The 104,995-nt window shown below is 39.0% G+C and overlaps 1 protein-coding gene across 1 annotated transcript; it reads left to right on the forward strand.

The window, feature by feature from the left end:
• Positions 1 to 5,725: 5,725 nt before the first annotated feature.
• LOC139726517 (G-protein coupled receptor GRL101-like) lies at positions 5,726 to 100,726 on the forward strand. Its single transcript, XM_071637474.1, has 25 exons — positions 5,726 to 5,933; positions 57,740 to 57,926; positions 68,691 to 68,846; positions 71,062 to 71,169; positions 74,948 to 75,064; positions 77,520 to 77,642; positions 78,124 to 78,330; positions 79,414 to 79,554; positions 80,303 to 80,434; positions 81,220 to 81,342; positions 82,653 to 82,787; positions 83,523 to 83,657; positions 85,285 to 85,404; positions 86,552 to 86,669; positions 88,959 to 89,027; positions 89,609 to 89,680; positions 90,128 to 90,199; positions 90,950 to 91,021; positions 91,724 to 91,795; positions 92,166 to 92,237; positions 96,158 to 96,229; positions 96,724 to 96,922; positions 97,392 to 98,051; positions 99,118 to 99,289; positions 99,872 to 100,726. Exons 2-25 carry the CDS (start codon positions 57,887 to 57,889, stop codon positions 100,123 to 100,125), a joined length of 3,441 nt encoding a protein of 1,146 aa, XP_071493575.1. The 5' UTR covers positions 5,726 to 5,933; positions 57,740 to 57,886; the 3' UTR covers positions 100,126 to 100,726.
• Positions 100,727 to 104,995: the final 4,269 nt, after the last annotated feature.

Genomic DNA, 104,995 nt, shown 5'->3' on the forward strand with positions numbered 1-104,995 from the left:
TGATCTTGAATAGCCTCAAATCTCAATAAAAAGAACCTCTCATTATTCTACTATCTAGCTCCCCAATGATGTATTCTTATTACTAAAAGTATCAATAATTTCGTGCTCAGAGACGAAATCTTAACAACGGCGACTCTTTTGCAAATGCAGAAATGATTGGAGAATTATCGTGAAGTTTTGTTACATCTTTGTGAGAAGGAAAGCGTTCAAATTCATCAGAAGGCAAAGAAGAATGTCAACAACCTCGAATCCTAGGAAAGGCATGTCCGCGTGTGTGTTTGTTTGTTTGTTTGTGTGAGTGTGTGTGCATATGTGTGTGCGTGTGTGTTTATTTGTTGGCTAATTGTTAAAACTGTGCGGTCCAGTGAATTTGTATAAGTGCCAGCGAGTAGACATAGGCGAACCGGATAACATATATATCTTATATATATATATGTATGCATCTTTTTTTTTTTAATAGAATTGCTGAATGGGTCACGTTTGCGGCAAAGCAAGGCACCGGTATATGATACAAAGAAAAAAAAATGTCACTGCTCAGTGCGGTACCAATGGTAAAACACATGATACTCCCGTACCGTTGACGGTCATGAAAATTACACAAACTAAAGATGGCAGACTACATATACACTGTAAAAACATCGGTGTTAGATTTAACACCACGGGTGTTAAATCTAACACCGATCAAACTTCAATAAAGGACCACACCCACAGGTGTTGAAAATGCACTGTGATGGTGTTGAAAAGTGTTCACCTGACACTTCGTGGTGTTAATTTGACACTGTACCTGGTGTTATTTTGACACTGTACTGGTGTTAATTCAAAATGACACCACATGGTGTTGATTTGATATTTGCTGGTGTTAATATCAATGGTTTAACACCCGTCCAGCTTCAATAAGGGACCACACCAGCTGGTGTTACTTTGGTGTAAATTTATTTTCACATCTTTTCAAAAATCTAGTATTTTAATGTAAAATTCTTGATCGTCTTGTTTAAATTAAAAATCAACAAGAAGTGCAGTTACTTAGAAACTCTTCAAAAAACAGTTTAAAATTTGGAAATGACACCCGTAGGTGTTAATTTAACACCATAAATGAGCACCGAAAATTTAACACCAGCTCGGTGTTCACTATTTAACACCGGACTTTTTGCAGTGTAGATGGCGTCACGCAATGTAGGGAAACGCTGGACGCCTTTACTCAGATTTGAAACTGAACCACCTCATTGACAAGATGCATAAAAAGCAGACGTTGTGAAATAGGGAGAAATTTTTGTATATCACGAAAAAACAAGAACTAAACAAACAAAGAAACACACACAAAACACAAGAAAAAACAAATATGATTATGCACGATTCTTCTTTTTTTTTGTTTGTTAACGTTGCAATTTCACTAGTACATACGTGCTAGGACAAGCAAATCAGGAATAATTAATGAATCGTTCCATCAATCTCGGAACGACTCCTTCCACAAACACTGCGTCTAATCACTTGGTCAACTTCATCAGTGACGAGCCGATGCACAGTCTTCCACCCAGTCGTTCTTCATGAAAATATTACTTTATACACACCCCTTATGGAAGGAATTCCCTTCATCGGCATGATCGCTGCAAAAATAGTATTCATTAAACGGATCTATTACATTGTAATTAACTGTCTAGAACTCACAGAAACCTCCGCAAATTTAAAACAAACAAACAAACACACACACACACACACACACATACATTAAAGTGAAAAAGACTTCTAAAACAAAACAAAACAAAAAAAATTGTTAGGAGTTGCGGTATACTATTTAGCCAGTTTGTAACCCACCCAGGACTTGTGTACTCTGTTTGAACTATTCTAAATAAGCGTATGTGATTGTGTAGTAATTCCATTAATTTACAAGCAATTGTTAGTAACTTTTACTTTGCTTTCCGTGAATGAATGATTGACATAAACCTAGATTATCTAGCATAATGCTTGACAATCAAAATCCTGAAATATAGATTTTTCAATTCTCAAGAAACAAAACGAATGATAAAAGCGCTTTCGAATTATGGATCATAATATTATATTGTCTCAAGCCGCTAATTAGATGTCTTTTTTTGTTCGCATGCAGCTGGTCGAGTAGATTGGTCTGAGCTGAATACAAAAAAAAAAGAATTGTCAAATTCTCTTTATTTTCTTTGTAGAAGCTGTTGAGAAGTTTGCCTTAAAGAAAGCAAATAGACTTGACGAATAACATACTGCTATTATCATTTTATTATCATATTGTTATAATCAGCATCATTATTTCATTATCAATGTAGTTATCATCATTAACTTTTCTATCATTACTATCATCAACTCTGTTTCATTACTATCATCATGACTATCATCATAATTTGTGGGGGGGGGGGGGTTGGAGAAGAAGGAGAAGGAGAAGAAAGAGAGGAAGAAGAAGAAGAAGAAGAAGAAGAATTGATGAGAATATTTCAACTTGCTGTCAACGAAGGGAGTAACACCAGACGAAATCGTTTCTCAAGCGGGAATTGTGTCCTCTCGTTTGATCCTCGGAGCGACATTCTAGAGAAGGAGGTTAGTCCCGAACTTCCCTTGTGCGGGAAAGACGATATCATAATACTACACTCTCCATACGATCGTCGGCAGAATGTAATGTACTACATGCAGGTGCAATATACGTTTCATTCCCTCGTCAAGGTCACCTTCGTTAGCAAAGCCAGACACCGGATAACGAGCAATCGAATTAATTTTTTTGTTAAATTCCCCTAATTTGCCGATTATCATACTTTCTCTCGCTCTGTTTCATACACACACATATTTACGCCCACATACACACACACACACACCCGCATGCACGCATGCACACACACTATTGATTTACATTGTACAGCATGACAATATTTTTATTCTTCAATTTTGATAACATGGAGACCTTGGTTGAAGTTTAATAGGCTTTTAATCAGCATCCGACAGCTCGCTTGTTTTCACGTCCACCAGTTTCACCGATTACCATTTCGAGAGGCCGCATCATACATATCTTAATGAAACGTGGGTGGGGGTGGTGGAGACGATGAGTAAAGAGGGGTAGAAGAAATACTTCAGGTTTTCATTCACTGCATGTCCTCGTCATCAATGAAATTTATTCCAGTATATTATAACAGGAATGCTCTCTAGAGAATCAACGGCTGACAGAATTTCGCGGAAAAACGATTAAAAAAAATGATATGAATTGCATGTATTAACAATAGAATCGCCTTATTATCAATTTCTTTTGTGCGACAGTGTTTAGGTTGCAATAATTTCCGAAATAAATGTACCATGTAGCTATCTCTACAACGGAAAAGGGGGACACCAGGACAGGTTCCCGGTTAGTGCACCTAAAAACCATGTCAAATTACAACAAGGTTCATGTGTCTAGTTTTGAATAACATGCAATTCCATGATGAGGAGGGATTTGTGCAAATCAACCGTAGCAAGTCCGACGGTGTCGACCTCAATCTTTTTTTTTTAACATTTATTCTATGTGCGCTGAAATGAAACAATGGAATGGTAGTGAATTCACAGGGGGCATGTGGAGGGATCTTGTTGGAGATGAGAAAAAAGAAATCAAAGGACAAGTCCAACATAACATTGTGCTACTTGGTATGAAAGCAGGAAAAAAAATCAGATAAAGCAGATCGATAAAGGAATGAAAAAAAAAATCAGACTTATAACACAAAAGTTGTGTAAATTGTGAAAGTTTATAGAGATAGGAAAATTGGAAACTCTGTTTGATACTGCTGCTGAGAAATTCTCAATTTGCTTTGTTCACAAAATCTCACTCATGTGTGAACACCGACAAAAAAACAGGTGTGAGGAAATTTTTCTCTGATTCTGATTTGATTCTGATTTTATTTCTGAATATCTTTTTCATACATAAATGAAATACAAAGTCAATTGAACAAATAAATAAACGAGCACAGTATAGATTGAATCTGACAGTTAAAACAAATAAATGATTAATTCAAATATTCAACTTTTTTCCCCTGACACAATGCAAAATGAAAATAAACTATTTTGTGCATTCATTTATGCAAACATAAGTTACAGTATATCTCTTGCTCAAAGACAAATTAGGCAATTCTTGATGTGCAGAAATTCAGGAGACCATCATCATAAGCAAGTGCTTGACGAGGACAATGGCCTCAGAAATGATTGTCTAAACAATACAACATTGTAAAAATATAACATATTATATAAGTCACCACTCACTGAGTGGCGATAAGGAGAAAGGGAGGGAAGAATGAGGGGAAAAAGTGGGAGTTTGTAATCAATCGCATAGCTCGTTTTTGTAAAAGTAATATTGAGATTGTTTTAGTTGTACCACAATTTCCCCACACAATATTACAATATGTAATATCAGGTAATATCAAAGCATTATACAATATAAGTAAAAATTTATGAGAAACCAAGTTTCTCAGGTGGTATAAAATTCCGATGCCTCTAGAAACTGAAGTATGAACATTGTGTAAATGATCATTCCAAGACAAATTTGAATCAATGGTAATACCTAAGAACTTAGTAGATATCTTTTCAACAATTGGCTGTCCGTCAATATAGATACGTACAATAATCAGTACAATTAATATTCAAAGAATTATGAAGCTTAAATCTAACAAAATTTGTCTCCCCGAAATAAATTCGGTTATTTTCTATTTCTGTAGAAACCAAATGGAGACCTGCTCAAAACCAAAATTACACATTGTCACCAACTTGTCTTATTATGCAAACTTCATCAAATTATTACGTTTTATATCTCCGACTTTTGCCAACCAAATTTTCACTGACATACATCTCCGATTTTTCTGTTTTCATGAAATAACATGATATCAGGATTTACTTTCCCTTTAACAATGTGACAATGAGAGAGATAGAGAGAGAGGGAGAGAGAGAGAGAGAGAGAGAGAGGGAGATGGGGGGGGGGAGGGGGGTAAGGGAGCGACAAGAGTTAGAGCGAGAGCAACAATAAACCGCATCATTAATTTCGTATTACGCGCTGATCATTATCATCTGCGTGTTGAATATCAGAGCTCCTTCGCGCCCCGGCTTTTTCGCGCGCGCCGAGCAAAAGCACCTTCACGCTCGCGGCGGTAAAGTTGCTACCAAACGACGGAGGAAAGAGAAAAAAAAAAACAGTTGGAGGAGGAGGAGGTAAGGAAAAGGAGGTGGGAGAGAGGGAGACGAGCGGGAAACTGGAGTGCGACAAACGAGTGACAAGGTTGTAAATCTATTGGACAATACCTTGAGGCTCTGAGTTGCAGTCACTGAGTAATATTCACCCATCTCCGACGCGCGCCCGCTGGACCATCCGCCTCAAGATTTATTTTCCCCCTTTCCTTTACGAGAGGGTACATGCTCGCTCGCTTGCAACTCCCGAGTATTAAACCGGACCCTTTATATACACGTATATACACAGATCCAGATATACTCATTGAAAAGTCGGGAGCGCAGAAAATTGCGAGAAGTAATTTTTACGCACTTACTACCGCCACCCTCTGCTCTACTGGTGATTACGCCACGGAAGATACTCGCGGAGAGGTGGACCGCGGCTGCGTCGCAACAGCCAACAGTGACTTGCCCATTCCTTTCCCTCTTTTGGTTCGTTTTTGGTTTTTTGTCTGTCTCCAATTTTATCTTCCTGGAGCCGACCTTTACTCTTCGGAGAGTCTGCTGGCACAGAAAGCTTCAATCCACCCAATAACTTTATTCCCCCTCCTTATTTTCTTCTGCCTGATTTCGTGGCCTCGATATTGTCGCGCAAAGCAGACGATGTTTGTGCCGGGAATAGTCGTCCGTGTTGCCATCCGAATTGGACTTCATTAATCCGGCATTGAGCTGTTACAGAGTGCCACACCGCGTCTCATCAGCCTGTCCACGCCCGGTAAAGCTGCTGCGAATGTTATTGCAAGGTAAGTGCACAAACGTGATTCCATTCACAAACAATGAATTCTTTTCGCACGCCTCTCCGTTTTCAGTCCTTCATTGTTGCTGTCATTTAAAAATTACAATGTCTTGATGCATTTCGCAAATTAAGCATCATTGCTCAAGCTACATACGATTGACAGAAGACAGAAAGAAAGAGAGAGAGAGGGGGGGGGGGAGATGGAATACTATAAGATTCAAATTGCAACCAAATAATCGTCAGATCTAAACGCATTTCGCTGCTTCTACTGCATCAAATCGGATATATCATTTACAAACATGTAGTACATTAGTTATCTCCTATACTATGAAGGAAGGAATCTTAATGACGAAATCACCAGATTAAGATATATACGGCATAAAATGTCCAAAATGTTCCAATGTCCTTTGGCCTACGTTTGTGTGAAATATTAAGGGGATTTTATTTTTCCTGTCACACTAGAGTGTGTGAAATTTCAGCAGCCATTCTACTGGCGTGTAGAAATACATGATCCAACCACGAAGTTATTCTCATTTTCTTTCATTCAGATGGGTATGATGCACTGTATCATAAGAGGGCCATTGGGCATCTCCAGAAGATTATAAGATTATGTGGATCATTTCTATGCTGCAACATAGTTTATTATGATCTATTGGAAATCCTATTGAACACTGTGACTTGGACGGAAGTATAATACATTTAATACACATATTTGTGTTAATATATACCTAAGTATATTTTGGTATGTGTGAAACACAAAAAATCATGTATGATTTTTGCGAGGTAACCGATGTTACTGAGTTCCTGTCTATCACGCAGTTTACTATTTCTAGTTTTGATGAGTCGCTGAAGTATGATCGAGTCTTCTTCCACTGTTCTCCTCCAACACCCCACTATCATGTCTACCACCACCACTACCCCCCGCCCCCCCCCCCGCCCATCCTTTCTGTTTGTGTTGGTGTGGAGACACTACAACCGTGGAGGTAGTGGCATTGTAGCTCCATGCTACAACGTTCTTTTCGAAAAACTAGAAGCTAGAAGCGCACACACGAATACAGTCAAGTCACAAAAAGTGTCTCTTATCTCTCCCCACTCTCTCTCACTTTGATACTCTCTCACTCAGCCAAATACATTCGGGTTTATTATTCATTCAAAACAAATCATTGATGGTAATTAAGTTATTAAGTCATCAGTTAGATTTCCAAAATCCCATCGTATAGATACTAAATGAAATTACTTACATGTATTGATACACATAACATTTCATACAGTGAAGCATTATCTTGTCAAAAATTTAATTGTTATAATGAACCTACGAATATTTTTGCAACATTTGCAATTTACAACACAAGTTGTCACTACCACTATGTACAAACATTTTTTGCGTTGTATTGTATCACGTCATTTCATATCATAGTGTATGATATACGGTTTAAAAAAAATCATGAAATGCTCGATGTGTCTGTAATGTAGGATTCCAATGCAAGAATGCTTAATTTCTTGTTGTTGTTGTTGTTGTTGTTGTTGTTGTTGTTGTTGATCAATGACTTTTGTTTTAGCTTACTAAACTTTTCCATCATTATCACATATTGTCCACGAATCTTCATTTTCAAAAAAAAAAACAACACAACAACAAAAACAACCCAGAAGTGCATTTCCTGATGCCAATGTGATGATCATCAAAGCAAGACGAATATTTGTACCTATAGTATGGACCAAATTAATGTATTTCATTAAATAGTATGATATTATGTCATTCACTCCCTTTAAAGATTTCTCTTTAGCTGTGAAATTGGCTTTGTTTTTGTTTTTCATTCACAATTGACATTTACAGCTCACATATTTCACATACTGCCATCAGGCTGATGCGTGTGATACAGTATTAGATAACGGTTTTCCGTGTATGACGATAACTAAACCATTCATCCTATGGGTATACTCTACGTGGCCAGCAAGAAAATAATTACCGTGTGTATAGCACTGCGGTCCTACGGATTAAAGGAAAAAAAAGACACTATTACTATGTTCATGTGCAAGCATAACCACAACAAAATAATAACATCCCCCAAACAGAATTCTGAAATCTTGCTTCGTCTTCAGAAGATCAAGATTAGGTTATACAGACTGAAGATTAGTTCTGTAATAAAAGTTCCCCAAACGCACGCAGGAAAATTGCATCAGAGAAGTCACTTGTCTTGGGTACGAATGCGATGATACACCAGATAGTGGACTGTACTTCAACCCACAATATTAGGAGGAGGGGGAGGAGGAGGAGGAGAATAAGAAGAATAAGAGAAGAAGAATGTATGTATGTATGTATGTATGTATGTACGTATGTCTGTATGTATGTATGTATACATTATGCGTTCCCATTTATTTATCGGTTTAGCAATTCTCAGTATGAAAGTAATGTCCTCGATATATTATGTATAAAGGCATAGGCATGTGACAGTTATGTGGAGTGGAGTTTTGCGTATGCCATAGTAAGGCATATCTCATTATCGTCTATTTTTAAAGACGATATTCCTGTATCGCTCCATTCCCCCTTTTTTTTTCCTGCAGACCTGTTTCAGGATTTTATTTTTGTACTTTTAGAAGACATTTATCAAAAGAGTTAAGAAAATACCCTCTGCCTGAACCATCTGCGTTATTTTACACTCTTGTGGGCTGCCTGCCTTACAGCGCAGAAGTTGTATACCTCCGCGCAGATTACAATATAGTTCCTTTTGACGAACTCTTGCGAACGCCACCAGGAACGTTTTTCATTTTCCTGGGATTTTTTCCCCCCTCTCTCTGTTTCATTTTCGCTTTTGATTGAAGTCTGTGAGGGGCCGCGAGCTCTACCGGTACACCGTTCGAGAAACTTAAATCTAGTGGAGAGTTCAGGTTTCGAAAGCCTCGATCGGCATAGTGGTTTTCCCCGAAACATCACGACATCCAAAATAACCCAATCACATTTAATACATACACGTTCACACGTACACACATATACGCACACACGTACACACAGAGAGAAGTACCGTACGTAATCGTCCATGCTACTTTTGCGCATATTCATTACCATGTACTTGGGCAACTGATAGACAGTGACAGAAAGACAGATATACATACACTGTAAAAACATCGGTGTTAGATTTAACACCATGGGTGTTAAATCTAACACCGATCAAACTTCAATAGAGGACCACACCCACAGGTGTAGAAAATGCATTGTGATGGTGTTGAAAAGTGTTCACCTGACACTTCGTGGTGTTAATTTGACACTACCTGGTGTTATTTTGACACTGTACTGGTGTTAATTCAAAAATGACACCACATGGTGTTGATTTGATATTTGTTGGTGTTAATATCAATGGTTTAACACCCGTCCAGCTTCAATAAGAAACCACACCAGCTGGTGTTACTGTGGTGTAAATTTATTTTCACATTTTTTCAAAAATCTAGAATTTTAATGTAAAATTCTGGATCGTCTTGTTTAAATTAAAAATCAACAAGAAGTGCAGTTACTAAGAAACTCTTCAAAAAACAGTTTTATATTTGGAAATGACACCCGGAGGTGTTAATTTAACACCATAAATGAGCACCGAAAATTTAACACCAGCTCGGTGTTCACTATCTAACACCGGAATTTTTGCAGTGTACCAACAAAAGCAAATAAACATATGCAAACATAGAAATATTAATGATGATGATCATGATAACGATGATGATTTAATTTCATTTCATTTTTTATTCATTCACCTCATCAAAAGGTACAATGTACATGCTAAAACAATAATAATAATGATAATCATCATCATCGTCATCATAAAGATATAGAAATTAACAAATAATAGTAATGATAATAACATTAACAAAGATAATCATGTTAAGAAGAAGAAGAAGAGGAAGAAGTAGAAGTAGTAGTAGACGTAGACGTAGAAGGAGAAGTAGACGTAGAAGTAGAAGAAGAAGACGAAGAAGAAAAAGAATAACACACAGTCATAAAGCACTGTATGTAACAAATGGATACTCTAGCCGCATGAGAACCTATAACACATTTTGTACTGTGAATACATTATACAGTACATAGATACATTCATATCGATAATAGATGTGTTTGCTGTATGTACATCACTCTCATGCCAATTGATCACCTAAAGCATTGGCCCTTTTCAGACTAGAGAGTTATCTTATGAATATACGACGTATAGACTTAGTAAATGGGACGTTTTGTGTCTGAATGACTGTATAATGATACGTTGTTTGTATGATTCGTCGTACAATAATTATGTATATACCGAAACGACGGTTTGAGCATGGTTTCGATATATGCCGTATATTCATACGACAGATATTCACCTATGCTTTCATATCCTTATGTTGTACTCCATATCCATTAAATAAAGTTGTAATAAATACAAACTCCGCTTTTCAGTTATCGTCAGTAGATCACTCTTTTCCGTCGATATATCTACTTTTTGTCACCATTGCAAATAATGCATTGTTTCTATGTTTCATTCCTTCATTGCATAAATACTTATAGTAGTCAGCAAACGGTATGAACCAGGCACACTGTGCCACATACGCAATGATTATGATCTGTATATTGCATAACAACTTTATGATCTGCATTGCTTAAAGATTGTTAACAGTCTATGATGAAGAGCTTGCTTCCAAAAGGCGCTAAATCTATTGGAAAAATGATGGATTTAGCGCCTTTTGGAAGCAAGCTCTTCATAATCATAATGATTTATTGATGCACACTTAGTATTTGTATTACCTTTCTGTTGTTTGGGGGAAAAAAGCAAAATTGAATTGAATTGCAGTAGGTGGGACTCTTTCACGAACTACCAAATCAATCCAATGCAGTGTAAAGACGCAATGAGCAAAGTCTGCGGGAAGTTTATACTGGGAAGGAAGAGAGTCATACATATTCATGAGCTTCTCATGAAACATAACATGGCATGCAGTGCTCGAGGTTTGATGCTGCTGTACGATTGTCGTATATCGGGACATCGTGTCTGAATGATCTCGTATAAGTAGCATACACGATAGGTCGTAAATCCATACATACGCCGTATGAATAAACGATAACTCGGTGTGCTGCAAGCGCTATTACACTGCCTAGCAGTTTTATGGATTATTTGAGGTCTACAGCTTAGAAATTTACCCGCCCAGGCCAGGACCTGTGCACTAAATCGCAGAGACAGGTCAACCAGTTGATCAGGTTTCTTTTCAGTTTCTTTGCAAGTTATAGGTGCAAGAATAGTGATCATTGTCGCTTTGTTTTTGTCAATTTTTTTTCCATACCCGAACGCCCGATCATTATACATTCGTTTCATGACGATCAAACATACATCACTCATACCCACCCATCTCTTCTATCTCTCCCAGTCTCTCTCCCTCCCCCTCTCCATCTCCCGCTGTTCCATCTCCATTCCCTCTCCTTCAACACTCCCCTCTAGTGAATTCGCTTGGATGCGTATAACATCTTGGGAATTTGAGAGTCTCGAGTGGACCAGGTTCATCAGCCTCTGACTACAGTGTGCGTTTCTCCCACCGAGGTGCATGAGTGCGCTTGCGTTCATAGCTATAAGCGAACTTTCGATCTGCGACGCAAACGCTAAAGACGACGCTATTAGGCTAAAAAATGGTGTTCTTCACATGCACAAGACAGCTGCTTCCATTGGTCAAATCGGGAAGCTGCGTCGTCTTAGCGTTCGCGTCGCAGATCCAGAGATCGGTATTGTATTGCGAAGGCATCCATTATGCATCCAATTACCATTTCTTTCATAAATCCATGTCTCTATAATCATCTATGCAGTAATCAATAGATTATTGTCTATCTCGATTCTCAATATTCGCTGTTGCCTTATAGCCATTCTTCGCTCTTTTGAACTTTAAAAGCACCAACCTCCTCACAACAGCTAATTATATACTTGCATCCTCAGTGCTGCCTATGGCTAACAATGCATAATCATGCATATCACAAACAAACAACAACTAACAAACACGTCATTTGAACACTGAACCGTGAGGATATCAATATACGTTTCATGACACAACTGTGAAACATTGAAAGGTGTATCCCTGGTGTACAAACATCGAAAGGTGTATCCCTGAGTTGTACAAACATTGAAAGGTGTATCCCTGAGTTGTACAAACATTGAAAGGTGTATCCCTGAGTTGTACAAACATTGAAAGGTGTATCCCTGAGTTGTACAAACATTGAAAGGTGTATCCCTGAGTTGTGCAAACATTGAAAGGTGTATCCCTGGTGTACAAACATTGAAAGGTGTATCCCTGGTGTACAAACATTGAAAGGTGTATCCCTGAGTTGTACAAACATTGAAAGGTGTATCCCTGGTGTACAAACATTGAAAGGTGTATCCCTGGTGTACATGTTCAGACAGTCTTGCGCATTAATATCATTCAGCTTATGGTGGCTTTGAGCTTCTTACTTTTTATTTCTTCCTCCACTATCTTGTTTTGTGTCTTTTTTTTTCGCAGGAATTATAATTTCGGCACGCTGTTATTTAGGCCTACTTGCTCTCCTTATGTCTCTGTATTCATGTAAATTCATGCAAAAAGGAATATATATCGGCAGTTGAATCGGAATCCGTAAACACAAAATACAAAAAATGTGGTTGAGTACGAGCATCTACTTTAGGTGGGTGGGTGGTGGGGTGACACGACATTTTACTCCTGCGACAATTGCTCCGGTCTTATTTTCTCCAAGGACTTAGGGTTAGGGTTAGGGCTATAGGGTTGTGATAGGGTTTTAGGTTTAGTTTGATGTGAGGATTAGGATTAGGGTAAGGGTTATGTTTGTGGGTAGAATTCATGGTTGGCTTAGTGTGCAGATATTTCATTGGAGCAATTGTCGCAGGAGCAATTGTGTTTGAACCGAATCGTGGTACAGTAACATAGAACAAAGAGTAATAGCGAAAGATAATGCTGAAGTAACGGACATAGATTTGCTTTGTATGACAACTTACTCTTCGAACAGAAAAAAAAAATGTGCGTGTGTGTGCGCGCGTGTGTTTGTGTGTATAAGTACATTGCTCTGCAACTTTTCGATTAATCTTCTTATGACCATATGTCTTCAAATAATATTGACATTTTATGTAATTGTATTGGCAGGGGCCTGACATATCATGATTATAAATGTGAGTTTTCACGCGAAGAACAATACAGCTTGAGCAGTGCAAAGATATTAATTACACCCAGTCGATCGTATGGCTACATGTGCAATTTTTAAGATTTCAGGGGGGAAATAAATACTTCAGACGACGGAATACATTTACGACAGTTAATTAATAAACACGCACAAATATTCCCACCAACACACATACGCACACACGCGAATAAAGCACATAATGCTGCGCAGGGACGCGCGCGAAAATAAAACAGTAAATATTTAAGCAGGAACAGAATCAACATCTATGAGGTACTTTATTATAATGATTTCGCAACTTTCTGCCAGGAAAAAGCAGAGCGTTGGAAGGCGTACAGTGCTCACTTGGAGCCAAGTTCACTGAACTTTTGACAATATCTAACCTGAAATAAGCCTACATTTCTCTCCGTAGGATTAGGTAACTATTATGGGGTAACTTGTTGAGATGCACATTGTGGATGTAGAGAGTTCGTTCTGTAGAGCGCGGAATGTTTTGGCCAATTACCGCAGAGATAAGAAAACAGGCTCATTGCGGATTAGATAAATAGACCTTTTTGAAATGACATCTGCGGATAAGCTACTATTGATTTACCGGCCATAACTTAACATCGAACATGTTAAATTTGATTTGTCTTTCGTCGTCATGTTGGTGCCGATGAACCGACTCAAGTGTTTGAGGAGAAAATCTACTGCAAATCTATTATTGAATCCTTAAAACCGCTAATAATCCAAGCAATATAATTTCACACACCCACAGAAACATACATAATACATATATTAACACACGCAGAGACACAGACACAGACACACACACACATATATATATATATATATGATATATATATATATATATATATATATGCTTTTTATTACTTACGCTTTACATTTTTGCTTCCCATGACCCATCGCCTTTCGGTCACCCCCACCTCCCCCCCCCCCCCCCCCAGCAAAAAGCCGTATAGATCCGCCCTTGCGTATTCTAAAACATTTTAGACCGACGGCTTAATGATTCTGTACACCAATCTCGGAGTGTCCCCCGCCTCTTTATAAGAATATCCTTCTCATGATTTAATCTAACATGTTTAAAACATAGGTATCTTGTTTTTTTTTTATCATATGTTCGTTTCATCTACCTATCATCCGTGCCATGAATGTTTACTATCTTCCTATTTGCATTCTTCAAATTGGTCTCCTTTGTTTGATTATGATTAACTTTTCCATGATAATGCACTGGGATTTCTGCTTTGTGTGTCAGAAATGATGGTAAAGAAATGAATTAATAATATATACTAATAGACAAGGTAAAAAGAAAGTGAGTTAGAAAAAGAAGAAGAAGGAGATGAGGATGATGATGATGATGCTGATGATGACAATGACGATGATGATGATGATGATGATGATGATGATGATGAAGAAGAAGAAGAAGAAAAGAAGAGGAAGAATAAGAATAAGAAGAAGAAGAGATATAGTTATAGGTAGAGACTGGTTGCAGGACGTCCAAGCTTGAAGATGGCTCTGTGTGCGGCATGGAGTGGATAGGTGCGTCTCTGCTTTCCGAGCTTAATGCCCGGAAGATATCCGGATTTAATTTCAACTACTCCGTTCATGAGATCGAAAAATAGCTCTCATTTCTCGTAAGCGTCGCAAGTGCTTGGAAGGCGGTTCCCCGCAGCTTTTTTAAAGCCGGCTCCACGCTTGAAAATACACGTACGGCAACAACCATTCGTAAGGAAACATTCTGCGTTATTTTTGGTTGTTTCTCACCATTATACGTGCGACCTGCATGGAGACACCGTGTGTGCTTATAGAAGAATTTTAAAGGACTTCAGGAAACTCACAGGAGCAGATGTTGTTTCCTATGTAACTAAACCTAAAATGAAATGAGTCCACGGGTCTTGCAGCAGGTACAACAATGCTTGTTCTCCCTCGTTAGATTCTCTATATAGACCTCTGCTGGAATGAAACATACTGGACTCCAAGCAAAATATTTCCTGATAGACAAACGCAAACGAACCAACAAACAATAATGAATAACTAATAGATGCTGGGAGAATCAGTCCATAGAAAGCGGTTCCGTTGTGCATAAATTACCAAGTGCTAACTTCATAAGGCATATATAATGACTAAATGGCAATTGCGTGAAATATTAAAACGATATTTCGTCTGAGATTGCTGTACACGATCATGGCGCGATAGATGTTTAGCATTTTCAGGCAAATAGCAATAATAAGAGCAATTGTAACAACAGTCATGATGAATGATAATTTCATTTGATTTATTGCGTTTCCACACAAAACTTATGTCGTGTTGTATTCGCAACATCCATCCATGACGATGCAAAGTAACACATAAATTTCAGTATATAAAGACTATAATAACATTTACATGACACAAAACCAGATGAAATCAATTTCAAATTCATTGCATTCATGACGGATGAATAAAATTGTGTGTGGTGGAAACCTATATAGAAGCAGATGCTTGTGAGAATAAGTCCCCAGAAAAAAATGTCAAACAGTTAGAAGTAATGTCAGAAATGATACCGACAACGCTAATATTTAAGATGATAAATAGTAATAATGATAATAATGATTATACCACTAATACTAATACTAATACTAAAACTACAACAACAACAACTACTACTACTACGTGTACAGCAAGGTTCCCACTTAGCCGAGTTGGAGTCTCAAGTTGTGCCGAGCTGCGCGAACTTGAACTCGCGTGAACTCGCGTGAACTCGCGCGAAATTTATGTGCTGCTCATGAGTGATCTACGAGGCAACATCGAGTTTACTACGATAGCTGTAAGAGTGATCCGAGCGTGATACGAGTCACACCGATCTTGGTGAGAATCGTGATGACCTGTGTACGACTTAAATCGAGCTTTCATTGAGTTATAAAGAGCTACGAGCCCGCGTTACGAGCCCGTTATGAGTTCGCGCAATCCCTGCTGATCGGTTTGGCCTCCAGTGGGGTCTTTTCTCCCATTTTCTTCTACTGGGACCTGGGCCCCATTTCATAAAAAGTTGATAAGACAGCAACTCTTGTTGGAATGGCAATTGCCATAGTAACGACAAGAATCCAGCTTCCTGATTGGCTGCTGCTACTGGAAGTTGCCATTCCAGCAAGAGTTGCTGTCATATCAACTTTTTATGAAATGGGGCCCTGGTCTTGTGGGTGTAATTGTTCAGAGACTTGGTCTTCTGAATGCCTCTGTAGCTCATCACGGATGATATCTTCTGTTACTATAGTGTCTCTTCCTGCTCTTCTACCTCTACTTCTACCATTGCTTGATTGATCTCCATTTCCTCCTCCGGTTTTTTTTTCTTGGATTTCTTGAGCCAAGGCATGTTTTTTGTCTTAATCTTTACGTAGTTCTAGAAATATAACGGCAATGACCTATTTGTGCACGTGCAATACAAAAACTCGTAAGTCGCAGAGCTCGATCTAAACTCGCGCTTAGCTCGAGGGCAATTCCCCCTTACACATACTGGTAGTATAGGGTCGTAGTGTTCAACCTGTCGTATCGCACTCTTCAAAACTCGAGCAGAACTCGCGTATATACTTGAGGGTGGCGAGTTACGAAGAGTTCATCGCGAGCTTCGTCCGAGTATTGAGAGCTTGTTACGAGTAGCACGAGTATATTACGAGTTTAAAAGAGCTCAACATGAGTTACTTCGAGTTAGGGAAAATTTTGAACATGTTCAAAAATGTTTGAACCACTCGAAAGTTCACGGGGAGTTTTGCAGATTCACTACGAGTTACGCGAGTTGTTGCGAGTTATCCCGAGTTACATGAAGAGCTTTACGCGAGTTATCGCGAGTGCCCCTTTGAGGCAACTCGCCACAACTCGCCAAAACTCGGCACTGTAACTCGGCTAAGTGGGGACCCTGCTTACTACTACTACTATTACTACTACTACTTCTGCTGCTACTACTGCTACTGACAATGATGATAAGGATGGTAACAATACTGGAAACATAATGATGATAATGATAAAAGCGATCGTAATAATGATGATTATTATTATCATAATGACATTGATAATAACGATGATAATAGTAATAAGAATAACAGAAGACGAAGAAGAAGAAGAAGGAGGAGAAGAAGAAAGATGAAGAAGAATTTGAGAGGAACGGCGTGTGAACAAACATCGAGAGACGCTGGGCCGGGACGCTGGATCTAAGCATAAAGAGAGAGCTCGAGGTACAGTTACGGGGGAAGGGCGGGGCGAGGCGGGGCGGATGCGAGAGAGGGGATTGAATTGCTGCAGAGAAACGCTGAATGGTTGAACATGGTCGGGAAAGCTATATGAGAGAAATGAATGAAGCATGTCGATGGTCAGATTCCAGCCTTAAAATAGTACTTTTCATTTGTTTTTACTTTTTCTTTAGCTTGAGAATCGCTTCCGCTCATCGTATGTGGAATCCACACAAGCACACGCACACATACGCACAAAAACACACAAACACACACAGACACACACACACACCACAACCCGGAAATGAATTATGCACTCTGTTTCATCGCCATCACACAAATACCTCTTCCCGCCTCATTTTCATCGGTTAAGGCAATAACTGCATCGTCACACGGCACATTGATAACGCATGTGTCGATTGTTTCATTTTTGCCCTTGCTCCTGTGTTTTTCTATATTCATGTCGTTCATATTTTGGTTTCTATTCGTTAAAAGCTATCGACAATATGCTTAGTGCACGTAATGATTATGGCCTTGGTTTTCAACAAGACTTAACGATGTGACATTATCATTAAAAAGAAAATGTGGGATTGTTGTGGGTTGTGGGTTTGTACTCTCTTTATTATTGCACTCTAGAGAAAAGAGAAAGCATAATCGAGAGGGAAAAAGGAGGAACACACACATATACGCATACACACACACACACACACACACACACACACGATCTCTCTTTCTCTCTCTTTCATATCGTTACCAGTTACAGCTAGAGGCTTGCGGCCCCATGTTGCTCTTCGCGTCTGCACACGATTACCATGTATAACGACGTAACAAACAAACGTATTACAAAATTGCACTATCCAACTGCCGCCCACCTGTCATACCTAGGGCACTTAAAGGTGTCGTTTGAAGCTAAGATACGTCCCATTCTTTTCCCCTCTTTTAATTCTCAAGCTTCTAGCCACTTTTGTAACGTGAGGACGTCTCAAGATGTTGTATCTAACTCCATTCCCGCCTAAAGTAAGTTTAATGGACAAACACTCCTGTGCTATGATAACCGATGCGCTTTTACCAATACTGGGACGTTGATGTCTGAATCAAATGTCACTTAATCGCTTAAAAGAAGGAAAAGAAATCTCTGCTGTAAATGCCAAAGCTGATGGCGATAACTTTCTTTTATTTACCGCTTTACGAAAGGACAAATCATTTACTGTGAGCAAACATTGGGAACAACTTTTGCTCAACCCATTTGCTCCCATATCATTCATTCATTCATTCATTCATTCATTCATTCATCCCTCTATTCATTCATTCATTCATTTCATTTCATTTCATTTCATTTCATTCATTCATTCATTCATTCATTCATTCATTCATTCATTCATTCATTCATTCATTCATTCATTTATTCATTCATTCATTCATTCATTTTTCCATTGCCAGAAGAAACAATGCAAAAATTACATCATAATGCATAATAAAGGATATGTATAAGTTTGCAAAATATTGAAGATATACGAAAATGCTGGAAATGAGGAGGAATACTAAAAAGCAATAATGCTTGTAGGGTGCATTCCCCCCACGTAATGCAACAAATCAGATGATTGACATACATCTACACACATAAAAAGCGGAATTACTATTCATATTCGCAGACGACAAAGCTGACAAAATCTGCAAAATTCACATCTTGGGATTTTGCTTGAAATTGAAAAAAAGAGAGAAAGAGAAAACTATAAGACAAAATAAATCATTTCACTCCTGCAAGTCTAGGACTGTTAGAGAATAGGTTGATGTTCATGTTGCTTTTGTGAAACAAACGTGCGGCACACTTAGATGTATTTGAACTTCAAAGCCCATCTTCTTAACAAAGCATAAAGGACAACACCTTTGCCATTTTTGAAGGTGTGCTGTTCTCAATAGTAATGACTATAAAAGTGGGCCAAATAATGTATAGTTTAATAGGATGGGATCTGAAAATTTTCAAAATACTAAAATTATGCAGTTAACGCTTCGACATCAAATCATTCCACATTCTATATTCCTGTTTTCTTTTCTTTGTATGCGTATACATTGATTGCTATCAGAGACCAAATCGTAACATCGTTTTAACGTCACATCTTGTGCTTCATATTGGGATAGGCAGTAAAGATACTTGGCTAAAATGAGCCGGAAAATAGCAAGACAGGTGCGAGGTGTTTTTTTTTCCTTTTTTGTCTTTAATCCCCTAATTTTAGTCAATGTTTTCAGCACGAAAGCCATGGTAAAAGTGTGACACTGGCCGCTGTCTACAAGCAACATGTGCGGGGGCGGGGCGTGGGATCAAGTAGAAAAAAGAGAGATAGAGAGAAAGGATATCATCGTTCTCGTCTTGACAAAAAAAAAAATACGGCAAAAACATTTTCTAGCATCTCAAAGAGCAACACATAAAATATGTGGATTCTTCCATTGTTGAGAAGATTATGAATCATTCTTGTTTTAAATCTTTCGTTTTGCTCACGCATTATTTCAATGGAGAATCTAACAATTTGGCAGGTAATACAGAAAGAGAACTAGAAAATGATACAGTAAAGCAAACGTGTTCAATATCTTCAACTTTCACAGTCGTTTTCTTCTTCCCCTCGACGTCCTGCGCTGCAACTCATCAATCCTTTAATTCCCTCCTCCTCCTCCTCGTCCTCTTCAACCTTTCATTCATTCCCTGTTGTCTTCCTCTTTTTCTCCTTTTCGTTCTTCTTCGTCATTTCACTTTTCTAACCCTTCTCATTGCTTTCTTTCCTCTTTTCTTCGTCATCACCTTGTTCAACTTTTGAATTCTCCTCTCTCTTCTTTCTGCTTCATCTTTCGCCTCACATTGCTTTTCCTTCTCTTCATCCCTTTTTCTCCTCCTCCTTCAGTCTTTCTTCTCCGACGTTTTCCTTAGCAACATCCTCCTTTTTGCCATTCCTTCCTCAGCCCAACGTCAAACGTTTTGTGTCAAGAGAAACTCCTCATCAAATGTAGATGCTGCGTAGAATTATACAAAAGCACATGTAAAACCTTGGGGCAATTGATGAAATACCTCTAACACTTAAAAACAAAGGAAACAAAACACAGAGAAGATAGAGAAGAAACAGGGAGAGGATTACTTAATGTCAACTAGAAATTTGCAAGCATGATATTCTCCGAACATTGACTGCTTGACTTATTTTATTACGCTCGCCGTGTTTACCGGACGAACGTAAATTTCCGCATCATGCCCCGGGCGAGTCGCCCGGGTCAAGCCTTGATTCTGCGACACTTTCTTTCGCCATCGTTCACGCTGCCTGGATGAGAACACAGAAAACGTCGTCGCGAACTGTTTACAGCAGCATGCCATGTCGGTATCCATATTCTTGACTGGAAGCTATCATATAATTCTGAGGGAGATTTACAACTTACTTGTAGTCACCGTAAACAGGATAGCTGCGGGGGATAAACGTCGGATGCAGTTACATGAAGATCAAAATGCGTTCGGCCATCGGAAACGCTGAAATAATTCTATAATCAAGTTGCTCTCCATATAAATTTATGCGTTGGTTTTCTTTTTCTTTCTTTTTTTTTGGGGGGGGGGTATGGACTTTTAATTCTGATCCAAACTGAAAGCAAGGGTAGTATCACTGCTGAGTATAGTAGTAGAGTAAAAAAATGCCCTTCAAGCTCTACTATCGTACGTCCTTGTGTAATATTCAACAATCATTGATTTGCTAACACACATTGGGGACAGTGTAGCACAGGGGATAAGATTCCGGACATTCAGTCGGGGGACCTGGGTTCGAATCCAGCCTAGTGCCTACGTCCTTGGACAAGATGTCTTTACCCACTATGTCCCTCTCGACTTAGGTGTATAAATGGGTACCTGACAACGCTAGGGTAATAATAATGGCAGGGCCCTCTGATAGAGCAGTGGCAAAACTGAAGAGGTTATACTCTGGATAAAGAAGACCATATTCACATATAAGCACACTCACATGCCATTGAGACTACTGGCTAAAAACAGCTCAAATTGTTTTCTGTTAATGTTCCAATATCTATTGACGTTCCCGTGGCAAGTGTGGTTCTCTATCTCCGACTGTGGGGAGTCTTCGAAATGTTGTCGTCATTTTGCGTCATTGAGCTTGTGAGAGGACTGCGGTGCAATCAATAAAGCATTCGACCCTTAAAATGCAATTTCACGAGACGTCCTCGATGGCTTTGGTTTAATAGAGTATACAATGAACAACCACAAGGATTAAGGTTTCGTTATTGTCCAACTTGAGATAATAGCATTTTCACTTTCAATCTTCCGCATGTTTTTATGAACTATTGACATTGGTAACAACGTTATGCCATTATGCAAATTGTTGGATGAGGTGACGATATCGTTATCTCGCACGTCTCCAATTATTGTCCTCTCAAAAATCTTCACTAACTTTCTTTCTTTTCTTTTACATGGGACAGACATTTTCTGAGTTGTAATCCTTCGCTTCCTTGCATTGTTAGCTTGGAGGAATACAAATGCTGTTACTTTGAAATGGGGGAAATGGGTATAGACATCAATTAATAATTGTCGACTTATAAAACGTACTTCATTTCAGTATTATATTTCTTTACGTACAAACTTGACTGCGAGGAGAAAACATCGTCGCCCTGCTCAATGTTACGTGTGTGGATATTACTCTTCGCTGTAAAGACGTGAAAACTGGAGTTCTATAACCTATTTTGCGCCTGTTTTTAATGAAATCTCGACTGACTTGTCCATCTGATACTACTATTTTTCTTAATTGCTAGTTTGAGCCTAGGATCTTTACGTTTGAGAAAAAAAGACGATATACCCACTGATTTGCTTCTCTCTGCGAGGACTTTCACTAAGATGTAAGAGTTTATGCTAGATCAAAGAGTAACATACAGTTAATGACCCAAGAGTGTGGACGTCCTAGATTCAGGCTCAGGTTCAGGTTCAATGACACTTATTTCCAGCAATTATATATGTACAAGTAGCATACGATCAATTTGAAAATGCTGGGGGCACATCTCAAGAAGTATAATAAAGCCCCAAACTTGTGACGTGTGTGACCTTAACATAAATGAATATGACATTCGATAATATGCAGTATCATAGTAAAAATACAAAACCAAAGACAAAGAAAGAGGCATAGACAGACAAAAACAAAAACAAAAACAAAACAGAAACAAAGACAGTGGCATACGGACACTGACATTAACAGGGACATCAACTTCGACTTATATAACAATACTAATAGGGACATAGGACCCAACAAACGTGTAATACAGGGGGATTGTCGAGGGTATATAGAGAATGGAAAATGGATTATGTTCGCGTTGAACATCAACGTCAGCTCACTGGCGTTACATGTCCTAAGACACACTTCCCTATGAACAATATTGATGAAGTTACTGTCATCTTGCAAATAATGTTGACGGAATTCTCCCCTTGCCCATAGTGAACAAACATATAAAATTAGTTTTGAGAACTGTGGAGTGTATTAACGCGTTATCCATGCATCAAAAAGTGTAAAAAAGGGAACAACAGCAACAAATGGCTCAAAGCCTTTAACCGATGCGAATACGGGTTTGATTAAACAGCGCTATCCATTCGACGAGATTACGGATCGATAACAATCGCAATTACATCGGTACGAATACCTGCACGAGATTACCCCGGTTGAATTACCAAGACGCAATGGTTTTTTTTTTCTAGTTGGTTTATTGAGAGCAGATTCGCTGTTACAGAGGCATTCATTAATTCCTCTTCTTCATCTTTGCCTTTTTCCCTTCATCATCATCATCATCATCTTCTTCTTCTCCTCCTCCTTCTTCTTCTCCTCTCTTCTCTTCATCATCTTCTTTTTTTCTTCTTTCCCTTCTTCTTTCTCTCTTCTTTCTTCTGATACTTCTCCTCCTTTTCTTGCTTTTGTTCTTCTTCTTTGTTATTCTTCTTCTCATTCTCTTTTTCCTTCCCTTTCCCTTTCTCCTTCATCTTCTTTTCCTCTCTTTCTTCCATGTCCTCTTTCTTCTACTTCTTTATTTTGTTCTCCAAATCCTCCCTTTTTATTACCCTCTGATAGGAATAGTTTGATCCTTTTTTTTCTTCTTCTTCATCATCATCATCATCATCATCATCATCATGGCGTCCACCATCTCATTTCTCATTTCGTTTTCATCTCTCCGTTGTCATTGCTGCAAGCTGTTTAATGAAGAAAGAAGAGAAATGGTTCTGATTCACTTTCTACACAATAATCATGATTTTTATTACAGATTTCGTTCGTACATCCAAAATATATGCGGGTATATCTTTTTTAATGGTTTTTGTCACGAACGTACATCAAATTCTCCTAAGACTTGCAGCTGTAGTGCAAAAAAAACAAACAAAACATGGTATGCAAAATAATGTTCAAAACCCAACGAAATCCCCCTCGTGTGCCGTCAAAAAGATATTGAAATGGCGAAGTGTTGACGAGATGTTATCGAGTGGGGTGGAAACATTGTAATGAATAATATTTTACTCCCTCCCCTTACGGGAAAAAACACAGTCTACGAGGGCATCATACGATATTTCATGCGAGGGCCCTGAAACCCACGCCCGTATTGAGAGGGAGGCTTCGTCGATGTTGGGGGTAGATCGATGGCGTGTTAAAGCGCGCCAATCATCGCTGCGTTCCGAGGTTATCAACCCGTATAGTGTCGGAAGAGCGTATAAATCACTGTCAGTCTTTTGCATTGGTTGCCGATAAAACAACTTACTCGCATCAACCACAGAGAGATAAGAATTGAGGATGAAAAAAAAAACCACACACACACGCACACACACACAAACATGCACACACTCACACGCACACGCACACACACATACACACACATAAATAAGGGACGTCGAACATTCAGTATACATTTAGCTTGCGAAACTTTCCCTTTTATTCATAGACGACTAAAGTACAGCTCGTAACTTCACCGGCACACATAAATATGCACTGCAACATGTAAGCTTTGCATTGCCTAAAGACGAAAGACAAATGTGTTTGCGTGTGTGCGTGTGTGTGTGCACTTGTGTATATCCTTCTTTTACTCTCTGCCCATTTGATAACAAGCATCTGCGTGAGATGTTTAAAGATGCACTTGTACCTTTACTATCTTAATCCTAGAAAAAAGAATAAGTGCAGGTTGGTGAGGAGTACTCCGTTGTGAATCTATTATATCGCTCTAAAAAATGTAGTAGTTGTAGTGTGGTATAGTGGATAAAACCCTTGACTTTCAATCAGTCCGCAGTTCGAATCCCGTCAAGTGCCTACGTCCTTGGACAAGATGTTTTTACCAAGTTGGTACCTGGCAACGCTAGGGTAATAATAATGGCAGGGCCTTCTGGTAGAGCAATGGCAACACTGAAGAGACTGCACCGGGTAAAGACAACGTTACTATTATTTTGTCATAATAAAAAAAAAATCACCTAATTTGTTTTCAATACAGGTAGAAACAGAACATCTCTGGAGAAAAAAAAAAGGGCATGGTCATATAGAATTTCTTGGTTTTCTTTTATTTGTAATCGTTTAATTTTGCATATAATTCCTCAATCGTTTGATAAAAAGAACTATTCAAATTTCACTTTTACAATCATATAAGAAGTTTGGGTTGAAAGACTTTAACTACCATGTATCTATAGGAGTATTGTCTAAAATAATCAATAAACAACACTTTACAAATGTTCGACCATCATGTTGTATATCAAGAAACGTTGAAATCAATTTTTGCAAATAATCTAGCAACAGCAACACGTTCCCCTTTAAAAAGATATCATTGTTGCAAATCTACAACTAAATGATTCCACTTGAATGCTTATCTATATCAACTTAGTACATGTATAACTTATCAGCTTAAACGGGGTGTGGCCTTTTTTCGATTTAAAAAGCGATAGCAAAACGCCAAATGTTTGACGGCTAATGCCTCTTTGGCTTACCCTTGGTGCAAGTTGAGTTCATAATATGTCAAGGACAAGGTACTACCTTTAACGTTACGAACTAGACACGACCGTCTGTCGAGCGCTTTCGAATTCGCTTCCTCTCGCTCGCCCGTCGGCCATGGAATTGGGTGAGTGGGCCCTTCACGGTGGTGATACCCCGACGGTGTTTTTCACCTCCTAATGAATCATTAATTCTTTGACTTGTTTTGCTCTTGTTTTGATGTTGTTGTTACTTACTCTGGCCATTATTTTGTTTCATTGTTGTCGTTGTTGTTGTCGTTGGATGATATCTGTGAACGTTGAATGTATGATTCTTAGTAGTCACTTTATTCGTCGACATGGAACAAGCAGAAGAATACCATTGCACCAAATTTGTGAAACTACGATGAAATAGTGTAACACACAATATGCTGACAGAGAGAGAGAGAGAGAGAGAGAGAGAGAGGGAGAGAGAGAGAGAGAGAGAGAGAGAGTGGGGGTGGGGTGGGGTGATATGCCATTGGGTATTGATGAAAACAAACAATCAATTTGATAAATAAACAAACAAATGAATAAACAAAACAAAATGTGTTTTTGTTGTTCTTGTTGTAGACGCGCATCAAAACTGTGTAGAAAATAGTTTCCACCTATCACACCCAAGGGCAATTCCACAGTGACATAAAAGTAAAGGTTTGAAATGAAATAAAAGATCGGAAAACCTATAACAATCATCGCTGAATTACAGCGACTTTCTTTTATGTTTTGCAGGAATCCCCATGATTATCATTTCAAATGAATTTTAGGGGTATTCAAATAAAGTGACAAAGGAGAAGGGATACGCAATTTTTTACCAAATTATCAATATCATTTTAGCTATCAAACCCTATGTTGTATCTTTTTATTGTGGGTTTAATCATTCGTAAAGTAAAAAAAAAACTTCTCTGTCATTGAGTTCCGATTTGGTCACGTACTATTCTCGTTAATTCATTACACCTCAGATTAAAGTTAATGTGTCATCTCAAAATTGGTATTTTTGGACATATCTTTGGTCTGATTTTGAGCAGATTTTAATGATTGTATGTAGCTCCATCCAATCTTTCAGCAACAAAAGTTTTGTAACGGCAGTGTAAGTTGTCAATATCATGCTGACAAGATGATGGCTTCTGCTGCAAAATTAAAGCTCAAGTTCATTATTTCACATTCGATAAAAACAAACAACAGTTTAAAAACTGGTACAGAAGGGATAAATCAGAGAGTAGGTCATGATAATGGTATCAATGTATTTTGAGCAACTAGCAGGAGAAATCAGAATAATGTCAAATGTGGGGGACAACCAAAGGTCAAAGGTCTTCCAACGGCGTATTCCAACAAAGTTACAAAACATAATTTTTACTTTAAACTATTTCAAATGACTATTATTTACAACAACATGAGGAGAAAAAAAAAACGAAACGAAGGACAAATTCACAGATATTTGGTTAAAGGGTGTATACAAATGAATTTTTGCTTTAAATTTGTTTTAGAAGCGTGATAAGAGGGGCACAATTCCCCGGGGCCGTTGATGGGTTCACAGAGCTGGCCATTCAAGGGTCTGGGCCAACGACGCTTAGTGGAGTTTGACTTATATGAGGCGCGCGTCTGATTCCGGGAGTAGCTCAATTATCAAAGTTTGCATAACTGAGGCTAAAGCGATATCAATTATTTCACTGCCGAGGCATGTGGCTAGCTCATTTTCGCTGAGTGCGGTTTCAAGTTCATGTTTTATGCAGCTATCTCATCTCACTCAATGCCATATCCAGTTCCAGACCAGCCAACAAAAGCAAACAAAACGCTGATATGAGAAAAGAGAAAGAAGGGAAGACTGAAGTGGCGTTCGATGCGTATGTCATTGTGTGCATTTAAAGACAGGTTCTAACATTTACGTGGTGACTGAGCCGTAGGCCTGTATAGTGGTTCTCAAATGGATGCAGAGACGATCTATCAAAACGTTTCGTACGACAAATAACCAGAACACCTGTCATTCCCTTTTCAAGATGTGTATGAAAAGATATTACCATAATAAGATAGTAAACCATTGCTACTGTGGTTAATACTATAAACGTAGTCTGTATAGGGAGATTTTAGCTTAGAATTTCCACTCACTCATATACGTTTTTAATTCTTGTCATGATTGTTGGAGTATCTGATTATCTTTTCAGCCTAAAATTTGCCATACTGCAATTTTTACAGAATATCAGTACACTGCATGGTTCCATGTGTGGAGTCTGCTGTTATGCAGCATTGATTTTCTAAACGGGAAACGTTGTCAACTATTGCCTTTAACATACGCTGTAGTGTGCCTCCCCCCCCCCCCCCCCCACAGAAAGATCAAAACAATAAAGACGAAGTTGAGAAGACTTCTTCGACGCCTGATCGTCGCCCATGTATCACAACCACGTGACCCGCATAGCGCGAAGCTGATTGGCTCGCCAATATCGACCTTCAAACCGTGGATTCCCGTCATGCATGTCTCATACATTATGTAGGGCCATCAGCGAGAGTGCGCGCGCGTTTGGTCCGCCAGCTCTCTCTATCCATGAGCCCACAAATTTCAATTTTTATCTATCTGGAGGGAATTTGAGCATTTCAGTTTAGCACTATAGGCCCCTATACTGCACAACATGATGTTACAACGAGTATTGTGTTTGGCAAATGATCAATAGGCATAGCCATCATCTACTTTGCAACGACTATAAACAGTCAGGGAGACTACCGATTTTGAGGGAAGATTGAAATCCCCCCTTAGAGGGAACATTGAACCGCGAGCAGATGTTACGTAATGGAGCGACGCGATATGGTCAGAGCGAACCGTTACAGATGTTCTTTTTCCAGTCGCTATGAGAATAATTCACCGAGAGAGAGAGAGAGAAACGCATGTACACACACGCGAGCGTACACACACGGTCATCCGCATCGAGTTGGAGGACGGATCGTTGTGTGTAGCTATTTTTAGCGCTCCTCTCTCTCCCCCTCTCTCCCCCACTCTCCTCCATCGTTCTGTTGCTGCCTACCCCCATGGACCTAGCTAGGTCCATGGTACCCCCAATCACTTACCTTTCGCGACCCCCATGGCAGAAAAAAACAAAACAGCAAGTGCATTGACCAGGGAGGTGTGCACCTCCCTGCATTGACCATGCATATCGACATTGTGTTGTTGGAAGGCGGAGCATGGTCGTGCAGACCTATATTTTGATCAAAGTTAGAGCTCTAGGAAGAGACATGCAAGTTTGAAGAACAGCAAAAACCTTCACAAGACAAGACTAATAGTGAGAGGTAATTATCATCTATTAACTTTATTTCAACTATGTTAGTTAAAAGCATATGTGATTGTGACGTGTTGATCAAACATTTCTAGAGACAAAGTGAGGGTGGATGTCGCAATATAGTTCCCTGGTTCATTACCGTGATAGTGTACGTGTGATGTTGCGATGATTTAGATGAGGTAGCCTTGTGGTTGCATGAGGCTTGTAACTTTCGAAAACCCAGTGAGCATGATCATAAGAGAGCAAGAAAGTATGAGGACACTGCATGGTCATGTAGCAAAAGAAAGAACCCCGGAGCTCCGGCGGTCCGCAGTTGACGTTCGACGGCTGTGCGAGAGCTCCAGCGTCATGCAAGTTGCAACCGATTGGAACACCTACGGTGGCGGTGCCTTCCGTCTCTTGCTCTTTTCATTCGGACATTCCACAGAAATACGGGCAAACCAGGAGTTTAGGGGACCGGACTACCTAAGTACAAAACCAGTTCTCACCAACTCGTGATCATTTGACGAAAAAATAGATGAATTGTTGATAGAAATATCGGCAAGAACATGACAGGCTACCACAATTCCCATAGACGTTGAAGCTCAGCGGTAACAGCGCTCACGTACGCACGGTACGTGCGTGCACTGTGTTAACGCGGTTCATGCATAGCGCATTGCAGACACACACACAGTCCGTCCCTGTGTTTCGTTGAATAATCGCTGCAAAATAAGAACGCCTTGAAAGAAACTGGGTCACGGAGATTCAAAAAATACACTTTGGATTCGCGTTTTCATCCTTCAATTACAAATTTTCCTCACTATATGTGAATATTGATTTTTGGAGGAGATAAACTTTATTTATTCATCTTTCATTGGGTGAAATTTCAATATCAACATATAATGAGGATTTTTTAAGGTGAATTTTTAAAGACATGCATGTCAAAACGATGCAGTGATAGCCATTGACTTTGTACGCGTCGAGCTTCGGCCAGAGACTGCGGAAAGGTCATGAATAATTCATTAAGTCCAACTTTCCCGATTTTTCGCGAATATCTCCATTCCCTAAAAATCGGCTGTCTCCCTGACTGATAAACAACCATGCACGTGATATTCAGTACGCATCATGAGCACCATTAGACGTCAAAAAAAAAATGAAATACGCTGTATTGTGTAACGCACAACATTGGACAAACATTGTAATAAATAAAAACGCGGGGATTGTTTTGACAGTAGAGAAGATGCTTAATTTCTTGACGCTGTCATGACATAGAATCCGGGAAGAAATGAAAATGTTTTTAATGAACCGAATAAGAATTATGAAAAAGGAAAAAAATGAATAAAAGCGCAAAGAAGAAATAAACTGCAATTAAAGTTCTTGAACGAAAAAGAAAATGTATAGTTGATTTGCTTTATTTCTTATTATTCATTTACTTTAAATTTATCGAAGCCATATAATGAGAAAACAGTCCATGGTAGAATTACGCTTTACATTATAAATCATACACACATACAATATCATTCATCCATGCATACTTTAATACCCACATCAGAGATCGCACTCAGACTGTGTATAAGCCCTTGATAAGCTTGGTCACTGCGTTAGGTCTCTAAAACTTGTGTAGAGACGCGATAGCAGCCAGGATTTAGTGGTCAAACACATCTGTACATACCAAGTAATCGTTTTTTTTTCTAGCACCTCTAACTGTCTAAGTATCATTTTCATATTTCTTCAATTTATGACAGACTCAATGCTTCATCAAGTTATTGGTCAAGTACAGATGTATCTGTCGAGGTTCAGATTTAAAGTACTTAACTAAGATCTTTTACAACAAAACAAACAATAGATGATGTTACTCCATACTCAAGGGCACGTTTTATGCAGAAATATTGTTGATATCTATATAATTCTAAACTGCCTGTATGGGAAAGTGAAAAATGACAATATTGCACACAGAGTTCAACACTGCCCTTTACGTGGGAGTGATTATACCCTTGTATAAAACTAGTAAGGAAAGTCCTACCTTAACCTTAACTGTGCTAAGAAGTCTGGAACATGTGTACAAAATGGTGTCTGGTCTTCTGTGCCAATCGACACTATGTCACACTAAGGGTTATAAAGCCTCCCCCCCCCCATGATAGCCGTACAAAACGAACATACAAGATTAAAAACAATAGAGAAAAAATAACAACAACAAACAAGTCGCTGCGTCATAACAGCTTTGCCAGACAAATATATGCGTTATTAGATTACGGTGAATTAAATGAAATATATGGTGGGATAATATGGTTTTGCTATGAGTTTAAACCATGGAACCCTCACTCTCTATTTTTCAAAACAATATGTGAACATATTGAATGTTTATTGAAGGAACCCTAATGATGCCACAAAATGGTAGACAATTCTCGAGGACAAATCCAGCTGATGCCATAATACCAGTGCTATATCAACACCGTCCAGCATATCAGTTGGCAGCCCGATGTTTTTTAATTTTACCACTTGGCAACATAGACGCCTGGACCGACATCAGTCTTTTAAAAAAGGGAAAACCCCACGTTACCTTCTCTTTGGCCTCAGCTTCTACAATTACCTGTCGTTATGTGGGTTTCTTTTTACTTTTTGTATATTGATATTGAAGAGCATTTTGCATGAAATGATTGTCTATGGTATGCGTTTGTAGGATGATAAGGGATTTAACGAAAGAGAGTGATACATATTTATAGAGAGGGAGAGATAGAGAGACTTTATGTCGTATCTTTGAAGTTGTAAATAATAATGGAAAGTTTAAACTTTTTTTGATAAACCATCTAGAATACTCCGGGATATGTTGTAGGTTGCTACAGACATTTGACCCCTAATGCCTTTAGTTGATTTTTTTTATTGATTCACCTGGTCACAAGAAAACAGAAATAGATTCAAAAGAAATGTGTGGGTTCGTCATGTTCGTGCTCTTGTAAGCACCAATCTAAGGTCTGGTACGTAACGGATATTTAAAGACAATAATTGCGAGTGAATAATCAAACTAATACGTAAGTAGTGCCATACTTTTTGATTTAAGTAGGTTGTCCGTTCATTCTTTTTTTTCAGTCCTCAAACTCATTCATACAAGAACATTTCAAGTTCTCATCTCTATTATCCCTTCCTCCGACGGATAGAAAAAAAGAAAATATAAAATACAAAAGTTTTCAAGCCCTTGGCACTCAGCAATGAAAACATGGAGACAAGTGTTATTAGATCTTCATTAAGATTGAAATTTCGGATGAATAAATGAAGTGTTGGAAAGTCAGGCACGGATGCTATTAATATCAAAGACAAACTTCATCAGTAGATCGTTCTTCTATGCCCTCGTAGCTTGACATGGGATATACCTGTTGTAATTAGGCATCGAAGCCGTTATAGCCTGAAGCTGTACAGAGAGGAGAGTGGGGGCCCCCTGATTCTAATCCCTCAGTATTATGGAAGTTCAGGACTGATGAGCACTAACCGAGATACAATCAGTGTGGAGAGGGAAATCAGAAAAGAAAAAAGAAATCAAGGCAAACGGAGACCCAAAAGTACGCGGTGCATTACCCCGCGATCATCCAACAAAGGCAGGAGGAATGAGACTCCAAGCGACATGAATAATGGAGGAGTACCCATATGGAAATGTTAGCGAATCAGCAGCTGTGACGTGAGGGTCAGGCGTCCATATATCCCCTCCTCTCTCTCCCTGTCTTTTTTTTTTCTCTCTCTCTATCACTTTCTCTCTCCCTCTCTGTCTCTGATTTGTATTATCCCGTTTTTTATTTCTTAGAAAGTGCGGAGAACAGGGACAGTCGATGTTCAGGGCACTCTTATCCTTGCACGGTGTTTGAACCCTTATACTTTGGCTCGAACTTCTGCGTCTAATTAAAGCGAGGCGCAAATGACACGTAATTAGCGTTTCATAATGGAATTACGCCACTTGGGGGTTTTCATGGGAAGGGAAAAGCAATCTCAGCCCTATCTCCCGCTCTTCGTTCTTTCGTTTGTTGATGTTTTTTATTTTGTTTTGTTTTGTGCTTCCCTTGTGTGGTTACTCTATTTGCTTGTTACGATGTTCTTCTGCTTCTGCATAGTGCATATTATCACCATCAGCAATGGGCATGGATTGTTTTTTCCTCCATTGAAAAAAAAAAGTTGCTTAGTTTGATATGCAGCCATTGCTAGGTCGCCGCCGTTAAAGTCGCTCTGTGCCTCCACGTAAGTTTCGGAGAAAGTCGAGAACCGATTTGGTTTGATTTAGTATTTCAGGGTCAAGTTGATGTAGTCATAATGATGAAGGTTGCAGTAATATAAAACAGCTTTATCTCAGTGGAACCTTTTTGAATTTTAGCAAACGTTTTACTCTCATTTGTATGCCCCCTGCTCTGCACTGGGTAGAAGTATGTCACATCCGAATATATGACTTTGTGTATATTATACAGTGCAAAAGGTCTGATGATAAATATGAAACACCGAGCTGGTGTTAAATTCCCGGTGCTCATTTGTGGTGTTAAATTAACACCTCCAGGTGTCACTTCAAAATATTTTTTCTTTTTTTTAAAGGAAATTATTTATTACTTTTTGTTGATTTTTCACATCAACAAGACGAACAAGAACTTTCCAATAAAGTACTTGATTTTTGAAAAAAGAAGAAGAACCTGTTAACACATTTACACTACAGTAACACCAGTTGGTGTTGTCTCCTATTGATACTTGGCGGGTGTTGTACCTTTGAAATCAACACCAGCAATATCAAATCAACACCATGTAGTGTCATTATTAAATTAATATCATCACGAATAGCTACAGTGTCAAAGTAATACCACCAGGTGCCAAGTGAACAATTTTCCACACCATCTTAACATACTTTCTACACCTGTCGGTGTGGTCCTGTAATAACACTTGATCGATGTTAGATTTAACAGTTGAACAGCTAAACATATTCTCTCCATTACTTTGATATGAACTAAAAATCTAAAAAAAAAAGAAGATTTGTTTTCTGAGCAACGAAATTGTCCTCGCTGTTCCCGATTACAGATATGAACAGAAGAATACAGAGCCATATTTAACTTATAACAGATTTTACTTATATTGCGAAACGTTTGTGTATATGTTTACATGTAAATAAAACGCATTATTATTTTATAACGTAATACAAGATTCATACGAAATAAGATAAAACAATATAATGTAATTTGATTTCATCATAACGTAGGCCCTAATACCTTAAAAAATGTAACCTAATAAAAGTGACATTGAAAATAATGGACCTTAACAAACAATGAAACCATGCAATCCGTCGAGTCGAGAATAAGATTTCAAAATGACCAAACCTACAAGATGGTTAAAAATATAGTGGCCTTTCATGACTCGTGATGAGGTTAATATCACCCATTGTCTATTTTGTCCGTTTATCTGTCTGTATGTGTGCGCTTGTTGTGTTTGTGTCGCTGTGTATGATTTGGTAAGGAATGTCTTGGTAGACGAAATAATTCGTTTCACAGCACAGCAATCAGAACAAGATCAACTGCCGTGGGTCTAGTCTGGGCAACATGTGAGGTATGCAGGCCACTGAATACTTCCTCAAAATCGTTTCAGTGCTCGGTCGGTGAGCCTCCCCATACGGTGCAAACTTCATATCCACGGTAGACGTAAATCTACCGCAGCTATACAAGTCTGTGGCGTACAAAGCTGTCCGTGACCCGCCGCCTTCTAAAGTTTGATTGATCTCAACCGTAGTTGCCGCCACTCGTGTTACAGACTCGAGCCAACGTCACGAACTGTGTCTGATTTCCCGCAACGCCGAGGCGCTTGCCGGGGAATGTAACGTTAGATGCGTGTGAATCCTCCACCTAGTAAGTGTGAATGGCGAAGAAAGAGCTGTTCAAATCGGTCTTGTAACGCTGCTGTTGATGCCACGAGAGCTGTTCCAATGTTGTGGCCATGTTTCTTCTATTTCCATGAATGCAGCGAATTCATATGCAAAAAAAAAAAAAAATACATGAACGCACACATTTAGGTTTAAATAAATGTCCATGGTATATATATTATGAAGACCTTACTTCCAAAAAGCAGTAGATCCATTGAAAAAACGATGGATTTAGCTCCTTTTGGAAGCAAGCTCATATCCATATATGTATATACATTATATATATATATATGTATATATTATATATACATATATATATATATATGTATGTATATATTATATATATTGTGACGAACTCGCCTTCTCGTCGTGAATTAAGAGAGTGTATTTGACTGTCTGTACAAATGTCTCCGCGAGCCGTGTCAGGATGGCCGAGTAGGCGGGGTTCGTTTTGTTGCAGTTTACAACGATCCCTCTAAATTATTAAAACTACTAGTCTGTACGCTACCATGTATTATGTTGTGTCAGAAGCAGCTCACCAACACATGCGGCACACATACCAAGTTCAGCATCACTTATGTATGTCACTCCCAAGCGTCACTTGTAGAGGATGTTAAATTGGTACACTTATTTTGTTACCAACTTTTACTACCAACTCTTGCTACCAAGTTCTGCTACCAAGTTTTGTTACCAACTCTGCTACCAACTCTTGCTACCAAGTTCTGCTACCAACTCAGTCACGCTAACGTGGAACACCTTTCACAATCATATGATGGCACAGGTATCGTTGATGGCACGGGGTAAAAGTGCTGTATCGCACCGTTACCAACTTCTTCAGGCGGCGACTGGAACTTGGATTGGGCACGGACTATGCGACAAGTCACATTACCATTTTACCCGAAATCCAACGGCGGCGACTGGAACTTGGATTGGGCACGGACTATGCGACAAGTCACATTACCAATATACCCGAAATCCAACGGCTTGCTAGTTGGTCTTCTCAGGAACGGTGCTTCAACTTAAGAACATCTACCACCACTCTCCAAGCTGGTGTATTGTGGTGGAACCCTCAAGAAGACACAGTGCAGACAGCAATTCTGGAACACATGTACAGTTTATTAAAAGAAGTGAACATGAACAACACATTGGAAATGTATCATACACGGGCTGCTTGTTGCGGACTATGTCACACAACGGCCACTTTATGTGCCTCCCCTCCTATCGCGGAATGAGGAGGCAATCCCGCACGGCCGTACGCAACGCGGAAATTACCCGCAGTAGTCGTTCAAATTATTTACAATGTTGGCGTGGTTATAAAATTCGTACAACGATTATACATTTTAGCAGTATCTCTTGTACATGGTTACTATAATTCGGCATGTATCATCGGTCTAAACCGGAGTTGGTATTAAGATAATCCAAACTTGCCCATGACAAACAAGTAACCACATATTTAATAATGAATGTTAAAACTCATAATAATGCACTACCACATTACAGCATTTGCCAAACGTTCCAATAGTGCCCCCTTTCTATGCTATAGGCACAATCGATCATAACAAATTATAATCGAAACGTTTAAATCGAATCGGTTCCACCGAATTTCGTTACATGGCTTCCCTCCCCATGCAGGCTTCGTCCCTGGAGCCGAACACATGAAGAAAGAAAAAGTGGCAACAAAAATGTACTACTAGAAACATTATTGAACGTTTTGCTCCTTTACAAAACTCTACGTACAGTCCATAGCAACGTTATGAGACAACTACAGTCTTTAATTCAAGGCTGTCCAATTGTCATATAGACTAACTGTTCGTCAGAATCTCATCTTTTTAAGAGTTCAACAGTCTCTTCGTTTGATTTCCTGACCTGGCTGCTCCCTTGCCGCAGACAGGTCGACACGAGAAATGTCACATTTCACCCTGGCATGGTGTGCCAGAATGAATTCGGTGTGCCAGAATGAATTCGATGTACGACGAGAAGAACGGGCGTGCCTCAAAGGTGAGCGGCTCCTCGATCGGGGTAGATAATCAGGTGGCCTTCCCGGTGACCGAAAATAGCGTGCAGGTGAGGAAGAGTCGTCACACCGGCGATGTCCACTAGGTAGCTTTCCTGCAACCACTGGTGCTGTCGCGCTGACGCTGACACGTGTCCCTGCTCGGCCTGTACAGAACACCTCTGAGTCGTCTCTCAGAAGCTGGTATGCCGATGAATTGCTTTCTGGGGGAGTTTCTGTCAAACTGCATTGACAGAAGTCCACCAGATGTGGCGGCACACGATTCTGAGATATGCCTTCGTCGAGAGGCGTGGTTTCCGTGTCGTCCTTAGGAAGGCTGGTAAGGTTGGCTGGCGCTGTCCCTTTTACCAACGTCAGTGCTGTCGTTGCTGCACATATCTGTTTCTCATTGTTTATACATGGGAGAGATACCCATGGAGTATGCAGCTGCATGTTCTCGAAGTCGAGCGTGGTTTGCAGACCAATCAAGAGATCCAGACCGAGGATGCCCTCAGCTCTTATGTCAGCTACTACCAAGTCAACATGGCACAAGCAGGAGCCAAGCTGAAGTTCCATGGTTGCATGTCCCTTTGTTTTCAACCGAGATCCATCTGCTTGACGAACGATGCTTGTCACTGGTTCAAGTGGTGGCTTTCGCTCAGGTCTCATTCGCAAGTGCATTCCTTCTGAGACATATGACTGCGATGCACCACTGTCTACCAGAAACATCACCTCCTGCCCATTCACGTTCAAATTCACGAACAGTCCTTTCTGGAACGTGGATGACAGAAGTGGAGTTCCGGAACTAGGTAGTGGCGGTTGAGATGTCTCTGGTTCGGATGCCTCTCTGGCTGGTGTGCACCCGGCGGTTGGAGGATTCGTACCCTCCTTGGATGTGTCCTCATTGGTGTCAGAAGGCTGGCTGTCCTCCTTCTGTTCGTTTTTAGGGAGTGTCTCAGTCTTTAATGCCAAGTCGTTTCTCGGCACTGGCGCTGGTTGCTCCTTCTCCCTCTTCTTTATGAGATCGCTGACTGCTTCGATCATGAGAGTGGTGTTATTTTCAGACACCCCCAGGGATTTGTCAGCACTGTCTTCATCCTTCACAGCCACGTCTTGTTCTTCCTCCTGTGACAAGACACGGTTATACTGCCGACAGTCGCTCTCCATCCGCAGAAAGGCTTCTGTGTTGAGAGCAGCTTGGATTGCCTCGTCGAGCGTACGAGGCTGAGCCCGGAAAAGGCCGATTCGGATATCCCGGTCAACTATAGCATCGAGAAAGTGACCTCGAGCCAATTTATCTTGGCCCGCTTCCTCGAATTCAGGATATGCCATGGATGTAAGCTCGCAAATGCTCTGTCCTAGCTCCTGCAAACTTTCCTTCGGTCTGCGTCGTCTGGTACGCAGTTCTGCCAGGAATACTTCTGAATGCGAAACAGGTCCAAAGCGGTGCTTCAGGCGGTTCACGAGTTCTTGGTACGTCAACTGACGTCCCGTCTGCTGTGCTAGTACTTTGACAGCAGCTCCTTTCAAGCTGGCAGCCAAATATTGAAGAGCTTCCACTTCCGTCCAACGGTTAACTCCAGCGCAAGCTTCGAAATGGCAAAGATAGTCCAGCACAGGTCCTTTGCCATCATATCTATCTGGTATGACAGCCGGTTTGCTGGTTCCGTTGCCCTGAACATCATAATGACGTCTCTGGTCCCAGAGCTCTGTTCGACGTCGCTGGTTCGGGCTAAACTGGTGTGGCATTACATCTGGTTGTCCACCAAATGTAACAGGCTGGTCACTTGTACGAGATGAATGCGCCTGCTGCATTGGAGTTTGATGCTGCTGAGGTAGTAGCTTTGCCGATGGCGGAGCTGACAACTCCACCTCTCTATTCGCATCTCCAAACAGCTGAGGTGACACCACTGGTGAGGGTGGCAGTGACGACTGGTTAGGGCGCCCTCCAAGTGTCATCGGTGAGCAGCGTAAGTTAGAAACCAAAGTTGGTGCTACTTCAGTTTGTTTGCGCACCGACTCTGACACCTGAGCAATCAAGTCGTCGATTTCGCTAATCTTGCTCTCCAGCAAAAGTGACAACTCCAACAATGGCGTTTCGCGTGCCATAGTGAAAACACAGTTAACTACATTTATTCATACATAAGATACAAATAGGGATCCCACTCCTGACACCATGTGCAACAAAACGAACCCCGCCTACTCGGCCATCCTGACACGGCTCGCGGAGACATTTGTACAGACAGTCAAATACACTCTCTTAATTCACGACGAGAAGGCGAGTTCGTCACAATATATATATATAGAGAGAGTATATATATATATATATGTATATATATAACATGTTTCTACAAATAGAATATATATTTGATTATATCAATCGCTGTAGCACTAAAGGAAAAAAAAATATTTTTAGGCTTAAAGTCTCCGTTCGTGAAGAATGAGTATGACCATACCTTCAACATTCTCTTACAATACTGTCAAGTATCATCTCAAGTAAGGGAACGATCTTTGTTGTTGTATATTAGATTTTCCTCAGCTATTTTTTGTCTGTTTCTCTTTTTTTTTTTCTTTGCTTTTCCCCTTGATGAATGATCTTTTTTTCAAAGATCACAGAGAATGACTACTGATACCATTATTGCTGCATGCATGACTGTCAATGAAGTCAGGAAGAATACATTTTCTGTATGCGTCACCTCTGGCGCTTTCGCAAGCACGGATTATAATACACGAGAGCCAACGTACGCTAAAACATCCACCTTCACACGTAATTCAAAAGATTAACATTAGCATAGCAGAAAACCCACGAATAGCATAGTCACGAAACACACTCGCGCGCAGAAATCATGCGTGAAACACGGGAGGGGGGGGGGGGGGGAACGCAACAAAGAGCAACAAAGCTGTCATTGTACTTCAAATGTCACGTCATAAGTTTTCTTGCCCACCTGAAAGTGCGTCAGACACCTCCTCTTCATAACTCGATACACGATACATATCAACCTTAAATTTGAATATACATATATATATATTTTTTCTATATGCATATGTTTGTCTATGTTCATAAAGATATGGATGTGTATATTTACATAAATGTACCTTTTTAAAAAATAGATAGACCTACATCTAATATCTTTCTCTTTCTATCTTATCTCACTAAAAGTAACTGTATACACAGACATTATTATCTTAATTTCAAATTTGATATATTTCTATAATATGTATGTCTATATATATAAATAAAGATATGCATATGTATATTCATATGGATATACCTTTTTAATAAATAAATACATGTAATAACTCTCCCTTCCTATCTGAAAACGGAGAAACCTTTCTATATACTTTCCAAATTTGTCAGCTTTTATGTACGTCCCTATATTCCGGCGAGGTTGTGAGAGTTCACGTATATTTCTCCACATAGCGTCGTACAATACATTGTTTTATGTATACATAATGACTCTCTCTCTATCTATCTTTCTCTAAATCAGTTAAACACGGGCACGCAAATACATATAAAAACAGAGAAATCTTTCTACTTCCAAAATTCCTCAGCTTCAATGCATGTCTCTATACGTATAGTATTCCCGTGAGGTTTTGAGAGGTCGCATATCTTCTCAACATAGCGACGTACCAGTACACTCTTTTTCTTTTTCCATTTGTCCATGTTGGTCTAATACCCTATGGTTATTTTTTCTTTCTTCAAGTTATTCATTACTTCCTTAAGAGCAGTTAATCATTGTCGACTTCATGAGATAAAGTAGAAGTCGCTGGAGGTTTATTGACAATTATAAATTGTAATCGCCATCATACAAGCCACCCTGAAAGTCTTTCTGATATCCTATGTCCCTGTCATGTTATTATAGTAACGATATCAGTACAACTACAGTAAGCCCGAACGATATGCGTTACTTAAAGACCGACTTCGCATTTTATGCGACTTGGGAGCAAGAGAAGAGAGCGTTTGCTATTTGTGGAAAATGAAGGATGAGGTATTAAAGGCCCATAGAAAGGGGAAAATAGAAGGTGTATTTGAATAGTATACTTTCTAAGAATGAAGAGAAAATAGCATCCACTAACAAACTAAGGGAGGGGGGGGGGAGATGGGTTAAAACATGACACATTAAGGAACATACATGACAAGTTATTGAGTCCTTCGTCACGCACTGTTAGCTCAGATCAAATCCCCTGAATTGGGCGATTTCCCGAGGGCACGGAAGCCACATCATGTGGTTTCGACTTCGCGGCTTTCGATGGTGTCTCTGCTTTTCCTGAGTTGGCATTAACTGTCGTGGTGTCAAAGAAATACCCCCCCCCCCTCCCTGATGTGGACTCTTCAGCTTTAAACATTATTCTCCACATCAGTAGATTTTTAGTCCCATCCATACTGAGTGGAGGATTCCTTTGCATAATGAGACTCGGGTGAGACTCTTTGAGCAGAAACAGATACCAGAGTACAACATGAAATATGTAGGTGTATTATAGATCATCACCTCACTGATTTTTATCGTTTGTTTGCCAGCTATTCACTTTTCTCAAGCGTGATAGATATGGCTTCATTTCAATACATTACTAAGACAGTCACACACACACACACGCGCGCGCGCGTATACACACACACACACACACACACACACACACACACACACACACACACACACACACACACACACACACACACGCACAGAGGCTGAAAGGCCGAGGTATGTGCATACTGAACATGTCGATTTGAAAAGGCAGACCGTGGGCGGCAACCCAGTTTCGTTCGTTTGTTTGTTTGCTTTATACTTACTCGGCTTTTTTTCTTTTGGTTTATTTTTGTTTTGATCTTATTGTTTGCGGATGTGTCTTCCAAAATTCAAGCGGGCAGTACTTTAGATCGCAGAAAAGGTTACGGCGGGTTATCTGTATCACCGTGACAGTATGTCTCATTGAAACCTATTTGCAGGAATGATGTGGAATTCGTTATCTCTTGATTTCAACGCTAATGTGTCGTCGTTGTTTGCCCTTAGGTTTTACTGGACCAATGTAATAACAGCACAGTGAGACTAGAGGCCACCACAAGGAGGTATATGAATATATCCGGAATATGGTTGTTGTTTGCAAGAAACATCTTCTCGGGATGGTTTCGCTCCAGTAGGTGATAACGTGTCATCTGATTCCTGCGTGGAATGCATGTTCCAGGGGTATATTGAGGCTTTACGGGAAAGACGATAGATTCTCTATACCTTTAAGGAAAATGAAGCCCAAATAAGTGAATCGAGAGAAGGCGGCCATATTAGTAGAGTACGTCAGAGAGGTTTGAGGAAAATAGGACGATCCGTTCAAAAGTTGGCAATTTAAAAGCTTTTGGTGTCTCCGTCACTTGATAAAAAGACTACAGCTCTTTGTGACGGCTTGTATGGACAACGATATAAAGAAAATACAGCATATTTTCACTTTTCTAGCGTACTGAAAGAGCACTTAACTTATCTCTTTCTGAAAGAACTGGGTAATGAAGCAACATTATTATTATATCATTAACAAGTCGAGGGAATATGTATTTTTCATTAAAAAAGAAATGTAGTTTTCTCTTTGTATTTTCGTCACGGACTGCAGTAGTCTTCTCATCCAGCGGGGTCTGCACTAACAAAAAAAAAGAAAGAAGAAAAATCAAAACTTGTAAATGGATTGTCCGATTTTCCTGAAAGACCTTACTGATGTATTCTACTAATACATGGCCGCGTTCCCACAATTCACCTGGGTTTCATTCCCCTTTATGATAGATAATCTATTGTCTTTCCCGTATAGCCTCAATATACCCCTGGAACATGTTGTGTTTTACTAACCATGTCGCAGTCCTCCAATCCACATGTATATTTTGGTTTCAATCTCCTTTAAGGTCCGTGACTCGAGATTCTGGACTGCGCTTCATGTAGATAGCGAGGTTCTCTTCTCCTTGTTGCAAGCTTATAAGGATCTAATGGCTCCCCCGACATGACATACAATTCAAAAACTCAAACAGTTTGAAAGACAGTTGATCTCGCTGAAGGTTCAACAGCGAATCAGAAATAAAACACATTCTCTGACTATGTCGATTACAAAGGCGTCGTATTTTCACTTTAAGAAAACGAAACACGCAAAAAGTCCACTGGAAATTCATCAATGTTATTGGGAGAATTAAGCCGAATTTTGGATTTGTGCTTTTCTGATGTGCTATAATATTAAGAAATATACCGTAGTTGCACTTGTAAACATTATGACTGCATTTTGGTCCAGGCGTAAGATTGATATGACGTTGTTTTTTTTTTCGTAAAAATTATCTGAAATATTTTATCGCTGGGGAAAAAAATCGCGCTCACATACACACACATTTACGCCTAAAGTTAATCCTATACATTGTTTGGATACCGCTAACATGTGTGTTGATTCCCGTTGACACACGAGGTTCAACGTAAAGTACTAACTGTCTGCCAAGATCAGTTTTTCATGTGGTAGGACTCGGAAGATAATGAGATGGGTGCGAACATAAAGAAACCATAATCAGGCTCATTATTTCCCAGCCATGATTTCTAAGATAGATGACCGCTTGACATGTGTTATAGTTCGTTATCAACAAACGCACATATGATGATATTCAATGCAGTGCAAATATAAATCAATGCCAACATCGAAATAACGACCTTTGTCAATAAAAGGAGTTTCAAACAGCGGGGCTTTTGTTTGTGTGTGTGTGTATGTTTGTTTAAGTGTGTGTAAATGTGTAGGGGTTTATTCATATTGAAGATATACTCACAAACATAAATCGTTAGGTTATAGCTGTGTGCGTTGTATGTGCGTGCGTTTACAAGATCGAGTCTGTCCAAATTAAATGCTTTCATGTGTGTGTGTGTGTGTGCGTGTGTGTGTGTGTGTGTGTGTGTGTGTGTGTGTGTGTGTGTGCCTTTCTGTCTGTCACCATCGCCACTGCCATCATGGTCATGCGTGCGTGTGCCTCTGTGTGAATGCACGAATGTTCGTATTTCGTTGACTCCCCTTGCACTTCGAGATCATGAGAAATTCGTCATAATGAGCCAATATTTTTTACCGACCTTCCCTTTTTGCGCGCTTAGGCATCTTCGACCCTTTCACTTTCTCAGAATGCGCATTCGTCTTTTGCCTGCAACGAGCAATTACGAGAAATACCATAGGCCATTTCACTTAAGTCGTTTGAGAGAAATCGTTTAGCCCTAGCCGTTCATTAGTACTTTCGGAATTTCCTTTTTGTTGTCATGGGTGGCATCTTGGGTGGATTTTTTCCCTTTATCCTCTATTTCTCCGTCTCTCTTTCTTTCCAAAAATTCATGATGGTTGACCCTATTGCTGATCCGTCCCCATTTGACATGTTTTCACAAAATGACGTAGAAATGAAATGACGGAAAAACTTCCGCGCTTTATTGACAGCTACAAGAGCTGCAATTTCCTTTGTAACAAGCTATATAGCATGATCATCTCTACATCCCTTGTTTCGTAGTAGAAATATATTGTTTTGCTAACCCACCACATATATTTTTGAGTAGAAATATGTTGTTTTGCTACCCCACCACATATATTTTTTACTTCGTTCTCCAGAAGTATATATCAAGGCAGCATAATCACGTCAGATCTAATCAGTTGAAACTACACTGATATCAAGTTAAGTGTCTTTTCGAATTCCTTTGTGACCATTTTAGTCATAATATTAAAGATACACGCCACATTATACTTTGAATGAACCTATATCCTGTTTTGCCGACGTAGTGCCATGGAGAATGATTCATTTTCATTATGCATTCAAAATAATATATGAATGTCAATGGACGAGCCATCTTTGCTTGTGTTTTAAAGGAACGGCTATATGAATGAATAAATAAATAAACAAATTAAAAGTGAATGACCAATATCCCTCGGGAGCATGATGATCTATTCCAGCAAAAGGCTCATAAATAGAGCGACCAGGCCCCTTATTTCAATATTGCCCAGAATTTCTAACATCTAATGATATAAAACGATATCAACATAACATTTGCCTATGACACACAAACAATATTTTCAACGACATTAGGCACACCAGTTGAAGTAAAATGTTTCGATCGAAATCCGTATTGTAAACATGCAATGACCTCCTGAAACGGGTCTAGGGCAATTTACCCCCTGGGCAATTACCCCAGACGCTTACCCTGACCCTAACCATAATCCTAATCCCGAACCTAATGCTAACCCTAGCCCAAACTCTAACCCTATACCTAAACCTAATCCCATAATCTTTTCTCTACTAAGTAGTTGCCCTGATTCGATCAATGCCTTTTTGAGAACCTTTATCGAAAAGCTCATATAAATCACAAATTGGGCTGTAATTGGCTAGCAGAATAGTTAGATACCTAGAGGTTAATACCAATCCAACGATTGTTTTAAGTTTATAAAACGATACCACATCTGAGTAGTCCAGTGTGTTTAATGCCGACATATCATTTGTCACCGTCATGATAATAACTTCACACTTATCATCATCTCTGCCATTGATTGATTGATTGATTGATTGTTTTTTATTGTTCTTGCAAACTGAATAAGAGAAACTTTGAGAAAAAAGGAAAAGACCGGCAGATGTACGGTCTACTATCCGACCCCGCCCCACTTTTTTTCTTCATCACGACAAAATGCTTATGGGTTATCTCTTCTTTGGAGCCTAAGCGTCAACTGAAAATGTTAGTAGTTTGGTACATACAAATGGCATACTAATAGGATCTATAGTACCTATACTCGATGTCAATTTTTGCACAATACCCAAAGCTCTAAAGATCTCTCGTGTTTCAAAGGTGATAAAATCGTTAAGGATGGTGGTTAAAAACAAAGTCGTGTGATTCCGTTTGAACGATGTGGCTGACGTTCCTGAGACAGACCATTTTGCTTCTGTGGTTGCTCAAAGTCGATGATAGCAAAGGTCTAATGAACACTCCCGCTTTGTAGTCCCGCGAATCCAATCTCACATTGCGCACGTCATCTGCCAAGTCTGTTAAATATGTTTACGCATTTTTGCGAAGTGAGTCGTTGATGTATCTTTCGATAACGCGACTTGAGCTTGATGGAAGCTCTTGTCTTACGAGCGAGAAGAGAGAGAGAGAGAGAGAGAGAGAGAGAGAGAGAGAGAGAGAGGGAGAAGGTATCGATATCAATCTATTCACTCGACGCAGTTGGATATCGATCGGTGAGGAATTACCCTCCTTTCGTCAGATCACAATCAGGGACACACAGAGTTGCACTAGGGCCAGTACAGCATTGCAACAGGTGGAACACACACACACACACACACACACACACACACACACACACACACACACACACACACACACACACACACACACACATACACACACACATCCACACACCTTTCTGTATGCTGGCCAGGGGTGTATTTGTGTGTAAACAACGCGCGCACGTCAAAGCCAGACTTACGTGACTTACGCATTTATCCCCCCCCCCTCCCCTCCCCACCCCCTCTCTCTCTTTCTGAAATCGATATCGCGTAGACGATTCCCGCGATAAGTACTCCGACGACGACCTTTCTTGGCAGTGACGGGTCTATCCTCGTCGATAGCAAGTGGTATTAACTTTCAGTGTGCAATATTACGAGAGGGAGGAATCCGCGGAGATCCGCGACAAAAACGCCGTACTGATGGCTTTAAGATATATAGCTACGGATCTTAGACTGTCGGCCGGCCGTGTGCGACCCCGATCATTGGCATCGCGCGCGTTGACTCAAAAAGAAGGAACCGCGCGATACGAAGACTAACGCCGCCAGCAAGAGACATCACGCTAAAGCTTTGCATATTCATGTGCTCCAAACTATCCGACTTTCTGATTCACTTTTTTCGAGCTGTCTGACCTATCTTGCAGAAACATGCATGCATATGCAATTGATTTTAGAATTCTGTTCAGATTACCTTTAACATAATCGTGTCCATATCCCATTCTAGACGGTACTTAGAAAGTCAGAGGACAATTAATCTAATTCCAACATATCTATTTCTCTCCGCTCTATTTCTGCAAAATTAATAACAGATGTAAAATATTGTAAACTATTCATTCTTCTGCGAGAGGGACCCCTCATATTTTACAACAAAATGGGAGCTAACTATAACGTCTAATAAGAAAGGAGAAATCAAACAGGGTTTCAGCGCAAACTTAAAATTCATCACCATACCTCCACTATGCCTATCATTGATTTTACTACGAAACTGAGACGATGAATGAGTTGGAATTCTAATCCCATTAGTTGCGGGCATGTCTCCATGGAAACCTAAAAAAATCTTGTTTTCGTGCGTGACGTGACTGCTTTTAGAAATTTCCTAACAAGAATGTTGAGGGCGTGGATGATTCATGGTTGTAACACGTTTTCGTATCCAGGTTGACTGCTACAGATTAAATTCAATGAAGTTCATTGAAACGATTTTCCACAAAGGAAAAGACAATCATTACCATTTTGCAGAGAAGCTGGTGTTCTAATATGTGAGACAATTTTCCCGGAAAAAAGCCCATTGTATACTTAAATTTCTATCATGTTCCGATGTTCACACTGTATGCATTATTGCTTGAAGAAAAAATGACTGTATTAAATTTGTAATATACTTTCAATGCAGAAAATTCCGAATAAATTCATTTGAATTTGAATGTGAATGTGAAAATCTATTACCGAAGGTTGCTTGCTATGCATATGCCTTCGTGTGTTCGTGTACATGCGTTGAAATTTGTCCGCTCCGCCTTCAACATGCAGAGAAGCCAAGGGAACAGTACAAGCATAACTTATTCATAATTACAGAGAAAGACGAAAATTAGATTTCAGGTATAGATTCTTTTTCTTTCCTTCTATTTCATTTTTTTTTTTTTCGTGCGCGTCATGATATTCCAGGAACAATTCACTTAGAATTTCCGTGGAGGTTTGGGTAAGTCAATTTAACTCTGGCAGCAATGAATGACCTGTCCCTCTCATCGTAGAATTTTGTGTTCCCGAGTTATAAAAAGAATGATACAGTTTGGCCATGGGACTTCCCTGGGGATGGCTTTCCATAGAAATGAAATGTAATTTCCTCGGCATTAATACCTTAAACTGTATAGTGTTTCTTTCAAAGTGCGTGCGATGGCGATGATCGAGACATGCTTGTATTGTGATAGCGCGACCTCAATTTATTTCGTCTGTCAGCAAGCCAAAGAATATACTGAAAAATTGGCGGGGTTTTAACTACAGGCGAAAATTCAATTTCTTACCGCTGATACTCAATAAGGCCTCATTAGACATTGAATATTTTCCTCCGGGGGTTTTTCTGGCGTGCGTAAAGCCACAACACCGTATTGTAGAAGCAATGCACGTTTTTCCTCGGGTACGATTGAAAATGATTCCATCTTGTTAAGGAGAAAACAAATACCGATATCCAGATAATTCGAATGCAAGAAAATAGGACGGCTGTCACTGAAAGATGTTTACCTCAATGCCACCTGAAATTGCATGTGATGAAAGTGAGTTTCAAATTTCGGGACTGCCCCGAAATTGATGAAAGAGTCTTTCACACGGACAATCTACAATGTCACTTACGTTCATAATTACCACAGTTCACATTTATAGATAACGTTACACAAACTAAGCTCTGAAGGTTTGGAAAATGATGAGTAATGATAATGCAGCTTCTGTTATGATGGAAACATTAATTAAAGCAGAAATTTATAGAGAATCTAGAAATATGACAAGTTTGATATCTACGGAAAGCTAAGAAGCTAGTTAACAAAACTGGATAACTTTTAGACGATGTAACTTTACCCCAAACTGTTTTTGAGATTGGAAAAAAAAAAACAAACCCAATTTCCATGACCACGTGGCTCCGTTCGCTACAAGAAACATCGGATATGAGCGACGTCACCAAATGTGTATGAGCTGATTTGCCGTACGGCTATATGAGACCCGCTCTGGCAAAACCCGAAACTTCTCGGCAAATGTGATTTCGCGCTACAGCCCGAAAAATGTCAAAAAATGACCTCAGGGACCAAATTGACATTTTGGTATCACGTTGTAGGGGAAATTTTCTAGTTTCTGATTGATATCAACAACATTTCGAAATACAATCTACAAAATGTGGAATTTTTAAGAGAAAAGTGAGATATCAATCTCAAAAGTTGGCCAAAATCTTACGTCTAAAGACCAAATCGCCTTCGCTTACGGCGAAAATGACTGTTCTTCTGGCGATCGTGTCTTACAATTGTAGATATTCTGCGTTGAACCCTGACACATTTGGTACCTACAGAAAGCTCCACCTCTGCTTCTTCCAAATATGGTCATGGCATGATGTCATGCTACTCACTTACATTCATAAATTCGTCTGAAACATGCCATGCGTAAGTTTATGCAAATCGCCTCCCAGACGCGTAAACAGCCTTGTTATAAAGACACTTGATCGAAATATGTGCAACTCATGTGTTATACTATGGGGATCGCTGTAGCAGCGGTGCATGCTTGCATGCAACACGTGTATCGTGACTGCTGCTCAGCACGGAAATGTTGCAGTTTCCCGCTTTGTTAGACTGTTCTTTTACCAAGTTGAGGTAGAAATTAGAATTTAAACCAACACGCAAGAGAAAAAGAAGGTCACATTTATCTAACAAACGTTCATCATGCCATTTCAAAGAAGAATCAAGCTGAAATCACGGCATCAAGGAATACCTCTTCACTGCCGATTCTGCTGGTACTGTTTTGCGTACACCTGATCACGGCGATCGCGAATCTTGAGCTGATTACGGTAGGTTTTGTGCTTTTCAAACGTCGTATTTCCGTAAATTTATGGGTGTAAAAATGATTTCCAATCAATTACAGCTCTTTGACTTAGTTATCATCCTTCGTGAGTATGTAAGATTACCTCAGCTATACGCAATTCCCCCACAATGATCGATTTGCTGTGGCAATAATAACAGCAAATTGCGGCTGTACGAAGGAACAGCTGATCACGGCGATCGTGAATCTTGAGCTGATTACGGTAGGTTTTGTGCTTTTCAAACGTCGTATTTCCGTAAATTTATGGGTGTAAAAATGATTTCAAATCAATTACAGCTCTTTGAATTAGTTATCATCCTTCATGAGCACTGGCGTAGCCAGGGGGGGGGGGCGATGGGGGCGGTCGCCCCCCCTAAGATTTGGACCGGGGATTTGGGAGGCGGAAAAAAAAATGCGTGTATATTGTATGCATGCACATGAAGCGGGTCTCCTATTGAACCTTTCATCAAATAAGATATTTTTTGAATATTTCACTCAAAGTGTGCACCAGATCGTTGAATTTCAATTCAAAATATGCAAAATTTCTCGTGCTTGGGAGGGGGTATCCCCCTCCCAAACCCTCCCCCTCTGTGCCTCTTTCCCTAGCTTAGTACACTTTTTAGATTAAAAAAAAAAATATGAATAATTCTGAGTGCACAAGACTTATCACTTATATTCCGAAAAACTCAAGGTTCCCTCATGTATAAGGGGAATTTCCCCTTTTAATCGACCCTTTCCTCCCTCAGTCCCCCCGCCCCATCAGTTTTTTTTTTTTTTTTTGATTTCCCAAATGTTGGTTCCATCAAATATGCGTATACGAGATATCTCAATTTCAACCTTAAAAAGGCAAAAGCTCCATCGGAAGAGAAGGGTGGAGATAACACTCGCCCACGCCTTCTCCCTGCTCGCCCGCCCCTCCCCCCCCCCTTCCGCCATGCATAGAAAAAGACTGTGGCTATACCCAGATCGCTTTATTTCAATTCTAAAAACGCAAAAACTCCGCGAGCGGGAGGGGGAATCCCCCTTCCCCTAAGCTCTACCTCACTAGACTTTATACATACAGATGGTGTACATTCGGAATAAGAGCTAAATTCCGTGATTTCACTTCGATGAAAAAGTATTGCACCAAAAATTTACACATGATCGCTGAATTTCAGGTCTGAAAACGCAAAATCACCTTCGTGTGGGAGGGGATATGCCCCTATCTACACCCTGTGCTTTTTCTGTTTGATTGCTGAACAGACAGCGTTCATGATATTCAGTGTAAGAATTGTTTAATACAAGAAGATTATTTAAATGATACCATTTTATAGGCAAATTGTTCAATAATAATCTACACTAAAATATACTGCAACCTTAAACAAGTTGGACTGTTTCACGTCGATAAAACGCGCAAAAACATGCATCAAATTGCACCATTTGCAACATCAAAATGCAAAAAGTTCTCACCATGGGAGGGGGGAAACCCCCCTCCCACACCCTCCCCTCCCCCTTCGCTCGCTCCGCTCTCTCGGGTTCAGTCGCGTTCATGATATTCAGTGAAAAGAATTAATACAAGAAGATTATTTAAATGATACCATTTTATAGGCAAATTGTTCAATGATAACCTACATCAAAATATACTGCTACCTTAAACAAGTGTTACTGTTTCACGTCGATAAAACGCGCAAAAACATGCATCAAATTGCACCATTTGCAACGTCAAAATGCAATAAGTTCTCACCGTGGGAGGGGGGTCACCCCCTCCCACGCCCTCCCCCCCCCCCCCCCTCGCTCGCTCCGCTCGCTCGGGTTCAGTCGCGTTCATGATATTCAGTGAAAAGAATATTATAGGCAAATTGTTCAATGATAACCTACATCAAAATATACTGCAACCTTAAACAAGTGGGACTGTTTCAACTCGTTAAAACACGCAAAAACATGCATCAAATTGCACCATTTGCAACATCAAAATGCAAAAAGTTCTAACCGTGGGAGGGGGGACACCCCCCTCCCACCCCCCTCCCACACCCTCCCCTCCCCCTCTCTCGCTCCGCTCACTCGGGTTCAGTCGCGTTCATGATATTCAGTGAGGAGAATTAATACAAGAAGTTTATTTAAATTATACCATTTTATAGGCAAATTGTTCAATAATAATCTACATCAAAATAAACTGCTACCTTAAACGAGTGGGACTTTCACGTCGATAAAACGCGCAAAAACATGCATCAAATTGCACCATTTACAACATCAAAATGCAAAAAGTTCTTACCGTGGGAGGGGGGACACCCCCTCCCACACCCTCCCCTCCCCCCCTCGCTCGCTCCGCTCGCTCGGGTTCAGTCGCGTTCATGATATTCAGTGAAGAGAATTAATACAAGAAGTTTATTTAAATTATACCATTTTATAGGCAAATTGTTCAATGATAATCTACATCAAAATAAACTGCTACCTTAAACGAGTGGGACTTTCACGTCGATAAAACGCGCAAAAAATGCATCAAATTGCACCATTTGCAACATCAAAATGCAAAAAGTTCTTACCGTGGGAGGGGGGACACCCCCCTCCCACACCCTCCCCTACCCCTAGCTCGCTCCGCTCGCTCGGGTTCAGTCGCGTTCATGATATTCAGTGAAAAGAATTAATACAAGAAGTGTATTTAAATTATACCATTTTATAGGCAAATTGTTCAATGATAATCTACATCAAAATAAACTGCTACCTTAAACAAGTGGAACTGTTTCACGTCGATAAAACGCGCAAAAACATGCATCAAATTGCACCATTTACAACATCAAAATGCAAAAAGTTCTCACCGTGGGAGGGGCGAAACCCCCCTCCCACACCCTCCCCCCCCCCCTCGCTCGCTCCGCTCGCTCGGGCTCGGTCGCTTCGCTCCCTCGCACACTAACCGCCCCCCCCCTAAGATGAAATCCTGGCTACGCCGTTGTTCATGAGTATGTAAGATTTACCTCAGCTATACGCAATTCCCCCACAATGATTGATTTGTTGTGTCAATAATAACAGCAAATTGTGGCTGTACGAAGGAACAGCTGATTACGGCGATCGTGAATCTTGAGCTGACGATAGGTTTTGTACTTTTAAAACTTTGTTTTTCCGTAAATTTATGGGTGTAAAAAATGATTCCAATGAACACAAACAAACAAACAAACAATTTAACGACATGAATATATAGTTTTGGCGGACGATTTATTCTAGATTGACAACAAATTACACATCAATTTCCTGAAAAGTGCACACAGTTTGCCTATAGATTCGTAAATCCCACTGGGTTGCATACACATTTGGTGACGTCGCAGATTTGGCACTTTTCGTAGCCATGTCGAACTTTTTCCAGTGCTCAAATTCGGTAAAAATAAAGATTCTTATATTCAAAGCAGAGACAACTTTATTGCATGATTTATGTCAGAAATTAATCAAAATAACATTAAATGATGGAAAACAGTCAATTTATATGATATTATTTCCTATAAATGTCTTCTTTAAAGAAATTAATTTCTGGGAGAAAAGTATGCGTATACTCTACGTGGCGGGCAGGTGTGTAGGTATAATTCAATGTAGTCGGGCGTGAAATAATGTTGCAATAACACAGACATTTGGGAAGGGGGGGGGGAACAAAATGAGAAAAAAAAGTCATTGTTCGAGATTGGATTTCAAAGTGACTGTGTGTGTGTGTGTGTGTGTGTGTGTGCATGCGCGCGCTTGTTTCCTGTGCTTTATTTTGTGTTGGTGCTTTTTTTTTTTCTAACCCAGTTTCTAGTTAAACATTTCAAACAACTTTAAAGTTCGAAAATTTCCGTTTCTTCTAACAATGTTCTTCCCCCGCCCTTACTAGCCCAGGTGAATACTATAAAAACTTGCTAAAGAGACTGCTTTTCTCAATAAAAGTAGAACTTTAAACAATAAGAAATGCTATCTAACATTATTATCTGCATCCTTGATTAATGAAAAAGAATTCATCATCAGCAACTGCAAGATCCATCTTTTCTTTGGTGTCTGCAATCGAAGCCAGCCCCTGATTGTTGTCCAAGCCATAAACTAGTTTTCCAGGTTTTAAACAAGAGTGTTCCATTACAAACCATATACCGTCACTGAAATGATAGTCCCACGAGGATAAAAAAAAGGAAGACCGGATCTGTTTCTTTTGTCTCCACATCAAGTGATGTTGACGATCACCTCAAAATGAGGTAAATCTGTAATTCGAAGAACGCATTTCATGATTTCGCAGAATTTCGAAAGAAGGCCGAGCCTTTGGTGATGCACAGATTGACGATATTTATCATCTACTTTTTTATCTCTGACGCGCCAGGTGTAAGATAATTTGAAGCTTCCTCTCTTTTTCATTTTTTTTTGTCTCTCTGTTTCGTTCAAGATCATGGAGGGGTACAGCGATGCCATAAGATATCATAGCTCGGAATATCGGATATTGATAAGAGCTCTCAGGGGGGAGAGAGAATAAAGGGGCGACCTCAAGACTACTAGACAGCCGCAGCAAGGGCTATAGAACAATTGTAAGAGAGGGAGAGAGATATGACGGGATTTGTGCCGTGAACGAAGGGAATTCCGGCGGGCTCTACTCAAAGTCAAGATCGCGCTCGGGTTTCGCAGGAGCAATGCGATACTGACATCGAGCTCGAGTGCGAGCAGTTCGAGGGTGCTCGTCGCTGAAATGAGGCGAGGCGGCTATGGTAATATGCTCGCCTCAGTCCCCGGTAGGAGAAGAGGCCAGAGGGATTACTATGCATTTTGACTCCTTTTTCTTTTTCAATTTAAGCGAGTTGATTGGTTGACCATATCAGTATATTTGTTGTTTTCCTTCTTTTTTGCGAGGGGGGGGGGGGGCAATATCGTGCAATTGTTACTTAGCAATTCATGCTACTGTTCTAGTTTTGTGTCTTTGAGAGTCCCGGACAATAAACGCAACGTATCTTCAAACTCGAAGAAACTTTGGTCTTTGGGATGTAAAAACTTGCATGCATGGCGAAACTGCTTTAATGCTGTTATTGTGAAGACCAATCAAACATAGTGAACCTGATGGCGTGGACAAGCATAATCAATATCATCAACGGAAATACAAGCAAAAAGTAAAGCAAATGAAGGGGGCGGGGTGGGGGGAGGTTGCACATCTGCAATGATTCCTACAAGATGGTTAGCAAAACAGTCATTGCGTTTTTTGTTCGGTTTGACTCCTGATAAGTCATCATAATATCAAAATGGTGCACCCTTATGACTGTTTCTTTACTATTTTTTTACTCGTGAAATGCGCATTATTAATCTGTATTATATTATGCTATACATGTACTGTGGGATTTATATACCTAATTGTATATACCATGACAAGACAGCTTCCTTCGTTCTTTCTTTTTTTCCATGAACGAGTTTTCCTGTCTATTTCAATAGACATCTATATAACACACATATAAAAACGTTTTATATGTTATATCAAGAGCTCTCTGAGCATTCCCTATAAGGGAATATCATAATAGACGGACGCCGCGGTGGAGATGCTATGGTGTGTATTTCCAGCGGGTGGAAAGGGAAGACCACCTTGCCGATGCTACATGATGATGATGATATGAGCTGGTAGATATGAAACATGCACACTTGTCGGTCGTATACACACATCAGGCGGTGTTCCAAGTCTTGCCACGCGTCGCAGATTTATTGGCATGACCCATTTCACCGCGCGTATCGAAAGTGCCTTGGCTGGAAGCTTGTTGTTGTTGTTTTTTATCATGTCTCTATTTCCTTCACTGACTACTTTCTTCTTCTTCTTCCTTGTCTTTTTTTTAATCTTTCACGTCCAATCCCTCTGAGAGCTCGTCCCCGCATGTTAATCCTGTGTTTCTGACATGTATAACGTAAGCAACGCCAATAATTCACAGACATGGACGTTATTACACACACGCCCATGCATACAAACTCTATTTTTCACAGAAATCTTTATTTGAGCCATCCATTATTTCCAAAAAATAAGGTAGATGCAAGGGTATAGGGTTAAAGAAGTTATTATGAGCAAAGACTAAAAGGGGGAAATGTGAAAATATGCATTACACAATCGAGCAGTCCGACGTCAACAAAAACCATTTCCATAAGCCTCGCAGTAAACTCTGACAATGACTTACAATCTCCATTTCAACGAAATTATGACGAAATTTCGTCATAACGAAAGAAAGTCACCTCTCCCGAGGACTTCGCTACAACGGGAGTACCCTGTAAGAGGCTAATATCGTACCCCTGACATAAAAGGTTTGATTAACAGCTGCATCACATACTGTCCCATATATGAAATAATAACAATATAACGATGATGAAACAGCATTTACATAGCGCCATTTATCTGTAGAAACATTGTTCAAAGGCGCCCGGCTCCCACAATGTGTCACACATCATTCACAAAGTAAATTACTGAAAAATATAGATATCATCGTTCCCATGAAATTATTTCTTTTTATCATCTTTTACAGCTTTAAAACATATTTGTCTATCTCGTTTGCCTGCGCAAGAATCAAGCATGTCATCACTCAGTATCAAGATATAATGATGATTTTTTTTTATTGCTCTCAAATGGCAGGAATGTCTCTCTGCATACAGTTTTATCATAATGTCAATTGATTATCAGCAATATTCTCTTAATATGCTGTCATGTGTCATGTTGTTTGGTTCTCCTGTTTTGTCCCGTCCTGTCGTATAGCATAGTTGTGACAAGTGTTTGTAAATAAGTAATTCATAAGTTTTATGAGTGGTTCAAAATATACAAGCTTTGCTTTTTAGTGGACTTCTCAATTCTTTTTTTTTTCAACTGTAGCATGACTTTGTATTATTACTTTTTTTTTGCCAGTATGCGCTCTTATGTTTATCGGTATCATTTATCTATTGCGAAGGCAAATATTTGTGTTTATGATGTAATTCCTAATTTATCTAGTGTTGTGTTTTGTTGGAAAAAGAAAAATGAAAATAAATGAATCGAATTGAATTGAATTGAATTGAATTGAATATCGTTTTGATGGTATTTCATTCAATTATCGCACCTAGCTGGTCAAACTATCCTTTCATCCGGTGCAGTGTAGAAGCAGAAGCAAAGCCACTTTTTGTTCATAGTATGGTAGGAAAAGTAGACAAGATATCTGTTTTACAACTACGAACAGTATTTCATACCGTGGTAAAGTATCAGGAGGTATGGTAAAAGTAGTAGTAATTTCAAGAATAGTCATAGTACATGTATAGTATAGTATAGTAGTAGTAGTAGTAGTAGTAGTAACTTTTAGTAATGATAGTAATAGTAGTACAGGTGTAGTAGTAGTAGTAGTAGTAGTAGTAACTTTTAGTAATGATAGTAATAGTAGTACAGGTGTAGTAGTAGTAGTAGTAGTAGTAGTAGTAGTAGTAATAGTAGTAGTAGTAGTAGTAGTAGTAGTTGTTGTAGTAGCAGTAGTATAGTAGTAGTAGTAGTAGTAGTTGTTGTTGTCGTCGTTGTCGTCGTAGTGAAAGGCAATATTTGTGGTTACTCTGATGAAATAATACTAATTGTATAGCATTATTTGAATGTCAATGAATTATTGCGTTTTGGGGTTTTTTAAAATGAAATTTTCGAAACTTTGCTTGCGGTTTAGGCCTATACATGTATATTCAATATGGGGAAGGGCGGGGTGGATGTAATTTTAGATGCGTAGAAATGGATCTCTGGAGACTTTGCAATGCAGTAGGCCCTATGTACGTGCCATTAAACAAACCTGTATTCGGTTAACAATTCCGAAACTCATATTAATGTACTGATCTTTAAAAGTGACACCTTTTAGGCCTACTTGACGCTCCAGCTCCGCGTCAATGTAACCTGTACTCTCGTGTGTCGTCTGCCATTAGATTTTTCCTTCTCACTTCCGCCCTACTTTCCAGCGCCCCATATTTCCCGATTCACATCCAGCATTCTCTCTTTCAAGAATTCTTACCCAAGCATGTACATGTAGTCCGCATCATCCGTGTTCTTTTCAGGTGCTGCTGTTCATGATCAGTTGCCGCTGTCATGATATGAAACCCAAGTAACCGTCTCTGGCAACTTGTATGATGCCATTCATTGGACTGTGCGCCAATGCGAGTTTGCGATTCACGCCGAGTACCGCCATCTTGTTATGGGCAGCCAAGGAGACACTTTTTTTTTTCATATCACAATACAAAATATCTATGCCTATGTAATAACATCAGCACTTCGAACGCTGTGGGGATAAAGATAAAATATTTTAACCAATGAATGGGAAAGTTCTGCAGAATACTAATCCAGTAACCTTCCAAACGATCTTTTCGTTCACTCAATGTTGAATGAGATACTGCGTGTGTTCCATTTTCATGCAATTCGAAAAAGAAGAATCGATTACTATTAGAAATAAGACTCCTGTACTTATTTGCATGGATTGATGACAAGTCAACTGCCTTTTTATCGAAATCAATGTTTTGTTACTGTATAATGCACGATGCACGTAAGTATGAATTACATTCCTCCTCAGATATTTCTTTCTGCCTATTCGACTTGTCCTCTGACTACATACCATTTTAAAATTCCCTCTTTACTTCCAGCTGATCTGAGTGCAAGCGGTTACCAAGCTAATTACCAACCCACACCATTTAAAATCTGCGACATCCGGTCGACCCGACCAGTCTCCCCTAGCGGAGGATCTCGCTTTATCGATCGGGGGAAACAGACGTCTCGAACACACCCTCATCATGTTTGGTTGGAAGAGCGCCTTTGCACTCCTTAGCTTGTGTAAGTTTGTTTCAAACGATGTCTTTCCTTTCCTCCTCTCTGCTTATCTTCTATACTTTGTGCTCTGAAAGGTGATTTAGTTCAGTTCAGGTTAATTCAGTTCAGTTCAATTCATTCTAATTTTTCTCAAAGAAATAACAACATCATTGACAGTATGATACAACAAGCATGACAAGTGAGAATATGAAATGTATACAACCATGTCTTTTGATTGCAGCAAGAAAAAAAAGAACATACTGAACACAAATGTTAATGGTTATATAAAGGTTGGTGGGTTTTTTTTTTCTTTGGTTCATTTTCCATGTGAGAAGATGGCTGGATAGCCTATATTCAGCTATGCTAAGCTGGTCTTCCCTGGGGTCCAGTTGGATGTGAGGCGGGACCACTTCACTGGGTTAAACACCCTGTTCTTTGCGATGAATGAATGAAGCGGAATCTTTTACGTGCATGAGTTGTGACTTTCTCACACACGGGCAAGGAAGTAACAGAAATAATGATGGGGCCTACATAAAAGCTATCAAGTAAAACTAGGAAGTGTGTACTTGTGTTTTTTATTTTACATACAGAAGTTTTCCTTCAAATTTCCCTCATTCTCAAAACAAACGGAAACATACATAGGGCCTATACTATTCCCGTTCAGAGTTTTGAGCTATACACATACTCTTCCCCGACAAGCAATCACCAATATGTTTGACTGTCACGTTTCTGTAGAAACGAATGTCTATGTATCCAAAAGTCCATTGGGAAAACACTTTAATTGATTGAGACGGAAATTAGCTCGGGTTAATGGACTTTGCTGGAACTGCAATTCATTGTTGTTTGTTGTGCGTAGGCGCATGCGTATTCTGTTCAACATTGTGCCGATGACGAGTTTGAACTGAATGGGCAATATTCGGAAACAATCCAATTTTAGCTTTAAATGACCTTTTTATTAAGTTCAGTAAATATAATAGTGAGCAAAAAGAATGCCCCTGACAGTGGTGTATGCTGATCCCTGTGTTTGGAACTTTCTCTAGCCTTTGAACAGCGATGTTACGATGTGACTGAGCGTGATTTCCGCACATTGGCACATTGAGCTGTCGTAGATAGCATAGCGTGTGACGTCATCCGTGGCATATGGTCGAATACTGCCACTGTTTACGAGGTGTCACTTCTAGTGCGGCGTGAAATACGAGACTTCGACGAGATCTGACGAGACCTAATCCGTCTACGACGATGCGATTTGCGTCCGATTCGATCAGATTTCTTTCACGGAGCACACTGAATTGTATAGAAGTTGACAAATTGAAGGACTATAATCCGTAGACGGCCGAGAGAGAAAATTGAAACTTTCCACATTTTCACGTAGTTATCACACACACACACACACACACACACACACACACATACACACACACACACACACACACACACACACACTCTCACACACACACTCGCACACTGACAGACATACATACACACATTCAGTAAATTGCCAGGAGAGTATATTTTTTGATGCAGAATTAGAAAGAAAACCTGTGCTTTCCTTTATTATAGATGCAAGCTTGAGTTCATATATTTCACATAATTATCCGCCACAAACGAAGAGTTTTCTTGCAAAATGGCTGAACGCCATTTTTTAAACATTTCAAAGTAAAGTCCATCATCAGATAGAACAAAATAAAACCTTTCCTGTAATACCTCACTTGTAGCATAACAAGGAATATTCTAGAAGTTGTGATTAAAAATATCCCTTATTTTCTTATTATTTTTTTGTTTTTAGCAGCTTTAATCACAAATATCTCAACTTAAGAAGAATGGAGTCTGCTTGTTTTGCGATAAAACTCTTCAAATTCAAACTTGAAAAGCCAGAAAATGAATTGACTACTTCCTACTCACATGCTTTAAGTTTGTTTAAAGGGAATATAAAAACAAACAAACAAACAAACAAACAAAGGAAATTACAAGATTGTCGCCAGGAATAAAATAGACATCTAGAAGCGACAAAATTATGACAATCTTAACGGCTTTCGCAGACGTGACAACAATGACCCCATCCGTGAAAAACAACTCCATCTCCGCCATGGATTTCTTTTCTGTCGCTTTTTCCAGTTTGGTGCGTCGATGGGATGAGGTTTTCCAAGAGTCGAACTTCCCAGTGACTGGCAATGAGGACTGTCCGCCATCCGCCATTACGAAAATAAATATGCCACAGCAAGCTTGACAGTTCGGATTGACGATCCCCTTGCTCTCCCCGCCGAAATAACCTCCGAAGCGTGACAAACAGTGCTCAAAAAGAGTTCTCTACTCCCACTGTATAATACACACACACAAACACACACACAAACACACGCAAACATACCCTATACTAATATATACATGGACAAACACCACACATAGACAGACACACTCCATGAGAACATGCCGGTATACATGGCCACACACATTCAAACATCAAATAATAGCAACGTATGGTTTTCTTGCTGGGAAACCAATTCTCTATACAACAGACGGCTTTTCTTTTCCCTCCAGAGGAAAAATTCCGCGAAGCGTAGATGGCTAATAAACTGTCTATGGCGACATGATGAACTGCTATTGTCTCATCATTCAGGCTCTGAACACATAACCATTATATATGTGCAATACCAGGAATTCTCTGCGTTGTTTGACATATATCATTTATAAATTCTAATACCTTCTGGGGACATGCTTCATCAAAGATGTAAGTTGTAGTCCGAAGTCATTATCGCACAACTATCAAAGAACAAGACGTATTCGAAGAAGTAAGGGGACGAATGGAAAGGTTGGGTAATTTTACTGCAAGAACGTTATGACCAATAAACATCATGATATAGACAAGTATAATCATGGTGCTACGACTCAAATACAAGCTAACCTTTTTAACTATCCCTATGTTACAAACAACTCTAATAGTAAAGCCCAGCAATTGCTGTCTCATTAGCATTTGTGTCTAAAAATATGTCATAGAAGTAGATATATATACTTTTATGTCTGTATTTATAATACTTTAAAATGTAGTATTCAATAAACTCGTTTGGAAAAGGAAATAAGTTATTAAAAACTTTCCCAGCCGAACGCAATTAAGATAACATAACATCTTCAATGATATTGCCATTTATGATTCACATCACTTCAATTAAAAGCTTTATTTCATTTGTCAGAGGAAGAAAAAATTAACAACGTGACGATATGAGATGACGATATAGTGAAACCTATCGGTAAATCATTCTTTTAAAACTAATGATTGCTTTCCTCCTATAATCTTAACATAAATATCAAACAAATGGAGGAGGCTGAAATCCTTTGGTTTGGTCCCATGGCTTTACACTGAAGAGTAGTTTAATAGCTTCCGTGGTGACTACTTAAATATTGATCCTCAACCAAAACCCCCGGTATGACCGTTTCACTGAAAAGAAACCCCAAACTCATCTCAACTGATGAATATTTATATTTTGAGGCGGGAAGATTTGCACATCGCGGCGGTGGGTGGAAGAGGGGATGGGGATGGGGATGGAGAGGGGGAGGGGTAGAGTTGGAGGTGTTAATCCAAACCACACAAAACCCACGTACACTTACACACACCGTGCTGTGAGCCATTCCTGATAAGGCTCCCTTTATGCAACAGGCATGTATGTAGCAAGACAAAATTCATTTAGGACGCCTATGATAACAACGAAAGAAAAAAAAATGAAACGATTTACGGCTACAATGTTCTCATGTCCTATCTCATGCGTAATTGGAACCAAGCCACGGCTTTACGACGATGATACATTCCATCAAATGTCAATCATGAGATGGAACCGATCCGTCAGCAAACAATTAGAGAACAGTAAAAAGCCGTAATTGCTCTCCTACGTCTATTCACTTCGCGGGGACCGTTACGGTGTCAAAAATGACACGAGCGGACCTCTATCAACTCCACAGCTGACCTTGTGGCAAGCCTGCGTGGAACTTTGCAAAAATTTCTGCAGTGTGCATGTCATTAGTATATTATTATGTAGCATGTAGCAGTACAGGAGCAAAAAAAAAAAGGAAAAAAAATAGAAACGGAAGACAGAGATAGAGATAGATAGCAGTTCCACCACGTCGTAAAATGACAGGAATGGTATATGATGATATATATGATATATGACCAATTAAATTTCAGTGTTAAAGTCATTTATTTTTTTTTATGCCGGGTGTGAATTACGATTGCTGAAAAAACAACCACATGTGTTGAGAATTGAATTGCATTTGCCATAAAACTGCATTACAGACCAGACATCTTTACCCTATTCGTCACGCAGGCATGGCAGGCGCAGATTAGTAGCTCCCGTGTGATAAACAACACCAACAACAGCAACAATAACAATATCACAAGCAAACAGTCGTTAGGTAAAACAATCTCCTTTTTGTGTTCAAAGTTAACCTGTGAAACGAACACCGAACGAAGAAAGTGAAGAGACACGTCACTCAGAAATGACAATGACAAAGAAAGAAAAAAAAGGATAAACGTCTAAACGTCCTCAATTTGTATTTACTGACCATGAATCAATAGCTTCACTTTTACCTTAGAAAACTAGGTCACTAAATGTTGGAGCACTGCTCACTTGAAAACAGCCCGAAACTCTATTTTGATTAAAAACAATTACTGGTCTCAAGGTGGTCTTCTTGCAGATATTTTGGGTACTCCCGATATAGGCAAGGTGGCGTAGATGCTTTTATTGTATTTCAGTAGCTCGTAGACATAAAAAATCTAAAAAAATAATAATTGTCTATTACCTTCTGTCCTTCAGCTTCACAAATTTAGATAACTTTATGTATATATATATATATATATATATATATATATATATAATATTCTAAAGCTCTACTTACATTCTTTTCAGAACTTAAAGCAAATTGCATTTAATGACTGAACTAGAATGCTTTTATGCGAATCTGTGTTTTAAGTGGATTACTTGTTTCTCCGACAGTGAGCTTTAAGTCAATTAATAAAGTAAACATTTTCATACTCCTGCCATGCCCCGACATCAGGAGCACAAACATCGCACGACTATTAATACGGTGCCCTATAAATGGAATCCTATGACAAGTTGGAAGTGTTTTGTCGTTGTTTTTAATGCGTGCAAACATGGCTTTTCATAGTTCGGCGCCAGTCCGCACACGCGGGCCAAATTGGCGCGAATGAACATTGCATGAACAATCGAACTAGATTATTAATCAATGATCGTATTTTTCGCGGTATTGATGCTCTTGTGCAAACATCGCGTTAGAATTTTTTTTTACCGTCGGGAGCTCTTCAAATATGGACTTGGATTAAGCCTGAAAGTGGTGGGTTATCTGGTGCGCCAAAAGCCAGTGCTTTTGAGTCGATTTGAGCAAACATTCTATTACCAAAGCAAGTCACATAGCAGATGGAACGGAGCGAGCAAGGCGGAGAGTAACCGTCGGACTGCTAGTCGCTCGCCGATATGTTACGATGACAATCATAATGTGTGTTTGTTTGGGAGAAAATTGACGTAGAACTTGCGCCAACTATAGCAAATTATGTTTAACCATTCATTTGGGAATTTAAAGGGGCTCTTGCCTGATTATTTCGTTCGGATAAATACATTAGGGAACGAAGTAGTCCCTGCAGAGAGTGAGGGGAATCAACTTTTAGAAATTACCGTGTTTGATCAAGAATAAATGACCGTAGCATTAAAAAAGCCTCGCCTTGCGAGCACAATAGGCATGCATTTTTCGCATCTTTCGGTCTCGTGTTCGAATCATCAACCTTGGCATTAAGTAGCACGCAAATTACTCGATCATTTTGAGTTTGATTGTTGGGGGAAAATGCACAAATAATTTCCATTTGTTCTTTTCATCTTTAGCACTCTGGCAAATTCAAATAAATAATATGTATGTCTATGTAAACATACAATTTTGTTCCAAACATTGTATTTTAACAACGCATTAAACGAGGCGTACCAAAGGCAAACGAACGTGCGAATGTCTATATAAATGTATATATATATATATATATATATATATATATATATATATATATATATAATATTATATGAAGTGTTTCATACAGATGTTGCCTCACCGCTAATTAATCCTATCACAATCGCGTTCTGTTCTGAAGATACTTGCATCTCGAAATCTCAACCCAGACATCTATATTCCGAATTTAGTGTAATATTGATCCTCCAAAAGCCTATACGAAAGAAACTGAGCGAATGCCCACTATCAATCACAGATTGGAGAAGCTGGATTTTAAAATGCAATTTGCAGTCAATCGTTCAATTTGTGCATTTTACACAAAATAGTCAATCTACGCAATGAACGCAACATTTAGCACATATAGTGTTACTCTTAAATGAAAGAAGGAAAGGTTTAATAGAACTTCCCATCATTCTTTATACACCTTGGCTCGAATTCGCTTAGGTGGTACAATTGAAACTATGGTTTAAACCGTTGACAAAGACAGTAGTTTTTTATGGGGCGCCAAGTGTCGCATGGCCTATTTCGTTACGAAATTAGTCATTTCGTCGACGAAATGTTTACATTTTTGTAAATGTTCATTTACTTACGAAATAATAATTTCGTTAACGAAATAGGCCATGCGACACTTTGCGCTCCATACAAAACTACGGTCTTTGTCCATGGTTTTAACCATGGTTTCAATTGTACCACCTTCGTGAATTCGGGCTCATGGAGTCCGAATAACAGATAGTTAAAGGTATATAAATGGGACCTATGGGACTATATCAATGGGACCTACACTCGACAAGCTTGCTTTTAAGTAGGTTCCTTCATATTTCGTTAGCATTCATTCTCAGATTCCAACTTTCATAGATCGACTACTATTATGTTTTATATGTTTGCAATATTCTACATTGCAAAAAGTCCGGTGTTAAATAGTGAACACCGAGCTGGTGTTAGATTTTCGGTGCTCATTTATGGTGTTAAATTAACACGTCCGGGTGTCATTTCCAAATTTTAAACAGTTTTTTGAAGAGTTTCTTAGTAACTGCACTTCTTGTTGATTTTTAATTTAAACAAGACGATCAAGAATTTTACATTAAAATACTAGATTTTTGAAAAAATGTGAAAATAAATTTACACCAAAGTAACACCAGCTGGTGTGGTCTCTTATTGAAGCTGGACGGGTGTTAAACCATTGATATTAACACCAACAAATATCAAATCAACACCATGTGGTGTCATTTTTTTAATTAACACCAGTACAGTGTCAAAATAACACCAGGTACAGTGTCAAATTAACACGACGAAGTGTCAGGTGAACACTTTTCAACATCATCACAGTGCATTTTTAACACCTGTGGGTGTGGTCCTTTATTGAAGTTTGATCGGTGTTAGATTTAACACCCATGGTGTTAAATCTGACACCGATGTTTTTACAGTGTATGCATGTCTCCGTATCCGGACAATTACCCCCGGAGGGCAATTACCCCCAGAGGGCAATTACTCCCCGGCCAAATACTGGTTAGTGGTAAGGTTAGAGTAAAGATTAGGGCTAGGGTTAGGCTTAGGGTTAGGAGTTCGGGTTAGGGTTAGTATTAGGGCCGGGGGAAGGGTCCGGGGTAAATGCCCAGCTGGGGGTTATTGCCTTAGACCCCTCCTACAATGTAGCTGGATATCATGTATTTCATTTTGTAATATTTTGCCTCCTGACTGGATATCATGTATTGTTTGATTTTTGTTATATTTGATGTATTTTTTCATCGAGAAATATGAAAATAGAATTGAAATTGAAATTGCAAAAAAAAAAAGTGGTTGAAAGGGCGCCTTAGATTGTAATTTTTCTGTGAGATAATGAGAAACTACCTATGAAATATAAAAGCACACATAATTTTACGGGGGTTAAAAATCCATTTGATGAAACATTTTCTGATATCTGAACAAAAGGCAGATATCATGATTTTTTTCTTTCTATATCGATTCAAACCAAATCATGTCATTTGCGAAATTATTGAGACCTTTAGTCCGAGCTTTAATGAGGGTCACGTGATAACGGAAGATCTGTATTCAACAGATGAGCCGCACTTTGACTTGGATCGACCTCTTTTAGGAGAATGCTGCATTTCGAACAACAAGAATAGGAGCATGAACGCGAACATTCTCCTCCAGGGCAAAAGTGAAACGAATTATGGGTGTTACTTTCAAAGGAAGCGTGTGTCGATTTCATGAATTACTTCGTTCGGAATTGGTTGAACGGAACATGGACTATGGAAAATCAATGGTACATTTTTTAACCCTCCCCCCCCCCAACCATCTTCCAAAAAGAAAGAAAAAAAATCAGAAAAAGAGGGATCTGCCCTTTTGGTGCGAATTTAACACCTGTTCCCCGCTTTTCTATTCATGACGCGAAACATGGGTGAGACATCTCGGACTATGGGACTACGGTAAGGAAATACTGTCACTTTGTTGATGAGGTCTTCTCTATTTCCCGTAAGTATAATGGCGTTCAATATCATGTTTCGCATACTGCCGATTAAGTCTTCTGAATGACATGTTGATAGTCCGGATGTGTCCGCTGCGAGAGTTAGATCCGTATTGATCGCGCCGGATTAATCACGTGTATTGGTACGCGAGTCGAAGAAGTTACGCGCGTCTTCGATTACAAGAATGTAACGTCACCGCAAACACTATTGACAACATGACGGTGTAAAGGCTTGGAAAGAATAAAGTAAATGACTAAATGAAGTCATCGTATTGAAAGGCAGAAAATCAACAAAACGACTTACATGGCGACGCTGTTGCTTTGATGTTAAATAAGTTGCACCTTCGAAATACCCAGTGCACTGTAGATCGCAAATACTGAGTGCCATTCAAGTGAATTCACTTGCTTGTCATAGTTTATATTATGTACATGTGCCTACATGTGTTTGTGTGTGTGGTGCAGTGTAAAACATTTTTTCCCGAAGTGTCTTGCCATTGTTATCGCTATGACACTCCAAGATATCCGCTCGAACTGCAAACGAATCCATTCCACCCCCCCCCCCATCTTAGAGAGAGACAGAAAAAAGTTTGACACTTCCAATGCTCAACGTAACTTACTTAAAGTTTGACTCACATAAAAATACTGCACCCTGACAAGCCTGAGGTTAGCCGACATGATATAGATAAAATATAATGATACATATTTTGAAGGATCTCACCGGAAAATTGCTCACCCTAGATAATTCCTTTCAGTGATATCAAATTGCCTGTCGAGAATGTCCGAGCGAAATAGAATTCAAGATCCCTCCTTTAAAACCAAGGATGTAAGCCAGGCCGCTCAACGCAAAAAATCCGTCCCCATTCGACTGTTGTGAGCGCTTGAAGCCGTGGTTCATTTCGCCCCTGGGCCAAAGTCTCGCTAGCATCCCATCCAACACAGCTCAAATATCCCATTTCAAAGCAGCCCTGGGATTTTTTCATTCATATTGTGTGAAAGAGAGGCAATTACCTGTATTAAGACGATGTTTTAATCATAAATATAGATGAAAATATGGAAACGCGCGTCCCATGGGATCTGATCCGTCTATTCTATGTAACACGGTTTTTTTTCACAAGCAGTGGTTTTACCTTTCCACTTAACGCTACAGAGACGAAATGCAAAGACCGAGTATGCGTGGAGATGCAATATATATATTACACTTTCAGACACATCATCAAAGCAGTATGGAATATGTCGTGATATTTTGTGACTTTTGGAGAATGTCTGTTTTTCTTATTTTGTCTGTGCCATATTTTGTCTTTATCTGCCATCCTCATGATAAACACCAAACGCAAACCATTTTTACTATATCTTTTATATGCTATATGCGTGTCTCGCACTCAGTTATACGCCGACGAGTATGGCATTAATGGCTGATACATTACATTTTTTTTTGCAGATCGACAAATAAACTTAGTTTATAATTATCTGTTAATAGGTATTAATTTCTTTGCTGTCTATCACAATAAACATTTGAAAAAGCACTGTTAACGCTGTTGTTCAGGTATGAGTTTCTTCAATTTGTCTCCCTCTACAAATTAAATTTGTTAAGATCACAACCGCTGATCTGTAAAGCAGTAGATGACAAGTTCGAGTCCCACTGGTTCCTTTTTTTTCCGACATGTATGTTTATTACAGATCAGCAGTTGCGATCTTAACAAATTTAATTTGTAGAGGGAGACAAATTGAAGAAACTCATACCTGAACCTTCACCCATCTGAATAATATCTTTCTTTCATTGACACTGTTGTTGAAAATGGAAAGCAAACGAAAACAAAACCAAATGGACTGAGCTGCATCATTATGTTTCAAATGGTTCGAAAAAAAGGCATGCAAAAGGTTGAAAGATAATGTTGCAACTATGAAGATACAATTGACCAATCAACTGCATATTAAAAAACGTACTGGGGTCGGTCGGTTTAGTGAGCATTGTGATTGACTTGGGGGAAAAATCAGCAGTGTTAATATATATTATGAATATTTTCACACAGTACGATAAACACACTCATACTCATGAAAAATAACTTGTAGTAACTCACTTGCCCCAGTGCCCAGTGTGCTGATACATAGCTTTGCACTTTGCTTTGTGTTTATGTCCTTCTACACTTTCTTCTTGAGTTTGGACTTGCTAAAATCTGGAACCATAAAGTTACGTCTTAAACACACTGGATATGGCATTGTTATATCATGTATATTAATTCATATTACATCTTACAAATTGACGAATTAATGGGGGCTCTTACCTTTGGAACTTGTTTTATCTAAAATCGTTTTTTTTTTCATCTATTCAGTGTTGGCAGTGATGATAGTCGATGGCATCACCGTTCGAAAATGCGACGTCAACAGCGAGTTTGAGTGCGAGCCAGGTGTGTGCATCCGGTCGAACCAAACGTGCGACGGGGTGTACGACTGCGAACTGGGTCAGGACGAGGCAATCTCCCTTTGTAGTAAGCGAGAAAATTGTCGTCGATCGTATGTCACTCTTTCATCTCTTTAATCGCCTTCGTCGTTTGTGCGCGTGTGTGTGCGTACGTGCGTGTATGGTGTTAGTGTGTGTGTGGGGGGGGGGGGGGGGGTATGACTTTTCCCATTTCCATGGCAATAAGGTTGAAGGTTCCAGTCTCAGTGAAGTTGAAAATGAATAAAGGCATTAGATATTACAGTAAAGGTCTTCTTTTCGCAGAAAGATGTCATGTGTTCTTTTGATAAGAGTTAGGAAGTATAACAAGAGAAAACTAGAAATGTCGCTATGGCGACTGGTATACCTCCGCCATAATGCATGATTCTCCCAATAGGTCTATAGTACATGTGGACAATGTGTGATTACATTTTCACAAAATTGGCAAAATATTGAAATGACATGTTTGTCATAAATGTATTGAATGTTTACCTTCCTTGACCTATGTTTAATTGGATGAATAGGAGAGCATGTATTTGGGGATTTAAGAACTTTATCTTGACTTTGACCATTTCCTAAGTTTATGCACTGAGTAATTTTCAAGGTATGGAGATTGAGCGCAATTTCTGTATTGAACAGTAAATTGTTATCATTTTCATTTGGCCTTTGATTTATAAGAGAATCACTGTCAGGCAGAACATACATAACTTCAGCATGTACTAAGTTTCAAGCTAACTTGAGCCACTTCCGAGATATGGAGAAAGAAGTAAGTTCAGCACTTTCACTTGATCTCTGACCTTTTGACCTTTGACCTTCTTGGCAAAAAAAAAAATCCCAGAGAATCTCTATTGAGTTATACATGCATACATCAAGTTAAAAAAAAAAACAATCCTGCTGGCATTGCATAAATATAAGGAAAATAGTAAAATTTTGAAGTATTACCCTTAACCTTTGACCCCTGACCTTTGACCCCATGAACCCTGAATTCCCTAGATAACTACTGCCAGTCAGTAGATGCATATATACTATGTTCCATGAAGATACCTTGAATAATTTCCAAAATACAGAGAAAAAAGTGAAATCTTAACATTTTACTTGACCTTTTGACCTTTGACCTTTTGACCTCATGACCCCAAACTTTCACCGGAGAATCTTAATTGGGTAGTACATGTATACACTAAGTTTCAAGAAAATATCTTCAGGCATTGCATAGATATGGGGGAAATAGTAAAATTTTAAGCATTTGACCTTGACCTTTTGACCTGTGACCTTGAGCATGTGCACCCAAAAGTTGATAGGCACAACTTCACCCCCTAATACACATACATGCCAAGTTTCATTAGGATACCTCAAAAGGTTTTGGTAGTTACCCTGTCCACAAAATTCATTACGGACGGACGGAAGGACGGACGGACGGATGGACGGACGGAAGGACGGACGGAAGGACGGACGGACAACCCGAAAACATAATGCTTCCGGCACCACTTCGTGGCGGAGGCATAAAAATATAGTACACCCGATGAATTGATAATGATTAACGATAAGTAATACATGCATATAGCCCACTGTCCATGTATATTCATGTTCAAATGCGCTGTCTATTACACCGGAAGCAGTCTCTATTCCTGGATTGATGTAATTGATTATAATGTCGTTTGATTATATGTTTGTCTACCTGTGTGTTATCAAGGAGATTAAAGACAATGGAGTTACTACTGTAAAGTAGAAACGTGATAAATGATACAGCTCTGATTCACACTTTGCACATGTTTCTGGACGGGGTTGACTTTTTTATATGCTTTATCATGAACTGAGGCTTTATTTCATTTACTAAAATACAAGCAAAATAAGACCAACGATATGTTAATTTTCAACATAAATCTTCAGATGGCGGCATCAAACCCCGATCATCAAAAGCACAAATGCACCCGTGGAATTCTTTTGTACATCAATAGAAAACTGACAACTATTTGAATAATTACTGCCAGTTGGAACTCCATCTCTTAAACCGCATTAGTACCACAAAATATGTAAATATTATTTATTTGTTGCAACTAGTTGACAAATTGTCCTTCATCGACGTAATTAAGCACCAATTATTCAGTGTTTTACCAGTAAAGCCGTTGTAAAAGCAAAGGGCATCCAAACTCGGGTTGGGCTCGAACCAACCTGATTGCTAGATAGGCGTCGTTTACACTAGACCATCGATCGTCTCTATATCTTTATATTATATGTATTCATTAAGCTTATCATTTTGTTTGTAGACTGCGCAGCCAACGAGTTTAAGTGCACCAACTCGTGCATTCCTATTGAGCAGAGGTGCGATCTCTCTTGCGACTGTGAGGACGACTGCGCAGACTCGAAGGGATGCGGTCAGTGAAATGAGTATTATTTCCGTAGCTTTTCACATTGAATAGAGGCGCTATATACAGTAATGTGCGCCATATTGCGGATACTAGTATATAACCGTGTTTGTTGGGGTTTTTTTTTTGCCTTTTAATTGAATGGTACTGTCACCTTTGTGCAACGTTACACAGGGGCGTCACCAGCTTTTTTTCAAGGGGGGTGCGTTTTGACCCTAATGTAACGAGATTTGTTTTTGGACAGACATTTGGAATAAAGGAAGCTCTCAATCCCTAGACTTTTACTGTTGTTGAGGGAAACCAAGCGGGGAAAGGGCACCGGCGTAGCTAGGATTTCATCTTTTACAGTAAAAAAAAAAATACCATTTGGAGCTATATTTTTTTCGCTTTGGAAATAAAGGGAGGAGGGCGCACCGGCCGCAGCTGCCGGCAATTACTGGCAGCAACATCAGGAGAAAGGAATAACGATTAAATGCGAGCGAGCGGAGCGAGCGAGCTTGAATATTTTGACATTTTACAGTAAAAAAAACCCCTGCCGTTTGTTGCTATATTTCTTCGCTTTAGAAATAAAGGGAGGGGGTGCACCGGGCGGAACTGCTGGCAATTACTGGCAGCAACATCAGGTGAATTGCATAACGATTAAATGCGAGCGAGCTTGAAAATTTTACATTTTACAGTCCAAGAGCTGCCGTTCTTAGCCATATTTTTTCGCTTTGGAAATCAAGGGAGGGGGGCGCACCGGGCGGAACTGCTGGCAATTACTGGCAGCAACATCAGGTGAATTGCATAACGATTAAATGCGAGCGAGCTTGAAAATTTTACATCTTACAGTCCAAAAACTGCCGTTCTTAGCCATATTTTTTCACTTTGGAAATTAAGGGGGGGGGGGGGAGCGCATGCCACCTGGCGCAACTGCTGGCAATTACTGGCACTGGCAGCAACATCAGGTGAATCGCATAACGATTCAATGCGAGCGAGCGAAGAGAGCGAGCTTGAAAATTTTGACATTTTACAGTAGAAAAACTACTGTTTGTAGCTATATTTTTTCGCTTTGGAAATTAAGGGGGGGGGGGGGGGCGCACCGGGCGCACCGGGCGCAACTGCAGACAATTACTGGCAGTAACATCAGGGGAATTGCATAAAGATTAAATGCGAGCGAGCGAAGAGAGCGAGCTTGAAAATTTTACATTTTACAGTCCAAAAACTGCCGTTCTTAGCCATATTTTTTTCGCTTTGGAAATTAAGGGAGGGGGCGCACCGGGCGCAACTGCTGGCAATTACTGGCAACAACATCAGGTGAATTGCATAACGATTAAATGCGAGCGAGCTTGAAAATTTTACATTTTACAGTCCAAAAACTGCCGTTCTTAGCCATATTTTTTCGCTTTGGAAATTAAGGGGGGAGCGCATGCCACCGAGCGCAACTGCTGGCAATTACTGGCAGCAACATCAGGTGAATTGCATAACGATTCAATGCGAACGAGCTTAAAAATTTTGACATTTTACAGTAGAAAAACTGCCGTTTGTAGCTATATTTTTTCGCTTTGGAAATTAAGGGGGGGGGGGACCGCACCGGGCGCAACTGCAGACAATTACTGGCAGTAACATCAGGGGAGTTGCATAAAGATCAAATGCGAGCGAGCGAAGAGAGCGAGCTTGAAAATTTTACATTTTACAGTCCAAAAACTGCCGTTCTTAGCCATATTTTTTTCGCTTTGGAAATTAAGGGAGGGGGCGCACCGGGCGGAACTGCTGGCAATTACTGGCAGCAACATCAGGTGAATTGTATAACGATTAAATGCGAGCGAGCTTGAAAATTTTACATTTTACAGTCCAAAAACTGCCGTTTGTAGCCATATTTTTTCGCTTTGGAAATTAAGGGGGGGTGGGAGCGCATGCCACCGGGTGCAACTGCTGGCAATTACTGGCAGCAACATCAGGTGAATTGCATAACGATTCAATGCGAGCGAGCGAAGAGAGCGAGCTTGAAAATTTTGACATTTTACAGTAGAAAAACTGCCATTTGTAGCTATATTTTTTCGCTTTGGAAATTAAAGGGGGGGGGGGGAGGCGCACCGGGCGCAACTGGACGATTACTGGCAGTAACATCAGGGGATTTGCATAAAGATTAAATGCGAGCGAGCTTGAAAATTTTGACATTTTTACAGTCCCAAAACTGCCGTTTGATGCTATATCTTTTTTTTTTTTTTTGCTTTAGAAATTGAGGGGGCGCACCGGGCGCAACTGCTGGCAATTACTGGCAGCAATATTAGGAGAATTTAAATGCGAGCGAGCGGAGCGAGTGAGCTTGAAAATTTTGACATTTTACAGTCCAAAAACTGCCGTTTGTAGCTATATTTTTTGCAGTAAGGGGGGGGGGGGGAGGCGCACCGGGTGGAACTGCCGGCAATTACTGGCAGCAACTTCAGGAGAATGGCAGTACGACTAAATGCCAGCGAGCGAGCTTGAAAATTTTGACATTTTACAGTCCAAAAACTGCCGTTTGTAGCTATACTTTTTCGCTCCTCCCCCTGGATCCGCCACTGGTAGTCAAGGGTGTCGGTTTATGTTCATGACTGGAGGAGGTATGACCAGCGAGGTGGCGTCGAAGTGACCAATTAGTATGGGAAGGATGTCCAAAATCTATGTATATAGTCAACACTGTATAGAATACACTTGCACTAGTAGATAATTATGTATAAAATCAGTGCTGCCAGAACCAGAGGTGCGAATTGCTTTTGCCCACGATTTTTCCCCCTTTTTTTTTTTTTTTTTTTTTTGTCCCCGATGCAAAATTTCAAAAAAAAAAAAATAAATAGGTAAAAAAATAATAATCATTTAGTGTCCGGCGTTGAGGTCGCTCGCAGATTGAAGTTTTTTTTTTTTTTTTTTTTAAGGGTCTGAAGGGGGGTGCGTTCGCACCCAACGCACCCCCCCCCCCTGGTGACGCCCATGTTACATCAGACATAAGCTAAACATAGCGTTCAATGAGTCTGTTGGTTGAAGAACTGATTTCCCCCCTTTTCTGCCTCATAAAGAGTTCAAATTTCTTTTGATGATAATTCAATTCTGATAAGATTTCTTCGAATGATAAAACTAATACAGGGCCTCATCCACGTCAAGCTCGGCTTATGATGACGGTCCCCTCTATTGATTTCTTCTTTATTCACAGTATGCCTAATGTTACTTTAATTCATATGTTATTAGAGACGATGTTGTGACGAAATTTACAATTCCTGTATTGATTCGTATGTTTTACTCTATTTTTTTCATACTGTGTGACATTTTTGTCTTGCTTTGTCATTGTACTTGGAGAAAGAAAGTGCTGAAATAAAACCAGACCAAACCAAACTAAAATCACAAAAATGATGAAATGTGCAATAGTCGTTTGAAATTCGATTCATATGACATTTCACTTCCAAAGTAACTTTCCAGTGTGCATGATTGTAACAGTAACCCCATTTTTAACAAATGCAAATTACATTTTCAATGATAAAGGTGTATGAAATGCGCAGAATGCAGAAATGAAAAGTTGCAAACCACGCTAGAGAAATAACTTCATGAAAGAAGAATATAATGAATAAATAAGTAAGTAAATAAATGAATAAAAAAACAATATTATCCAATATATACACAGCTATATTAAAATTATATATGTATATATCATTTGTAAATATACATGTAATATACATATATATATATATAGTGTGTGTGTGTGTGTGTGTGTGGGGGGGGGTTATAGTGATATAACATATGTAAATATACATTTTAAATCGTTTTCACACAGACGTTTTCCCGTGTTTGCCGGTGTATGTGAAATGCAAGAACCATCTATGCATCCCGCATGACATGTGGTGTAACTTCATCAATGACTGTGGCGATAATTCTGATGAAGAGACATGTGGTAAGTTACTCGGTGTCATGAAGATGTATTTATGTAAATAGGTGTTACATGTTCAGCCCACGTGTGGTAGAAAATCTTCGAGAGTTTTTGGACATACATGACACTCGAGAGCAAGAATGAAGCTCAGTTGCTGCTTGTCAAAGAAAGTATGGTGGGATAGTTTTTTGTTTGGTATCGCTGAAGATGACTCGTGTGACATGTTTATTGCCGTGCACCATCTCTTCCTCGGGCCCATAACATCGGTCACAGAGTATGATGATAATGAGAATCTGTACAAAATAATGAAAATGATCGAATCGTGAATATCTCTGGAAGTCTATGGAAAGCAAAAAGGTATAAGGACAAGGGAAGCAAGAAAAAAAAAACGCATTGCAGGCAGACCATCTTACAGAGTGATGGAGAGTCAACATACAAACATTTATCGACAAATAAAAATCTCCGAATTAAGAATCATCGAAATCAATTATCATGTGTTAATATTTGTCATATACTGTTTGTTTCTCATACAATATTTTTCAATTTCCTTAATTCAAATTTTTTCATTTGTGGGTGAATGGTTGTATGTTGAGTCACCGTCACTCTGGAAGATTGTTTGTAACAATGTAACAAGACGAGGAGAAGAAATTTCATATAAACAATCAGGTTTAGTGGGGTCATCAAGTTTGTTGTAAATTGTATGATTAGATGAATTAACTTATCCTCATCTGTTTTATCATACATACTTCCAGGAAGACCAACCAACTTCTGTTTTGTTTTGTTTTGTTTTGTTTCGCTTTTGTAAAAAAATGACACACCGCCCTCAATAGTCGAAAATAACACATGTCGGACGGGCCAAGCCCGCTCCGACTTTCAATCAGTAAGATTGTTTATAAACAACATTAGCACAGTGGGTTTGACCTCCCGGCCCACATGGGCTTATCTCCCGCACAAATGGCAGAAGGACTCACCGAAGAGGGCCTACTTTAATTAAACCGATTGAGGAATGGAAGTAACGGGGATCTATTAATCCTGACGGTCAAGAGAGAATACTTACCACTATTGTCAACGGTCGGTGCGAAGTGATATATCTACGTTTTGCTCAACGACGGTAAACTTGAATCAGGGGCCTCTAATTATCGCAGTGGTTATGCCGCGCGTAGTTACGCCATTCGTCACTTTAATGGCATACTCCCCCATTCTTTCCATCTATCCTCACAACCCCCCCCCCCCCCCCCATCTGAGTAATCCAAGAACGTACCGACTACGTAAATTCCGAACTATACTGCGAACGCCGCGCTGTTATGCGGCAGTAGACTGAAGATACGCATTTTTGCCATATTAGACGGAAGTTATTATCTTGAGATACACCTTTTTGCCATACTATGACCAGTGCAGCACTCGCTGTATTCTGCTGGCAAAAAGTGTATCAATTATAGATACACCATTTTGCCTATGGAAATCTGCCGGGAGAAGGGATTTGCATAGTGTAGTTTTAGATACACCCCTTGCCATATTTTAAGACTGTTGCGCCACTGGCCAAATTCTTTTGGCAGAAGGGTGTATCTAGATAAAAAAGAAATGCCTCTAATTCTGCTGATAAAGACTTTAAGAATGTAAGAAATGTCAGAAAATAATATTTCAAGTATATAGCAATGCCTAGGACAAACTCTATCAGCAGGCATCTATTTATATGTCTTCTAGAGCAAGAGTAAATGCCCAAATTTTAGAGCGATTTTTCTCGACTTTATTTCTCCCCGTGCGGAACAAAGATACACCCTTTTGCCATATGACGGCCGCGTTGGTGTGTCTTTGTCTGTGAGGTGATTTCAATAAACTTTCCAAAATCCCAAAATCGTTTTCGTTTTTCTCAATTTCTATTCCATATCATGCTTGGAATGACCTTTAAACTTTGCCCCTCTGTCATGTCTGTGATTCAGACTAAGCGCAGATTATATCCTGACGAATAATACCATTTGCCTACTTTGATTGATAATAATGATTATACGTATGCATATTGAAAGATGGATATTACACATCCATGTGTACGCTCTCAATATCCTCTATAAGAGAAGAAAAAAAAACACCCGCTATATTACTTTGTCACTACTGTCAGTGACCTGCTGGGGGTGTTTCATCAATATAGTCAGCACTGACAAGCTGTCAGCGCTGACCATTTCAGTAAAATCCTTGGTTTTGATTGGTTGAGACGCTCTTCTCACTGACTGCTAATAGATGGTAACTTTCGTGAAACGGTGCCCTGTTTTTATTCAAAACCACTTGTTTTTTCATGTTACATGTGTGGGGGGATCTTTAAGTACTTGGACGATTGCCGTTGTGCAAACACCTAAAACTGGATCCTGCATTATCGTGCAAGTGTTACGTGTTAAACCTTTGGCACAGGCGTATCCAACGCATTATAGTGTAGAGTCACGTGATTACATTGATGGTGTTTATGTGTTTCTGTTTTTCCTCACAGCTCATCGGAGCTGCTGGAAAGGCGAATTCAGCTGTGCGAACGGGCAGTGCGTCAGTACGTGGTTCGTGTGCGACGGGGTGCGCGATTGCATAGACGGTAGCGACGAAGCCCGGTGCACACACGGTAAGATGAGACAAAATATGGCACGGAACGCGCAGAAAGCCATGGAGAGCACCTCGCAGTGAGCCCGCAGCCCGCTGTAGATTCTTGAGAAATTAACACTTGGGCGGTCTGTTGAAGGTGATTTAAGAACCCTGAAGAGAATAGAGGGAGGGGAACTAATAAATTGATGAGAAAAAAAAAGGCGATGGAAACTTTCAAGAAAGAGAAGAAAGGGGAGAAGTTGTAATTAAAAGCATTGGTCGTATAACACGTATAAAGTGCCGATTGCAGTAGAAAAAGCCGACGAATGTGTTAAATGTGTAAAAACGAACTAAATAGTTAAATAAAATACCGGTCGCCGTGAAAAATTATTATCATCACCATATTAGATGTATTAAGTAGGTAAGCCAAGCATATGAATAAAGATGTGATTTTTCAAAGACGAATATGTAGGCCTAAATAAACTAATTCATAGTACCTTGAATAATCTACCGTCTCTTAGATGACTTCATTCATTGCGATGGTAAGCGGGTGTTCTGGCAAGAGTGGTGTGACGGCGACGTGGACTGCTTGGACACTGAGTTGGATGAGACGAACTGTACATGCGCGCAAGATGAGTACCGATGCCCCAACGGAAAGTGTTTGCGTCCATCAGTGCGATGTAATGGAGTCTGCGACTGCAAATCCTGCCAGGACGAGGTTGACTGCTGTAAGTTGAAGATAGATCGGAGTCACGTTCTGCGCATGAGCAGATGGAATTAATCTGACATTTATCTAAAAGATATAAATAGACTCATAGTTCAATAATGAGCAATGTCGTGAACAGCCCTTGCCTCTGAATGGTCCCTTTACGTTGCTATGAAAGAACATTTTTAGCTTGCTCTTATAAAAGCAAGTTGGATTACGTTTCAAGCTTTACAACTGGCCCTTTTCAGGGCCACATGCATACCCAAGAAATAATACCATTATTAAGTCCTCTACCACCCAACGTTCTACCGCCACGGACGCCTCCAACGATTTCACCCTACAACTGTTTTATTTCGATGGTGTACAATTCGGGGTTATTTCAAGCATCAGTAACTGCGAACTGTTTACCAACAAAAGGGGGAAAAGACACTTACGTTTTGCTCCCGGACAAGCCCCCAAAGAATCAACCTTGACGAAGAGGCCTAAGAGTCTCGACATTTTTATTTTCAACATCAAAGAGAGAGAGAGAGAGAGAGAGAGAGAGAGCAAGCAGATGTTTCTGTTCTTTGTTATCATTCCATTGATCATTTACAACATTTTCACCCCTGAGGCTATGTGGTTACATTTTAACTCTTTTATTTTTCTGTTTTCAATGGTGAAAGTATTTTTGGACATATTGATTTTATTTCTCCGTTTCATATATGTATAGCCCAGCAGTTGTGAAATAAGAGAGGAAATTTGTCACTCTTTATTCGACTTTCATTCAAGTAATTGCTTGATCCTGAAAAGTTTAGTGTGCCAAGAAAGGAACACTTCACTTTAGCAGTTATCTTTGCTACTTGATAAACACAAGCAAAAAAAGAAAAAACAAACAAACACACACAATGTGGACTTTACCTCTAGAATGAACAGAAGGGCCTCTGAGTAGAATGGTCAATGTAAAATGACGAATACAAGGACAGCATGCCAAGCCTATAGCAGGAAAAGGATGAGGATTAAAACAGGACGTTTTGGGGGAAAATGTAAAGTACTGACTTTCTTCAAATAATTCTCACTCGTCGGGTATTTCTATCCCTCTCTATCTATGCACCTCTCTTCATTCTAGCCGAGCAAGAAATGTGCAACTACCAGACTAATGGCTTCCTGTGTCCCTTCAGGAATGGCCTTCCAACGTCGTGCGTGAAAGAGCAGTACGTGTGTGATGGACACCATGACTGCGTAGGAGGAATGGACGAGACCTATTGCGGTGAGAAACTTGAAAAAGAAAAATGGTTTAAGTCATTAATAAAAAGATTTAAGTCATTAATAGAAACACAATGTCTATGTGTAGCTCGAGTGGATATTATTTTTTTTTCTCAGAGCAAACGAAAGTTATTCATCGTTATGATTATTTACTATTTGTATCGTTATAATTATTATGTTATGATAAATTTCAATTGTTATGATTATTTACTATTTTTGTTGCCATGTCAGAGTGCATCGTTCCTTTTTTATGACATCATTCGTGCATATACTTTATATTGTATTTCAAAAATGCCCTTATCAGACGAATGAAAAACAAACCGAAAACTTGTACCGCTTTGGCTCATGTTCCCTTCTTCTTTTCTTTTTTTTTATGATGGAAATGAATAAACTATTGAGTTGAATTGAAGGTAATTTTTTTGAATGTCACATGCAATTTGTTTTTTGTACACATACTTGACAGCAATGTATGCATACATAGGACACATGCACACATGACGTGTGTGTTTTGTGTAAGGCTAGATAGGCTGCGTTATTCATGGTTTATACAGTTTCTTTTCATTTATCCTTACGAATTAGTATAGTTTGATCTAGAAAACAAAAATTGTAAACAATCATGCAGTCTGCATAAATAAATCCGTAGTTCTCTTGGTATAAACCTGGCTAATGTGTTTGATAACAGTGTTGCTCCTTTTGTTGCAGTAACGTTTTGTGTATCTGTTTATTTTCCATCTTTCATCGCAATGACACAGACAAGTGCATCTCTGTAAACCACACACGCTGCAACGAGGGAGGCGACTCTAACGATAGGCGATGTTTTTTGAACTCCAACTACTGCGATGGCCGACCCCACTGCGTAGGGGGAACCGATGAACGGGCATGTCGTACGTACTCTGTGCAATTGCGCAAATTCCCTCAAATCTTTCTTGTCTTATCTTTTATGACTTGCTCTCTCGATACATTCAACTGTATTTTGCCCTGAATAGGCCTACATCCGGAAATATTCATGCATTACCTATCAGGCTTAATATTAGACATCAAGCATTACATTACAAAGGTGCATTTCCGTTTAAGTGTACGTCTCATATGTCAATTGCATATGGGTGTGTGTTTCTCTCCTCTTTAGACTCTGCTCACATTTTTGTTTTGAAGTCACTAACCTTTTTCTAGATCTATTGGTAACATTAATGTCATCGGACCAATATGCACATTTTATGGTGTTTTTTTTTTCCAAGTTATTCACAAGAATTAGTCTGTATAGTATATAGTCTGTATAGTTGGGTAGAATTGGCTTTGCACCAGATTGTTGCACCAGTTGTAATGACAGGAACGAGGTAAGACTTACCTGCCCGCCATTTGTATTAAATCTGTAATTTGGCACGTATTTCCTATGAATAAATTTCATTTAGCTCTGTGTTTGACATCATATCCAAGGGAAATTAATCACAATCTCAATAATAACAGTAACAGAGGCATGAATGATGCCTCTTACCTATTTTTTCTTCTGACGTTTTGCTCCCGGACAAGCCCCCATTGAAAAATCAAATTTATCGACTAGGAGGCCTAACAGTCCCGACATTTTTATTTTCAGCATCAACGAGAGAGAGAGAGAGAGAGAGTCCTTTACCCTCGTTTATTGTTAATTTTTATCGTTTTTGACCTCTTCCAGCGGCCCTGCCATCTTGCAACCCGTCGATACATTTTGAGTGCGCAAGCGGCAGATGCGTCAACTTGGCCGCCCGATGCAATGGCAGGATCAATTGTTTGGATGTATCGGACGAGACAGACTGCGGTAGGCCGTCTGTTTATCATCATACTGAAAACATTAATTCTTAGCACATGAATATTATAGCAGGGCCTAATGTCTTTCGAGTCAGATATTGTAAAAAAACACTGGAAGTGAACGCTGAAGGGTAAATCTACCCAAAATGCATTATGCTAATCTATTGACTGCAGGTTGTAGATAGTAGTGAAAATAAAGCATATTTGGACCATTTGTGACCCTGCATCACAAAAGATACACAAAGTCGCCAGACATGAATTTGTAGTTAAAGGTATAGATCCTGAAATAGCAGACTGTAAGCTTTAAAATGATGTATAGGTCAATTGAAATGGACTCTCCTATAAATCTTAACATTGGAAAGAAAACACGCACTCTGGAAAAGTGTGAACCGAGAAAAGAGGCTCTGAAGTAAAGGGTCTGTATCTGTCTATTCAAGTAATCAATCTTTACCAAACCGTGCTAGCTGTTCGATGAATGGGGCAAAAAAAAAAACCAGGCTGTCAACCACTGGGGCAACAACAATGAAGGGATTATCAGATTAAGTTGAAATTAAGCATGCTCTATTAACACATTCTGACCATGATTAATGCCAACTTTCAAAGTAGTAGCAATATCCCTTTAAAAGTTATCAGACTTGAAAGTGAAGAGTGTGCAAAGGGTTATCAAGAAATGAAAAGGGGCCTCTAGGACATTCCTGATTTTACTACTCTACAAAGAAAGAGTTGTAGAAAAAACTGCTGAAAATACACTTTCCCGTTCATTTTATGATTCCAAACTTATGAATAATGTAGTAGAAGGGTACTTCTTTCAGAAAATATGAAAAACTTAATATTGACTTAGTTGACCGGTTTCACCTTTTTTGAGTCCTCATGTAAAATCAAGGGGTGCGACTTTTTGTTCGTTTTGTGATGCACGGTCAAATTTATTCAGATGCTCTGAATTTATAGCGTTTCGATGCTGCCATCTCTGGACAAGAAGAACGCGTGGTTACTTCAACCGATGAAAGACAGTCGGGAAATACAAGCAGAAAAAAACAAAACAAAACTCATACATCGTGAGAGAATAGCACAGTACCATGTTTTCCCACTTCAAGCGAATCTACAAGGAGGATCAGTTATAGCTCTTCATCAGATACAAATACAAACGTATTCCTACAACCGAAAAGTTTAGCAAACCGAAAGCTTTGAAAAAGGTAATCGTATAGTAATTGCACTGACTGTATGAGTCGTATTTCATACACAATGTACACATCTTTATAAGTTATGTTTGTGTGTACATTCGTCTGTTTATCAATTTTACATGTCGATTTTTTGTTGCAGAGGCTTTCGAGTGTCCGGCCAACACGTTTAAATGTCGGAGTGGTCAGTGCATACCAATGTCACTGCGGTGTGATTACAGACCGGACTGTTTCTTCGTAGACGCCACTATCGACACGTCAGACGAGGATTCATGCGGTAAAGGCATTCTGTATGAGACCGTGACTCGTAGGACACCGTTTCATGAAAGTTATCAACCCTGACAGACTGCAAGTTGTCATAGTCTCTGACAATCACCATAGTAACAGTTAAAAACCTGAGTTGCCCAGCCGACCAAAACCAAGCCAACCCCCCCCAAAAAAAAAAAAATGAAATTGTAAAAAGACTAACAACTTGTCAGGAATAAAAACTTTCATGAAACGGTGCCCTAAATGGCAAACGATAGTCCCTTTGAACTCATAGCCCCCCTTTTATTTTTTATTTTTTATTATTTTTTTTTTGCATGACATCCTGTATCCTTTTGTAAAATGTCAAATGTTTAATGAATTGGTTAAATAAACTTGAAACTTGAAACTTGAAACATGGTGTGTTAATGGTTCGGAGTGAAAAAAAACCCCCAAATAAACAAATGCACACTGTACTTTGACAATACTTTGTTGTTTGATTTGTTTAAAATCATTCGTCGGGAAACGTCCCAGGCCTTTGATCCCAGCCTAGGTCTATATCTTGGTCAGAATTTCTTCAGTAATTGATGTATTTATGCCAGAGAAAGTAAAGATCTCTTTACGTTTCAACTTTACATGGAAACAGTACGGTGCTGGAAGTTGTATTACTCGTGTGAAAAGAAGTTATCCAACTGATCTATAACTGACCGGCCATCATATTCAGTATGTGAGATGTTTCACGTTTTTTTCTCACGTTTCTTCTGCACAGACTACAAGCAGTTGCCGTGCGAAGACGGCGAATTCCGCTGCAAAAACGATCAGTGTATTCCCGGCGAGAATCGGTGCTTCTTCGACTCGTCGGGCCAGACGGGGTGCAGGGACGGTTCCCATCTTTACGATTGTGGTAAGCATACCTATCTCGATATCTCCACCATTCCCTTTTTCGTCGTCTTCTTTTCGCTACATAGTCCCATATGTGTAGAGAACCTGCCGGCAAAACGAGACATATAATACATGTATGGCAATAACCTTTTATCGCGATGTGACCCGTACACAGGAATGCAATGCGCATTAGCAATTCAGCGCACGGGCATTCAAATTGATGCGGAACGGACGGGACGGTGCGCCGCTGGGAGCGCGTTTTGCATCAATGTGTAGGCCTGAACACTGCGATGTAGTGCGCTACATCTCCTCGACATCACGATCTTGAAATTGAGAGTTATTTGATTCACAGGACAACCTTGTCTTTGAAATATTCACTTACCATAAAAATGAATGTGTCACCACGTTTTACCCTCCGAGTACCGCGTATCAATGTCCATCGATTTGGTTCAAAACAATACTTCTATAAAGATAAAAGCCTTTCTTGTTTAAAGTCGACGTACTGCATACGATTACTTGATCTCGGAACTGCAGCTGGATTGGGGTCGAATATGTCTTTCGTCCCTGCTGCATGTATGATATGATATGTATGCTGTGATCAATTTGCATTTTGCAAACGCACCGACAGTGGATGGACTTCAGTGTGAACCGCCCGTCCGCTGCGCCACGTGCATGTTGCACGACTTTAATGCGCTGGCACGTGACTTGAATAGAAGCTCACCATTGGCTAAATTTTTGAAATGGTAAGGCTATAGTTGCGTCAGTTAACTCAGTCTGGTTCTTCAAGAGTGGGTAAGCTGTACATGCAATTCAATATAGTTTAGTACATTTAGTGTGTTGGTAAAAAAAGTCAACTGAAATGTCAATAGCTGTGTATATAGAACACCCTGAACAATTTGTTGAAAATCCCAAGAACGTGCACTCTATACTTCATGCTTTATGCACTCTTCTTTCTTTATTTGTCTTTTCTGCTCTCAAATCCTGGTATCTCAAGAGCAGACGTGGAGACGTTGGCAAAATCATGCTTACGTAAGAGTGACTGTATCATGCATGATCAGTGTTGTAATACCGGGTGCTGTTCATTATTCCGAAGATTCGTTACTCCGAAGGTTCGTTGATCCGAAACACGCAAATTCCCTATACATAGAGGTTCGTTAATCCGAACGTTTGTGGCGTTATTCCGAAGGTTCGTTATTCCGAAGGTTCGTTAATCCGAAAATTAAATAGGGTTCGCTATTCCGAAGGCTCGTTTATCTGAAAATGAAATAGGGTTCGTTATTCCGAAGGTTCGTTAATCCGAAAATGAAATGGGGTTCCTTATTCCTAAGGTTCGTTGATCCGAAATGATAGGGTTCGTGACGAACCTTCGGAGTAAAGAGCTTTGTTTCATTTTCGGATTAACGAACCTTCGGAAAACGAACCTTATTTCATTTTCAGATTAATGAACCTTCGGAATAACAAACCTCATCACATTTTTCGAGTCACGAATCTTCGGAATAATGAATCTTCGGAATAACGAATCTTCGGAATAACAAATCTTCAGACTAAAGAACCTTTAACCGGAATAACGAGCTGTAACCGTAATACTTTTGTCTGTGTGTTGTCGAAGTCGTTTTTAATCACCACGCCATCACGTCGTGTTCTTGCAGGCAACTGGTCGTGCGGCGACGGCGAGTTCAAGTGTCGGAACTCGTATTGCGTGCGGGAGTCTGACATATGCAACGGCCAACTTGACTGCAGGTATTCCTACAGCGACGAGGCAAATTGCAGTAAGTAAAGTCAACTCATTCCAGCCACATTTTAAAGTCCATTATGAATGACTGTGTACACTTGATCACAACGACAATGATATTGTCGTTATTGTTATTATTTCTAGTATCATTGTCACCATCATTACGGCAGTCAAAAATCATTGTGATCAATAATGTTGTTACTATCATCACCATTATTACCGTGACCATTATGACTGTTGCTTTCTTTCGTTCTACATTATATCCATTGTTAAAAGAAACCAAAACCAAAAGAGGAATGTGGATTGAGTGAAAGCAGCAACATAAGTAGAACACATCAGTGAAAGTTTGAGGAAAATCGGACAATCGATGCAAAAGTTATGAATTTTTAAAGTTTTGGTGTTGGAACTCCTGGATGTGGAGACTACTGGAGGTTATGATGTCATGTGTGGACAGCAATATAAAGAAAATATAAAGGGAATTCCACAAAAATTCACTTTTCTAGCATAATGAAAGCGCACATGACTAAATGCTTTTAGAAAGCAGGGGGAATAATTACTGCCCTTAACATATGTCAGTATCAAGTTGATGGAATGTGAAATTTTCATGAAAAATGAATTTTTGTGGAATTTTCTTAATATTTTCTTTATTGCTGTCCACAAGTGACATCATAACCAGAGTAGTCTCCTCATCCAGCGGTTCCAACACCAAGACTTTAGAAATTCATAACTTTTGCAACGATTGTCCGACTTTCTTCAAACTTTCATTGATGTGTTCTACTAATGTTGCTGCTTTCACTCAATCCACATTTCTCTTTGGGTTTTGGTTTCCTTTAAGCAAGTAAAATGAATTTGTTCGACTTGACTTACTGGTGACAATAAAGGCGGAAACATCACCTATTCACCCATCACGGTTGAATGTTCGCCAGCCAGACAGTAACTCGAACAAGTCACGAAACTGTTCTCTATGTGATTGTCACAAGTAAGGCCAGGCGAACGGATTCAGTTTATACGCTTTTATTGCACTACCTGGATGAATCAAAACCTACATCGATATATGCGTATTCATTCTTGTTGTTGCTGTTTATTGTCATTATCAAACAATGAATAACTATAGTGAGTATCCGAGTTCCTCTGCTTTACATACATATATGCATTATACTTTTATTTTCTTTCTTTCTTTTCAGCGCGGCCGTGCCCAACCCACGATGGCCCTTGTGAATGTTTTGACATCTCCATAAATTGCACCGACCAGCGCCTGAAACACTTTGGGTTTCGCGGTATGGAAAAGAAAATTACCTATTAGTAAGTTTCAGCTTTATACTTTATGCATGTATCTTATCTAATTCATGTACAGGATATATTGTAGAAAAAAAAAGTTCAGTCAAGAGCACGGTGGTGTGATAGCTCCAGACTCTTTAAGGACAATACTTGACCAGTTGAAAGTTAGTTTGAAAAGAGAGAGTAAAATTTGGTAATAGAACAGCAGAAACTCTGATCAAAATCAGATATGATTTATGATTATAAAAGTTATGACATTGTGAAGTTTTGCTAATACCAAAAAAAAAATTGTTCCAGCGCGGTCAATATGAATATGCAAATGAATGAGTTGATGATGTCATCACCTCCAGCTTTCCACATATTTTGTACATGTAACCTTTCTTATTTTTTCCCAAAATTTTGATGAAATTATCACTGTTGTGATATAGTAAAATTTTGCTCTTTCTTTTCGATCCAATTTTTCAGTCCGGAATTGTCCTTCAAGCTTAGAGAGCCAGGGATTCGAACCTTACCTGCATGTCCGTACACTTCTCTCAAATAGACGCTTCACCCTCTGTATTCCTCTGAAATGAATGTGTTGGAGAAATGGCGATGCTGGGGAAAATGATTGTAATTGCGTTCCCTAGAGAGAGAGCAATGAGGCTACCCTGTGTTAAAGAGAAAAATTCACTCCAAAAAAATCAACACCAAATAAAGAAAAACAAATCCTACACAACGTTTCAAAAATGACACAAATCGGATGAGAAATAAGAAAGATATAATATTTTGAAATGTTTTTTTTTTTCGGCAAACATTTCTTGACCAGTCCTTATGAATATTCACCTGAGTGAGTTGATGATGTTATGCACTCGCAAATGAAATTCTGAAAAATTGTTACTTTTAGCTAATACATGTTGAAATAACATTATCATACCAAAATATATCAGAGGTAATATTCGTTCTCCTTGTTTTAGATGACTTTAAGGCAAGTTTCCTATTTATACAGCTCAAATATGAAATTTTTTGTCATTTCTTTATATGAAATGAATAAAAAACTGTGAGAGCAAGAGTTATCTCGAATCCCTTCAAGTGCCTATACGTCCTTGGACAATGCGTTTTTCACCCATAATATCCCTCTCATCCAGGTGTGTAAACGGGTATAACATTATAAGGCACTTTGGTAGAGCAATGACAATACTGAACAGGCTATACCCTATCGCCCTTGGTTATTGCATCAAAATTATTTAGGCTTTTCTCTCTCTCCCTCTCTCTCTCTCTCTCTCTCTCTCCCTCTTGTCCGTGTCTTTTGTTCCCCCTTTTCACACTTTTGGGTTTTTTTTCTCCCTATTCCCGACTTTCCCAGTTTCCCGCACTCTTTATAGTTGTAAGCTTTTCACCACCTTATTTCCCCTTTCCCTCAGAAGTACCCACATGATACAAGCCTAGTCTTTTGAGTGGGTACCTCCACTTTTTTTCGCAGAGTGTATATAGAATGTATGTATCTTTTTCGTACAGATCATTTAGACATTAACATGTTAATCCTGTCTGGTTATGTATATTTTGTTACTCCCATGTCAAACTCATGATATTGTTTCTTGTACATTCTGTTGGAAAGAAAAAGTGAAAATAAAGTTTGAATTGACTTGAATTGAATTGAATTGAATTGAATTGAATTGAATACAATATAAAGAGGTCGAACATAATTACTATGATTATGTAATTAGTATTACCTTTCAATGTATACACATTCAGTCTCTACACTGCAAAAAGTCCGGTGTTAAATATGAAGCACCGAGCTGGTGTTAAATTTCCAGTGCTCATTCATGGTGTTAGATTAACACCTCCTGGTGTCATTTCAAAATATGAAATTGTTTTTTGAATAGTTTTTTAGTTACTGCACTTCTTGCTAATTTTGAACTTCAACAAGACGATAAAGAATTTTCCGATAAAGTACCTTAATTTTTGAAAAAAAAATGTAGAAACACATTTACACCACAGTAACACCAGTTGGTGTGGTCTCCTATTGAAGCTGGACGGGTGTTATACCATTGTAATTAACACCACCAATATCAAATCAACACCATGCGGTGTCATTATTGAATTAACTCTAGCGCAGTGTCAAAAATATCACCAGCCATGGTGTCAAATTAACACCACGAAGTGCCAGGTGAACACTTTTTAACACCGTGACAATACATTTTCTACATCTGTGGGTGTGGTCCTCTATTGAAGCTTGATCGGTGTTAGATTTAACACCATAGGTGTTAAATAGATGTTTTTACAGTGTAGAAATGTGCACTGTTTTTTACTTTGTCTTTTGTTCCCGTTGGACAGCGACATGAGCGGTAACAGGCTAGCTGTCTCAAACGACACATTCGCAGAAATGTCGCACATAACACGACTGTAAGTATAAAGCTATTCCTGTAAACACAGTCCGCAATGGCTTTTGTCATCGATGGGTGTTTTCTTCTATTTCTCAGAAAACACACTTTAAGTTAACAAATTCCATGTCACTGCATATCAAAACATCTCACCAAAGGAATGTGTATAGAGTAATTTCAAGACAGATTTGTCCAGCTGTTAAGTTTATGCGTTTTTAAAAGAAATAATGACACCTATCATATTGTCACTATTGCAAAGTATGCATTGCTTGTATTATTATCATAGTCATTTGCTCATATATTTTGTATTAGACTTAATGATTTGTTTCTTTCTTATGAAATTAATTGTTAACAATGAGATTTATCAAACGTAAAATCATTATCATTTTGTATTACCTTGTACAGGGTGAAACTAAAGCAAAACTATATTGAGTTAGATTGAAATTAAAACGCTTCTGACACAATTAGATCCAATAAATTACTGCTTCCTGTAAGTTTGACGATTGTAATAGAACTTCAATTTGAATGTTCTTCAGCGACTATAGAATTTCATGTAAATAGTTAGAAATGGTTGGGTAATTGTACTTTTGTCTCAATACACAGGGACATCTCAAGAAACGGCATTGCCGACATTGATAAGAACACTTTCTCTCATCTCATTCGTCTAATTGACCTGTAAGTATATATCGCCAGGAAATGAATATATGAATATGCATGTATATAATTATATATATATATGTGTTTTATATATATAACTAGTTACATATAATACTTGTAAAAAGAAAATGTCTGATATATGAATATTGATAAATTAACTATAATTCAGTAACTGTACATCCATTGTATATAGACAGATTTCTTCTGCTGTTTTTTCTCTTTTTTGTTCTTAGATAATGTTATTTTTGTATGATACATTATTATACATACATGATTTATATACATGACATATTATATATTGACTCATAATAAACTTGTCAGTTCTAAAGTGATCTATATTATTCATTCCTTTGTATACGACGTGGTCAAGGACGATTGGGGCTCCTCAGAAAACATGCAGACCGACTCTAGCTTTGCGATATATAATGTTGTACATCAATTTTGTTAAATTTATTCTTCTAACAGGAATCTTGAGTACAATAACATCAGCGTCATTAGAGAAGGGACATTCAGCAATCTTCCGCTTCTCAGGAATCTGTAAGTTGCTAAAATTTTCCCTTCAATACAAGTGACATTTATTCGTGAGTTGTTGTTTTTTTTGAGGAAAATTTTGAACATGTGAATTGTTGTAAGCATTGATTTTCTGCACTTATCGTGTACATTTATGTATGTACAATTGTATGCTGCATATTGATGCTCCCTCGAGAAAGTAAACATTTCATTTTTTTATTTGTTTGTTTTTATTCTTATTTTCTTCCAACAAAACATAACACAGAGTAAATCAAGAGTTATATCATTAGCATATATACGCTGGAATGTGCGAAAGATAAACGGTAATTAACAAATAAAGCAGGTCCGCTAAACAGCAGTGCTTGTATATTGTGAACCACTCACACATCTGACATTTTAGGAGCTGAGATGTAAACGGGGAAATCTCTATTGGGAAAAATTTGAACCACATCAATTATATATACTTTTTTCTATCTATGCACATTATTGGATTGAATGTTCTCCCAACCCCTCCCCCTTAAAAAAAAGAATGATGTGGCGATGTATGAATTCAACTAAAGAAGTTGTCCAAATTACTTCAGTACTGAGAGGAAAAAAATAAGTAAGAAACAGGGTAATAGTCGATGATAATCGTAGTGACGGTACTCAGATTCAACTTTCAGATGATGTACATTACATTTTTAGATTCAGTAGCTGCTTATTCGATGGATAACTGGCCGTGTATCGTCATGGCGTCCCTAAATGGTTTCGTACTATTGTTTGTTTTCTTTTGTTCAGCAAGCTCAAAGGTAATGCCATTAGCAGACTTGAGCGGTATGCATTCATAGGCTTGGCGTCGATGACAACGCTGTAAGTGCTTTTCGTTGAGTGTTCGTGTTTGAGTGTATGTGCGCATGCGTGTTCGTAGTTGTCTAAATTATTTTTGTGCATGTGTGTGTGTTTGTGAGTGTATGTGTGCGTGTGTGCATCTCTTTTTACTGGTAACGAGACTGAACACTGCTGAAAGGGGGAAATGATAAAAGGACATACCGCTGTACTAGATAATCAACCTCCAAATGACGAACAAAATGATGCTACTTCTTAAAGTTAATTGCCTGTTGTCAAGGTAGTTACAATTTTAACAACCCGATCCTCTGATCCTGCCGCCTTTATTACTTGTGAGGCTATCGTGAATGAAAGTTCGAGGTAAACAATGATCAGTAAAGATGCTCTTGTGGGGTTTTCTTTTCCTTCATTTAAACTCTCTGTGTATCATCAAGCAGTAGTCTAAAAAACTTTCTTTTTTTTTAAAAAGAATATTAGTCGTTTTGTGGAATTACAATCTAGTTTAATATATTATGAATAATGATACGGTATAATATTTATAGAATGATACATGATATTGTATCATACTTAAATAGGATGGACGGGTCGTTTGATGTATCTCATGCGAAAAAAAAAAGTAGAAATGTCGTCTTCTTACCGTTTTTTACAATATGCATTAATTACAAAACGGAATAAGGATTTCATGTTGGTCATTTTATTCGTTCGTTGATTTTACCTTTAAAACAGCGACCTCAGTGGCCAGAACCTGACATCTTTAAATACATCTGCGTTTTTCGGCATGCGCCAGCTGAGATTCCTGTAAGTAACAACAACAACCAAAAAAAAAATATATATATGATAATAATACATTGCACTCCCGTTATAACGAATACAACTATAATGAAATTCCGGTTACAACGAAGTAAAGATTCAGGCCCAACATTAACGGCTCAATTTTGTGTTTTCTTTATTTGTTCGGATGTAACGACATTTTAATGTAAAAGAAAAAACGAAAACTGCCCATCTCGAGGCTATAACAGGAGTCCACTGTAATAATAACAATACTAATAATAACAACAACGTAACCTGCGTGTTAAGTCCGACTTACAGCTTCATTGTCTGTACGTTTCTACTGATACTTCATTTCGAATGAATTCTTCTCTCATATTCTTCTTTTTTCCTGTCCCAGTGACCTGTCATTAAATAATCTCATCAAAATTCCCGATGGTTCCTTCTTCGGTCTGCAACAGCTTCAGAAGCTGTGAGTCTCACTCCTTTCTTCACACCTTGCATTTACTGTTCAATTTAATTGAATTTGATTCAATTCATTACAATTATATTGTATTATATCATATCATATTATATTATGTTCATTTTCCATCAACATATAATACGAAACATACATATTGAAATGTGTAACAATTTGTAAGAAGAACTTGACACTACCGTTCCTTGTATGAACACTGAAGGTGCAAACGATATTATTGATTTTCATACGAGAAGGAAAACTGACCTTTTTTTTTCTTTCACAATTCTGAAATACAGAGCAGGAAAATGGGTAAAAATTGTTTTTCAATATTTACCTGATAATAATGTCCAGTCACATCGAGAGAACACACACACACACAAAAAAAAAACAATATCGAAGGACCTTATCCCCTTTAAACAAATTGAGATATACTCGTTATCGGAACATATTGACAACCTTAATACGTACAGCCAAGCGAAATTATTTTTCGCGGCAGTTTCTTAAATATAAATCTGTTGTGAAGAGTACGTGGAAGGTGATTAATGAGGCGCTCAAACACGAAAATAATACCGATCCTCCCAAATATATTTCAGCGGACGGCCGCCAGATTAACGACCCGGTCATTATGGCGGAATCTTTCAATGATTATTTTGCAAGTCTTGGTCCACATCTTGCCAGTAAAATCCCGAAATCATCAACTGAATTTTATAAATGAAGAGTTTGTTCGCAAAAACCGATAAGTCCATTTTTGAAGATTTTTAAGTACGGTCTCTGTCATAAAGTACAAAATAATACCTTTCAAATGATGTATTGGTCACTACATATAAAGGTACATTCTTGAAGTTATGGTCAAAAGAAGCAAAAATTTTCTTATTATTCTCTTTATTTTATCTTGACCTTTAATCGCAAATATCTCCATTTGGCGAATATGGACTTATCGGTTTTTGCGAACAAACTCTTCAAATATTTAGGTAATAGGAATTCTCAATCAATATTTTTTTAACCTATTGTTGAAGAAGAAATTATAGATATTATCAAAAATTTGAACGATAAAAAAAGTTCAGGATATGATGAAATTAGAAATTTCCTTTAAAAGAATGTTTTAAACGAAATCGTTTCGCCTCTTACATACATTCTTAATCAATCTTTATTTAATGGCAAGGTCCCCAATAAGATGAAAGTCGCAAAAGTTGTCCCTATCTTTAAGAAGGGACAGAAAGATTTGGTGAATAATTACCGACCAATGTCTTTGTTGACTTCAATCTCTAAAACTCTTGAAAGGGTGGTTTACACACGATAATTAAAATTTCTCACAAATCATAACATTTTTATTGGATTCTCAGTTTGGTTTCAGAAAACATTACAACACAACCCATGCTTTACTTACTTTTATAGACAAGGTAGCTCATGCTATAGATAATTTTGAACATACAATTGGAGTTTTTCTTGATTTTTCTAAAGCTTTCGATACGATAGATCATGAAATTTTGTTTTATAAGTTGTGTCATTATGGAATCTGCGGGACGCCCTTGGAATGGCTTAAGAGTTATTTAACAGAAAGAAAGCAATTTGCTAATATTAACAGCCATGATTCGCAATTAAAACCTATTTCACGTGGAGTCCCACAGGGCTCCCTCTTGGGCCCACTTTTATTTATTTTATACATAAACGATCTTCCAAAATCATCGCAAATTTTATCATTCATTTGTTTTGCCGATGACACAAGCTTGTTTTTTTCACATCGAGACCCTAATGCATTAATTGATATGATGAATACTGAGCTCAGGTCTGTGCAATCCTGGATTTATGCAAACAAATTATCCTTGAACATAGAAAAAACTCATTATATGGTATACAGTAATTCTTTGAATGTTGTCCCATACGATATCAAATAATGATCTATGTTTAAAGCAGGTCAATAACACAAAGTTTTTAGGGCTTTGGATTGACCGAGAATTATCCTGGAAAACTTTGTAAATTGTAATTTTGTAAGTAAAATTTTGTCCAGAAATATCGGAATTTTGAATAAGATTAAACATTTCTTTCCTGTTTATATTTTGCAGAGTTTATATTCTTCTTTAATATCTCCACACTTTAATTATGGAATTTTGGCGTGGGGAAATGTAATTCACTCATTATTAGATTCCCTTCTCCGTATTCAAAAGCGTGCAATAAGAATTATAAACCACGCCGGATATTTTGCTCATACCAACTGTTTTTTTTTTTCATCAAAACAGAATTCTGAAAATTCCAGACCTTTTTTTATTATAATCTCGGAATTCTCATGTATAAACTAACAACTAATGAATTACCATCTGTTTTTACCCACATGTTCAAAAGGAATCGCTCTATTCACTGTTATCCCACTCGCCAGAGTGACGCCTATCACCTTCCCCGTACTCGCACTATTTTTGCAAAGAAAACAATTATATTTAGATATATATTTCCAGATATTGGAATGACCTCCCTCAAGATATTACTTCTTCCTTATCTTCATTCACCTTCAAACGCAAATTAAAACAGCTATTACTTAGTGGATACACACTACCAAGTTTTTAGCAACTTTTTTTATACTCCCAGTCTTTTGCCCTTGTCCGCAGCACCAAGTTATTTAATGGTACCGAAACATCAAATATATAGCATTCTTTTTCAAACACCGTAAGATCCGTATACAGTCTGGTTTGTGCGATATCTAAGTGGTTCATTAGTTTATTCTTTATCGATTTTTGTACTGGTATAATTTTAGTTGGTCAAGACAAACATCCGTTCTCCGTATAATTATATTCCTATGAATTCGGGAACCTACAGTTTTACAAGCGTTATAGCTTTTGTGTAGGCCCCATCATATTTCTGATACTTACTTGTGACATCTTCATATGATATGACCATATAGATTTGTGTCAAGTATAATTTCTTTACTTCTTATTCTTCAATCAAAAGACATGATTGTATATATTTTGTATTCTTGTTTTATTGTCAATAATTTTGTAATATCAACATTGAGAAAGTGGAAATATGAAATAAATTTGAACTGAACTGAACTTATATGCATTGCAAATGCACATTGTCACGTATTGTATAACTCCCCTGATCATGATCTGCATCAAATGCGAATTTATAAAATTATTTATACTCTATTCTTCTGCAAATTGTTCATTTTTCGTCAGATTACGTGGATGCGCGTACTTAACACTTTAAAACCAAAGATTTTGTTGAGCACATCATCTGTTAATGACTGCCCAAATACTATTATGATTAAGAAAGCACAATGTATGGAGATAATGCTAATCTGTTCAGTCTAGGGGAAGTTGCATTCCAATGTCATTTGTAATCAAGTCAATTCAACAGTATTTGACAGATGATGTCAGCAACAAAATTGTGCGTGTGAAGGTTTTTATTCTATCTTTTTTTTGGTGGATTCATCCAAGGAATCGGAAGAAAATTAGTAGAAAATTATTATGTTGTAACACGATATGATAAAATCATATATATATATATAAATATATATATATATATATGAAGGGTTTGTTTGCAAAAACCGATAAGTCCATTTTTGAAGATTTTGAAGTACAATCTCTGTCATAAAGTACAAAAAAAATACCTTTTAAATGATATATTGGTCATTACATATATAGGTATATTTTGGAAGTTATGGTCAAAAGAAGCAAAAATTTTCTTATTATTCTCTTTATTTTTCTTGACCTTTAATCGCAAATATCTCCATTTGGCAAATATGGACTTACCTTTTTTTGCAAACAAACTCTTCATATATATAAGTGATGGTTATGGTACTAGAAATCGACACATTAACAATCCAGTCAACATGCATTTGTGTTGTATATACTCCTTTAAACGACAGTCGTCTTTCGAAATCGACCATCATTCTTCTAGGCATCATTCTCACGTTTTCAAACATGTTTGTCTCTGTTTAGAGATATCACCGGCAACCAACTCTCCGTTGTGACTAGAAAAACGTTCAATGGACTAGTGCATCTTGATACACTGTAAGTTAACATAACGCAAACCTACGCTATTGACTTTCAATATACTGTCAATACGATTACGATTACGCTTTTTCATGTGGTCTTACATTCTTTCATGTATATACTAACTATGTACATATGACTGTATGATTTGTAACTCCGCATGTAGGTATTTTCATGCGTTCGTCTAGTTATCTTAAAACAAGAATGTAGGAGCATGTTATTTTATGATAATCAGGCATTAGGATTATCACATAAAAACACTAATTTTCTCAATAAACAATAACTGTAGACGATTACTTCTAAAAATAATTCTATTAGCCTACAACTTGGTCATATTTTCATATTTAACATTACTTAACATTGATTATAATGATTAACATGTTTACAATGGTTGTTTCCATGCCTGACTCACACTCTAGAACTATTTTGAAGCATTGAAGCTTGGTTTTTGCTTCATCTGCAAATGGTAAATAATACCTCAAAAATAAATGTATGTGTATCATTTGTGTCAGACTGACGGACGAGTATCGCTTTTGCTGCATGGCCAAGCACGTGCCGCAATGTCGCCCTCTACCGAACGAGTTCTCCTCGTGTGAGGACCTCATGTCCAACGTCATACTGCGCATGTGCATCTGGCTGCTGGGTATCGTGGCCCTGGTCGGCAACGCCTTCGTCATCGCCTGGAGAATAAACAGCAAGCGAGATAATCGGGTGAGGAAGTGGTGGCCGAGTTGTGACGGCAGGGTCGGCAGTGTATATGAGAAGTGAAGTCTGAATCTATTCAATTTTATTTTTTTTTTTTTGGACCATTATGCCTATTTAACCATCAAAAAAGCAAAATCTGTAATGTTCATCTAAAGGGAAATCCGCATCATCGTCGTGTCGGTAGGGTGTGGGAGTGCACATAGAGCTAACAACATTTTGTCATGCGCAGGGATGAAAGCACGTTAACGACAATCTGCCATGAACACGACGAAATAATACAATATGTCAAGCACAACACGGAATGCTCGGTCAAAATTTGATTAAAAGTACGGAAGTTATGAAATTTCAAAGATTTACTCGGATCTTTTTTTTTTTCAAAATAGTTCTTGAACTGTTGATATGAATATGTAAATGAGTAAGCTGAAGATGTCATCTTGATTATTTCGGCCTAAATTTACTGCTCTTTAACGCCCAGGTACATTCGTTCCTCATAACCAACCTGGCCATTGGGGACATGCTCATGGGCGTCTACCTACTCATCATCGCCGCCGTCGACGCCTTCTACCGCGGCGTCTACATCCTTCACGACAAGAACTGGCGCGGCAGTAGCCTCTGCCAGTTCGCCGGGTTCCTGTCCACTTTCTCCAGCGAGCTGTCCGTGTTGAGTCTCACGATCATCACCCTCCACCGCCTCTCCTCCATCGTCTTCCCATTCCGCATCAAGGATATGGAGTTCACGCGCGCCGTCTGGGTGATGGGCGTGTCCTGGGCGCTAGTCGCTTTTCTCGCGGGGCTCCCGCTGTGCGGACTGGCGTACTTCGGCAACTTCTACGGACGCTCGGGCGTATGCCTGGCTCTGCACATCACGCCGGACTGGCCCAGCGGGTGGGAGTACGCTGTCTTCATCTTCCTCGCCATCAACTTCGTCTCCTTCATGACGATACTGATCTCGTACGGCGTCATGTTCAACGTGGCGCGGAAGACGCAGAAGGCGGCCATGAGGTCGTTGAGCTCGAAGGTCAGCGACTCGATGGCGAGGAGGATGTCGGTCATCGTCTTCACAGACTTCTGCTGCTGGATGCCAATCATTATTTTGGGCGTGGCCTCGCTGTGCGGCGCCTCTATACCACCCGCTGTAAGTTGTCAGCAACTTAAAAGATACACACACACACACACACACACACACATTAGCATACACATACATTAAATACACAGACACACAGACACAGACACACACACACACACACACACACACACACTTCTCTTTTAGTTTGACAGTGATCTTTAGTAGATTTCCATAATTTTCATAACAAAACATATATCTTGAACGTATGCAACAATATTCAGTCAACAATGATTTATCAAACGAAAAACAAGCAATCGATACATAATAGAATCAAAACATAACATAACACACACAAACATACACACACACACACACCACACAAACATACACATACACCACACACATTAATGATAATCGACATGCACTCACCCTAGTTTTTACAACACTACTTAGGCGCTTGAAAAAAAGATGATATCATGATGGAATTCTCATAAAATCCTCGTCTCAAATTGCAACTCTCATATTATAGAAAGTTGAATTGTTAAAAGTTAAACGCTTCCACATGAGAGAGAAAACATCATGTATGAAATTTCTGAAAAAAAGATGATATTGCCAAACCTTGGTAAACATATCAAAATGAAATACATTTTCAGGAACGATAAATTCTTAACTTGAATCGAATTGAACTGATTTGAACTGCATTGAATTGCATTGAACTTGTCTTTCTTTAAACCTTTGTTGTTGTTGTTGTTGTTGTTGTTGCAAGGAGTGATAGTTGTTATCTTCATTTGTGTTACGCACGAAATTCATGTTGTTTTCTAATATTTGTAAAAACTCAGGTAACAAGCATCTTCCAAATTAAAGAACGTAAATCACAACCAAAGAAGTTCTATAAAGTGACTAAACGTTAAAAATGAGATATCAAATAATTTGTAGTTATTTATCTATCTATCCATTTATTATATGATTTTGTTTTCATTGCGTGTCACTGCTGTCATTTCGAAGAATGGATCATATCGCGCAGCCTTTCAGGTGAATCGTTTATTACCACTGCGTTCAATAATGATAACGTTTTATGGTACCGGAGGCAAAAATGTTAACTGGTAGTTGTTACCTTATTGTCACGCGACGACAGGTATACGCGTGGGTAGCCGTGTTCGTCATGCCCGTCAACTCGGCTGTCAACCCCGTCCTGTACACGCTGGGTAGCGCTCCAACCATACGTACGCTCCTCAACCGAGCCAGGAGCACAATCTCGTCTCAGGCCACGCACACAACGGACTACAAACTGGCGATGAACTCTACAGGTATAATGGCGCGGACCAGAACTGTATTATTCTCGCATCATAATCATATCATAGCATGCACTCACGTAATTTACTCTTGCTGCTGACCACACCCTGATATTTGAAAAGCATCAGAGAGATTTTCCTTTCTTTTTTTCACTTTGTTTTACCCTTTTGTTAAAAGGAAATAATTATACAATAATTGAATAGAATAGACTGAACATCATGTTGATTAGACATGGACATGGTGATGAAGATGACCGGTGTTCTGACCTTTCCTAACTTTTCACGTCACGCATATTTGTAAAATTTCCCTCTTCCTTTCAACTTAGCAACAGATTTTATTTTGAAATATAAGAACTTGCATTGATTTTGGCAATTTTCAAATCTATATAAATACAAACTTTTCAAAACAACTGATGAAAACCATGTGAGAAGTGACACCGATTTCTTAGTGCCTAACTGTATTATCAAAGCAAAATCAGAGCAACAAAATTCCTATTATCAGACACTATCATACGATGTGTGCATTATTGTTTTTTACTGGATGAGAGAGTACATTCTTCTCGTTGTCGTGCATCAAAACCGTTCATTATTTTCCAGATAAGAAGCAAATGAGTAGGACCGGGGGTAAAGGCCGTCCCGGTCGGGGCATGACCAACATGGTGGCCACAACGAACTCGAAGCCGATCTCGATGACGGTGAAGCCCAAGCTCCCTCCTCCCTGCCCGATGGAGAAGCTGAAGATGAACGACATCGGACATCAGGGTCATCATCGAGACGAGGACGACGTCGGCGAGAAAGCGGCACTGACATCGGGCTACAACAATAATGTGAGAACATCAGAAAACATCTGAGCCTCAGCGAGGCGAAAGAGGCAAATAAATGGCGGAGTAGAGAACATTCAGAGATGAACTTTTCGTGATAGAGTTTCGACGTTGTGAAATATTTAGAGCTACCATAGTCTCTATTTATTTATTTATTTATCTATCTTATCTTATTGTCGACGCAATATCGTGCCATGTGATGCATTGAGTGCGAGGGAGAAAGAGAGAGCGAGAGAGCAAGAGAGAGGGAGAGATGACCAGAGGTAAGACAGAAAACTTCTGTGATATTTATGAACAAAGACATCTGTAACCGTTTTATTTTCACGGACACCATAATGTATTCATGTTACAACGCCGTGAGTATGCACCATACCATGAGTTTACATACGCTGTCCTCGAAAAGCTCACTGCCAGCTCGGGTGGTGCCCCGGATTTTTGGCTGTGGCGCCATCATGCGGGCAAAAGATACAAACGGACGTGTCCAAGTTAGTGCATAAAAATGTTTCGCAAGTTCACATCGACAATCGTAATAAGAATCAAGCCATGCGGAAATCAAGACGAGCCAGCCATGTCAGTGGTGAATAATGTGGCTCGTGATCTGCCGGCCCACGATGGACAAAATGAAGAACAATTGTTGTTACCAGAAGGTGGTGCGTTACCATGGTTACATATAATATTTATACTTATGCGGAAACGTAAGAATGACGTTTGGTTATAATACATGTGCCATTTGGATATAGATTGTCATTCAACTAATGTAACTCCGAAATTAGTATAAATCACAAGACTGGAATGGAAACTTACGTCGTGTGATTAACAATCAGTTTCTTCTGGCGTCCTTCCTGTGGAAGAATGGTCCTTATTATGTGTGAAGTCGTACAGGAATTTCACGCACTGATGCGCTTTCAGTGCGCCATGTGCCATTTCATTACATATTAAAATCATCCGTCGTCATTTTTGGATACGGTCTGAGCTATTCTCCGTCCAATACTCCTACTCCGCGAAATATGAGCAAATAAGACGGTTTACACCAGTTTCTTTTTCTTCCTTTTTTTGTTTTTGTTTGAACGCCTACACTTATCACATCAAAATATCAATTGTCTTTGCTCATAATAAAGTTAGTGTTGCATTCAAAGACAAACTGAGGAAAATAGAGTCGATGAATTTTGGTGTAATACCGTTACGTTTATCTCACTTTTCTAAATTTTCTAGAGTTTCCTATGATCCGACGTGTTGTGTTGCATACACTTTGTACTTGAGGTTGACTACGTGTGCCAAGCTAACTAGAGACCGGCATGATATGTGTGGAAATTGTTGAAGGCAAGTAACGCCTATTTCAGCAACGTTAAAAATCTGAATGAGTTCTATGTGCTTGGACTTGCAAGCATAGAACAGAGGCAGAGTTTGTAATTCTGCAATTGTCTTAAACAGCGTGCAATAGTTTTGTATTGAATATTGAATGACATGTTAATGTTTGCCAGAATGTTTGTAACTTTGACAACAACAAAAAAAAAAAAAAAGAAGAAGAGAGAAATAGTGTTAATGTACTGCCACTTGAGATTGCGGCGATTTCACAGTGTGAATTTATCGACAAGTTTCTGTAAAATAATACTCATGTAATCGACAACCTCAGTAAACGTCCTGTTTATGTTTTTTTTTTACCTCGCAACATTCAAAGTGAGACAACCTAATTTTCAGGAGAGAAATATTTATAGTCGAGCACAGTAATTATAGCTTGTCTGTACACGTGCATTTAAAGATAAGTAATGAGAAATAATTCTAGAGGAAGAGGAGGAAATTTGACGGAATTTACTGAAGCGATTTACCTTAAGAGGTACGCATAATTATTATCTCGTTGTTACTTTCTTTCTATGTCTATGTTTGCAATGTACATACTGATAACGATATTTTTGTAGGATAATTCAAGTTCTGCCATTACTACGGATTCTACAAACAATGACAGGGATGGCGGCGAGACTGAATAGATCTACACTGCATAGCTGTTTTTTCTGTATTTTTTTCCGTTTATTTACAGAGGTGATGGCCTATGCTTGACGATGGTAGAAAAAGTCAGGTTTGTTGACTTAAAGTATTTATTTGCAAACACGTTATTTGATAATAATAGTTGGTTATAAATACGATTTATAAAAAGAAAAGATTAATGTATTTGGAAAGTGACACGGCGTTGCATAGAGACATTGCCAACTGCTAAATTTCACTGTTCCGACTATCTCTAACAGGATGAGATATGGAAAGCCTGTCGTTTCCTTTCGTAATAGAATCATGAATGTCAGTAAGGGGTGCATTTTAGATAAAGTGTAGATGTAAACAAAACAGACCGTGTGGCGCACATAATAGTAGTTGCCCTTACAATGTATTTCCTAGCATTTTTTTTATTTGTTTTGTTTGTTATCAGTCATCACCTGTTTCGGTTCCAATTAAATGCATTTTTTGTCACCTCCTCAATGGAGCTGTATTGAGGGCTTGTGACCTTTCTTTTTGTGTTTGTTGGTTGGTTTACTTGCTTGTTTGCTCTTTGTTGCTACCGATTCTACTTGCTGTTGATATATTTACATTCAACTGTTCAACCAAAAATGTGACAATTTGCTTGTTTCCGATTTTCTCTATAAGATATCATAACGAATTCACCGAATTCACCGTTTGCCACTGATTTTTCAGGAAGAGGGGGCATTAGGTGCTCGATTCTGGGGAAAAATAATGAAAAATCGTTGAAATAGGGGTCTTTTGATATTGTTTCTCGAAATATAAACTTGTTTCTTTCATTGGGGATGGTTTTCAAATCTTCTCAAAACAATTATGAATAGGGTTCCAGTTATAGGGTTGGTGTCAAACCTCCCCCCCCCCCCAAAAAAAAAGGGAAAAAAAAACAACAAACAAAAACACGAAATAAGGAAAATGCGTCTTCTTGGTTTTTGCCCCCGATTCTTCCGAATGTGCTTTTATAATCACTGCGTACGTTTTAAATACTGCAAAAGCATGCCGGGCTAGCCTTCTTTTCGCTAGACATTTCGCCACATGCGCTGTAATTCACTTCAATTCAGTTCAATCATAGTTTATTTCCAATCAACGAAAATCAAAACATAGTACAAAGTATACATGTCATGAAACAATATTGTTCAAACATTTGCAAAAGATTCATGTAAATACGACATAAATTATATAACACACATAATATATACAGTGTATATACAATAATTAGGAGGAACAATGCATAATTATAATCGTGGGCGTGCGGAAAATAAATTCGATTATGGAAAATAGGGATCCACTAAAAAGCAAAGCTTGTGGGACGTGGATCGGTAGATAAATATTTAGTAAATGATATACTATTTTATAGCTATAGTATTTGATATAGATTATTTTGAGATACGCAGGTCGGGAAAAAACAAAAAATATAATAGAATATCAATGCTAATGCCCGAACACTGTTCACTGAACCACATGTACCGGGAAAATATGACAAGGACAACATACTCGTACACACATTCAATTACCCACACACATATAAGACGAGGGACTAGCTTCCCTTCCAAAATTTTGTAGTATTATAGGTGGTAATAATATGCTGGCTTCCCTTCCAAAAGCCTGTGATGGGGGCTAATTTTGATGGCGTCCCTTCCAAAAGCCCATGGTAGACCTCTGAATTCCTAACCCATATCCATCCTCAAAAGAGGTGAACAAGCGTCTGTGTGTGGTTGAGCGTGGGAGTGGGAGGGGACCATAAGGAAAGCTTGACTGGGTTCGAAATAAACGAAATATGTCAAGAGAATCCTAAAGTAACAAATAACGGAAATATAACTTGCATGCATGCGAGAGTCCGCAAAATTGCGTTACGTCACAAAGTTGAGTGTATGCGTGTCGGCAGATTGTTGGTTCTATAGTGTGCGTGCATGTGAGTTATGACTATCATTTTGCTGACAGGTTCAAAAAAAAAAAAAAAGCCAAGTTGGGTATAGTGTTTGTGTTTGTGTGTGCGTTTAGGTTGTGCTCTCGTGTCTTAATTTCATTTCAATACACGTTCATTTCTCATCTCTGATTAGAAAAGTGAGGAAAGAAAGACTGCATCGTCAAGAACTGAAGAACAGAAAATGAATAAGATTGCCTCTCCAATGTTCATGCTTGAACGATGATGGCGCTCTTGTACTTCCCCTGCCACCTGTTAGCGCTCAACGTTGAAAAACAAACCAACGCTTGCGAGCATACATTGAATTGAACTGATTTCCACGTCAATGATTTCCACACTTTGATTAGCAGAGCTGATTTCCTTAGGGGTCCAAATTCGAGTTTGGAAGATTTTTATAAAAAGAAAGAGATAGAGGGGGCACAATTTAGGTTCATTTCTTTGCATTCTTGGGGAGTAGTGAAGAGTTAAATCATAAATGTCGTTTGTGGACATAGATAAGGTCAGTATAGGCCTACTAATGAAAATGATAGATATAAACAACAATTATAGCGCTTAACATGGGCGTTTCTAAGTTTATCAAATTGAAAATTTTAATTCCTGTTAGATACGAAACATAATTGCAAAGTAAAAATCGAATCAACGTGGAATATGATTTCAAACATTGTAATATGAATTTAGCAGAGGAAAGAATATCAAGATTGTTTTGATTAGTTAGATTTTAGTATTCGTTTAAGCTTGTCTACACTTACAATAACAATTAAGTTGCTGCACTAATCAACTTGCAAAAATACCCAAAGGTGATAAATTCATAAACACGCAGAGTGTAACCATACTTTGGACAATGATTCAGTTGTTCCTATAAATGGTACAGAATCTGTCAGCGGGTCACTTCGCTCACTTCTGGTCACTATTTGTTTGTCCAGAGCGTGCACTTTCAGGCCTAAAAACTGCAATTGCTGACCCCTGATCTCTGCT

This window comes from Diadema antillarum, unplaced genomic scaffold, assembly GCF_040938485.1.
Source record: "Diadema antillarum isolate AM-2024a unplaced genomic scaffold, OU_Dant_1.0 seq00000086_RagTag, whole genome shotgun sequence".
Taxonomy (NCBI): Eukaryota; Metazoa; Echinodermata; class Echinoidea; order Diadematoida; family Diadematidae; genus Diadema; species Diadema antillarum.

What these genes read in the sequence shown, in the direction of transcription:
- LOC139726517 (XM_071637474.1), top strand. Translation starts at nt 57,887, where the DNA reads ATGTTTGGTTGGAAGAGCGCCTTTGCACTCCTTAGCTTGT. An exon ending in AACCGATGAACGGGCATGTC is followed by an intron (nt 80,435 to 81,219) that starts GTACGTACTCTG and finishes GACCTCTTCCAG; the next exon opens with CGGCCCTGCCATCTTGCAAC. An exon ending in TTGGCGTCGATGACAACGCT is followed by an intron (nt 91,022 to 91,723) that starts GTAAGTGCTTTT and finishes CCTTTAAAACAG; the next exon opens with CGACCTCAGTGGCCAGAACC.